Source organism: Apodemus sylvaticus, chromosome 8 (genome assembly GCF_947179515.1).
Source record: "Apodemus sylvaticus chromosome 8, mApoSyl1.1, whole genome shotgun sequence".
In the NCBI taxonomy this organism is placed as follows: domain Eukaryota; kingdom Metazoa; phylum Chordata; class Mammalia; order Rodentia; family Muridae; genus Apodemus; species Apodemus sylvaticus.
The window spans coordinates 72,706,987-72,828,574 of NC_067479.1; the positions used below are offsets into that span (position 1 = coordinate 72,706,987).

At 50.8% G+C, this 121,588-nt stretch overlaps 6 protein-coding genes across 10 annotated transcripts; 3 read left to right on the top strand and 3 right to left on the bottom strand.

The window, feature by feature from the left end:
* Positions 1-13,457: 13,457 nt before the first annotated feature.
* Positions 13,458-20,417, bottom strand: Ngdn (neuroguidin). Of its 4 annotated transcripts, none has more exons than XM_052191461.1 (11): positions 20,317-20,417; positions 19,660-19,719; positions 18,788-18,859; positions 16,333-16,470; positions 16,078-16,162; positions 15,941-15,993; positions 15,467-15,590; positions 15,207-15,375; positions 14,298-14,454; positions 14,106-14,163; positions 13,458-13,607 (listed from the first exon to the last, which is right to left on the bottom strand). In XM_052191461.1, the coding sequence occupies exons 1-11, from the start codon at positions 20,326-20,328 to the stop codon at positions 13,588-13,590; spliced, it is 948 nt and encodes a 315-aa protein (XP_052047421.1). In that variant the 5' UTR covers positions 20,329-20,417; the 3' UTR covers positions 13,458-13,587. The 4 variants fall into 4 exon arrangements, with proteins under 4 accessions (XP_052047421.1, XP_052047423.1, XP_052047422.1 ...); XM_052191463.1 differs by lacking the exon at positions 20,317-20,417 and adding an exon at positions 20,037-20,302 and having other exon boundaries at positions 18,788-18,897; XM_052191462.1 differs by lacking the exon at positions 20,317-20,417 and adding an exon at positions 20,037-20,301.
* A 7,691-nt stretch (positions 20,418-28,108) lies between these two features.
* Positions 28,109-63,881, top strand: LOC127691541 (myosin-7). The gene is made up of 40 exons (XM_052191464.1): positions 28,109-28,229; positions 42,423-42,479; positions 42,872-43,080; positions 43,363-43,506; positions 43,752-43,908; positions 44,006-44,033; positions 44,539-44,647; positions 44,730-44,822; positions 44,930-44,993; positions 45,317-45,415; positions 45,637-45,740; positions 46,344-46,482; positions 46,575-46,693; positions 46,813-46,962; positions 47,253-47,423; positions 48,175-48,484; positions 48,749-48,816; positions 49,140-49,227; positions 49,648-49,765; positions 49,903-50,026; positions 50,290-50,426; positions 50,688-50,943; positions 51,484-51,726; positions 51,837-52,013; positions 52,993-53,138; positions 54,639-54,729; positions 55,470-55,859; positions 56,042-56,168; positions 56,321-56,439; positions 58,526-58,722; positions 59,187-59,370; positions 59,531-59,696; positions 59,782-59,906; positions 60,479-60,787; positions 61,028-61,231; positions 61,337-61,462; positions 61,572-61,847; positions 62,868-62,963; positions 63,075-63,209; positions 63,769-63,881. The coding sequence occupies exons 3-40, from the start codon at positions 42,880-42,882 to the stop codon at positions 63,784-63,786; spliced, it is 5,808 nt and encodes a 1,935-aa protein (XP_052047424.1). The 5' UTR covers positions 28,109-28,229; positions 42,423-42,479; positions 42,872-42,879; the 3' UTR covers positions 63,787-63,881.
* A 5,101-nt stretch (positions 63,882-68,982) lies between these two features.
* Positions 68,983-93,498, top strand: LOC127691542 (myosin-6). Of its 2 annotated transcripts, none has more exons than XM_052191465.1 (37): positions 68,983-69,183; positions 70,420-70,563; positions 70,788-70,944; positions 71,053-71,080; positions 71,333-71,444; positions 71,669-71,761; positions 72,509-72,572; positions 72,792-72,890; positions 73,345-73,448; positions 73,532-73,670; positions 74,099-74,367; positions 74,658-74,828; positions 76,020-76,329; positions 76,950-77,020; positions 77,282-77,369; positions 77,456-77,573; positions 77,712-77,835; positions 78,057-78,193; positions 80,924-81,179; positions 81,353-81,595; positions 81,757-81,933; positions 82,172-82,317; positions 82,550-82,640; positions 84,056-84,445; positions 84,769-84,895; positions 84,982-85,100; positions 85,383-85,579; positions 86,103-86,286; positions 86,447-86,612; positions 86,699-86,823; positions 87,663-87,971; positions 88,372-88,575; positions 90,350-90,475; positions 90,585-90,860; positions 92,011-92,106; positions 92,787-92,921; positions 93,475-93,498. In XM_052191465.1, the coding sequence occupies exons 1-37, from the start codon at positions 68,983-68,985 to the stop codon at positions 93,496-93,498; spliced, it is 5,820 nt and encodes a 1,939-aa protein (XP_052047425.1). The 2 variants fall into 2 exon arrangements, with proteins under 2 accessions (XP_052047425.1, XP_052047426.1); XM_052191466.1 differs by having other exon boundaries at positions 93,478-93,498.
* Positions 93,499-96,034: 2,536 nt separating this feature from the next.
* Positions 96,035-98,265, bottom strand: Cmtm5 (CKLF like MARVEL transmembrane domain containing 5). Its single transcript, XM_052190738.1, has 5 exons — positions 98,081-98,265; positions 97,044-97,196; positions 96,537-96,629; positions 96,282-96,366; positions 96,035-96,167 (listed from the first exon to the last, which is right to left on the bottom strand). The coding sequence occupies exons 1-5, from the start codon at positions 98,204-98,206 to the stop codon at positions 96,154-96,156; spliced, it is 471 nt and encodes a 156-aa protein (XP_052046698.1). The 5' UTR covers positions 98,207-98,265; the 3' UTR covers positions 96,035-96,153.
* Positions 98,266-99,511: 1,246 nt separating this feature from the next.
* On the bottom strand, positions 99,512-102,496 carry Il25 (interleukin 25). Its single transcript, XM_052191631.1, has 3 exons — positions 102,488-102,496; positions 102,053-102,306; positions 99,512-99,767 (listed from the first exon to the last, which is right to left on the bottom strand). The coding sequence occupies exons 1-3, from the start codon at positions 102,494-102,496 to the stop codon at positions 99,512-99,514; spliced, it is 519 nt and encodes a 172-aa protein (XP_052047591.1).
* Positions 102,497-108,709: 6,213 nt separating this feature from the next.
* Positions 108,710-119,427, top strand: Efs (embryonal Fyn-associated substrate). Its single transcript, XM_052191468.1, has 6 exons — positions 108,710-110,015; positions 114,863-115,141; positions 115,394-115,531; positions 115,621-116,340; positions 116,617-116,706; positions 118,523-119,427. Exons 1-6 carry the CDS (start codon positions 109,998-110,000, stop codon positions 118,955-118,957), a joined length of 1,680 nt encoding a protein of 559 aa, XP_052047428.1. The 5' UTR covers positions 108,710-109,997; the 3' UTR covers positions 118,958-119,427.
* Positions 119,428-121,588: the final 2,161 nt, after the last annotated feature.

Here is a 121,588-nt window from a genome sequence, read left to right on the forward strand (position 1 = left end):
GGCAACTGGACTAAAGATTACAAAAAAGAAACCATACCCCCCTCCCCGACTGCTACTTGTATCGCAGGCTCTGTGGCCTCAGGCTTGGCCGCTTTACTTTCTGCTCACGAAAACGAGGCTTCTTGCTGTGGTAACTGTACACACTGTATTCGACACTCTATGCTCACTCTGAGGGACACTCTGCACACGTTTCTGTTGGTTTTTTTTTTTTTTTTTTTGGATTTTTTTTTCTTTTCTTTTCTTTTTTTTTTTTTTTGAGACAGGGTTTCTCTGTGTAGCCCTGGCTGTCCTGGAACTCACTCTGTAGACCAGGCTGGCCTCGAACTCAGAAATCCACCTGCCTCTGCCTCCCAGAGTGCTGGGATTACAGGCGTGCGCCACCACCGCCCGGCTCTGCACACGTTTCTATTCCTCATTAACATCCTAGGATGTAGTCGCCATCTTTGGCTGCAAGGAAAAGACTTAAGTTCTTTTAAGGACAGCCTGCCGCTTGCCCGGTGTGGCTAACTATGTAGACACACATGGGGTTGAGTTTCCAGGTTACTCTCTCAGCTCTGCCGACCTGATGCCTGCACCTGTGTAAATGCCCACCACACTCCCTTTCCGCTCCACTCTTCTGGGTTTCTTTTCTTTTAAATTTCTAAGACAAGGCCTCCCATATAGCACAGTATAGACAGGATTCCCATGCCACATAAACTGGCCTCAGATTCACAGCAGTCTTCTTCTGCCTCCTGGCGCTGGTATTATAAATTTGAGCACACATTGGTACATACACACACACACACACACACACACACACACAGTTCCAAGAACACAAATCTTCAAGGCTATGTTATAATATTTGATGGTAATTTAATCTCAGTCTTCTTACTCATTCTATTTTGTTCATTTTTGCTTTTGTTTTTGTTTTTGAAGATAGGATTTCTCTGTGTAGCCCTGGCTGTCCTAGAACTTGCTCTGTAGACCAGACTGGTCTCAAACTCAGAAATCCACCTGCCTCTGCCTCCCAAGTGCTGTGCACCACTCTGCCTGGCTAGTTATTCTTTCTTATATTACCAATTCCTTAAGTTTTAGTCATTAAATGCTAGATCTGGAAAGGATCCTAAGAGCCCATCTAACCAAATGTTTCTCAAATCTGGGGAAAGATATCATGACAGATGCCCAGACCTTAGTGCAACTGACGCCATGTTATAGGCACTTAGGCACCGTTCTGACCCAAGAGACCATCATGTAGACCTTAAGTCCTGCCAGATAAGAACAAAGACTAATCCATCAAGGTCCACAGTTCTTGGAAAGTCTCTAAGTAATAGCCTTGCTTTTTGGCTTTGTAGTTCTGCTTCTGGCTAACTGTTCTTGTTAACTAAGGTGTGTCAAGCCAGGATGTGGTTTTGTACTTAAAAGCTCACCCTGAGAAAGGCTCAGGACTGCACTGGATCCTGAACACCCAGGGTAGTTGCGGGCTAGCCATTAAAGACTTTCTGATGGCTCGAGCCGATGTCTGAGTGATGATCTGGTTGGTCCCTCATAATGAACAGTATTTCCCTCGCTCTTAGATTAGATTACATTCTAATTTTAGGGACATGTGATCGACCCCTCTTTTTGTATAAAAACACATATGCATACACATGTATGGAAATTTATACAGAGAACAGTGAGGGGCAAACATGGGAAAAGTTTTCAGTGTGCTCCCTTTGTAGTGTCCCAGACTTTCACGCCGCAGGCCAGTGTACTGTGGTCAATCCACACGTCAGAAACTCCATTTTAGGAAACTGCAAACATTTATACATAAAGATGTACACGTTTATCACAGAAGAAAAAGAAATCCTAACAAAACTAGAAATAAGCCAGACACGGACTATAACCTAGCAGACTAAGACAGGATTCCGAGTTCAAGTCTGGCCTAGCCTATACAGTAAGACTCTATTTCAAACCAACCAACCAACAACAAAAATCAAACCCGAAGTCTAATAAATAAATGGCTTTTATAAACCATCGTTTATCCCTGATAAAGTATTTCATGTTCATTCAAAATAGTTTATTTTTGTTTTGTTTTGTTTTGTTTTGAGACAGGGCCTCACATTGAGACCCCAGCTGGTCTCAAACTTCTGACAGTCTTTTTATCTCAGTCTATGAACTATGTCTTTTTGTTGTTGTTTTGTTTTGCTTTGTTGAGACAGGGTTTCTCTGTGTAACAGCCCTGTCTGTCCTGGAACTCACTCTGTAGACCAGGCTGGCCTCAAACTCACAGAGATCTGACTACTTCTGCCTCCGGAGTGCTAAGACTAAAAGCACGCGCCACTGTGCACAGCTTATGACATATGTTTTTATTCTCACTATTTTTTAATAGCATGGGAAAGTGCAACATGCTGAATGAGCAAAAGGCCCATCTGTATCCATGTCCTAATTATACATCCAGAATGGAAGATGGCAGGAAGAGAAAAGGAAAGTAGGGTGTGCTACACACTCTGGGAGACTGAAAGCAGAGCAGCCTGGACCAGAAATAAATCAAAGAAGCCCAGACCCAGGGACAGTGCTTTTTTCTCCACGGTCTCCAGTCCCCTCAGGCTGTGCCTCTTTAGGAGTCTTTTCCTACTTAGATGCCTAATCTACTCTACACATAATTACACCTTCTGAGTCATCATACTTTTCTGTATTTTATTTTATTTTATTTTATTTCATGTATGTGAGTACACTGTTGCTGTCTTCAGACACACCAGAAGAAGGCATCAGATTCCATTATAGATGGTTGTGAGCCACCATGTGGTTGCTGGGAATTGAACTCAGAACCTCTGGAAGAAAAGTTAGTGCTCTTAACCACTGGGCCATCTCTCCAGTCCCCCTTTTCTGTAATTTTGAGAGAGAGAGAGAGAGAGAGAGAGAGAGAGAGAGAGAGAGAGAGAGAGAGAGAGAGAGAGAGAGAGGAGAGCACTGGGTAGATGGGCACCATTCCTTTAGACCTAGCACTTGGGAGGCAGAGGCATTCAGATCTCTTGTGAGTTTGAGGCTAGACTTGTCTACAGAGCTAGTTTCAGGACAGCCAAGGCTCCACAGAAAAACCTTGTCTTGAAAAATGAAGAGGGAGGGCTTCAGCTCAGGGTTTTGAAGGTCTCACTGTATAACTGTGGCTGGCTTGGAACCCTCTTTGTAGACCAAACTGGCCTTGAACTTACAGAGATCCAGTGGAAACGAAAGGCAATGCCCCACCACACCTAGCCAATTTGTATCTTCCTAAGGAAGATGTAGAAAGAATAAAAAGGAATAGATCCCTGATTGTCGAAGTAAGTGATCCCTTTGTCTCTAGGGGGCCAGTGGCTGTGTTTCCCATCTTGCTCTCATTGGCCCTCGGGAGCCAGGGCTCCTGCTTTTGAGAGGAATAGGCCTGGCTCTAGATTACTTCCCGTGTAGAGTATCCCACTGCCTTACAAAGAGGAGTGACACCTTTATTTCCCGCCTAAAGCAGTCTTCTGAAAACGAAACTCACTTCTTTAGAAGATAGTCAAAGCAGCAAGCTAACATCCTCAGCATCGCGGGCCCCAGGCTGTGAGTTAGTGCTCAGTCTCAGCTCTACGCCAGACCCTTGGGAGGCTCCAGAGACTCTCACTTCTCCGGTGTTAACAATGCTTATTATTTCCCTTCCTAACTCGGCCCATGAACTCTCCTGTCATTTCATACATCCCAGGTTCCATTCCAGTCTTAAATTGGTTTCCTGGTCTGCCCTTTATCCCCCCATCGCAGTCTTCTCCTCCTTGAATCGCTTTGCCTGACTGGACAGGAAGTCTTGCTTTAGTAGTCCCATTGTATTCTTTCCCGTAGGAATGTTAATCAGCACACGGGATTTAATTAATTCAGCAGCTAATTAAAAATGGGAGAGGAAGAGTGGAAGAGGTAGAGAGAGACGTTCCTACTTCACTACGGAGCAGAGGCACTGCACATGGCTTTCTCTGGGTTGGCTGGCACCGTGGTGGCTGTCACCTTCTTTCACCACCCCCACCTACTATACAGCCAGCAGGGAGGGGCAAAAGAGGAGGGCGTGGCTGGCAGGGTCTCCTTGACTCAGTCAGTCCTGCTGCTTTGGGCTGGAAGAGACCGACAGAAGGAGAAAGCCAGAGAACGGGAGGGGTGCAGGCAGCCCCACATGGCAGGAAGAACTAAATCAAGCAGGTCTCGCTTCTTCAGCACCGGAAGTGGTCAACAGCAAGGCCTATTCGTCCCAAAAGATGAACAGCATTTTGGGGGTCACTAGGTCCCAAGGATCAATGTAAACAAGATGGGAAACATGGCCCCGGGAATCCATGGAGAAGAAGGGGTCACTCACCTTGGCAATGAGGGAGCTAGTCCACTGTTCTCTTTCTACCATACTGTTTTCCCAGCATGCTCAGGGAATGCAGAGGGCAACTGCGGAAAGATGGGTGGGAGTGAAAGGGAGTGGGCATTATGGCTAGAGATACATAAACGGAAAAGAAAGAGACTTGAAAGAAGAATGAAGGATATAGGGAAGGTGTTGGGGTTTTGTCTAAGCTCCACCCCACACCTACCTGGCAATAGCCAGGTATGCCCCGCCCCAGAGATCTGGCCCACTATAAGAGGGGCTACTTGCCCCTCCTCTCTCTCTTTGCTCACCGCTCTCCCACATACTCTCACCTCTCTGCCCCTGGGGCTCTTCCCCCCCACTCCACATGGTCATGGCCGGCCTCCTTTCTCTCTCTCTCTCTCTCTCTCTCTCTCTCTCTCTCTCTCTCTCTCTCTCTCTCTCTCTCTTTCTCTACCACTAACTCCCATCCCCTATTCTGAATAAACTCTATTCTATACCATGTCTGTGTGTGTGTGGTCCCTCGGGGGCAGAGGTGCCCAGGCAAGGGCCCGCCTGGACACCTTCCCCCACGCCGCCTAGCCACACTCACCTAACCCTCTATACTCCCCCCTTTAAGCCCCTTCCTCATCCTGCTGCCGAAAGTCCTCCAATGGTGCCCAAAATCCTTCAGAAGGCAAAGAAAAAATAACGGAAAAGGAAGAGGTGGCTGGGGCATGCTTTCCTTGTCAAGGTGAAGAACGGAATAGGATATCTGTGGTCCGCGCGGAGGACTTAAATCTGGTCCTCCCCGGCTTAAGCCAGGCAGAGAGAAAAACGCTGCAGGGACAGGGCGGAGGCAGAGCCTATAGACAGCCAATCAAGCCTCGGAAGACTGGGCACTCGGCTCACAGGATCTTACTAGGTACTGGACATTTCTACCAAACCAGGAATTTATCAAAACGCAATAGAGGACCGCTTCTAAGCGACAAGGCTGAAGCGACTGCAGAATCTGTTTCCAGGAGCTGCAATCTGATTCCCGGAGATAGGGAGAGGAATGAGTCTCTCAGCAGCAGCCACAGCCACAGCTAGGGGTGTCAGGTGACCCTCCGAAGGGAAATACATCCTTTAGGGAATTGATTTGAAAGTTTGATGGATAAGAAAGGGAAAGTGTGCCGGGCGGTAGTGGCACATGCCTGTAATCCCAGCACTCTGGGAGGCAGAGGCAGGCGGATTTCTGAGTTTGAGGCCAGCCTGGTCTACAGAGTGATTTCCAGGACATCCAGGGCTACACAGAGAAACCCTGTCTCGAAAAAAAAACCAAATCCAAAAAAAAAAAAAAAAGAAAAAAGAAAGAAAGAAAAGAAAAGAAAAGAAAAGAAAAGAAAAGGGAAAGTGTTGCCTGAGATCTAGGAAATGGACCTTAAAACCTTGGGAGGAGCTAGGGAGAAGACCTACCTACCATCTGTGACAGATTACCCTTAAGGCTCAACTGAAGGAGACCAAGAAGGCTTTTCTCTTGTTAACTGTCACACAGCTAAAGGCAGCAGCAGAGGAAGGTCTAAGCGACAGGGTCGTCCTAGAAGGAATTCTGATTTGATCTCTTTACCACCTAGGGCTTCCTATGAGAGGCAGCAACGAGTGAATCAAAATTGGAAGCAAGTGAGGAAGGACCGCAGAGGCACTTTCTGTTCTCCGGAGCCCACCCGTAGGGCTAACCTGAGGCTGCCGGCTTAGACAAAGCAGTCCCCAGCAAGCCGCCACAGGCTCAGTCAAAGTAGAAACACAGAATGTTTTCTAAGCCTATATTCTATGCTAGATTTTAGCTAGTAATAAAAAGCTTAAGAGTGTTTACTAACATGGCCACAGTGGTGCTTTCTATAAAAGTTAGGTTAGCGCGCGCATACACACACACACACACACACACACCCTGACCATGCTTCTAGCTTCGAGGCTTTCAGTGACCCAGGGATGAAATGGCTGTATTTGTTTTTAAGGAGTCAAGGGAAATGCAGATGTCAGAGGACTAGGTCCAAATGCCAGCTCAGTTGTATAGCCTATGTATGAATGGAGGAAAACAAATTTCACTCAGTTTTAGCTACCATACCTAAAGCATCTAGAGAAGTAGTTGAAACTGAAATGACTATTCCAGAATGTTCTAAAGTTGCAAAGTCTCTATCATTCACTGCAACAAAAACCATTCTCGATCCCTGCTTTAAGAGAAAGCCCCTTACCTAGTGTGGTGGCACACGCCTTCAATTCCAGCACTCAGGAGGCAGAAGCAGGCAGATCTTTGTGACTTTAGGGCCAACTTGGTCTACTTAGCAAGGAAAGCCTGCAAGGGTGACAAAGTGAAGCCTGTCTCAAAGAAACAGAGAAGACAGATCTGACAAGGGATCTCTGTAACCTGAGACCACGATGCTAACTAGTACCAAGTAGAATAGAACTACAGGCAGCTGAGGGCGGCGTCTACCAGTACACTCCAGGAAGGCAGGCTTGGCAGGAAGGAAGAAGGGCCCAGAACCTCCAAGGTTCAAATAAGAAGGCGAAGCACACAGCGGTCCAGCCCCTCCGTTCCCGACGAAGGCTTCTCCTGCTTCTCCCTCCAGGGCTTTGGCTTACAGTCTTTCTTAGTTTGGCCGTTAGCTTTGGCTACCGCATCTGAGAATGAAAGCCAGTCACTACCACCCAACTAAGAAAGGTCTCCTGTCACCACCACACAAAAAGGAAGGCCACATGGTCCATCTGTATTGTAGACAATCCCTAGGGCTTACCCGAAGACAGTGCTGTCCAGGGAGTGTGCGGGATGCTAGTGATTCCCAGGATGATCTGAGAAGAAAGTCAGCCATCTTGGAAACTGGAGAGCTTTATAATCAACACTAGCTCTGCATGAGCTGAGGGATCTAGGGTACCAGCCACACAAAGAGGGTTCTCCAGAGAAGAAGACAAGGTAGAGCTGAATGAATGGTCTGCTGAGTTTAGGGTGTACCCTGGAAAGGCAGAACAAAGGAGAGGCATGGACACGAGGGGGAGGCACAGAAATTCTGCTGAGACAAAGCAGAGACAAGGGATAGAAAACAGCGTGCAGGACTGGGCCAAGGTCTTCAGCCAGAACTGCACTGGGCAGAGGACAAACAGCCGGGTGTCCATCACCCCGCTTGTCACAGCTTCCCAGCTAGCACAAGCCTTCTGAGGACTCCAAAGCTCAGTAACAGGGTGTCCTGAGGCCACGGGGGCTTTAGAGCCTAGTATTTCTCTGGTCTTACAGAATGGGTAACAAAAAATAAAAGCACACCCATCCTGAAGAATCCAAACTCGAACTTTCTGAATGAATGGGGGCCTTGATATCTGAATTCCATCATTTATTATTTGTCGGTCTATCTATCGGTTTTTCGAGACAGGGTTTCTCTGTGTAGCCTTGGCTGTCCTAGAACTCACTCTGTAGACCAGGCTAGCCTTGAACTCAGAGATACACCTGCCTCTGCCTCTCAAGTGCTGGGACTAAAGGCGTGCGCCACCACTGCCAGGCATTATTTATTATTAATATGTGTATGATGTGTATGATGTGTGTGGGGAGATGTGCACATGCCCCAGCACACATGTGAATGTCAGAGGGAAACTCTGTGTAGTCAAGCCTGTCCTACCTGAAAGCAGGCTCTAGGGACCAACCTCGGGCCCTCAAGGTTGCATGGCCAGAGCGCTCACTGGCCTGTGTCTGAATTCTCCCCATTTCCAGCATTTGGAACCCAATTCTGTATACTTAGGACTTTTGGCAGCTGAACTTTTATTACCCAGATCCAGGAACTGAGTATCGGTCTGGTCTGAGTACTGGAAGTGCACTGGTCTTCCTCATCTCCGTCTATTTCGTCTATTTCTCATGCAGAGTAATGATTTTCCTAACCCAGTCTTCAATGCTGACCCCTTAGCTTCGCTCACCCTGTTCGCTTTTAAACCACTCTCATCTACAGCCCCCTCACAATAGGAGAGCCATCTGTAGGATGCCATGGGTAGAGGAGATAAGGAAGAGAAGAGGGGTGAGGTGGAGTGTAGATTGTAGATTAGGCCAGTGAGACGGGATGCCGCAGTCCAAAGGAAAGAGAGGCCAGAGCGTTGGAGTGGGGGGAGGGGAGGAAGATGACACTGCAGGGGGGCCACAAAATTAATTTAAGGAAGAGAACAGTAAAGGAGACGTTGGTAGAATAACAATCAGGCAGTAGGGGGCTGGGAGGGGGCGGCTGGTGGAGGGGCGGCTGCTGGGGAGGGCCTCGCCTGCGGAGCAACAGCAGCGCCACCTATAGGTATGGTGAAGGGTTACAGTTAGCAACAAAGGGGCCCCTTACCTGGACATAGGCGTCTGGGTGCCGGTAGGGAGAGGAGCTATGGCCTTTGCCCTCCAAACCTTTGCACAACCCGCAGGCCAGAGCAAATTGTGTATGCCTCTTCTGGGAAGACAGAGGCTTAGTGAGGCAACCGAGGGAGAGGGGAGAACGGATCCCCCCCCCCCCACACACACACACACAAACACATTCTGAGATTCCCTTCTCAGAATCTAAGAAGTAGAAAAGAAAAAGGTCTAAAGGATGTCAGGTATGAAGAAAAGGTATCTGACTCTCCTTTTAATGGCTGGCCAAAGTATTTTATATGTACTTTCAAGTAATTTCCTTTCCTCACTGGACAGTGAAGAACACGGCTCCCTCCCTGGGGCAATGGAGGCCCCTCACTCAGCTGCCCCCCTCCCTTACAGCATTTCCTTGAAACTCAACCACCATTAGAAAGCCCCAGGGAGCCACCAAGCTGAGAAGAGGGAAGGACGAGTTCCCCCCACCCACTACCCCCAGTCAGAAAGACCAAGGTGGAGGACTGGGAGGAAGGGGGGGTGTAAACGCTTGGCGGAGGGAGGGGGAGGAGAACGGATCAGCAGTATTTGTTGTGCTTCTAGCGAGGAAGGATCCGTCACATTTTTAATAATAATAAATACATGAAGACAGATTTGCCAGCACTGCTCGGGCTCCTTGGGAAGGGTGGGGGAGGGGAGCCAATGCAGCTGCAGCGGAGACCAATATCTTCCCCTCCCCTCCCCCATTAGACAGATTCCATACTGCAGCAGCCTCCCCCTCCCCCTCCAACTGCAGTCCTCCACAGCCCACCCTTCCCACCGTCCCTCCATAGCTCTCCCCCTCGCCCTCCTCTCTCTCTCTCTCTCTCTCCTCTCTCTCTCTCTCTCTCTCTCCTCTCTCTCTCTCTCTCCCTCCCTCTCATTCCCTATACTGCTCTATTCTTTCTACTCTGGCCTTCATGTAACACAGCCTTATCCCAGCAGGAAGAAACCCAAATACCCACATCTTAAATCTCCTATCCCCAAGCCCAGGCCTTTCCTCCCAGTGCCCTTCACAGGCCGAGCTCAATCTGTCCGCATACAATACCCCACAGAAGTCATCTAGCACATTTCAGCATTTCCTGGATCCCACAGAAAGGGACCGATTTCCTCTCCATTTTTATTTTAATGTGACTTCCTTTATCACATCCTTAAATATAATGGCTATCAAATTTGCTTGTGTTTAGGGGGTGTCGGGGCCTCAGGACTCAGCGACTACTGCCACCTATTGACCCAAATTTGTTCAAGATGGACCTTTAATACACTTCTTACAGGGCATCAATAGCTTAAACATGCAAAGGCATGGCTCTTGGGGCTTCTCTAAGGCCCTCTGAACAATGAGATCAAAGAAACACAAAAGCAAGACTGGGCAGAGAGCCAGCGCGACGCCTTTCTGCGTGCACAGGCGATTAAGATGGGCAAGGAACGAAACAACTTAAGTCTCCTCAAGGACCTGTGAGAAAAGCAAGAGACAGAATTCTTCCCAGGCGGTGGTAAAGATCTTGTTGTGCGTGACAGTACAAGTGAGGTTAGCACTGGGCAAAGGGTTGTTAGTACCTCACCTCAGTGGCCACATCCCTGGTATGAATCTGGCATTTACGGAGCAAACAGACCCCGGGGACATTCCAGGCGGTGTCATCTCTCGCTCAGTCAGTACCAGTCCGAAGTGGAGATGACAGACGAACTGCATGCTAAAGGAGGACGTGTCTACCCAGCACGGTTCTAAGGGTTCGGGTTGTGTCTTTCATGCCCCGAGGCGGTGCAATCCCGGAGTGTGAGCTCTCCACGGTGCTGAAACCCGGTCAGCTGCAACCGGGTCACCGCTCTTCCGCTCCCCCAAACCTTCACCAAACCCCACCAACACAAAGACTTGGAGGCAGGGGGTAGGGGGGAACAAAACAAAACAGGATTTTGTCGAAGTCTCTTCCCGACTTCCTAAAATGAAACAAATTGAGCCTGAAGAGAAACGCAGAACAAAAGTAAACAAGAGAGCAGGCCTAAACCTTGCAGTCCTGGTCTTCAGTTCTGTTGCTCTGCTATGTTACCGTGGCTCTCAAACCGTTTTATGGAGGTCTAAAGGTTCCTGGGGCTCCTCAAAGAATTAGGGAAAAGAGTTTAACAGTAAGGGACTCTAAGGTACCTCACCCCTACCTCAATAAAAGCAAACCCACTTCAGCAACCTCCTTAAATTCTGTCAAACAGTATCATCTATTAATGATGCTGATATGAATATCCTCAGAAAATGCTAATAGCTGTTGGAAGTCTTTTTCTAGTAGTGCCAAAAGGCCAGAAAAAAAACCCCACATCCTGGAACTTTAGACTCATATTAATTATAAGGCCCACAAAGACAGAGTTTGCTGTACTGATATATCAAGACCCAGAGGATGGATTGTACTCTTGAAGGCGAGGCTCTAGCAAAGGTAAGTAACCTGACATCTTAATAAATTAGGAACAGCAGCCAAGAATGTATTATTTGCTTGTAATCCGGGCATTTAGGAGGTGGAGGCAGTATCAAGAGGTCAAGGTCGGCCGGTGGTGGTGGTGGTGGTGGTGGTGGTGGCGGCGGCTGGTGGTGGCACACGCCTGTAATTCCAGCACTCAGGGAGGCAGAGGCAGGCAGATTTCTGAGTTCGAGGCCAGCCTGGTCTACAGAGTGAGTTCCAGGACAGCCAGGGCTATACAGAGAAACCCTGTCTCGAAACAAACCAAATCCAAAAAACAAAACAAAAACGAGTTCAAGGTCATTCTCAATACCTAACATTCAAAACCCACCTAGATCATCTTGAGATCCTGTTTCAAAGGAGCAGAACCAGAAACAAATGCAATAATCTGAACTGTAACATGAGTGTGATGGTTCTAACCAAGACATTTTTATCTATCCTCCCACTCAATGGCACTAGAGATTACACCAGGACTGTGTGTGTGGTGTGCATGTGTGGTGTGTGTGGTGTGCGTATGCTAAGCAAGTGGTATACTGCAGAGCCTCATCCCCAGCACTGAGATGAGGCCAGGCTCTAGCTGTTTCCAGGGCTGGCTTTGAACTCACTATGTAGTGCACACAGGCTTCACGCTTGCATTTTCCCTGCCTCAGCCTCCTTCCCGAGAGGCTAGGCTCAGACATGCGCTACCTCGCCTAGCTCTCAAAGCACACCTTGGCTAACTTGTCTAGGTTGTTCAGCTGAAAAGGCACATGCTCTAAATCCTAAGAGTTCTTTGCTTAGACTCACTTGAGTAAATATTAGTATGAGGTCTTGGGGCACACAGGATCCCTCAGATTTACTGGGAACTAAGATGTCCCAGAAGCAAGCACACCCTGGGGTAATCCACAAAAACCGAAGACTCCTTGATACCGAAGTAACCTTAAGAGATTCAGAGATATAGGTATCTTTTGTGTTTGTGTTTGCATAGGGTGATGTACACACGTGCAGGTGTGCATGCCAGAGGCCACACAATATGGCTGTTCTACTCCACTGTGCTCGCTCTGCACCTGGAACTGCTGGCAGCCACGAGCCTCACCGTCCTGTCTGTCGGCCCCAGCACTGGGAGGTCATAGGTCATAGCCTAACTTATTTTTATTACTCTTTTCAAATTGTGTTGGGAAGGGACACAGGCATGTGACATGCAAAGGACATTTTCAGGAGTCAGTCCCTCCTGGGTCCCAGGGATGAAACTCAGGTTGTCAAGCACCTTTACCTACTAAGCCTTCTTGCAGACCCGACTCCCTGACTGTTCTCGTGTTGGGGACCAGAACTCAAGTTCATGCTCACACACAAGCACTCTCACCAGTGAGCCATCTCTCCAGTTCCCCCTCATACTGGGGGCTGAAGCTACGAGCCCTTCAGCTAAGCTCTAACGTGAGATGTAGGCCCTGGATTCACAAGCACACTTGTGTTTCTAGCTGAGGAAGATTAAAGGAGAAAGATATTAAATGATTTTACCATGATCAGAGTTAGTAGAGCAACCATAAATCTAGTGTTTCAACTTCTACCAGGTTGTAGTTGACTGATTCTGGCACCAATCAGAATGAGCAGCAGAACTCTGAATTCAGTCTGCAGGCGAGTCACGGAGGCTCTCACCAGCAGAGGTTACTCTCCACACAGAGACGGAGGCTCTCACCAGCAGAGGTTACTCTCCACACAGAGGGCTCAGGTGTGGACCCCAGCTGGGCTTTGGCTCCAGTTCCTATACGGTGCCCACTCCCCTAGCCTCACACGAGGGATTCTGTGTCCTTCTTGCTGACATTTTAAAACAGCTTTTAAAAGGGCTGGATTCACCGACCCAGGTAAACTGAGGTCTCATGGAAGGCATGGCAGAGAAGTCACACCCTATGCCTACACCTACTCTCTGCTTGTCACGTCAGCTGCTGTTCACAAATTTTTCCCAGGACTGATCACAGATCAGCTCTTAAGAGCAGGACATTAGAAGAGATGAATCCAGAAAACTGGGATGGAACCAACCTTCCTGGCTTTTATGAAGCGACCACAGGTTTCCTGAGGCACTAACGCCACCTGGTGGCCAAGCTGGACAGATGAACAAAAGCTAAAACCACGGTGAGTTTAGAATTCTAAACTCTCTCGGGGAGGTGGGCCAGGGCCAGGGAGGCTGATTACTCCATCCCGCCTCTATTTTTGTAAAATAATCAATTCCCAATTTCTAGGAAAAATATATTACCAAACAAAACAACAAACCGAACTTCTCCCACATCTCCCAGAACGTTGCCTCCCCTTTGCACTGCCCTTTCAGTGAGCACAGCCCACGTGCCCAGCAATCCACTCAGACAATGTATAGCAAAAATCTCTTTCATTCATAAACAATTCATAATCAATTTTATTTAGTAGAGCTCTTTCCACATTTCCAAGGCAAACGCCTACACAGTGAAGATAGAAGCATCCCCAGGATGACCAAAAGTGCATGTGTAAGCATGTCACCAGCGCCTCCGAAAACCTGCAACGGAAGGAAGCCAAGAGTGAGACAAAGAAGGGCTGGAAAAGCGGAAGGTCACAGAGAAGAGCTTGAGGAGGTGTGCTCTGAGGCCAGGGCGTGCTCAGAGGCAGGGGGCGAGCTCTGAGGCCAGGGCATGCTCTGAGGCCGGGGGCGTGCTCTGAGGCAGTACTCTTATCCTTCTAGAACTCACAGGAGCACGAACAGTTAGAGAGCCGTCTCCTCAGGTGGTGTTTTTATAGTTCTAGTTACAGACACTTGAAACATTAGTTGTGAGGCCACAGAGGCAGAACGCAGAGACTCCCTTGCCACAGACACTGATTTCAAGCTTGGGAAAGAAAAAAAAAGAAAAAAAGAAAAAAAGAAAAAAAGAAAAAAGCCAACCTAAAGAGATTTGTGACTATCATGGAAGAGACAGACAAGACCCAAGACAGAAGCTCCTGAGAGCTGGCATGCCAATGCAGACTTTCCATGGCACCTAACGCCTCCTGAGCCACTGACCTTTCTTCTTCCGACCTTTCTTGGGCATCTTCTTCCGCTTTTTAATAGGATTCTGGTCCTGCAGACAAACAGGAGTGAATAGCACTGCGTTCTAAGCACCAACACCGTGTAGTGAGCCTGAGCTCACTACACGGAAGCCCACGTGTGGCTAACAGCATGGCAGCTCCTGCTCCCACTGCACCCCACACCTACCTCATCGACGTGGGCGGTACCCCCGGTCAGGGCACTGATGTCGCTGAAGTGTGTGAGGGAATGGAGCTGGGAGTTCATGGTGCTCGCCCGCCTTCGCCGCCCTTTCTCTCGCTTGCTCACACTCAGGCGCACCATCATGCTCTCTTCATAGTTGATCCTGCCGGAAGTTTGCAGGAGGTTCAGACAAGGATCGGACACAACAGCCAGAACCTGGGCCCAGTACTTCCTTGTTCTCATCCAGAGTCCTCAGGACACACCTAATACCGTTTCTAGCTAAGGGGATGTTTGTGGATACTCGACCCCCAACTTCCCACTAACGTGCTCTCTGCCGGATCCTCCCCCACTGCTAGGGATTAATCTACAGTCCAAACACACAGCGACAGCATTCATAGGAGAGAATGCTAACGTTCTGGCTCTGTGGAACAGGACCCCCTGATGGGCTCTTCTGTACAACCGTCAGTACAGGCTGCACCTAGCAACGCTGACCAGTTCATTCAGGCTAGGTGTTTGTCTCCTGCTCTACCACATGCGCAAAGACTGCAGCACCGTACAGAACCTGTACAGGAAGACCTGTGACAGTGATGACGAAAGGCAGCCTATTAAAGTCCCACCATGAAGAACTGAACGTATTTTTCTTTACGTTTAGAAAATGTAACATGTTTAACTGAGCCCAAGTAGGCAGAAGAAAATAAAAACAAATGAACAAAATAATTAAACAAACCACAATGAAAAAGCCGCTTTCCTCTAGTTCTTATTTGTACTCAACCTCACCAGCGTTAAACTGCCCACCCAAGCCTTTCACGCCATTTCTGTATTGTGCTGGCCTTCCTGTGCCAGACTTTACGGTGTTCATACAAAGCACGAGGATAGCGCTCTATAGATTTGAGAGAATTTCTAAAGAACTCAGACCTATGCTGATCTTCCTGACTCTGGCGAGTGGCATGAGGGTGTCTCGCGTCACGGATTTCCTCTGGGGCATCTGAGTACTGCTCCTTCAGCTCCCGGATGACAGAGCTGCTCAGTGCCCGTCTCTTGGCTTTTTCCAGGCGCTTTTGTTCCCGCTCAGCTTCTGTCTCATCTGGGTGATAAAATCCACATGGGTTATTCTGGAACAGGTCAAAGAAAACAGAAACAAAACCCCACCAAGGAGGGACCGCCACAGCTCCTACCATAATGTACTGGAACCAAGCGTGGTGGGACGTATTTCTTAGAAGAGCCTTTTACAGACTTCTTCCCTGAGGCCTCAGACTGGTCCTCCTCTGTTTCATCTTCCTCCTCATCCTCAGAGCCCAACTACAAAAGAAAACAATTCTTGCAAGCTCAGTTGACAGCTGAGACACCCTGAGAAGATGGAACCTCGCAGTGAAGCATCTCCAGCCACAGGCTGAGGGGGCTGCAGGTCAGGTCAGCACAGGGCAACCCTCCAGCCACAGGCTGAGGGGGCTGCAGGTCAGGTCAGCACAGGGCGACCCTCCAGCCACAGGCTGAGGGGGCTGCAGGTCAGGTCAGCACAGGGCGACCCTCCAGCCACAGGCTGAGGGGGCTGCAGGTCAGGTCAGCACAGGGCGACCCTCCAGCCACAGGCTGAGGGGGCTGCAGATCAGGTCAGCACAGGGCGACCCTCCAGCGGATACAGGTCTTACCTTGCTCATCATATTGCTGGGGTGAGGCTTAAAACGGAGTGGGTCATTCTCACCTAAAGCAGGAAATCCAAGTTTACAAGATGTGACTCTCTATACAAGTTGGGACCCCACTACTTCAGGACAACTCCCCCACTTACTGAGGCTGCCCGTCACTGCAGTCTTGACCAGTTTGTCAATTTGATACTTCAGTTTTTGGTCCAGTGGACGAAGTTTTTCTAAAACCTACAATGTGATCATTTAAAAGGATTACATTTTCTTTCCTAACTCAGGCATACACCAGCATCCATGTATTGTTCACAGAGTAGAGCAAATGTGGATGAAAACACCTCCTTACTTAAAAAAGGAGACCCTTCGCTCCCTGAAGCGCAAGCCTTAGACACTAAGCCTCGTACCGTGCGGATCTCCACCAGCCTCAGCACTGCAGGGTGTCCCCGCAGCGAGCCTCCAGAGGCCTTGTCCAGGATGAGGTTGCTCAGATCCATGAGGTACATGAGCAGCAGCTGGTCTTTCACTTCCAAGAAGCTCAGACCCTGAGGTAAACAGTAAGAGATAGTCTTTGTTTTAGCCACAGAATCAGAAGTAGCAGCCCAGGCACATCTTTGCCAACTCGTCCATGTTCCATGGCTCTTCCCTTTGCCTAGTGTGTCTACGATGCAAATGTTGTCAGTCACCTAGCAGCCACCCCAGGTCAACTGTCACAGTTAACCAGGAAAGCCCTATTTTCCATCCCCAACATATATGTGACAGTAGTGACAAGGGACGAGGGCATATGTGGACAGGCAGATAAACCCTGAGCTGTGTAAAGACTGCAGACCACAGAGAAAAACAACAAAAGCCACACACAAACAAAATAATAACAAATAATAAAAAACTGAAGAGGTGGAGGCAGGAGGATCACCACAAGTTCAAGGCCAGCCAGGGTTACATAGAGACTTTGCAAAGGCCCAGATAAAAACAGAAGAGCAGAGCCTGCCTGTCCGAGCGGGTCAGGCAGTCGAGGGTTGTCCTCCACTCACGCAAGGAATCCCCAAGATGTTCTATAAAAGTTTGATCTTTTTCTTTAAATTTTAATTTGAAAGCTATTTCACTGTAGAGAGCCTTATTGAGGTACCATGCTGCCTGGCAAGAACTTGACATTGACCAAGGACAGGGACAAGGGTTTCAAGCAAGAATCTGCATTAGAGCGTAAATGGGAAGTAGGTTATGGCAGGAATTTTAATTTTGTGTGGAAGAGCTCCTTGAATTTTATGAGAGAAGCAGGCTTCAGACAACATTTTGGGCTCGGACAAGGAAGTGGGCTCAGGTATTTTGGTCATTCTGACAAGCCCTCGGAAACAACTGTCGCAGGACTTTGCTTACGGCCTTGACAATGTTGTGTTTACAGTCTTGCTTGTTCCCCATTGTACTACTATTGATCTTAATGGCTGCATGTAATTAAACTGGTATGAAACTGCATTGGAAATTATTAAACCCGCCCTTCAGCCTCAGAATTGACTGGGGTCACGCTGCAGTTTTGTCTAATTGTCTCTTTCTTTTCAGTCCTCGCTCCTGCGCTGCAGAACCTGTTGACTGACTGAGCGGGTCTGGTCAGATTTCACTGCACATCAGAGAATCTAAAACCCTGCACTTGAAAGAGTAAGGTCGTAAGTTCAAGGCCAGCCCGTCTTTCATAGCATGCTCATGTCTAAACAAACAAACGGACCAGAATAAAAAGGGAAAAAAGGTTCAAGAGAGGAAGCTACTGCATCTCATTTTCAGATACATCATATTCACAGTTTAGCATCTCAAATTAGGATGTGTCTTTCAGTCAATGATTTTAGTCACAGATTTTTATCCACAAGTAATGCATTCTAAAAGTGCCAATGAATGTTTGTAATGGCAGAGAACTGAATCCTACGTACACTGCTCTTCCTAAGCATTTACACAAATGATAAACCTTAATTTACAACCCCAGTGTAAGGGGTTAATAACAAGCCGGGCGGTGATGGCGCACACCTTTAATTCCAGCACTTGGGAGGCAGAGGCAGGCAGATTTCTGAGTTCGAGGCCAGCCATACTGAATAAGTGAGTCATATGCTACATAAGTTATTTGAGGCTTAAGAGGTGTGATTGGAACTTTAAATGTAGTATTTTCACCTGCTGTCACTTCAGGTAACTGCAGTGACAGAAAACAAAGCTGGGGACGTCTGTATATAAAGCCACCATGGCTCACATTACCACCATCGGAGGTGATAGGAAACAAAAGAACAACTCCCCACACGGCTCCCCAGAGGGACCACTCCAGTCTTACCCACATCACACACACAAACAAAATGTATGTCCATCCAGAAAATCATCTACTCCCCCATAACATTCAATAGTGAGTATCTCTGGCTCATATTTATTCTCAAAGTCCCACTTCTTTCTCTGAGATCCCTTTTTTGACCCGCTGCTTGGAGGGCACATCAGTCCTCGTGACCTCTGTAAAATGACAGCCACTACTCACATCTAGGCTTCTGGTCTGCATTCTAGCCAGACTGCTGTACAGAACCCACACATCACTCCTTTCAGACGAAGCTCTAACTCCCAGGACATATATTACACAACAAACCTAGAGTAAAAGCCAACCCGAACCACCAAGCACATCATATGAACGAGGAGGTATTCCCTCTTCAAGTTACCCCCCCTTTAAGATTTACTTTTATTTATGTGTATGTGTACACACCACACATGTATGTGATCCTCTGGACCCAGAACTGTGAGTCAGGTAGACACCTGAGTGCAGGGAACCAAACTCAGGTTCCCTGGGAGGGTGGCAAGCGACCCTAACCACTGGGCCGGCTCTCCAGCCCGGTCAGGAACCCTCACCTTCTCTGTAGAGTACGTTCCAGCTCGAACTTTTGTTGTCAGTGCTTGGACTTGCGCGGTGACCGCCATCACCTGAAATTAGCCAAATTAAATCCGACCACAAGTAACGTCTGTGAACAGTGAAGGATAAATACCAGATAACGCCGCCTAGAAATGATGTGACATGCTGCCACTGACCACCACTGAACGGAGCGTTTCTAACGGTTCTCCAAGAGGCAGAGAAAACTGTCACACTGCTGTCTACAGCCGCCATTAAGAAACCAAGAGAAGGGGATGAGGAGCGGGGCAGTGGTGAGACTGTGGCTTTCTTTCTTTCTTTTTGGCAGAGGATTTCTCAGTGAAGCCCTGGTTGTTCTAGAACTCACTGTACAGACCAGGCTGACCTTGAACTCATGGAGATCCACCTGCCTCTGCCTCCCAAGTGCTGGGTTTAATAGATGTGGGTCATTACGAAGACAGGCTGAGGAGTGTAATTTTATCAGTACCACGAGAACTTACAAAACACCAAACTATCTAAATGCATGTTAAGTGGCACTTATAGTGATATGTCGCTATTGCCAACATCTGTTTTCTTAGCTATTTATTATTTAAACAAAAAAGTTTGGGTCTAACTTAAAGTTTTCTGAAGAGGGCGCTGCAATAGGGATGTAAAGTGGATAAATAAGTTAATGGGAAAAACAGCTTTCTGTATCTCTTTGGGTGCTGAAAGGAATTACTTTGAGCTTTCATAAAAAGTATGAAAGGTTCTTATTTTACACTTAAGGTATTTTTGTAGTATTCGGGTATCTGCTCCCCAATCATCAAAGTGCGTGGATGAGACTTATGAAGTTAAAGTTAACCCCTGAATAATTTATTCTAAAAGAAAGACATACCTGCTCCTGGAGGTTTTTCAAAAGTGTTATCGAACTTGACACGTCTGACTCCAGCACCTCCTGCAGATAGATAGGAGGGGACGGGTAAGGGTGATCAATGTCTTACTTTAGGCGATGAAGACGGCAGAACGTACTGCCAATCAAACTCCCCCTTTTCCTTCAAAACGGTGAGACTTTGGGTCGTTTTCCCCCGCACAGGGATGGGCAGCCTCGGCTCAAAGCCAGTCTCCTCCCTCCACACCCCGCAATGTACGGGCAAAGACCGGAGACTTCAGCGCCAAACCTCGCGGCTGCCTTTGCTTGCGCACCCCCCCCACACACACACACACATTGTACATTCCGCTAACTCTGCTCATGTTCTCGGAACATTCTCCCACCTTAAGGCCGGATCACGGCCCGCCATGGTCACGAGGCTCTCCCAACAAAGCTCATTCTGAAGAGTAATCTGGGGCTAGCCTCCTGTCTGGAACCAGCCAACGTGCAGCGTCTGACCCCCTCTCTCATCTGACATATGCTACTTCTGTGTCAGGGCGAGCGCATCCCTGAAACAACCACTACTCTTCCATGGTGCCAATGGTTTGCCTCGATCCATGGAGGCGAAAGGAAACGTCCACAGATTCCTTCCTTTCCGGGAAGAAGCAACGAGACAGAACTCACCGGAGCCGCCATCTTCGCAAAGCCCACCCTTTCCGGGCCCGAATTTCCTGTGAGCTAACGTGAGTTCATAGTTTTGATAGACAATCACAGTTTGCAAATTTCAGCCAATGGAAATAAGAGACCTTTCATTTCCGCTAATCAGAGAGGCGGAACCTCACTTAGCCAATGGAATAAAGAAACTTCCTAAATGTGTCAGACGCCAAGGCGTGCTTACGGCATAAAGATGGGCGGAGACAGAAGCAGGTGATTCGTGGTTTACAGAGAATGATTGGTGCTACTTCCAATAAACACTGCGTAAATGATTGATTGACAGCCCGAGCAACCAGTAGGAAAAAGAAATTAGTTATGCAGCCCTAGAGCTCATTGGTTCCCAGATGCCGCAGAGCCAGTCTCTCCACGGCGTTTTCCGTGTAGTACCAAAACAGACCGCTGGGTGGCGGCTTCCGGCCATTCTCCGATGCCGCAGGGTTGCTGGGCTGCCTTTGCCCCCTGGACTTCGGATTGCTCCTTTCTTGGTTCTGTGATCGTCCTTGTACGACAGTGGAGCCCTTTTCATCAGTGATTTGGATGGTTGGGATGGAGGAGCCGGAACCCACGGTTCAGAAGCCGTCGGCGGAATCACTGGCCCACCCTCCCCGTGTACACCCAGGACGCTGCGCAAAGGCCGCAGTGCGCCCAGCACTCCTCTGCAGGGAAAAATCAACCTGCGTGCCTTCCTCACTGCTCCATTTGTCCACCGCACCGCAGAACTTGCTTAAAACCCTGGCTGTGCATATTTCCTTTGTCCCCTTCATCTTTTCTCAGTATCTTCCAACACGCCCACTCCCTCGCCTCTCGCGGGCTGGAGGACTAGGTGGGAGTAACAACTCCCACCGTCCGTCTGCATTACACAATACAGCGCTAGAAAGGTGGTGCTGCCTTGGGGTTTCCTCACGCAACAGAAGAGCAGACCCGAGCTGGGAAATCTACAGTGTAGCTTTTGCCATTAATCCCAGATCTCTTTAGTCAACAGACAGGCAAATCTCCATGAGTTCGAAGCCAGTCTGGTCTACATTGTGAGATCCTATCTCAATAAACAAAATGAAAAGGGGGCTGTAGTGATGGCTCAGTGGTCAAGGACACATATACTTGCAGATGACAGGCCTTCCACTCCCAGCACCCAGATAAGGCAGCTCACAACTACCTTTAACTCCAGCCCCGAGGGGGATTTTAGTTCCTTCTGACTTTCTTATATACTGACATAGGCACACACAAAAGTGATTGTTCTTTTAAAGCAAAAAAAAAAAAAAAAAAAAAAAAAAAAAGAATAATCCTTTTTGTATCTTGAATTGAATTCTGGGTGGAACATTCTACTTTCTACATATCTGGGAACTACATAAAATGGGGCAGAGGATTTGCCTGTGATATTTATTTGCTGTTTAAGGTTCAGAGCACTGTAACCATCTACTTAGGCAAGAGTTTTGGTATTTTTTATTTTTATTTTATTATTATTAGTTTTTTGGAGTTTTTGGGTTTTGTTTTTTCAAGACAGGGTTTCTCTGTGTAGCCCTGGCTGTCCTGGAACTCACTCTGTAGACCAGGCTGGCCTCGAACTCAGAAATCCACCCGCCTCTGCCTCCTAAGTGCTGGGATTAAAGGTGTGTGCCACCACTGCTGCCCGGCTGTTTTGGTATTTTTCTGTCTTTTAAAAAAGATGATTATACGTGTGCAGCACATGTGTGGAGGTCAGGATAACAAATGGGCATTGGATCTCCTTCCACTATGTGAGTCCTGGAAATAGAATTAACTCAGCTGGTCAGGCTAGTGCGCAAGCGCCATCTTGTCAGCACTTTTTCTTTGTTAGGATTTGCTTGTGAAACTTCTGTTTTGACACTATTCTTCCCGATACAAATAAGATTTTGCTTTCTTTGGAACTTGAAGTTTGTCACGTGTTAGGGACAAATGATTACAATATCTGAGAAAGTAAATAAAACTTCCTTTTTAAAAAAGATTTATTTATGTATATGAGTACACTGTCACTGCCTTTGGACACACCAGAAGAGGGCATTGAGTCCCATTAAAGATGGTTGTGAGCTACCATGTGGTTGTTGGAACTGAACTCAGAACCTCTGAAAGAGCAGTCAGTGCTCTTAACTGCTGATACTGCCTTAATTTTTATCATTAAAATACCATTCACCTCGAGGTTGGAGAGATGGCTCAGTGGTTATGAGCACTGACTGCTCTTCCAGAGGTCCTGAGTTCAAATCCCAACACCTACATGGCAGTTTGCAACTGTCTGTAATTCTAGTTCCAGGAGATCTGACACCCTCACACCAATGCATATTAGATAACGTAAAAAAAGGGGGGGGGTGGAAAACATTTAAAAAAATACCAATCACTTCGTATGTTGCAAAAAATATTAGAGTAGCCGGGTGGTGGTGTACGCCTGTAATCCCAGCACTCTGGGAGGCAGAGGCAGGCAGATCTCTGAGTTCGAGGCCAGCCTGGTCTACAGCGTGAGTTCCAGGACAGCAAGGGCTACACAGAGAAACCCTGTCTTGAAAAAAACCAAATCAAAAAAAAAAAAAAAAAAAAAAAAAAAAAAGAAAGAAAAGAAAAGAAAAAAAAGAAAAAAAATAGAGTTAACAATGCAATAAATCTAAAGTTATTTGAGATTCAACCAGCAAGCAAGAACACAAGAGCATTAAATCTGTCTGGTTTGTCTTTGTTTTCAACAACTCCGTACACTGGTAAGTACTCAAAACATTTACAAGTATATACTGAGCAAAGAAAAAAAACTTTTTTAGGAATGCAAATTTAATTGTGATTTTAATTATTAACATTTACCATTTTTGAAAATTTCATGAGTGCATATTTACATAATTTCATCCCATGTTCTCCCTCCCCCACCTGCTCCGGTGTCTTCCTCTCCACCATTTCTTCTTCTTTTTTTTTTTTTTTTTAAAGATTTATTTATTTGTTATATGTAAGTACACTGTAGCTGTCTTCAGACACACCAGAGAGGGCGTCAGATTTCATTTTACAGATGGTTGTGAGCCACCATGTGGTTGCTGGGATTTGAACTCAGGACCTTAGGAAGAACAGTCAGTGTTCTTAACCGCTGAGCCATCTCACCAGCCCTCCACCATTTCTTCTTGTTTTATACACACACACACACACACACACACATGTAGGTAGATAAGATAGACATATATGTCTATACAAATGCAATGTGCTGAGTCTATTCAGTGTTGCTTATGTGTTTAGGGATATATGTTGTGCTGGTTAGTTTTTTTGTCAATGTGACACATAAGGTTATCTGGAAAGAGGGCACCTCAATTGAGAAAATGCCTTCCTAAGATCGGCCTATACTCAAGTCTGAATAACGGCAGATGTGGGAGGATAACAGGTGGTCCTGGCTTATATAAGAAAGCGAGAAGAACAAGCCATGGACCAAGCCAATCAGCATCATTCCTCCATATTTCCTCTTCTAGTTCCTGCTTGAGTTCCTGCCTAACTTCCCTCGGTGTACTGGCTGGTTTTGTGTGTCAACTCGACACAGGCTGGAGTTATCACAGAGAAGGGAGCTTCAGTTGGGGAAGTGCCTCCATGAGATCCAGCTGTGGGGCATTTTCTCAATTAGTGATCAAGTGGGGAGGGCCCCTTGTGGGTGGTACCACCTTTGGGCTGGTGCTCTTGGGTTCTAGAAGAAAGCAAGCTGAGCAAGCCAGGGAAGCAAGCCAGTAAGAAACATCCCTCCATGACCTCTGCATCAGCTCCTGCTTCCTGACCTGCTTGAGTTCCAGTCCTGACCTCCTTTAGTGATGAACTGCAACGTGGAAGTGTAAGCTCAATAAACCCTTTCCTCCCCACCTTGCTTCTTGGTCATGATGTTTGTGCAGGAATAGAAACCCTGACTAAGACAAATTGGTACCAGCGTAGTGGGGTATTCCTGTGACAACCTGACCATGTTTTGGGGAGGACTGTGGAAGGACTTTGGAACTTTGAGCTAAAAAAGCCATTAGAATATTAAGAGCTCGGTGGAAAGTTCTGTAGGAGTTTGGAAGACAATGTTAAGAACAGTGCAAAAGATGGAGGCCTGGCTTGTGACATTTCAGAGGGAAGATTAAAGACTCTTACAGTGGCCATGTTTTGATTGTGAAGATTCTGTGGTTTTGGTTAGCTGGGACTGAAGAATCAGCTGTGAGTAACAAGATACCAGAACCACTAAAGCAAACCTTTGTGTTACTGGGACTATTGATGCTGGTTAGCTGGAGCTAAGAAATTAGCAGTGATTAAGAAGAGACCAGCATCACTGAGGTGAAATCTTCTTGGAAGTGTTTTCTGAGAGCACAGAGAGGGTGTTCCAGAGATAGCCACAGTTGTATTTTGTGCTGTGGCTGGACTTGGTACTGTGTAAGAGTCACCCAGATGGTACTGGTTTTGAAGGCATGAAGGGGTCATGAAGAGCAGCTGAGGCTCTTGGCACAGTGAGAGGCCACGGAAGGCCATTGGTGAAGGTGCAGCCTCAATTGCAATTGATGGCCCAGGACTTGAAGGGGTCATACATAGGAGCAGAGGCTTGTCATCATGAAGAGAGCCTATGAGAGGCTATTGGTGAAGCCTAATTACAGTGGAAGGTAGCAGAGTTTTGGAGATGCCAGTACCACGCGAGGACCACCAAGAATAGTAGCAGCAGTGGAGTCCAGGCAGCTGGAGCCTAGAAGACAAGTTGTGTGCTACAAAGGGCAGAGCTGGAGAAGTGACCCAAACCCCTGAAGGAACCCGGAAGATCGTGAGTTGGATCCCAGACATTGAACCATTGGAGTTTGAGTTTTGCTTTTGGTTGTGACTGTGCCCTGATATGTTTCCCTCTTGAAGGAAGAAAGTATTTTAGTGGAGCCCACAGTTAGAGACTTTGAATTTTTAAAAGACTTTGAATTTTAAAGATATTGGACATTTTGAGGTGATTGAACTTTTAATGTGTAAAGACTATGGGACTTTTAAAGTAATTTAGATCTTGGGGATGAATAAGAAAGTAAGGGTTGAGGCTTAATAGTGATGTGTTTGTGTGTCAAGCTGACAAGGGGTCAATTGTACTGGCTGGTTTTGTGTGTCAACTTGACACAGGCTGGAGTTATCACAGAGAAGGAAGCTTCAGTTGGGGAAGTGCCTCCATGAGATCCAGCTGTGGATCATTTTCTCAATTAGTGATCAAGTGGGGAGGGCCCCTTGTGGGTGGTACCACCTTTGGGCTGGTGCTCTTGGGTTCTTCTATAAGAAAGCAAGCTGAGCAAGCCAGGAGAAGCAAGCCAGTAAGGAACATCCCTCCGTGGCCTCTGCATCAGCTCCTGCTTCCTGACCTGCTTGAGTTCTAGTCCTGATTTCCTTTAGTGATGAACTGCAACGTGGAAGTGTAAGCTCAATAAACCCTTTCCTCCCAACTTGCTTCTTGGTCATGATGTTTGTGCAGGAATAGAAACCCTGACTAAGACACTCAGTGATGCAGTGCGACCTTAGAGTCGTAAGATGAAATAAACCATTTCTTCCCCAGGCTGCAGTTGTTCATGGCGGACATCACAGCAACAGGAAGCAAGCCAGCACTTGTGTGTTTAGGGACGAGCCTTGGGTCCCTGGAAGAGACGGAGTCTCCCTTAGCAGCAAATGGCAATGGTGTTGTCATTGTGCTGGCCTCATTTAGACAATCACATTGTCAAGATTTCACGGGCACATGACCTGTCATGTAGAAGGCACTATCCTCTAGCAAATGTCCTGGTCCTATGACCCTTACGATTTTTCTACCCTGTGCGGGCTAGTATCATGTCAGCTTAACACAGGCCAGAGTCATCTGAAAGGAGGGGACTTCAGTTGAGAAAATGCCTCCGTAAGATCCAGCTGCAGGGCATTCTCTTAATTGGGGATTGATGTGGGAGGCCCCATCCATCGTGGGCGGGGCCATCCTTGGGCGGGTGGTCCTGGGTTCTGTGAAGCAGGTTGAGTGTGCTGTGAGGAGCAAGCCAGTAAGCATCCTCCTCCGTGGCCTCCGCATCAGCTCCAGCCTCCAGGTCCTGCCCTGACTTTCTTCACTGACGGACTGTGGGACTGTGATGCGGAAGTGTGAGCCAAAAAAAAAAAAAAAAAAAAGTTTCCTCCCAGACTTGCTTTTGGCTATGGTATTTCATCATAACAATAGTGATCTAAGACACACACCCTCTCCCCAGGGTTCCCTGAGCCTTGGGTGTAGGAGTTGCCTCAAGTTCCTGGGCTCTTGGTGGAGAAGTCTTAAATTAAAAGCATTTCCTTATGAATTTGTGAGAAGGACAAAGCCCAGAAGAGTATCAATTAGGTATTATCTTAAATCTGTAAAGCTAAAGAAAACTCCGTCCAAGTTTTGAAATTTTAAATCAGTTGAACTTTGACATTGTAAGAAATCGCGTGTGTGTGTGTGTGTGTGTGCGTGCATGCATGTGTGTGCACGTGCGTGTGAGTGTGCGTGTGTGCCTGTGTGTGCGTGCGTGTGTGTGTGTGTGTGTGTGTGTGTGTGTGTGTGTGTGTGTGTGTGTATGTTATGTGTATGGATGCATGTACCACATCTTTGCCCGCTCCCTGAGGTGGCCAGAAGAGGGCACCAGATCCGCTGGAACTGGCGTTATGAACACCTGGAGTTGTGAGCTGCCTTGTGGGTAAAGTCCGTAAAGCAAGCACTGCATGCTAACTGCTGAGCCAGCTCCTCGGCCCAGATTCTGCCCCTTTCATTCCTGTCCTCCTCCTCTTCTTTTTCTTTTTGAGATGGAATATCCCAGAGACCCACCTGCTTCTGCTTCCCAAATGCTGGGACTGAAGGTATGTGGCACCACACCTGGCTTCAGTTCTTTCAATTTTTTTTTAAATCTCTCTTTAGTCTTCTCACAATTTTCTGATAGAATTTTTGTAACTGAGTTTTCCTGTTTTTGTTTGTTTTTATTGTTTGAACCATGGTTACATCATAGCCTAGGCTAGCCTTGAGCTCTTGATTCTGTTGACTTAGTCTCCTGAGTATATAGGCATATAATCCCACAACAAGCCAGCTCAAAATACTTGTCTTGAGCCTTATTCTTTAGCCTATATATTATTTAGAAGCATTCTATTGGAATTTCACTGCTGTTGATTCCTGATTCAGACCTCTGTGCCTACAAAGAAGTTACCGACAATCCCTCTTCTCTTCAGCGGCCAGGTGCATTTACAGAATCTGGTTTGTTTTGGTTTGGTTTGGTTTGGTTTTTTGAGATAGGGTTTCTCTGTGTAGCCCTGGCAGTCCTGGAACTCGCTCTGTAGACCAGGCTGGCCTCGGACTCAGAAATCTGCCTGCCTCTGCTTCCCAAGTGCTGGGATTAGAGGCGTGTGCCACCACCACCCGGCTCATTTACAGCATCTTGAAGAATGTTCTTCATGAGTTTGAGTAAAGTGTGTATGTTGTCATCATTGGATAGAGAAATTTTTACATGTCAGTTAGGTCCAATCAATTGATCACTGTTTGGGTTCACTTATGCTCTTGATGACTCTCTGCCTCTGAGCCCTATCATTCAGCAGAAGTTGAAATCTTCAACTATGCTCCTTAGGTGTTGATACGAGGATAACAGCGATCACTTCGAAAGGAGTAAGAGATGGTTTATTCTGGAACCACTTAATGGTGGCTATGGCCTGGGCACACACGAGGATTCAGTTACCCCAGTACTGGTTTCTGCGTGGTAACAGTTTGAGGAAGTTGTTCCAGTAACAGAACAAAAGGGATTCATAAACCGGGGCACTCTTAAATACATTGCTGGCCGTCGGGGAGGCAGGGCCAGCAAAGAAACCTCCGCTTGAGCCACAGATGCCGTGGAATGTTCCTGCCTCTGGGCTGGTGGAAACCGTATATTCCGCAGGATGTCACCTGACAGCCATCAGGATGCCAGGTCAGACACAGAGTGGGCCATAAGTGGCTGTTAATAGGGCTAATGATAGCTAAGATAAGTGGGCTCTATATCTGTAATTCCAAATTCTCCCCAAACATGGAAATTCTAATTAGTTAATCAGCCTAATAGAGTCTTTAACACAGTGGAAGCTTTTTCCTGGGACTTCACTTGCCAACGGTAGAAACCGTTTTGTCTTCTGGGAGAATTAGCCTCCTATTTTAATGCCACAATTTACCCCTGATAATTTTCTTTTCTTTAAGGTCCTTGTAATCTAAAATCAGTATGTTTACTCCATCTCTCTTTTGATCAGTATTGATTGGTATGGTCTATTTTTCTTTATCTTCTTTTTTCCCCCTGGCTAATCTGATCTTGAATTTTGGAGCTTTTCCCGCCTCCTGATACCAGAATTATTATTATTATTATTATTATTATTATTATTATTATTATTATTATTGGTTTTTTGAGACAGGGTTTCTCTGTGTAGCCCTGGCTATCCTGGAGCTCACTCTGTAGACCAGGCTGGCCTTGAACTCAGAAATCCACCTGCTTCTGCCTCCTAAGTGCTGGGATTGAAGGTGTGCGCAGCCGCTGCCACCACCACCACCTGGCCAGAATTATTGGCATGTGCTATCACTCCTGTCTTTTATTTTGAATGTATTTGTGTCTTTACAGATAAGAAAATGTTCTTATTTGTTTTAAAGGCTTTATTTACATATTTATTTCTCACATGTAGGTATTTTGTCTGCATTTATGTTTGTGCACTATGAACAGTCATGTCTATGGAGGCCACCCAGATCACATAGTACAGCTGGGGTTTTTAATATCTGAAGCCTGTTCTCTTAGGCATTAAATCATTCTACCTCATTCTAGTAGAAAGTAGGGTCCCAGCTTCTGGGCTGAGGCTCAGAAAATTGTAACACTAGAGGAGTAGACAGGAGCCAGAAAAACTAGGCAAGAAAAGGTATAAGGTATCTGGCAAAGGGAACAGGATTAGGGCTTGGAAATTGGGTGTGATAGCCCTTGCCTTTAATCCAGCACTGGGGAGGCAGATGCAAAGGCAGGTGGAACCCTGAATTCAAGATTAGCCTGGTGTACAGAACAAGCTCCTGGACAGTTAGAGCTACCCAGAGATACCCTGTTTTGAAACTCCCCCTGGCCCCCCAAAAGACTAGAGTTCAGTTTCCAGATTGTGCCAAAAAGGGACCAGAGTCTTAGGAACAATAGAAGGCAGATTCCCAGGGCCCTGGGCTCAGTAGCAGCGTGATGCTGAGACTGAGGGTGGGTTCATCACCGCCTATCTTCTAGGCTCAGAAATGGGGCCAGCAACCAGGCTCAAACTGGCACTATGCTTGTGGTAATTAACACAGGGACTAGGAGTCAGGACACCTCATATTCTGCCTCTCGGGTTCATCCTCACTAGACAGGGTTCATCCTCACTAGACAGAGAAGCCAGGCCTGCCCGAAGCTAAGCAGGACCCTTTGGGCCCAGCAGCACACCCGCGCTGTCTTCTTTCCAGGTCTTCATTATCTGATTCCTTCCCACGCTGGGTCCTCACACACTCCTTGTTTGTAAGACAGGATTGTTATATGTCTTGGGGCCTTATTGTATTGACTGAACTCTGTCAGGCTCTGTAATAATTTCTCTATAGTGTTCTTTCATTTTCTGACTTGCCTTGGGTTCCTAAGAGGCCCCAGAAACAATGAGAGTCCTGAGTTAGTTCAGTGTGTGGTGGGTCATGGAAGAAGCCCAGAACTGGGGGCACAGGGGATGGGGGGCTTCTAATGCTTTTTGTTGGGCGGTTAGTCTAGGCTCCGCCCCACAGTCACCTGACAACAGCCAGGTGTTGATGGCTCACTGTAAAAGGGGCTGCTGACCCCCCTCTGGCTCTCCTGCTGTCCTCTTGCTTTTGCTCCCCTCCCCCATCTCTTTCCACATGCCAGCCTCTCCTCTCTCTCTCTCTCTCTCTCTCTCTCTCTCTCTCTCTCTCTCTCTCTGTCTCTCTTTCTTCCCCCCCCCCCAGTGTCCCTCCTCCCCTCCCCATGCCCTGGAGAAACTCTAGTCTATACTATACTGTCTGTGGCTGATGGTCCCTTAGGGAAGGGAAGCCTCAGCATGGGCCCGCAGAGGCACACCCCTCCCCCACACCTTGCTGCACCTCCACCAAACATAGCCCTGGCCACTCTTTTTATTTTTGTTTTTTTTTTGTTTTTGTTTTTTTTTTTTTTTGGATTTTGGTTTTTTCGAGACAGGGTTTCTCTGTGTATCCCTGGCTGTCCTGGAACTCACTCTGTAGACCAGGCTGGCCTCGAACTCAGAAATCCATCTGCCTCTGCCTCCCAGAGTGCTGGGATTACAGGCGTGCGCCACCACCGCCTGGCAGCCCTGGCCACTCTTATCTTTTAATAAAACACAATACTTTTGCTCAAGGAACACAGTTATCCAAAGTATACAGTGCCAGTCGTGGGCTCACAGGCTGCTCCTGCATCAGGATCGTAGAACTTTTGACTGACTGTGGGCTAAAGGCTGAGTTAGAACTTGCACAACAAAGAAGAGATGCAAGACAGGTCTTTGGTGTAAGCTAAGAGTTCAAAGAAGCCAGGCAGTGGTGGTGCACGCCTTTAATCCCAGCACTCTGGGAGGCAGAGGCAGGCGGATTTCTGAGTTCGAGGCCAGCCTGGTCTACAGAGTGTTTCAGGACAGTAAGGACCACAGAGAAACCCTGTCTGGAAAATAACAAAAACAAAAAAACAAAAGAAAAAAGAAGTGGGTGTTGCCAGCATCCTCTTATCCTTTTTGACCTGTATGATTCTCTTTTTAAAATGTATTTTGAGTCTTTATGGGGGGGGTTCTATTTTTGTTGTTTAGGTTTTTTTGTTGTTTTGTTTTTATTTTTGAGACAGGTCTTAGAATGCAGCCCAATTGTTTTCACTATACACACAGATTGTTTTATTCTTTTGTTTGTTTTAATAGCATAGGTTAACTTATTTGTGTGTGTTCAGGTATTTGTGTGGCAAGGGTGCCAGAGCGCATGTGTGAAGATGAGAGGGTGACCTGCACCTTCTCTCCTCCTCCCATGTGGGTCCCAGGAATCAAACCCATGCTTATCTGCAAGCGTCTCTACCTGATGAGCCATCTCACAGGCCCTTGTTGGCTTGGTTTTAAATAGGATTCCAATTTGATCAGGCTGGCCTTAAACTCACTATACAGCAGAGACTGTCTTTGAACTTCTGACCCTCTTGCGTCTACCTCCTCGGTACAGGTATCCCAGGTGTGTACCATGACATTTAGCTGGTTGATTCTCTTTTGAGAACTGATTGTCCTCGAGCCTTTGGATCTTTGACAACTGCTCATATGCAGGTGGCTTGAAGGGATCATTCTGGGATGGTTGTGACATGAGAAGCCGCTCCAAAAATTATAAACATCTTTTAGTTTTGTTTATTCTAGTTAAAAATCATCTCATGTCCCACACGGTGGCACATGCCTGTAGTGCCAGCTGCTTTGGGGGCTGATCCAGGACGATCTCATAAGCCAGGAATTCAAGACCAGCCTGGGTAATACAAGACCCCAGCTGGAAACAAGCCAATTACAATCAGGTTCAGATGGAGGCTTTGAACTGCTGACCACAGCCGCCTCTGCAACAAGGCAGCTCAGTGGAAGGACTTCCCCTCTTGTGCACTGTAGAAATCCATTCATCTTTTTTTGTTTGTTTGTTTATTTGGTTTTTTTGGATTTGGTTTCTTTGAGACAAGGTTTCTCTGTATAGCTCCTGGCTGTCCTGGAGCTCACTGTAGACCAGGCTGGCCTTGAACTCAGAAATCCCCCTGCCTCTGCCTCCCAGAGTGCTGGGATTACAGGCGTGCGCCACCACTGCCCGGCTCTTCATTTTTTTTTTTTTTAAGGTTTATTTAATGTATATGAGTACAATGTAGCTGTCTTCAGAAACACCAGAAGGGGGCATCTGATCCCATCACAGTTGTTTGTGAGCTACCGTGTGGTTGCTGGGAATTGAATTCAGGACCTCTGGAAGAGCAGTCGGTGCTCTAAACCACTGAGCCTGAAATCCATTCATCTTTAAAATGAGTGTTGCTTTTATGTTTTGAGAAAAAGGACCGAAGGGGTGAAGGAAGGAGGGAGGAAGAAAAAGAGGAGAAAGAAAGAGACTCGTCAAGGGGACCACACAGTGCTGTCCCCTCTGCGCCGTGCTCTCCCTGAGTAAGGTCCAGAGAATCCCATCTATGTCCCAGCGGCAGCACACGGCGTCACAGGACCGGCAGCTGCTCGCCGCCTTTGGAACCTTATTCATCATCCATTTATTTTCTTCATGTTTGCCAGAGGCAGACAAGCTCCAGATAAAAAACATGCAATCGCTTTTGTCTATTATAAAAACAAACAAAAACAAAAACAGAAAAACCAAACCCTGAACACAATGAGCAACACTTAGGGGCCGAAAGGCAAGAAGGGAGGCCACAGGGAAAACAAAACAGAAGGAGAAAGCAGGACAAAAGGACAAAGGTCGTTTCCAGTGAAACTCACTTGGCAAGTCCTGGCCCCCCCAGAAGACATGGAGTCTGGGGCTCCCTGTCTAGTCTCATGGGATCTAATCCACTAGAGCTTGGGCCACAAGACTTGACAGAAGCCACTGTCTTGAGTCTCTCTCACTGGCCAGCAGCTGAGGCTGTGTAACCTGGAAGATGCATCCTTTGAAGACCCCTCAGCAAGCTCCGGTGCCCCCCCTTCCTGCCCCACCCTCCAGGATGGCTGCTCCTGCCTTTCTGTTTTTTCTAGGCTTATGCTGCCACCACAATCGCTTACCATACTGAAGATATGTTTATTGATTTGAGAACTCAGTACAGGTTTCTTCTAACTTTGGCTTCTAACCCTCTTCATATCAGGGGGTGTTCCACAACCAAGGTGTGTGTGGGGGGGTGTTCAGTGACCTTCCAACCTCTTCCCACCATATTTCCACAGGCTTCTCTAGTGGCAACACCCAGAAGCCAGAACGACCTTGCTTAGCAGATGCTCATGCAGACATGATTGTCTAATTCTAGCCAAGGGCATGGGGAAAGGACAGAGCCCAGGGGCCTGTGGCCTCTCGGTTGAGAGGACTCGGGGCTAATAATAGGAGGGAAGATTAGGAAAGGATTTGAAGTGCATTGTTATCTCACAGGAATGGCCTTCGAGAGACTTTCCCAAGCTTTCCCAAGAGCTGTGTCACCCCCTGGGCCGTGTGGCTGAGGAGCCGTTGTCAGTTCACCTTATCTGCTCAACCCCTATGGCTTTCTCACCCCACCCCAAGTTTCCTGAGCCCACTTCTCTTCCTCGATACACGGCTTCCCACAAGTCTTTCCACGCCAGGCACCCTTGCTTCAGGCACCCTTGCTTCCCACGTATAGCCAGCCCTGGCTCCTCCGTTCCGCCTTCTCTCCTCCCTGGAACATCACTGTTTCCAGTTATGGCTGGAGAGATTGGTTTTCCAGGCTTGGGCCTTTGTCTCCCTCCCTAACACACGTGTGCAATCTTTATGCCCACGCTTCCTCTGCCCTCTGCCTTCTCTCACAGCAGAGCTGGGCAAACCCAGGTAACAGCGGAGGTGGGGCTACCGAGCTCCGGTTCTAGAACACCTCGGAGAACAGGACTGGGGATAGGCTATGGCGGAGCCTTCTGGAGCCCAGCCAGGGCTATTATTAGGAACTTAGCACCACAAAAGGGCCGTTGCTTTGTTTCCTTCCACCTCCACGGAGTTGCTCTTGGCAGCTAAGACTGTAATCTCAGAGACAAGGGGCCCAGCACGGGCCCTTGCACAAGCCTAAAGCTCTGCCCAGGGTTTCTCTCCACCAGGAGGCACTGCCCTTGGACAAGGTCACCTCCCCGTGACACACTGTAGCAACTGTCTGACATTCTTTTACAGTCTTGCCCGTTCAGATACTGTCTTAGATCTCAGTTGGGCCTACCTCTGACAGCCCCACCCTTGCAACTTTGCAGAAGGCCTCTCTGCTCCTCTCTCCCACTCTCCAAAAAAAGCCAAAAAGCAAAAATACCCACCACCACTCCCCAAAAACCAAACAACCACCGACCCCACTTTCCTCTCCACTCTCCCTGATCAGAACAGATCAGCTCCTCCTGCTTTGTTCGTTGCCAGCATCTCCTCAGACTTGGGGGTCTCTCAGTTTCTGTCCACAGACCCCAGAGGTAAGCTAACTCTCATGCTGCTAACCGCTCCTGAAAAGTATCCCATGAAGAAAGCAGCAGTCAGACCCTGAAATCCCTTCTTCCAAATGTGACTTGGGAGCTTCAGATCGGTGAGTGTGTGTGTGTGTGTGTGTGTGTGTGTGTGTGTGACTTATCAGTTTTTCCCACACTAGGAAAGTCTCCCCCCCTCCTGCTTTGTGTGTGTGTGTTGTAGCACTGGAATGTCAGAAAACATTGTACCAAGTTCTTAAAGAATAGCAAGGGCCCAGCCCAGAGATCAGAAAGTCATCTCAGGCCTGGGTTATAGGATGAACCTCTAGAGAAGTGCTTTCCAACCTGTGGAGCACGACTCCTCTGACAAACCTCTACGTCTAAAATATTTGTGTTACAATTCATAACGGTAGCAAAATTACAGTTAGGAAGTAGCAATGGAAAACATTTTATGGTTGGAGGTCATCACCAACAGGAGGACGTATATTAAAGGGGCACTTCTGGCTTCAAACATTGTTTTTCTAGGATAAATCACAGACCCTGATGTACAAGCAAAGGCTCCTCTAGGGACCTCCCACTTTACCTTGAGAGCAGAGACCTGTGAGGGCTGAGATACTCAGGCCAATCAGTGAGAGCCCAAGATGGAGGAGAGAGGAAGGGAGGGGAAGAGAGGGGAAGTAGGGAGGGGAGGGGAGGGGGAAGGGAGGGGAGAGGGGAGAGCAAGCTCTGCTCCAAGCTGCCTCGAGCATCTGAGAAGGTGAGGATGTGGCCAGTGAGTCCCGCACCTGCAAGCCCATCTCATAGTGTCTGAGTGTTTACACACCACCCTCCGAACGAAGTTCCAGAAAGAGAGCCGGAAATAGGAAAACAGTGCCAGAGAAGCCCAAAGGAAACAGAGCAAACCAAGGACAACCTTTATGGTCCCTGCTCCAGGGCTGGGGCTGCCTTATCTTAACAGAATAAACTGTAATGTCTGACCCACTCACTGCCTCATTCATTCCGATGCCAGATCACTCCATCAGAAGCTGTAACCCGCACTGTCCACACTTCCGGTCCCTTTCCTTTATTAACTCCCAGCCACTCTGCTTAAATCCTCCTCGTCCTTATTCTTAATTAAACCACAGCAGCCTGGCGCTGCCCTGTGACTCTCTGGAAGCTGCTTCCTGCAAGGCCACCCAAGTTCTCTTCTCCTGTCACTCTGCCTTTCTTTGGAATCTGACACTACCAGCCACCTGCTCCTCTTGAAAGACTTCTGTGATTTCTAGGAAACCAATCTTGCCTTATTCTCTTTGACTCCTATCTCTTTCTCTCTTCCTAAATGTTAGCGTGTGTGTGGTGGATGTGTGTATGCACGTGCATGACGTCTGTAGGCACCCTCGTGTCACAGTACACACATGGAGGTCAGGGCACGACCTGTAGGGACTGGTTCCCTCCTTCCACATAGGTTTGAGGCAAGGTTTCTCTTCTGCTCTGTCGTGTTTCCAGGACTGGCTGCCCATGAACTTTCTTGCTTCCTGAATGTTCTCCTGTCTTCGCCTCTCATTTTGCCATAGAAGTGCTGGGATTACAGATGCTTGCTGCCACATCACATCCAGCATTTTATTATTAAAAAATATATTTATCTTTATGCTAAGCGTGTGTGTGTGTGTGTGTGTGTGTGTGTGTGTGTGTGTGTGGTGTCTCACCTCACCATTCACTGACCGAACTTTGGGCCATGCTGATTTCCACTGCTGGGAACATGGCTTGGCACATAGTGCTTCTCAAAGCCTCCTCCACCTTTTAAGGTCCAGGTGTGTGTTCTCACCTTTAAGCACTTAATGGTGTCATCCCTGTAGACGAAGAGGTTCTTAGTTCTTGGCTTATTTTAGATCCAGGATCTCCATTTCAGACCCTTGTGAGCTGTCATGTGAATTCTGGGAATTGAACCTGGGTCCTCTGGAGGAGCCACCAGTGCTTCACATCTCTCTGCTCACTTTTTTTTTTTTTTTCTCTTGAGACAGGTCTCGCTATGTAGCCCAGACTATCTTAGAATTTACTGTACAGACCAGGGTGGCCTTGAACCACCAGAGATTTATCTGCCTTTGCCTCCTGAGCGCTGGAACTGACTTGTACCACCATGCCCAGCACGTTTCCTCTCTTTAAAGAAAGATACATTTGCTCTTGGTTTTGTGTTGGATGTTTTGCTTATTGTGTATTCTGTGTATTCCCGGTGGAGGCCAGAAGAGGGCATCGGGTCCCTCGGAACTGGAATTACATGAGGTTGTGCGCTGCCCTGTGGGTTGTGGGAATCAGATCTCCATTCCTCTGCAAGAACAGCAAGGACTCTCACCAGTGAGCCATCTCTCTAACCCTCTCCTTTGCTCCTTTCCAGACTGCCCACTTTTATGCATGCTGTCCTGGTCAGTTTTGTCGTTGCCCACTCAACAGTTAGGATCACATGAGGAGGAGGAACCTCAACTGAAAAAATGTCCCATCAGCTTGGCCTTTTAATTAATTATTGATACGGAGGGCAGAACCCATGGCGGGTGGTGCCACCCCTAAGCAGGAGCTCTTGGGTGTTACAAGAATCAGACTGAGCAAGCCACTGGGGAGCAAGCCAGTAAGCAGACTTAGTTCCTGCCTCCACGAGGCTCTTGCCTTGAGTTCTTGTCCTGACTTTTCTCAATGTCAGAGTATAACTTAAGAGTTGGGAGCTGAAGTAAACCTCCCAAGTTGCTTCTGATCATGGTGTTTTATCACAACAGTAGAAACCCTAAGACATATACTAAAGACTTTTTAAAGTCAGCTTGAAGATAATGACACCAGCAGAATCACACCCGAGAGCTGAGAATGCAGTAGCTACTCGATCCTCCAAGCTGGGGCCTTAACAGTCAGACCAGTCCCACAGTGATTGTCTCTCACTGGTAGAGTGTTACTGTGGCTGGCCTGAGATTCTCTGTGTAGTTCAGACTGGCCTCAAATGCAGAGATCTGCTTGTTTCTGTCTCCTGAGTGCTGGGATTAAAGACCGATACCACCACATCAAGCCAAGTTTGCCCAATTTTTTTTTCATATCAAAATACTCTAGCATTGTCCTTCAGAGGGTTCTAGACCCTCTGCACCCTTGGCTGACCCTAAGATCAGGAGTATCTGAAGGGTCCCTGGCTGGACCACCTCCTGAGGGCCTCAGTCTAACCCGCCTCCTCCTCCTCACAGCCTGGCTCCCCATCTCCAGCAGCCGCTTTCTGCATGGCCAACGAACACAAAAAGCATTTAGCTACTGCCTCCCCTCAGCTTCCATTTGTTTTCCTGACAATATTGCCATTTTGCTGGGCCAGCTTTGGATGGGCTTAGGCTACATCTTGGTCATGAGAAAAGTTTTACAGACAGCATCAGGGCAGTCTAAGACCACCTGAAGGTCTTGTCTTCAACCAATGAGACCTGGTGGGCTGAGGGAAATGCTAAGGGCCAAAAGGACTAGCCCTGCTGTCTGCAGTCTGGGTCCCTGATGTTGGTGTTCCTTGGGATAAAAACTTCCTGCTGTGAAGTCTGTTATGTGCTGATGTGTGCTAGGCCCATCACCTGTGAACAGTCTCCATAATCCTTGCCAAAAAATAAAAAAATAAAAACAAAAACAAAAAACCACCACCAACAACAATAAAAAACCACACACTGATGGTAAAACTGGCTCAGGGAGTAATGTGACTGAGCTAGACCATATGGCTAGAAAACGTAGAGATGGGTCTCAGGGGATCTCCGTGCTCCCAGATAGCCCCCTTCTAAGCTCCCTCAAGCTTCTAGACTGGCCCCTCCACACATCACCCCCTCCAAACACTCTTGAAGGAGAGATCTACCTGCCTAAAACACTCTAGTTGAAACTGGTTTGCCTCCCCAGCTGGCTCCCGTCTAGTCTATCGGAAAGCGAAGACTGGGGTGAAGAGAGTCTGGTGGATTGAGTGGGCAGGCGACTATGCAGAGTACAAAAACATTTTGGAACTAGCCTGAATACAAAAGAATGACAAGAAGGAGCAGCTGTTTGTAAAGAGAAACCTGAGAGTGACTAGCTCAACTCCCTAATCCTGGCCGGGGTGTGGAGCCAGAGATAGGTTCCCCAAGGTCAGGGACTCAGGCAGCTAGGAGCAAGCACTGGGTCCTCTCCTGGGTCCCCTCTCCTGTTCTCAACCAACTGAGGCTCCTTCCTCCACTTGGGCCAGAAGCTCTTTTGTCTCCTCCTGACCCCTCTCCCTTTGGGTTTTGAGATTCCTTTCAGATTTCTCTCTTTCCACGCACTACTCCCATCTAGTTTAAGCCCGAGTACCCCCACCTCCCCCTAATTCCCAGTAGTAATTTTAGCAAACTTTCCGCTGGTCTCCACTGGCATGTTCACAGCAAATGGCTCCTGTTTGGGCCTGACACTCGATCAGTGTGGTGACAGAGCCCAGACAAAGCAGGCCCCGTGCCTGGGGAGGGGAGGCTAGGGGAGGCGGCAGCTCACCTTCCGTCTGTCAGGCCTTATTTGGTCTACCTCAGCTTAGCTGCCTCCAGTCCAGTCGGCCCTCTTTATTTATAGCACTTGCTGTCCCTTTGTCTTGTCTCCTGTCACTCTGTGGTGTGCTCCACATCACCACCCACTCCTCACATGGGTTCGGGCCCCATTCTCTGCACTAGGAATGTCACGTCTGCAGCCCAGGCTGTGCTCTGAGGCCTGGGTCCTCTGCTGCCCCAGCAGGGCTCTTTGCTTTGGTTCTTTGTTACCTATCCCCATTGACTACAACAGCGCTAAGCTCACAGTCGGCCCTCAATGGATGCTCAGACAGGGAAGGACAGGATGGGAAGAGCCACCCAACCGCCAACAGCAGCAAGCAGAAGAGAGACCCGAACATCTGGGATAGGAGACAGAGAACTTAAAATTAGGAAAGTGGCTTTTATACTCTGCCTTGTGGCATCGAGAACAATACACTGAAGCATCTATAGAGCAAAGCCCTGCAAACCTGAAAGGAGCGGGGTGGGTGTGTGGTTAAGTTGTAGAGATGGCTACCGAATCCCACAGCCACTCAAAGAAAGACACTGGCTTTAAAATGGCTCACCCAGGTTTCAAGCCTTCTTTACCCATCTCATTGCATGCACCTGTGCCTGAGCCCTATCCTTGCGCATGACAGGAAGGGCACCTTCCTGTGTTGAGGAAAAAAAAAAAAAAAAGAGTCTGGAAGAGCTGTTCCCTTACTTCCGCCCTGCGGTGGAGGTTCCTCCTAGTGAGGCTGCTCAGACCTGGCAGGGTCTGGAAGAGGCCCGCAGAATTTGAGCATGTTAGCAGCAAGACCAGCTCTTCAGCAACTGCAACTGCATGCTGAGGACTGCAGAGCTGCAGCTGCAGTGGGACGCAGCCCCTACAGTCTGTGGTCTCCCCCCCAGCTCCCTCTTGCACAGTAGGCACAGTGCTCAGCATGCTCAGCATCCTCAGTCGCACTGTGCTGTGGTTACCAAGAAACCCCACAGAAGCCCTTCCTGGAATTTCCCTTCCCTGCTGTGCCCACCCCACCTTCAAAATGTACCTGCTTGGCTTGCACTCCATCCCCCAGGCCCGCCTCTCTCCTTCAAACTGACATCTAATCAACTGGATTAATCCGCATGCGCTCAGGGCTGTGTTTGAGACAAAAGGGGATTTCAAACTAAACCATGAATCTGTTGCCTAGACACCGAGCGGTGACGCTTCCATAGCCTATGCTGGAAGAACAAGAACACGGCTGGGTGCCAGCCTTGCTCCCAGGGACTGCAGGGAAAGGGAAGATCTTTCCTGCCCTGTCCCTCTCTCCACTTGTAAGAACAAAGATTGCATCCATGTCTAGACAGAGGCCAGGTGGGCCAGGGAACTGTAGCTGTATTACCTATAGCCCTGGGAGGCTCAGGCAGGCCAGCTAGGAGAACAGGAAAGGGCTCTAAAGTACAACTATTGGGCAACCGGTCCTCCTCTGCAAACAGCTTTGGCATTGCTTCCTTGGAACCCCTAGCCCTCCTCCCCTGACTGGGATCAACTTCCTCTCTGCTGAGGTCCCCACTTCGACTTCTGCTCCCCTGAAGCTGTGTAATCTTAGAGGAAGCTCTCCCGCCTGCAGAAAGCAAAGCACTTAAATGGATCACTAAAGATCTGCCTGGCTCTGAAGCCCAATGATCCCAGAGACACACTGCCTGCTGGCCCAAGGAGAGCAGCGCCCGAGCCAGAGCTCCTGTGTCTAAACTCTGCTCCTAACAGGAACCTACCTTCTATCTGCTCCAATCCTACCGCCATGCCAGGGCCATGCCCCCAACTCTGCCCTGCCCCTCTCTGCCGCTGTGACCCAACCCCTCCCCACCTCAGTCAGATGCAGGACTCAAGCCAGGAGAGTGGGGAGGATCCTAGACATAGGACCAGACTAGTACTGGGGGCAAGGCTTCTAAGGGGCAGCCATGCCAGGGGCAGCAGGGCCCTCCTGCAGGCCAGCCAGGGCCCTGCCTGCCTGAGGTCATGGTGGTCCTGGTCAGCTTACTCTCTAGTGAGCTGTGGAATGTAAGGGGATATTTTTGCTCCGCTTGGAGCCGCCCCACCCCCTGGAACTCAGACCCTGGAGCGCCATACCACAACAATGACGACCACTTCCAATTGTTTCCTAGCTGGGGGAGGAGGGGGGGTACTGTTTGGACAAGGGAAGGGGGGGAGAGTCGGGGGAAATGCTTTTAGTGACAACAGCCCTTTCTAAATCTGGCTAGGGACTGGGTGCAGGTGGGGGATGGGGCACCCTGCTGCCCCATATATACAGCCCCTGAGAGCAGGACTGGCTCTGAACATTCTCCTGCTGTTTCCTTCCTTGCTACCCTCAGGTAGGAATGGGAGCTGGAGGCCTCCCTCTGGCATAAGGGGCTCCAGGTTCAGGAAGTGATTCCTCTAGACCAGCAGGTTTCTGGCCTGTAGTACCTGGTTACTACTGAACCCTCCTGTGCAGAGCTAAATACGCATGCTTGTGCCATAGGAGTGTGGGAGCCCAAGTGTTCCAAGGGTGTGTGTGTGTGAATATCTATATGTATATATGGCCCAGAATGCAATAGCAGTGAGTGTGAGCGTGTACATGTGTGTGTATGTGAGTGCGTGTGTGCATGCAAGTACAAACACACGTCTTAAATGTAAGGATCAGTTGATATTTTATCACATAAGATGCATCATGCCTGGTTACAAGCATTTTGGGGGAAGAGGAATAGAATGGTGGAGAATAATTCTTAAGGAAGCCAGCTCCGTGACTACTAGAACCTGTCCATGCTTGTGGAAGTGTCTGATTGTATGCAAGGAAGAATTATTACTATGTATGACCCTGCATGTAATCTCTGAAGCAGCAGCCCACACACATGCAGGTGTGGGGGGCTCTGATCTTTGTACACTGAAGACTAGGCAGCCACGGGAGCCTGCCTATGCGCTGGGCTGCTGCACGTGAACACCGCAGGGAGCATGCATGCTGAGTGAGGCTGGACGGAAGCTGATGTTCAGGTCAAGTGTGTGCACAAGCAGAAGGCATGATGTTCCTCAGAGCATGTGCAGGGGACGCTGGGGTGTGCGAGGGTAGTCAGAGGGCTCTTGGAATCAGGAGACTCGAGTCTGAAGTCTGGACTCTGCTACTTGCCTTGTGCTCTGAGAAAAGCAAGGCCTTCAGCCTTGACGTCCTCACGTGTCCAAGGGGGCAGCTGCCAAGTAAAACAGTAAAAGTGCATTGTCTGAACAAATGTAACTGTTCTGGTTTTGTTGGTGGCTCAAAGAAAGGAAGCCTCACAGGCGGATACAGGTAAGGGTAGAGCAGCCCTAAGGGTGGAGGACTGAAAGACGCAAGTGTTGTTAGTCTTTGGGAGAAAGGAAACAAAGCTGGAAAAGGAAGGATGGTAGTGACCAGAAAGGGTGACCAGCGTTGCTAATGACGCTTCCATGTGCGGAAGAACAGAGCCAGAGAGGAGGGAGATGCCAGAAGCCAGGCTGGGCCACAGCCTGTCCTGACACAGTCTCTTCCCTTTCTCCAGCTCTCCTACAGGCCTGGGCCCTACCTCTCTATCACTAGACACGTTTGAGAATCCAAGGTAAGAAAGGTTGAAGTCCAAATGTTGGGAGATCTGGGAAACTGCACTCAGTAGCCCGAAGCCTGGAGAGCCCCTTTCTGTCTGCTTGGAGACAGTGACCTGGGTTTCAGAAGTACTCATGGCCAGTGACGGGCAGGGACTGTTGACAGGCAGAGACTGATGCAGAGTCCTGATCCTGCAAGAAGGTCAGGACACACCCAAAGAGTGCCCCCAAGTGAACAAAGCTGTCCCCTTTGCCTGGCACAGTTGCCAGGCTGCTCTCTGATTTAGGGGTAAGCTTGGAGAAGGGTAAGTTCCTGAGGGCTAGCATGGTGCCAGCTTTGGGAGCTGCCACTCAAGAGGAGAGCCCAGGATGGGGAAAGGCTGTGGGTAACAACTGCTCCTCACCCCAGGCTCAGCCATGGCGGACGCAGAGATGGCTGCATTTGGGGCCGCAGCCCCCTTCCTGCGAAAGTCTGAGAAGGAGAGGCTGGAGGCGCAGACCAGGCCCTTTGACCTCAAGAAAGATGTTTTTGTGCCTGATGACAAAGAAGAGTTTGTCAAGGCCAAGATCGTGTCTCGAGAAGGTGGCAAAGTCACCGCTGAGACAGAGAATGGCAAGGTAGGTGTCGGTACTGGTGTGGGGGCCACTCCAGAGAGCCCCACACTGGGGGTGCCCAGAGAGCGGCACATGCATGCACACCTGAGGACCCCCAAGCTCCTTGTCCTTTGGATAGGATGGGGATCCAAACTCTCCCAAAAGTCTCCTTACTCCCAACATCTAACTCCAATCTCTCCTCGGCGATATACCATCTCCCCCACTCCATACCTTGTCCTACTGCCCTCATGCTGACAAAACAGGGCAGACACAGGTTGACATGAGGGCCTGTGTGGGCTGTTACAGACGGTGACGGTGAAGGAGGACCAGGTGATGCAGCAGAACCCTCCCAAGTTCGACAAGATCGAGGACATGGCCATGCTGACCTTCCTGCATGAGCCGGCTGTGCTGTACAATCTCAAGGAGCGCTACGCTTCCTGGATGATCTACGTGAGTACTGCACCGGTCCATCCATCTCTGGGACCCTAGAGCTTCCTGGGCGAGAGCCGGCTCCTGAAGCCATGCCCCCTACTGACCTGCTCCGTGGTGGGAAGGAAGCGTGGCACTGCACGCCAGCCCCTGCCCCTTTGCTCAGTTATAACACCGGAATGATTCTGAGCTTTGCCTTTTGTTTCCATCGTCCCCTGGGGTCTTTCTCTAATTCTGACAACCACCCCTCACTTCCTTACCCCCAGACCTACTCAGGCCTCTTCTGCGTCACCGTCAACCCCTATAAGTGGCTGCCAGTGTACAATGCGGAAGTGGTGGCCGCCTACCGGGGCAAGAAGAGGAGTGAGGCCCCACCTCACATCTTCTCCATCTCTGACAACGCCTATCAGTACATGCTGACAGGTAAAGCCTGGTGCCCCGACCGACCTGGGTCCCCCCAACCTGAAATCTCACCCGGACTCTCATCCCTCACCCCACTGCCTCTCCTCCTCTCTTCCAGATCGGGAGAACCAGTCCATTCTCATCACGTGAGCATAGCTCCAGAATTCCTGATCCCAGAATCCACTAGGGCGTACCCAGACTCCTTTGCACGCCCCTATGGTCCTTTCTCTCCACCCACATGCCCATCTCTTTCTTCTCTGATCTTTGCTCCAACTCCTTTCTTTGTGCCTCTCTCCCTTTCTGCTTTTTTTTTTCTCCTCTCGTTTTCTCCCCCATTTCCTCTAACTCCTCATTCATGTATAAACTCATCTGGAAAGGCCCATGCAGCTCTCCTCTTCACTTTCCTTATCTTTCCCCTCAGAAACCTTTTCTCTCCTCCCCACCTATTCTCTCCATCCTCTCCTCTGATTGACACCTTGTTCTCTGTGGCATCATCTTCCTGCTGGCTAACCTGATCCTATGTCCCAGTCCCTAACAACTCCCTGATCAGAGCGCATCCTCTCCACTAGAAGAGGTGCTCCCCCTCACCTGAGGCTTGTCGGTCTTAACCAGTGGTTTTGCTGCCCATTAAGCCTTTGCTTGTCACAACAGCGGAGAATCCGGAGCTGGGAAGACTGTCAACACTAAGAGGGTCATCCAATATTTCGCTGTTATTGCTGCCATTGGGGACCGCAGCAAGAAGGACCAGACCCCGGGCAAGGTAGGCCTGCTGTCCCCTCAGGGCCTGCATTATGGAAAAAGAGTAGGCAGCCTTCACCTCTCATCCTTCTCGGCCTCTTCAGGGCACCCTGGAAGATCAAATCATCCAAGCCAACCCTGCTCTGGAGGCCTTCGGCAACGCCAAGACAGTTCGGAATGACAACTCCTCCCGATTTGTGAGTGATCCTCCACCTTGAACTCGGGACTTGTGCTGGCTGGAGGATGGGCTCCAATGGGAGCCTTTCCCAGGCTCAGTGCTACTCTCGTCCATCCATCTCTTCAGGGGAAATTCATCCGAATCCATTTTGGGGCAACAGGAAAGTTGGCATCTGCAGACATAGAGACCTGTAAGTTCCGCGAACTTGCGGGGACTTCTTTAGGCTGAGCCCATCCTGGTTTTACGGCTGATCTCAGCCTCTTCCCTCAGCATGCATTTCTTCTTTCTGCCTCTACATCTGCCTGAGGCTTTCTCTGCCTTCTGTCTGCCATCAGTGCATGTTTCTCTGGGGTTTCTCTTTAAGATGCTTTCTTTCCTTCTGGGTCCTTCACGTGTGACCTTTGTGGTCTCTCCCTCTGTCCTTTCTTGTCATGGTCCCCATCCCTTTCCCGTGACTTCCTTGTATCTGCATTCTAACCCCTCATTCCTCTCCTTCTATCTGCCTGTTCACAGACCTTCTGGAAAAATCCAGGGTTATTTTCCAGCTGAAAGCAGAAAGAGATTATCACATTTTCTACCAAATCCTGTCTAATAAAAAGCCTGAGCTTCTAGGTGAGTCAGACTGAGACCAGATATTTCCATGGCAACCTGGTCTTTTCTGCTTAAGGCTGGGTTCTGGCAGTATGCCTTGGGCCCTAGGATATTGTTAGATTCAATCTTGGGGGTCAAGTCGAGCCCTAGCTGAGCCTCTCCCTTGGCCTGTTTGCTATAGCCAGCAGCCCCGAGGATAGCCAGGGGTTGTGCACATCCAAACCACATCCCTTCCATCTTAGACATGCTGCTGATCACCAACAACCCCTACGATTATGCGTTCATCTCCCAAGGAGAGACGACTGTGGCCTCAATCGATGACTCTGAAGAGCTCATGGCCACCGATGTACGTATGTGGGCACTCAGCCGCGGGGCGGACACTCAGTGGTAGCACATGGTGCCAGCTTAGTAACAGAGCCAAGACACTGGCTATCTGATGTTTAAAGTGGTACAACCCTCCTGGAGAGCTACAATGCACCCTGTGAACAGGGTGTGCTAAGACACGTGCCATGAAGCAGGAGAGTAGCCAGTGTTTGGTGCTGTCAAATCACAGAGTGCTGAGAACCATGGACAGAGACAGGAAAGGTAGAAAACAAAATTACACTGCTCAGGAAACAGGAAGGAGAGCCCTACAGATCCTAGGGGCTGAAGTGAGCTGTTGGGTAGAGGAGAGAAACACACAGCTATGAAAACCTAGGCAGGGAAAGGTCTGGGAACATAGGTCGGTAGCCCTCAGCAGCTACAGAGAACAGCTATGACCACTGGCCGTGGACGGTGATAAGGCAGAGCTCTGATCTTATAATGTCTGTCTTTCGGAGTCCCTCTCTGCTTGTGGGAATCTCATACTTGACAGGGAGTAGGAAAACCAATTCAAGTTCTCTCTCCAGCGTATATGCGGGTCTCATTAACTTCCTTTTCTGGGATTCACTGATATGGGGGCTGCTTACAGAGTGCCTTTGATGTGCTGGGCTTCACTCCAGAAGAGAAGAACTCCATTTACAAGCTGACAGGCGCCATCATGCACTTTGGAAACATGAAGTTCAAACAGAAGCAGAGGGAGGAGCAGGCGGAGCCCGACGGCACTGAGGGTGAGAAGCAGGAGAGCGGAGGTGTCACTGAGGGCCCCGTCTGCAGACCGTGTATCCCTGCACTAACCTCACTGCCTGCCCTTTCCTTCCAGAGGCCGACAAATCTGCCTACCTCATGGGGCTGAACTCAGCCGACCTGCTCAAGGGGCTGTGCCACCCTAGAGTCAAAGTGGGCAACGAGTATGTCACCAAGGGGCAGAATGTCCAGCAGGTGGGTCATCCTCAGATGAAAAATGAAAGGCCAAGAGATCACAGCGTGGTGGAAGATGAGCTTTCAAATTCATCCTTCCCAAGAGTGCAACTCATCGGGATCTCTCCCCTACCCTGCAGGTGTCATACGCCATCGGGGCACTGGCCAAGTCAGTGTACGAGAAGATGTTCAACTGGATGGTGACACGCATCAACGCAACCCTGGAGACCAAGCAGCCACGCCAGTACTTCATAGGTGTCCTGGACATCGCTGGCTTTGAGATCTTCGACGTGAGTCTGGGAGCCCTGGCCTGGGACATCACTTGTTCCTCACCCGCCCACTCAGACCTTCAGTCATGTGTGGAGGGCCAGCCATGGGCCAGGCAAGGGGAGACTGGATAGAGTCAGTCACTGTTCCTGCCCTCAGGAGAAGCCCTCCCTTCCCTGCCATGTCCTGGGAGGGGACCAGCCATGCCCGTGCCAGGCTTGGGCAGGTGTGTGGCACAGTCCCAGGCTGACCCACCCTGCTGGCCACTCAGACCCTCAGTCGGCCTGCCTGACTGGCTGCCTCACCCCTGCAGTTCAACAGCTTTGAGCAGCTATGCATCAACTTCACCAATGAGAAGCTGCAACAGTTCTTCAACCACCACATGTTCGTGCTGGAGCAGGAGGAGTACAAGAAGGAAGGCATCGAGTGGACCTTCATCGACTTTGGGATGGACCTGCAGGCCTGCATTGACCTCATTGAGAAGGTGAGCCCTGTCTCCCCCACCTGAGCCTCCCCTCCTGTACCTTACATGAACCCTTCAGATTTCCAGATAAAGTGATGGCTCATCTCCCTCCTGAGGAGTTCAGTCTAAGTATCAGAATCAGGACTATTTTCCAGGGTTCTGGGTTGTTCAGAATATCTCTGACAGTGCTAATAGCTCTGTTCCCAGGGGCTTCGGACTGGGCACGGAAGGATGGGCATCTAGAAGCTGGGCTTCCCCACCGCTGGCTCTGGGTTGCACACATCCAAGGATCAGGAAATGGGACAGTGGTATGGGGGGTTAGAAGAGTGTTTTGGTTTTTGTTTTTTTAAAACCAAGTTTCTCTGTGTAATCCTGGCTTTCCTGGAACTCACTATCTAGTCCAGGCTGGCCTCAAACTCAGAGATCCACCTGCCTCTACCTCCTGAGTGCTGGGATTAAAGGTGTGTGCCATCACCACATGGCTAGTGTACCTATTTTTAAACTCAGCATCATAGGGATCTGGGTGGTGGAGTATGATAGAGACATCAGAAGCAGTCACAAACTCAGATTTGGGGAAAAAAAGTCTCTCTGACATGAACAAAAATCCCCACTTGTGGAAAGCTTGTCAGGTGTCACACAGTACATAGCTGCTATCCTTGGGCGGAGCCTGGTCTCATCATACCCTATGTGCATGTCTGAGTAAATACTGACACACAGAAGAATATCTCGACCGAGTGAAGCTTACTCAGCGATTCTCTCCCGACACCCTCAGCCCATGGGCATCATGTCCATCCTGGAGGAGGAGTGCATGTTCCCCAAGGCCACAGACATGACCTTCAAGGCCAAGCTGTATGACAACCACCTGGGCAAGTCCAACAACTTCCAGAAGCCTCGCAATGTCAAGGGGAAGCAGGAAGCTCACTTCTCCCTGATCCACTATGCGGGCACCGTGGACTACAACATCCTGGGCTGGTTACAGAAGAACAAGGACCCACTCAACGAGACGGTGGTGGGACTGTACCAAAAGTCCTCCCTCAAGCTGCTCAGCAATCTATTTGCCAACTATGCTGGAGCCGATGCACGTAAGTACCCGGGCATTAGCACGCTAAGGTTTACGCCATAGCTCTGAGGCACATCAGTTGCAAAATCACGGTACACCCCGAGATGTATGGAACAGACTCAGTGAGATATAGACCTGGTGGAGACACTGGAGCCGCCATATTGAAAAGCCTTGTCTGGTGGCCAGGAAAGAGGAAATGTGAGGAGGGGCTGTAGGTCTCCATCCCCTACTCCTTTCCTCTCTATGTGCCCACTAATTCCCCTTCCCTTGGCTTCCTTTCCCACAGCTGCAGACAAGGGCAAAGGCAAGGCAAAGAAAGGCTCATCCTTTCAGACCGTGTCTGCTCTGCACAGGGTGAGTGTGGGCCCAGCCCCTGTCTACCGTGGCTCCCCATTCATTCCAGCGCCGCAGCCCCAGCTCCTGTGTCCTAGCTCCCCAGCTCCTCCCAGCACCAGTTTTTCTGGGCTCAATCTTGGCCCTTTCCATGCTCCCGTCTTTCTTTATCTGCCGGCCATCCCACCTCCCTTCACTTCTTCATCCTCCTCCCCCTTCACCTGCGTCCTCTCCGGCATCCTTCCGTCTCCTCACTTCCCAGACTCTCTCCTTTCTTTCTTCTTCTTCGCCTCCTACTTCTTCTTCTTCCTTGCTCTTTATTTCCTCCTCTTTTTCTGCCACAGGAAAATCTGAACAAACTTATGACAAACTTGCGCTCCACGCATCCTCACTTTGTACGCTGCATCATCCCCAACGAGACAAAGTCTCCAGGTGAGCCCATGGGCTTGCGCTGTCCCACTCAGGACACGCACTGTCTCAGAGACTGGACCCTGAGTAATCTCCAAGTCATGGTGGTTTCCAAATCACATTCTTCTCCCAGGCTGCCCCTCCCAGCGTCCCCCTATGTTGGGAATGTACCTCAGAGTTATATGACAGGTACTTCTATGGATATCATCTCATGAGTGACATCTAAGGAGTGTCTATCTGTTTTTAAACATTGGAAACAAAATTATCAGGAGACCCAGGTTCAGAGACTGGCTCAGATTTCAGTTAGCTCAGTGGCCTGCACAGCATTCAATCTCTCAGACTGACTTACTGACGTAAGCCTTGCCAGGGCCTGGATGAGAACCCAGAGGATTGGTGTTAATCCAATGCTCTCCCCAATCATATCTGTCCTCCCCGCTGCCTCAGGGGTGATGGACAACCCCTTGGTCATGCACCAGCTGCGATGCAACGGCGTGTTGGAGGGGATCCGCATCTGCAGGAAGGGCTTCCCCAACCGCATTCTTTATGGGGACTTCCGGCAGAGGTAAGGGGTGCCCTGGGTCTCAGGGAGTCAGGGGTGGGCTGCCTTTGTGGGAGTAGGGGTCTATGGTGTCCCTGGAATTTTATAGGCAGAGCAGACCCATGCAGAATGCAAATGACTCTGAGAACTTCCCTCCCAAGGTATCGCATCCTGAACCCAGCGGCCATCCCTGAGGGGCAATTCATTGATAGCAGGAAGGGGGCTGAGAAGCTGCTGGGCTCCCTGGACATTGACCACAACCAGTACAAGTTTGGTCACACCAAGGTGAGGGAAAAAAGAGACAAATGAGCTAAAGCTGTCTCTTTTCCTTTGGTTCCTCTTCTTTCCCTCCCAGCCTCTTACCAATCATCTTAAAGGCTATCTCTGAACCACGAGGTAGCTCTCCACTCCCAGAACCACTTTCCCATCCCATCTCCAGCCGCCAACGGCATCCTCCCTCCAATTCTTCCCTCAGTTGTCCCCAAATGCCCACCACTTCCCCAGCACACCTCATCCTAGTCATGCCTGACACACAGTCTTCTCTGCAGGTGTTCTTCAAGGCGGGGCTGCTGGGGCTGCTGGAGGAGATGCGAGATGAGAGGCTGAGCCGCATCATCACCAGAATCCAGGCCCAGTCCCGAGGCGTGCTTTCCAGAATGGAGTTCAAGAAGCTGCTGGAACGCAGGTGAGAGAGAGTCTTTAAGGGACCCCAGCCCTCCTGAGGTTCCGGCTAATTCAGTGACTGTGGTGCCAAGAGAAAGACTTCAGTGAGCCCAGCAGGAAGAAATCATTAAGAGGGAATCTTATGAACACAAGCTGGTCCTTAGCTTCTGAGGCCCTCAGAGAGGGTGTGATAAATGAAGGAACAGTGGATTGATCTAGGAATAAGGGCCTCAAGTGGGAAGGGACGGGAAGCCCCACATCACTCTCCTCACTGTGCCCGCAGAGACTCCCTGCTGGTTATCCAGTGGAACATTCGCGCCTTCATGGGGGTCAAGAATTGGCCCTGGATGAAGCTCTACTTCAAGATCAAACCACTGCTAAAGAGCGCAGAGACGGAGAAGGAGATGGCCAACATGAAGGAGGAGTTTGGGCGAGTCAAAGATGCACTAGAGAAGTCTGAGGCTCGCCGCAAGGAGCTGGAGGAGAAGATGGTGTCGCTGCTGCAGGAGAAGAACGACCTGCAGCTCCAAGTGCAGGCGGTGAGCCGCGTGGCCATCGTTAGCCTTGGTCTGGCGGTGCTCCCCACAACCCCACACCTCTCTCTACCTAGGAGTGTACAATCTTGTCACTCACAGGCTGAGGATTCTGGTAGCGCGCTTTTGAAGACCTCCTCAGAAGAAGAAAAGATAAAAAAAGAATCCCCTTTTAAATACACGGCTTTAGACATATATGGTGGTACAGCCCGTTATCCCAGCACTTGGGAGGCGGAGGCAGGAGAATCGAGAGTTTAAGGTTAGCATCGGTTAGCAGTGAGTGTAAGGCCAGCCTGGGCTGTAAGAGATTCGGTCCCCAAAATATACATGTACACACACACACACACACAGAAAAAGAGAGATAGATCTTAGGGGAAACTATAAATCATCTTTGAGCTCAAATTTCTTCATTTTAGACAGGAGCCGCCTGCCTGTCTCATGGGTTAAGATTCACAGGGTGTAACATCAGCAGGTGCATTTCCTTAAATCGAGGAGACAACGGCCTGATCTCTCTGATCAGCTCCCCCGTCCGCTCCTCCCCCCCAGGAACAAGACAACTTGGCGGATGCAGAGGAGCGCTGTGACCAGCTGATCAAGAACAAGATCCAGCTGGAGGCCAAGGTGAAGGAGATGACCGAGAGGCTGGAGGACGAGGAGGAGATGAACGCCGAGCTCACGGCCAAGAAGCGCAAGCTGGAAGATGAGTGTTCGGAGCTCAAGAGGGATATTGATGACCTGGAGCTGACGCTGGCCAAGGTGGAGAAGGAAAAGCACGCGACAGAGAACAAGGTGAAGCCGGCTCCCTCGGGCTCCAAACCACGGCACAGAGGTTCCTCTGGGTGTGCCCAGCGCGGTGTCCTTTGACTTAAAGGGAATGATGTGGGATCTGTGTTTGGCAGGTGAAAAACCTGACAGAGGAGATGGCTGGTTTGGATGAGATCATTGTCAAACTGACAAAGGAGAAGAAAGCTCTGCAGGAGGCCCACCAGCAGGCCCTGGATGACCTTCAGGCTGAGGAAGACAAGGTCAATACTCTGACCAAGGCCAAGGTGAAGCTGGAACAGCAAGTGGATGATGTAAGTAAACTGGGCATAATGGGCTTAGACGTATCGTGCCCTTCTGTGTTGAGAGGTGTGTGCGAATGGCTGTGTTTGAGTGGGGGTGTTGGGGTACTGGAAAGTCTTTAGTCTATTGACATCTTCCCAGAATAAAACTGGGGACTAGAAAGCATGAGGGTTATCAACTCCAAAAAATGTATCTAATCTCACTGTTGTGATTGAGAACAGGGGTAGCTTTTTTGTTTTGTTTTGATTTTGTGCTTTCGAGAGAGAGAGTTTCGCTGTGTAGCCATGGAACTTATTCTGTAGATGATCCTGGCTTCAAACTCACAGAGATCCTCCTGCCTCTGCCTCCTAAGTGCTGGGAGCATTACAGCATGTGCCACAATGCGCGGCCTGGGCTGGCTTTTTGTTTAATTAAGCTTTAAAGTTAAAAATTTAAACCCATATAACTCTTGTCTTTGGCCACAGGGTTTAGAGGATTATCTCATAAGGATACTTACTGTATGTCTCTTTGGTAAATTGTTAGGCTCCCTGAGGAGGATCTTTGCAGAATGTGGTCCCAAATGACCATCATTCCCTCAAATGTGTATATGTCCACTGACTCCCTTACCATTGTGCCCTAATAACTCAGTATCTGTCTCAGTCACAGGACTAAGAGCTCCCCTCAGATGGGCGCTTGAGTTTACTCAGTTTTGTGTCTCCAGTCCCCTGCACAGAGCCTGGAACCCGTAGGTACTTACAGGGTGCTGAATGAATGATTATGGCTTTGGAATCTTATCCCACATTCATTCATTCATTCATTCATTCATTCACAAAATATCTATTGAGCAAACCCTTCAGTCTAGACATTCTCATGGTTCCCTGGAAACATTGGTCCTTCCTAGGGAAGTGTCCAAAGCCCTGGATTCTCTAAGGATTTCCAAAATATAGATGAACAAAGCTCAGGTCAGGATGTCCTACCTTGCGGTTCATAGCTGGCCCTTCTCTCTGCCAGCTGGAGGGATCCCTGGAGCAGGAGAAGAAGGTGCGCATGGACCTGGAGCGAGCCAAGCGGAAGCTGGAGGGTGACCTGAAGCTGACGCAGGAGAGCATCATGGACCTGGAGAACGACAAGCAGCAGCTGGATGAGCGACTCAAAAAGTACCGTGCTCCATACTGCCGGGGCCCTTCAGCCAGCCCAGCGCAGGTCACCACGGGTCAGACTGACCCGAGCAAGGGCCACCTAAACAGGCAATGGATGCCCAAACTGGGGCAAAGGCTCCCCAACCCACACATCCGGTCCCGTGGTCCTCCGTAGCAGGGAGTCTCGCTTGGCTCTCGCAAGCACCTTGTCCCCCGCTAGGCCCGTGGGAGAGGTGAAGATACAAGCTTGCTCCCTTTGTGAGCACCTGGTCAGATAGGGAGGAAGGCTGCTCATAATTTCAAAGAAATTGCTCTGCTGTTCAAAACACAGAGGGGTTGGGTCATTTCTTATTTTCTAGGTAGATTCTAGTTCCAGTCTTTATTGTAAGTCCTTCCCAAAGGTGCGCATGGCTCCCAAAGAGGCAACTGAGTCGCCTGAATAGAGAGCTGCAAAAGCGCATTTTGATATTTGAGGATCTTACAGTACTTCAGCTTGTGTTTGCATAGGAGTCTTCACACTTCCCTGAGCACAGAGTGTGCTGAATGAATGAGTGAATTACATACGGTCCTAATGGTTTTTCAACCTTCTTTTTTTTGATATATTTTATTTTTAATTGTGTGTGTGTGTGTGTGTGTACACGCACTGCTCACAGAAGTTGAAAGAGAGCACCAGACCCCCTGGAGCTGGCCTATGAGGCAGTTGTGAGCTGCATGGTGTGAGTTCTGAGAACTAATCTTGCTTCTTCTGGAAGAGCAGTCCTCTCAAGCTGCCCTCCTCAGAATCCTTACAAAGGTGGTGCCCATCATCCTACTTTACCAAAGAGACAGCCAAGGCTCAGAAAGACTAAGGAGTAGACAGGGAAGTGAGCATGATCACGGCACATGCTCTAGGGGGGAGAAACCATCTTTATGATCCTAGCACTATGTACAGTGAATACACACCAATTAAAAAAAAAAAAGAGGCAACTGAGTCGCCCAAGCTAACAGTGACAAGTTAAAGACCACCAGCACCAAAGAGGAAGAAATTAAAAAAAAAGGGGGGGGGGCTTTGCTATAGGCTCATTATTTCACAGAGGAGAAAACTTGGGATAAGAGGAGAAAGCTTGGGCTAGAAAAGATGGCTCAGTGGTTAGGAGCACTGACTGCTCTTCCAGAGGTCCTGAGTTCAATTCCCAGCAACCACATGGTGGCTCACAACCATCTGCAATAGGGATCTGATGCCTTTCTGGTGTGTCTGAAGACATCAACAGTATATGCTCATGCATTTAATTAATTAATTAATTAATTAATTAATTAAAAAGAAGGGAAAGCCCCACAGAGCCCCACCCTCCCCATCCACCCCACTACAGGGCTCTTCATTACATTCTTACTAGACTTGACCCCGACAGCAGGTGTTAGCCTAAATCACTCTTGAAAGTATTGTTTGCCTGCACTTTATTGATTATATAGCCTCCAATCTCTGGTGGATTCTCCAGGTGCCTACCTGGCCTGCTACCCCACCCCGTTTCTTCCCTACAGGAAGGACTTTGAGTTAAATGCGCTCAATGCCAGGATTGAGGATGAGCAGGCCCTGGGCAGCCAGCTGCAGAAGAAGCTCAAAGAGCTTCAGGTAGGGCCAGGGGCTCCAGCTGACTGTGGCGGCCCTGGCAGCTCCCGGCTGCCCTGGGTCCCACTCCAGGTCACCCTACTCCCGCATCACCAAACTGGGTGCCCGTGGAAGGAGATAATGAACAAGGCTTCCTGTGGGGAGCCCTCAGTTGGGGCTTATATGATCCAAGAAAGACCCTGGGAAGAGACAGACAGGAAGAGACCCTGGGAGAGGGGGGGAAAGGTCAAGATGGCAGAAGGCCTGGCTTTGTGTCTCAGACTGTCTAGTCGGGAGATCACAGAACTGCACTGCAGACCTCTGAGTCTCAATGCTCACCCCGTCAAAAGACCTGGTGACTTTTGAGGTCCCTTCAGCCTTTACAGTTCTTTCCTCTATAGCAGGCCTTGAATTAGGTTTTAAGCTGTTTTACCAAACAACTGTGGTTTTCTCAGTTACACTTTTGCTACTTTCCCCCACTAAACTGTGCGCAAAAGCCCATGAGACACAGATTTTTTTTTTGCCCTTCTCTAAGAGATCTGCTTCCTTCTAATAAAGACAATATGCAATGCTCACACCTAAATGAAAGCTGACTGTGCTGTGCAAGACACCTTCTCCTAAATCCTTCTCTGTCCACCTCCCCATTAACACATCAAACTTACTTGCTGTTCTCATAGGCCAGGGGTCTTAGAGCCCCAGGGGCAGGGCTTCAGTGGAGGGGTCCTGGAAGCCTCTGTGTCCTGAGCCTCTGTGTCCCCCGCTAGGCACGCATCGAGGAGCTGGAGGAGGAGCTGGAGGCCGAACGCACAGCACGCGCCAAGGTGGAGAAGCTGCGCTCTGACCTGTCCCGGGAGCTCGAGGAGATCAGCGAGAGGCTGGAGGAGGCCGGCGGGGCCACCTCCGTGCAGATCGAGATGAACAAGAAGCGCGAGGCCGAGTTCCAGAAGATGCGGCGGGACCTGGAGGAGGCCACGCTGCAGCACGAGGCCACGGCCGCGGCCCTGCGCAAGAAGCATGCCGACAGTGTGGCCGAGCTGGGCGAGCAGATAGACAACCTGCAGCGGGTGAAGCAGAAGCTGGAGAAAGAGAAGAGCGAGTTCAAGCTGGAGCTGGATGATGTCACCTCCAACATGGAGCAGATCATCAAGGCCAAGGTGGGCCCGCCCAGCAACTGCCCCTCTAATCCCCTCCATCTGCTTCCGGTATCCACCCTCTTTCTTCCTTGATGGCTCATCTGGTTGCCCCCCTACCTTCCATGGTGTTTTCTCGCTAATTGCAATCCTTACTCCATTTTAGTTCCTTCCCACACCTACTCTGTGACTTCTTCCTCTCTCAGGCTAACCTGGAGAAGATGTGCCGGACCTTGGAAGACCAGATGAATGAGCACCGGAGCAAGGCTGAGGAGACACAGCGTTCTGTCAATGACCTCACCAGCCAGCGGGCCAAGCTGCAGACAGAGAATGGTGAGCCCAGGGCTGGAGCTCCGTGAGCCCCAATCTCCTGAGCCATCCTGGCCCTGGGGGGGTGCATGCTCCTCTCCAGAGAAGGGAGCCTAAGGGTTAGAGGCAAGATTGAGGGTGGGGAGGGGCTAAAAGGTACCTTGGTGCCTCCCCAGGGGAGCTGTCCCGGCAGCTGGACGAGAAGGAAGCTCTGATCTCTCAGCTGACGCGAGGCAAGCTCACATACACCCAGCAGCTGGAGGACCTTAAGAGGCAGTTGGAGGAGGAGGTCAAGGTAAGGCCTGACTCAGCGCCTGGCCCACACATAGAACGCACCAATGGGCCTAGACTCTGCATCTCTTTCTTCTCAAAGAGCGAGGCTTGTCTGTCCACAGTTCTCTACAAACTGTAAAAAAAAAAAAAAAAAAAAAAAAATAGCCCAGTCTTTTTTTTTTTTTTTTTTTTTTTTTTTTTTTTGATTTCGGTTTTTCGAGACAGGGTTTCTCTGTGTAGCCCTGGCTGTCCTGGAACTCACTCTGTAGACCAGGTTGGCCTCGAACTCAGAAATCTGCCTGCCTCTGCCTCCCAGAGTGCTGGGATTACAGGCGTGTGCCACCACCACCCGGCTACTAGCCCAGTCTTTACTAAGTATCTTTAAAAATCTGTTCCCCGGGCTGAGAAAAGCCCCTTTCCCTCCTACTGTTGTTCAGGGGTTGGGGTGGGAGGGAAATTAGGGAGGCAGCGAGGAAATTATCTAAGGTAGTGATTATTTTCAACCTCTAGGTTCCCACCCATTGTTATGCCACTATAGTTATGAAGTAGCAATGAAAATTATATGGTTGAGGGTCGCTACAATGTGAAGAACTGCATTAAAGGTCACAGCATTAGGAAGGTTGAGAGCCACTGGTCTGAGGAGTTGGGTTTTGACCTTCTTGGGTAACAAATATGGGGTGCAGGGACTGCACAGGGAGTCCTAGGATTATGAGAGCGACCTGAAGCGTGGAGAAGAAATCCAGAGCCTATTTCTAGCCCAGTACCGAGTTCATGGTAAAGAGAGAAGACCATGAGCTCTTAAACCTCACAGGGCTCTAGCCGGGGAGTTAGCTCGGTCAGTGAAGTGCTTGCTGCAGGAGCATGAAGGTTTTGGGCCTGAGCTCATTCCCCAGCACTTGGATGGCAGAGACGGGCATGTAGCGTGCCTCTACTACATTGTGGATTCTTTTTCGCCCTACCCTTCTCCACCCTTTTCTTCCACCCTTTCCACCCCCTAACACTAGATATGAGAGAAGACAGGATACAGGGGAAAGGAAAGAGATCCCTGGATAAAGTCAGAAGTTGGAAAGGGAATGATGTTATTGTCAGACTACTTCCTGCTGGTTAGGGCTGCTTGGGCTGAGTTGCTTGGCCAAGTTTGATCTTCACCATCAGGATATCTAATTTCTCCTCCTCCTACTCCTTCTTCTAATTCTTCTTCCTTTTCCTCTTCCTCTTCCTTCTCTCCTTCTTCCTCCTCCTCTCCTTCCTCCTCCCCCTCCCCTTCCTCCTCCTCTTCTACTCCCTCCTCCTCTTCTTCTGCTTCCACCTCCTCCTCTTCTTCTACTTTCTTCTTTGCACGCGACTACTTAACAAACCATGACCAACAGCGACCAACAGCCCCTAACATCCAGCCCTATCTCTCTGGCCCTAGCATTTACATCCCCTCTGAAAAGTCCCTAGAATTCTAAATGTCACACAATTGCAGAAGCTATCTGCAGCTGGCAAAATTACACTCCTGCTAGAGCACAGGGCAAATCACAATCAGCTGCTTTGGACAATCTGAAGCAGCCCCACATCCCCAAACCTGGGAGTAAAACAAACACACATTCTTATAGTAGTTCTGTTTCTTTTTTAAAATAAACCAAAATTCTAAAATCATCACTACACAGGAAGATCTCTGGGACTGACTGGCAGCCAGCCCCGACAAGTTTGTGATCTTGAGGTCTCTGACAGACTTGGTCTCAAAGAAATATGGTAGACAGTGTCTGTGAAATGATACCCATGGTTGACTTCAGGCTCCCCTAAACATGTACAAACACCCCAACTCCAAAGCTTAGTCCTACTTCTTGCAGTATGGCAATCTAAGGTAAACTTCCTGATGTCTCTGCACCTATAAGTGCACTGTGTGATCGGAGCTGCTGCAAGGAGCATCGGGTGGTGGGGCACGGAACTTTGTAAACAGTGCAGCACTGCTTTGCTATTTAGGGTCATTCTTGCTCAGCAAACCACACCAGGTTCACTGGAGAGCTGGAGGTAGATGTGGCCTTGAGACATCTTGAGAGTGGGGTTAAGGGATAGCAGAGGAAAAAGCTGACCCACTTCCTTGATACCCACCTCTTTCCCAGGCCAAGAACGCCCTGGCCCATGCACTGCAGTCAGCCCGGCATGATTGTGACCTGCTGAGGGAACAGTATGAGGAGGAGACAGAGGCCAAGGCCGAGCTCCAACGTGTCCTGTCCAAGGCCAACTCAGAGGTGGCCCAGTGGAGGACCAAGTATGAGACAGACGCCATCCAGAGGACGGAGGAGCTGGAGGAGGCCAAGTGAGTCCTGGGTAGCCAGCCCTGGCTAAGGCTCCTTTGCAGCCCGGTCTGATGCTCCTGTAGCCCACACATAGAGGACGCTTAGGCACCCCCACCTCCTGCTCCTCTCAGGGAAGCTTTTTGCTCGCGTTATGTTTCTCATCCGAATATAAGACGAACAAAAGGTTTGTCTGAGGGCTGAGTGCTCCCACCTGGGGTCCGGTGCTGTAGGGAATGGGGCTGATGTGGCCAAGAAGGGTCAGGCTCATGGTCCTCACAGATGCTATATGTCTTCATGGTCGGCTACTAAGATTCGCCTGCCAAGCGCCTAGCCTCTGAAGCCTGACCTCAGGCTTTTCTGAATGCTTCTAGGTAGTCAAGGATAGTCTTTTGAAAGTCACGTGTTTGCCTCTTGTCCAAACCTACCTCCTCCATTCTCCCCATCCTTCTCTCCCCGGCCACCATCCCTGCTTCCCCTGCTGCAGGAAGAAGCTGGCTCAGAGGCTTCAGGATGCAGAGGAGGCAGTGGAGGCCGTCAACGCCAAGTGCTCCTCACTGGAGAAGACCAAGCACAGGCTGCAGAACGAGATCGAGGACCTGATGGTGGACGTGGAGCGCTCCAACGCCGCCGCCGCAGCCCTGGACAAGAAGCAGAGGAACTTTGACAAGGTAGGCTCATGGTGAGGCTGCGGACACCCACCGTGCATGCTGGTGGGACGGGCTCAGTGCCAGCTCAAGGCCAGAGAGTGCTCCTTGGAGGCAGGGGAGGAGGGCTGAGTCAGGAGAGGGCCTGGGGCAGCTCTGGACACAGCGTGCTCCTTCCCTGCAGATCCTGGCCGAGTGGAAGCAGAAGTATGAAGAGTCACAGTCAGAGCTGGAGTCTTCCCAGAAGGAGGCGCGCTCCCTGAGCACAGAGCTCTTCAAGCTCAAGAATGCCTATGAGGAGTCTCTGGAGCACCTGGAGACCTTCAAGCGGGAGAACAAGAACCTCCAGGGTGGGCGAGCTGGGGGCAGGGAAGGGCCGCTGGGAGAGGGTAGCAGGGCGAGGTGTATTGATCTTTCTGGTCCTCTGATCCTCAGAGGAGATCTCGGACCTGACTGAGCAGCTGGGCTCCACTGGGAAGAGCATCCACGAACTGGAGAAGATCCGTAAGCAGCTGGAGGCAGAGAAGCTGGAGCTGCAGTCTGCCCTGGAGGAAGCTGAGGTGGGCAGCAGGAGAGAGCAGGCCTCGGTGGGAACTGGAATCTAGGCTTTGGCCCCTGTTCCCATCTTCCCTTTGCCCGAATTCCACCTCAGTGGTCCATTGCCAGGGTCCAGGATGGTGCTGGACACAGCAGGCACCCAGCAAACATTTGTTAATGTCAGATGACATCAAGGTCCCTCAAGGTCCTTCATGCAAACATTTTATTTACTGTACTTTAAAGAGGCTCCTATCTCAGCTCGGTCCCTTTTCCACCTCTGCCTGCCTGTAGTTTTTTTTTTTTTTTTCACTCTGTGCTTCGTTGCCTCTGTTTCCTTGGCAACACTTTTCACTTTCCTCTTTGTCTTCAAAGCTGCCTCACTCCGCCCCCCTGGGAGTCTGCATCCCCCTTCTCATTAGCTTGCTTTCATATCTCTTGTACACACCCTCTCTCGTTTCCTTCCTCTGAATCTCTTAACTGAGTTGTGTATACCATTCCAGAATGCTCTCTGTACCACGGTTTATAGCCAGACCCTGGCTTCCGCCATGGTGTCTGACTATATGCCTGCAAAACCTCTTCCCCACACCCTGTCCAGGCCTCCCTGGAGCATGAGGAGGGCAAGATCCTCCGTGCCCAGCTGGAGTTCAACCAGATCAAGGCAGAGATCGAAAGGAAGCTGGCAGAGAAGGATGAGGAGATGGAGCAGGCCAAGCGCAACCACCTGCGGGTGGTGGACTCCCTGCAGACCTCCCTGGATGCGGAGACGCGCAGCCGCAATGAGGCCCTGCGGGTGAAGAAGAAGATGGAGGGCGACCTCAATGAGATGGAGATCCAGCTCAGTCATGCCAACCGCATGGCTGCTGAGGCCCAGAAACAAGTGAAGAGCCTCCAGAGTTTGCTGAAGGTACTCGGAGACTTCTGGAAACAGGGGGTCACCTCAGCTAGGGAAGGGCTGGCTCCTATAAATGCTAGTTAGAGGGTAGGAACACCAGCTTTCTCTTGTCACGCCATCATTATAAAGATAGCTGACAGGCCAACCCTGAGCAACCACAATGGTTTTCCACCCACATCCAGTCCTGTGTGACAGTGTCATGAGGGCACCACAGCCGGCTGTCTAGCTTACACTCATTTTTCTGATCCTTAGGACACTCAAATCCAGCTGGATGACGCCGTCCGTGCCAATGACGACCTGAAGGAGAACATCGCCATCGTGGAGCGGCGCAACAACCTGCTGCAGGCGGAGCTGGAGGAGCTGCGGGCTGTGGTGGAGCAGACAGAACGGTCTCGCAAGCTGGCGGAGCAGGAGCTGATTGAGACCAGCGAGCGGGTGCAGCTGCTGCACTCGCAGGTGAGGGGGTACCCTGTACAATCCTGACCTCCGCAGATGATAGACAGGGGGAGGAGCCCCTCAGAGATGCCCAGTGTCTTTCCTGCTCTGCCACTCTCTTCCCAGAACACCAGCCTCATCAACCAGAAGAAGAAGATGGAGGCAGACCTTTCCCAGCTCCAGACAGAGGTGGAGGAGGCGGTGCAGGAGTGTAGGAACGCGGAGGAGAAGGCCAAGAAGGCCATCACAGATGTGAGTCCCCTCCCTGCCTACCCACTCCAGACCAGCATCTCCCTAGCCTGGGCAGCGAGCCCACGAGGACCTGAGCAGCAGAGCCCACGCCCTCCCCTCCCGCGCACAGGCCGCCATGATGGCTGAGGAGCTGAAGAAGGAGCAGGACACCAGCGCCCACCTGGAGCGCATGAAGAAGAACATGGAGCAGACCATCAAGGACCTGCAGCACCGGCTGGACGAGGCCGAGCAGATCGCCCTCAAGGGCGGCAAGAAGCAGCTGCAGAAGCTGGAGGCCCGGGTCCGGGAGCTGGAGAATGAGCTGGAGGCCGAGCAGAAGCGCAATGCAGAGTCAGTGAAGGGCATGAGGAAGAGCGAGCGGCGCATCAAGGAGCTCACCTACCAGGTCGGCCAGGGCAGGGCAGGGTGGGGCAGGGCGGAGCGGGGCGGGGCAGGGCTGCCTTCACAGCCTTACACAATGGCCTTGAGCCACTGGAGAAGCAACCAAGGGGAAAAGAGAAGGGCTGCTACCTTCCCCTAGCCAGAGTTGGCACGCAGCCCCTGGGTGTCCTTCCACTCTGCTCACCCATGGACTCTTGTCCCCTGGCCCCGTGGGACCACACTTGAGCTTCATGGCCTTAGTGTGCCACCCTGACATGTGTCCTCTCAGCCCAGCCACCAGGGATATGCTATAGACAGCACGGCTTCAAGCAGCAATACTCTTCTCCAGCAGAAAATTGATAGCCAGGCCTGCTACCAAAGACACCAAAGCCATTCAAATAAGTCTCAAAACATTTCAGGTGCCCAGGGCAGCATAAACCCTTCTTTCCGCAGTGCTCCAATTGCGTTTGTTTGTCTTTCTGTCTAGCATGCTACGCCCTCTAAGCACACTTTGTCCTTAGCCTAGATCAGGTTCGTGTCAGCCCACTGCAGCCCAGGAAATTCCATCATGCTTACAACCCAGAGTCACTCCCAGTGCATGCTGGGCCCAGAGCCAGTGGCTTTATGCTCCGTGGTGTTCCAGGGCCTTCAGGGTCCAGCTCCCTAGGACAGCGTGCTGCATAAGCCACCACACTTTCGGCCATCACATCATCTTACTGGGTTCTCTCTTTATAGAGTTATTTAATAAAATAGTCACATTCCAAGTGAGCTTAGTGGTTCATACCTGTGATCCCAATACTCAGGAAACTGAGGCAGGAGGATCGTGTGTTTGAGACTAGCCTTGGCTGCAGAAAGAGTCCATGCCTCAGAAAAAGATGCTCCTTGAGTAAGAAATTATAAGCAAATTCAAATATTCTGTGAAGGCCAGAGAGCAAGCGTTGGCTCAGAATGTAGCGTTTGGGAGGAAGAAGACAAGAGAAGCCAGGGTGGGGCGCTGCCCCCCAGGTCTGTGCACTCTCACCCCTTGCTCTCCTCTGACCTCCAGACAGAGGAAGACAGGAAGAACCTACTGAGGCTGCAGGACCTGGTGGACAAGCTGCAGCTGAAGGTGAAGGCCTACAAGCGCCAGGCGGAGGAGGCGGTGAGTGACCCTGCTGGGGTTGAAGCCAGGAGGAGGGACCCAGGATGCTGGTCCCCCCCAGACCGGAAGGCTAAGAGACCCTTCTTACCCATCCCCTTTATCCGCTCACAGGAGGAGCAGGCCAACACCAACCTGTCCAAGTTCCGCAAGGTACAGCACGAGCTGGATGAGGCAGAGGAGAGGGCGGACATCGCCGAGTCCCAGGTCAACAAGCTGCGGGCCAAGAGCCGTGACATCGGTGCCAAGGTGGGCTCCTCCCCTGGACCTTGCTTGTCACCTCCCACAGCAGGCGCAACTCCTCTGCCCCCTCAGACAGTGTTGTTTCATTTGGTACCCAGCTGAACCACAAAGCCCCAAAGGCTAAGGTGATTGAGTTCCCAGTGACATCTAAGGTTTTCTGTGACCTCATTTGCAGTGATTCGGCAAACCCCAAGTCAAGAGGAGTCAGAAACCCTATACAGCCCCAATTTATACACACCCATTAGATCCAGTTCCCCTGGCTACCGTGTCTATTTCCCACCTCATGCTGGCTCCTGTGCTAATTCAAACATGTAAAGAATATCCCAAGGACTACACTGATCTCAGAGGCAGCTTCCCTCCAGCCTACTCAAGAGCCCTTGTCTCCAGAAGTTTCTCCTTCCACACTGACCCCTGGAAACATATCCTTGCCTGCAGAGGGGATCCCGCAAGGTCACACAGGGTCTCCACCTACCTGGCGTCCCAGTCTCAACTTCAGTTTCCATACGTTGTCCCCACAATGCTGGCCTCCCCAGAGCTAATTTGGACTTTGTTTTTATTTCAAAAGGGTCTGAATGAGGAGTAGATCTTGTGCTACCCAACTCTAAGGGTGCCTGTGAAGCCCTCCGACCTGGAGTCTTCCCCTTCGGCGGAAGCAGAATAAAGCAATTTTCCTTAAAATCCTGCCTCTGGTCTCTTCTTCTCTGACCTCTGTCCCTGGGCTCTAGGGTGGGGAGGTGGGGCTTGGAAGAAGGAGGGGAAGCGGCAAAGGCCGCTCCCCAGGACCCTGTGAAGTTCGGAGCCTTCTCAGCACAGCACTGCCTCATAGATCCTCCTCCAGCCGAACATAGCGAGAAGTGATACCTCCTTTGTGACTTCCCCAGGCCCAGTGCCTGCCAGGTTGAAACAGGATTTAAAGAAGCCTCCAAACTCACCTGGAGCTCCGAGCTCACCTACCACACACCTGCGAGCAGGTGCTAATCAGTATCCCACAGTGGTAATACGCAGAGCTGGGTCCCAGGAGAAAGCCCGCAGTGTAGGAACTGACCAGTGACTTTTCAGTCTGCAGAGGTATGAGCCCCTCGGCAGATGTGATAATGTCCCCTTAGACCCCATCCCACGCAGGTCTCTGAGAGGACACAGGATGAGAGAGATGTGGTCATGTGGCATTCAGAACACAGCTGTCCATGTGGCCCTGGCGCCTCCCACTTAGCCAGCAACCTTCACGTACCTTTCTTTCTTCCTCCCCATCCTCCCAGCACCCAACCCATGCTATTCATTTCTTCTCCCTCATTTCCCCTCCGTGACTTCCATTTGCAAGGCTTTTTACCTCTGCATCAGCTGGAAGATAGAGTTTGTCCCTGTGTATGGCAAGTCCTCTTAAGACAAAGCAGACAACATAGGGACCAGATTTTGGAAGAAGGGGGAACTGAATCACTGGAGGGCCTAGGGGTAGGGTCTGCTCCAGCTAAGCAAAGCTAGTTCCGCAGATATTCTATCACAGCTGAGCTGCTGAGGGTAGGTTTAGGAATGTGAGTCTGAAAGACGGTGGGATTTGAAGACATCTCTTTGAACCCGGCCCATCTCTGCGCTGAATCTCTCCTCAACCCCACCCATAGACACACTTGTGCAAGGCCAGACTCCTGTTCCACAGCTCTCTCTGTGTTCTGATCAGAGTTAGGCAACCAGAGCATGGGCCCTGTGCTGAGGATGAGGGGTTGGTTACCAATAGCAACAGCAGCAGGTGAGGGAGGACAGAGAACAAAATAAAGAAGGAGAAGGAACAGGCCCAATCAGATGCAGTCAGAAGAGATGGGAAACCAGCACATGGCTTGAGCAGAGGAAACAGAAAAGGAAGAGATTCTGGGCATAAGGAGGCCACAGGAAGAGCCCAGGTCCCCCAAGTCTCCTCTTTATACCCTCATCTGGGTTCCCGACCAAACCTGCTCTTCTTCCTAGAACAGCAGTGGAGAGATCCCTAGAGTCTAAAGAGATCACACTGGATGAAGGAGATGTGTGGAGAAGTCCGGGGAAGCTAAGGGCCAGAGCCTAAAAGAGCAAGAGATAAAAGTGCTGCAAAGGCGGCCAGGCTGTGCACACACAGAGGGTCAAGGACTGGTGGGAGAGCCTCAAGAGAAGGATGATACTCAGATGGGTGAGGAGAGGGGATGAGAAGGAGCCTGGAACTGAGAATCCAAAAGCGCCGGAAGCAATCCTATAAAGGGAAGCACCCGGGCTGCCTTTAGATGTAAATCATGAAAGTTGGGGAGAAGGGAAGATGGAGAGAGCAGAGGAAGAACCTGGGGCAAGACATGGAAGCAGGAACGAGCCAGGGTGAGTGATCTCAGATCAGCCTGCCAAAGGCAGAGCCCCGGTATGCACGCCGGAACAGCAGAGGCTAGGGCTGATGTCGTGACAGGGAACAAAAGGGTAGACACAGGAACTGACAGAGACACAGGGAACAAAAGGGTAGACACAGGAACTGACAGAGACGGGGGAGCCAGGTAACAAAGGGATGGTCTGTCTCACCTGTGACCAGAGCGTCCATCTGTGTCCACATACTCTAGAATGTTCATCAGACTGCAGGGCTGACTTGGGAGGCAGCTGAAAAGAGTGTGTGAGAGCCAGGGGATACAAGGGGGCCTAGGAAAGGAAGAAGAGGGCAAGCCAGGCCACACAAGAGGGCAGAACCCAGAACTGAGTTAACGCCTTCCTCATAGCATCTTCCATAGGAGGCAATGGGAACTCCATGCCCACCATCCCCCACGAGCTCCCACTACCTATACCAAGTTTGGCCTGAGCGGCCTACTAGGTTCCCTGAGGACAGAGCCTGGCCTTTGTCACTTGGACCTGACCCAGGCTGACCCAATGTTCTCAGTGCCTTATCATGTCCTCAAGAGCTTGAGAACCCAGGCAGTGACATATTAGGCCATGGGCTAACCCTGGAGCCTGCACACAGGAGCCTCAAGTGACCTCCCGGGACACAGCTGCAGACAGGTGGCCTTTATCCTCTGAGAACAACCATTTTGGCATAGGTGCCTGCAAATGGGAATGCAAGATTGAATTGGGTCCCTTCAAGAACACTGCATACAAGATCTAAGGCCCCCGGAGAGAAGTGTATGCTCCTATGCCCACCCACCACAAAGGAAGTGAAGTACCCTAGGGGGCTGGCGACCCTGGGAAGACACCACATCACTGAGAGTGCTGTACCCAGAAAAACTGACCGCTGTGTGTCCTGCCCACCTCCACACTCTAGAGCTATATTGAGAAGTGACATTAGATAGGGTGGGAGCTGGGAGCAGGGAGGGTGTTCCTGGGTGTGAGGGTGTAGGGGAAAGCCAGGGCAGGGGAGTCTGGCTTTGTCTCCTGAACACAGTGTCTACTTAGTTATAACAGGCATAACCTGCTAAAGACCCAACCAACACCTACAACCTCTGAAAAACCTGCAGCCCCGGAGGACAGGGCTTGCCTCTGGGCCTTGGGTGCTTGATGGTGCCAGAGAAGAGGGCATACATGTAAGTATAAGGCCCCAGGAGTGTTAAAGAAGGGCGCTTGGGAAGGGGTCAGTGTGCAGAGCCCCTACCCACGGAATCCGGAGCCTGGGGCCAACTGGTGTAAATCTCTGCGCCTGCCAGGCATCCGAAGCAGCACCTGCATCCTCTGGCTGCCTGGAGAGGCGGAAGGGAGCACCCCCCCCACACACACACTGACACCCGTTCTCCCTCAGCCCCAGGATTAACACCTCTGGCCTTCCCCCCCCTTCCCACCTCCCATCAGGAGCGGAAGGCTGCAGAGGGAGGGGTCAAAACCTACATGCCCAAACATCGCTGTGCATGATATGTGCATAAGCAAAAAAGAAAAGCTACAGGCTTAGCTGGGTTAATGTGTAAAGTCTGTGTGCATGTGTGTGTCTGACTGAAAATGGGCATGGATGTGCAGCTGTTCAGTTCTGTAAGTGAGGTTACCAGACTGCAGGTTTGTGTGTAAATTGCCCAAGGCAGAGAGTGGGCAAGTCTCTCCCATGGTTTAAAGAGACTGGATGTGATAGTCTGCATCTCAGGGACCATCGAAAATAGAATGGAGACTCTATACGTGTCCCTACACCAAGGTAGCAAGGTCTTTGGAGGACACCTGTCTCGAGATGTGAGCAGCAGAGACCATAGATGGTATCTGTACAGAGTAAGGAGAGAGAGGAGGGGAGGTGTAGAATTCTCTTACTATCAAAGGGAAACTGAGTCATGCACCTGCAAAATGGATGCCCTCCCTGGACACCATGACTTTGTCCTTGGGGACTCCAGGTCTGAGAGAGCAGGAGGCACCCCTCAGCCTGAAGCTGTGCAGATCGCCAGGGTGGAAAGGGGGGAGGGAGAGCCTGGGATAGGAGCTTGTGTGTGGGAGGCAGGGGACAAATATTAGCCCTGTAAGAGAAGGTGACCCTTACCCAGTTGTTCAACTCACCCTTCAGATTAAAAATAACTGGGGTAAGGGCCATGGGTGGGGGGTGTGAGACGGTCCTGTCTCTCCTCTATCTGCCCATCGGCCCTTTGGGGAGGAGGAATGTGCCCAAGGACTAAAAAAAGGCCACGGAGCCAGAGGGGTGAGGGCAACAGACCTTTCATGGGCAAACCTCGGGGCCCTGCTGTCCTCCTGTCACCTCCAGAGCCAAGAGATCAAAGGAGGAGGAGCCAGGACAGGAGGGAAGTGGGAGGGAGGGTCCCAGCAGATGACTCCAAATTTAGGCAGCAGGCACGTGGCATGGGATATAAAGGGGCTGTAGCACTGGGAGCTGTCAGACAGATTTCTCCAACCCAGGTAAGAGGGAGTTCAGGGTGGGGGCTCTCCACCCACGCCAGACCTGTTCCCACCGAGAAGGAAACTGTCTTCCCTGGGAGTGGGGTTCAGGCCAGTCAAAGATCTGCGAGGATGGCCTTCCACCAGCCTGGCAAGTTCTCAGTGGCAGGATGTTTCTACAGAAACACTGGATGCCCCTTCCCTTACACCGTCTCCTCCACCCTCCTCCTGGGGATGCCCCTCCCTGGTCTTGCTTTATCTTGTCTCTTAGTCTTCAGCAAGATTTGGCCTGTGCTGTCTGTCTCTCTACTGTCTCCATGCCCTGCCTTCTTGTATGTTCTTCCTTTACCACCCATTTCTCACTTCACCCTTTCTCCCCTTCTCAGTTTTATCCTTCCTTTCCTTCTGTGTCAGAGTGCTGGGAACCACACCCAGGGTTTCCTTCACATTACATAAACAATCTGCCAGTGCGCCCCAGCTTCAGCCCTGCTGGGCACATTCTTAGCTGCCTCACTCCCTGTCTTGTCCTGCTCCCTCCTGGTCAGGATCTCTGGATTGGTCTCTCGGCCTCTGCTACTCCTCTTCCTGCCTGTTCTCTCCGCCCAGCTGCACCTCTGTGGTGCTTCATTCCAGCTGTGGTCCAGATTCTTCAGGATTCTCTGTGAAAAGTTAACCAGGTGGGAATGCCCCAGTTTCCTGCCTGCGTAGACAGCAGATCACTATTCTTCTGGAAGCCAGACTTCCAGCACTCCCTTTCTCTGCCCAGCAGCCCAGCACACTTAGCAGACCTCAGTCACCCTTACCCCACGCAGACCTCTTGCAGAGAAGCAGACACTTTACATGGAGTCCTGGCGGGAGGGCCATAGGATATGGTATAGAAGAGGCGGGGAAGTGATGGTGTAGGAAAGACAGGACTTCACATAGAAGCCTGACTCACACCAGGAATGACAGATCCCTCCTCTCTCCCCCATAAGAGTTTAAGAGTGACAGAATGACGGACGCCCAGATGGCTGACTTCGGGGCAGCGGCCCAGTACCTCCGCAAGTCAGAGAAGGAGCGCCTAGAGGCCCAGACCCGGCCCTTTGACATCCGCACAGAGTGCTTTGTGCCTGATGACAAGGAAGAGTATGTCAAGGCCAAGATTGTGTCCCGGGAAGGGGGCAAGGTCACTGCCGAAACTGAGAACGGCAAGGTACGAGCAATGGTGGCAAGACATGGCTGTGTGTGTGTGTGTGTGTGTGTGTGTGTGTGGCGGGGGCGGGGCACAGTTGGGGAAAGGGGTCGGGACAGATCCTCCTATAGTGTACTGGGAGCTGAGGAACCTGAGAAGAGGTAGGGATGCCAATATATGCTCTCGCTTGAGAACCCCAGGATCAGAACTTTCTCAGAGGACCTAAGCAGATGCACCAGGGTGTCACCCAAGGGATGCTCTCCTACCAGAAAGACACTGTCTTCCTCTTTGGGGAGGACTTTATACAAAGGCAGCAGCACAGCATTAAAGGCAGCTCCCCTTCCTAGCACTTGCATCCCTTCTGTCTGTGCCTCAGTTTCTCCCAAGAGCTCACTTTCTCAAATTCCCTTCTCTTAAACCAAGAGCAAATTCAGACCCAGATGAACAAAAAAGCTGAAACTTTTGAGCTGAGAGTTGATTCCTGAGGCCAGTGATATATATATATACCCAGGAGCCTCTGCTCCCTGGATGCTCCGTCTAGCCATGAGACTTTCTCCCTGCTCACCAGGAGCACTCAGGGCCATGTCCTGCACAGGTTTGCTGCCTGGATGTTGCGTCCTCAGGGTGTGTGGACTGATAGTCACCACCCACAAAGGCTTGCCATTTATCCCTGTTCAGTGAGCTCTGGTCACTATGAAGGAACAGCGTTTAAAACTGGTTAGAGCCACCACTTCTTCCACTGCAAAAAAAAAACCACTTGAGTCCCTGTTGGCAGAAGCTATTGACATCAAGACATAGCAAATGGATGCCAATCGACCCCCAATTTTGACGGATATGGAGTACAGGGTTGGGGTATGCTGCTTGTCCTGTAGGAGAAAAGGCTTCCCTGGAGCCACAGTCATCATGAGAACTATGTTCAGGAGACAGGCCCAGAGGCGCGGCACAGTGTACATGGACTTTAGAGCTGCTAGTCTCCCACCTTGCCTTTGTGTGTTTAACACATGGGGGCAGAGAAGAGATGATGCCTGGACAGGGTCAGGAGCTGTCAGGAGAAAGGAACCCTAGAGCATCTCTAGACCTTGGGCAGGAAAATAACCTGGGAACTGAGTCCTAGGGGACTTCGGGGCAGGAAGCTGAAACCTTTGTCAGCTAAGGACTAGGGGAGTGACTAGGTAAGAGCACAAGGCTGGGGAACGAGATCTGACCAGAGCCCATGGGAAGGGCGCTGCCGTCCTATCGCCCACTCTGCTTCTCCAGACGGTGACCATTAAAGAGGACCAGGTGATGCAGCAGAACCCTCCCAAGTTCGACAAGATCGAGGACATGGCCATGCTGACCTTCCTGCACGAGCCGGCTGTGCTGTACAATCTCAAGGAGCGCTACGCGGCCTGGATGATCTACGTGAGTGGCTGCTACACGCTGCTGGGACTCGGTAGAGGCCTACACAGGCCAGGGGACTTGAAAAGCAGTGGTTAAAAAAAAAAAGCTCCCCAAAGTCCCAGTGTCCTCTCACCCTGCCCGCCTGGTTCATCCTAGTAGAATGAAGGGAGCCAGCTCAAGTGGCCACCACCGTCTGTTGTAGTCTCCCCTTACCAACCTCATGCTGGCCCTGTCTTCCACCCCAGACCTACTCAGGCCTCTTCTGTGTCACCGTCAACCCCTATAAGTGGCTGCCAGTGTACAATGCGGAAGTGGTGGCCGCCTACCGGGGCAAGAAGAGGAGCGAGGCCCCACCTCACATCTTCTCCATCTCTGACAACGCCTATCAGTACATGCTGACAGGTAAGCCTGGTGCCCCGACCTGGGTCCCCCCCAACCTGGGTCTCCCCAACCTGAAATCTCACCCGGACTCTCATCCCTCACCCCACTGCCTCTCCTCCTCTCTTCCAGATCGGGAGAACCAGTCCATCCTCATCACGTGAGCATAGCATTAACCCTCCACAGGGGTTTCGGGAGGGGATGGCCAGGCTGACCCCTGGTACAGTTGGGAAGGAGAGTCTTCAGGCTATAATTGCAACGGTATTGGAGGAGGGAACTAAGCTCTTTTTTGAAGGCAAATCTCATACTGTGCTGAGCTCTGATAGCCTAGGCTAGGAAAGGACAGGTGTGGAGCACTTCCTATGAACAATGGTGGAATTCCTGGGCTCTGATTGTCCCTTGTTGCCTCAAGCGGAGAATCCGGAGCGGGGAAGACTGTGAACACGAAGCGTGTCATCCAGTACTTCGCCAGCATTGCAGCCATAGGGGACCGTAGCAAGAAGGAGAATCCTAATGCAAACAAGGTGAGATGGGTCACAGGCTCAGCTCAGGAGATGCAGGAGAAGAGCAGGGCTTGGGAGGCTCCGTGCAGATCTTCCTGGTAGGACACACGCGCTCTGAGACCTGAGGACTCATCGGCTGCGCACCCAGCCTCACCCTACCCTGAGGATCAGCTTAGGCTCCCGCTAACCAAAACTGTCTAGAGGTGAATGGAAGATAAACCCCCAAATTTCTGCTCCTTTCACAGGGCACCCTGGAAGACCAGATTATCCAGGCTAACCCTGCTCTGGAGGCCTTTGGCAACGCCAAGACTGTCCGGAATGACAATTCCTCCCGATTTGTGAGTGACTCTGGGCTACTCACAAATATGATATGAACAGATACAATAAATGACCTCAAACATGTCAAGAAAATGGGAGTTCTATTTTGCCAAGAGTTGATATATTTTGCTGATTATATTGCACGTGGAATTTGAGTATCATTTTATCTATCTATCTATCTATCTATCTATCTATCTATCTATCTATATATATATATATATATATATACATACATACATACATACATACATACATACATACATACATACATGCAGGCATACACAGACAGACAGGCAGGCAGGCAGAGACTCAGGAGACTCAGTCTGGTTCCTTGAGTTCTGGGAACCCTGGAAAGCGATCAAACTGTCCACAGATATGAACAGAGCTGATTTGGGTCATATTTGAGATCTCTTACCAACATTTCCATATGTTCTGGGGCCAAAGGCCTGAATTTCTACATACTGAGCAAGTCAGCATCCTCCCAAGTCCTTCGCTTATGACATCTACCTCACAGAACACCGAGGGGATGAAGGGGGTGTGGTGAGCCTCAAACCCGAAGCCTCTGACACAGAGTAAGCCTGGCCACTGTTCTCTCCTCAGCTTCTGGCTGGCATCTGGGTGTGAGCAGCCTTTTCTTATCCTAAACTGTGACACCAAATAGGCCTTTTACATTCTAGAACCACCAGGACACTCTGGGTTGGGCTAAAGTCTACGATTTGATTCCATACTTCTGGCGAATGCCTTCACTCTGTTTGGTCTCCCCACAGGGGAAATTCATCAGGATCCACTTTGGAGCCACTGGAAAGCTGGCTTCCGCAGACATAGAGACCTGTGAGTGCCGCCATGCTTGCTCCCCTGGGGCAGCCCCATCCCCTCACTCTGACTTCCGCCTGGATCTCTGCCTACCTCATGGCTTTAATATTCTTCACTGAAACTAGCCTCTTCCTGGGTTTCATGACCATCATGGAGGGGGAGCTCTTTCTCTGATCTGTTCTTCTGCTAACTCACCTCTCTTCTCTCACCTGCTCTCCTCCGCTCTCTGTTCCTCAGACCTTCTGGAGAAGTCCCGGGTGATCTTCCAGCTAAAGGCTGAGAGGAACTACCACATCTTCTACCAGATCCTGTCCAACAAGAAGCCGGAGCTGCTGGGTAACCTGACCCGACCACTGCCCTTGCTGTTCCCAGAACCCACCCGTGGGGCTCCTCCCCTGGCTCTGTCCAACCTCCTTCCTCCCTCTTCCCTCTGATCCGCTCTTCCTCCTCCCTCCCCCTAGCTGCTCTGCACCTCTCTTGATCCCCTGTGAAGTACCTTGCTCCTCACTTTGTGTCTTCCCTCCCTTCTCTGCCATGTTTTCTCTCCTTCCCCTTCACTTATTCCCTTCAATGCTTTTCCTTTTCCCACACGCGTGCTCCTTCTTCTTCGCCGGGGCCTGGGGCTTCTTCCCTGTATCGCCTGTGCCTTCTCTGCTGCGGCCTTCACTGACTGTCCTCTTCTCTATCTCCTCCCTGACCTATCTCCCTCCACTCTTTCTCCATTCTCCCCTCCTTCCCTTCCTCTACCTTCTTCCCCCGATCCCTGCCCTGCCCTCTCTGCTTGGCACAGACATGCTGCTGGTTACCAACAACCCGTACGACTACGCCTTCGTCTCTCAGGGAGAGGTGTCTGTCGCCTCCATCGATGACTCCGAAGAGCTTTTGGCCACTGATGTAAGTGAGCAGCCTGGAGATGCCCTTGGGGGTTCTGGAGAGCTTCTGGATCACCCTCCACCCATCCTCTCCCTCTGTTCCAGAGTGCCTTTGATGTGCTGAGCTTCACCGCAGAGGAGAAGGCTGGCGTCTACAAGCTGACAGGCGCCATCATGCACTATGGGAACATGAAGTTCAAACAGAAGCAGCGGGAGGAGCAGGCGGAGCCCGACGGCACCGAAGGTATGAGGGAAGTGCTGTCACTGTTGAGGAAACCCTAGGTGTTGCACGGCTCAAGAGGCACGTTGACCCCAAGCATTGAAGACAGTCACTGGGGACTGAGTGCTGTGCCCAATGGTTCTTCCAGCAAGTCTTATGGAATTAGCTTGGCAGCAAAGTCGTCTGGACTATAATTCAGAAAGAGGGGGAAACTAGGAAATACGAGATGCAATGGTCAGTGCCTTCACCCAGAGACCGGCCCCGCTCCCAGGCCTCCACTTCAGCTAGAGCCCAGCCAAGCCCTTGTGTGACTGGAGGAACCGAGGCTTGTGGGATAGAGAGACCGGGTGGGGGATGGGGTGACTGGGTGGACCCACAGCCACGCTAATCAGAAGTTAGCTGGGACAAGGAATGGAGGTGCTGAAAGGGCTTCCGCTCTCCTTGTCAATCAGATGCCGACAAATCTGCCTACCTCATGGGGCTGAACTCAGCCGACCTGCTCAAGGGCCTGTGTCACCCTCGGGTGAAGGTGGGTAACGAGTATGTCACCAAGGGGCAGAGTGTCCAGCAGGTGTACTATTCCATCGGAGCACTGGCCAAGTCAGTGTACGAGAAGATGTTCAACTGGATGGTGACGCGCATCAACGCAACCCTGGAGACCAAGCAGCCACGCCAGTACTTCATAGGTGTCCTGGACATCGCTGGCTTTGAGATCTTCGACGTGAGTCTGGGAGCCCTGGCCTGGGACATCACTTGTTCCTCACCCGCCCACTCAGACCTTCAGTCATGTGTGGAGGGCCAGCCATGGGCCAGGCAAGGGGGGACTGGATAGAGTCAGTCACTGTCCCTGCCCTCAGGAGAAGCCCTCCCTTCCCTGCCATGTCCTGGGAGGGGACCAGCCATGCCCGTGCCAGGCTTGGGCAGGTGCGTGGCACAGTCCCAGGCTGACCCACCCTGCTGGCCACTCAGACCCTTGGTCGGCCTGCCTGACTGGCTGCCTCACCCCTGCAGTTCAACAGCTTTGAGCAGCTGTGCATCAACTTCACCAATGAGAAGCTGCAGCAGTTCTTCAACCACCACATGTTCGTGCTGGAGCAGGAGGAGTACAAGAAGGAAGGCATCGAGTGGGAGTTCATCGACTTTGGGATGGACCTGCAGGCCTGCATCGACCTCATCGAGAAGGTGAGCTCTGTCTCCCACACCTGAGCTCCCTTCTCTGCCAGCTCACAATAGTCATCCCATCCCTTCTACCCTCAGGAAACCAGAATCCCCAGAATCCCAAGCTGCTCCCCAGACCCAGCTTCACGCACTGTGAGGTCACAAGCACCCACAACCTGCTCTCTTCTCTCAAACCTGAATCTTGTTCCACTCTATGATGGTCACCTCTCAGTGACTCCTGGCCCTTCTCCATCGCATAAGAAACATCAATCACGGAAAGGCCGTAGACTGAAACTGGGAATGTTTGCTTTATACCCTTCCTGCTTGTTGAGAAATAACCAATTCTCAGCCCATCTCCTCAGGAGAGGAGTGCTGTCCCTGTGGCCTAATGGTTGACTGCAGTGTGCCTTGACTTTTACTATAGACCAGAGCGCAGGTGTCTGACCTGCATGCATCAGTCGCTGTTCACTGAAAAGGGACCTTCCCGCGAGCTGAGTCATTCATTACTTGAATTCTAGACCCAAGGTTCTCATCCCACTAAAGTATAGGGAAGGCATATATGCATCTTCATAGGGGAAAAATGGTGTCCATCCATTCTTTACCCAATTCTCAAAAGAATTCTAGTCCCAGGTGGGTGGTGGTAGTGCACACCTGTAATCCCAGCACTCTGGGAGGCAGAGGTAGGCAGAATTCTGAGTTCAAGGCCAGCCTGGTCTACAGAGTGAGTTCCAGGACAGCCAGGACTATACAGAGAAACCCTGTCTCAGAAAAAAAAAAAAGAATTCTGGCCCCAAGAAAAACTAATAATTCTATACTCTGAAGGCAAACGTGTTTTTCAGAACTAGGATCTACCCAGCCTACCCTTAAATGGCTGCCGACAGGGGTCTGGCTGCCCCTGTAGCCATGTTCTGTGGACACACATCTGTCCCTAGCCTGAAAAAGAAGAATGTTTCTGTTTGCAGGCTTTAAGGGGATTGATTAGGAACACAAAACTATTTTGCTACTGGGCAAAAGAAAAAAATATGTGGGGTAGATCCAGATGTAACTAGACTTAAATTAGGAGTATTGTCTTCCTATCTTGGGTCAAGAGGTTCTGCCCAGGCACCCTTTAACCCTTCAGCAATGCAGGTCTGTAGAGCCTTCTGGTCAGAGTGTGGGGTCCCAGGAGTTGGGAGTGTAACTACTCATCTTTCCCTCCTTGCTCTATGCTCTCAGCCCATGGGCATCATGTCCATCCTGGAGGAGGAGTGCATGTTCCCCAAGGCCTCAGACATGACCTTCAAGGCCAAGCTGTATGACAACCACCTGGGCAAGTCCAACAACTTCCAGAAGCCTCGCAATGTCAAGGGGAAGCAGGAAGCCCACTTCTCCCTGGTCCACTACGCGGGCACCGTGGACTACAACATTATGGGCTGGCTGGAAAAGAACAAGGACCCACTCAACGAGACGGTGGTGGGACTGTACCAAAAGTCCTCCCTCAAGCTCATGGCTACACTCTTCTCCACCTATGCGTCTGCTGACACTGGTAAGGGGGCAGCCCCTACCGTGGGCTAGGCGATTTCCACAGGTGCGGGCTCCAGAGCACAGCACAGTCCATCTGTACTCCCTGTACATTTCCCTACCTTGTGTCATGGGTATGGGCACACATCCCTGGCTCCTGAAGTCTGAGAACAACTGGAGGCCAGGACACATGGCACACACATTGCTGTCAGATACCCAGCACAGAAAAATGCATAAAGAGTTTTTAATGTGTGTTGGGAAGATTGCTGAATGAATGAAGGGTAGGGCAACTGGGCCTCCAGTTCAGAGAAGGGAGAAAATGGGCGTGGTTGGAAATGATGAGAGTGAAGTATAAAAAGAGTAGATAACAGGAGGAGTATGGCGTGGTGGCATCAGGAGGTGGAAGGGCCGGGCACTCACTGGGAATGTTTTCACACCTGCAGGTAAGCTATCTTTGAGGCTGCGTCTTAGCCAGCACCTGTCCCAGCTTTTACTGGATGTAACTGGGTAGTTACTTCCACCCTCATGGAAATAGACTTGGAAAATTGTTTGCCCAAAGTCACACAGTCCCAGAAGACCAGAGCCCTGGCCCTGCCTGGGAGTGCCTGTGTTTTTAGAGTCGTGTTCTTTGGTCCTTGTTATTAGGTGACAGTGGAAAAGGCAAAGGAGGCAAGAAGAAAGGCTCGTCCTTCCAGACAGTGTCTGCTCTCCACAGGGTAAGAAGGCTCCCGAGATTCCAGAACACTGTAGTGGGTAAGGCCAGAGCCTCCGGGCTGCACAGTCTACCCCGACACTCTGTGTATGGGACAGAGAGAAGCTACAGTTACACGATCATTTTGGGGGGTATTTAACACTGTGAGACTGAACTCACCCGCTTCCTTTTGATGGTTCTGGGGATGGAGTATCTGGAACCCCCAACTCAGAGCCCCAAGGGAAGGTTCATGTGGCCCCTGACTCTCCACTCTACTCATATCCAGGAAAACCTGAACAAGCTGATGACGAACCTGAAGACCACCCACCCTCACTTTGTGCGCTGCATCATCCCCAATGAGCGGAAAGCTCCAGGTGGGCCATAGGGAAGGCTTTAGTTAGGGGTGCTGCCTGGCACCTGCTTACCCAGACGCTGACCTCCATCTCCCCCGCTGCCTCAGGGGTGATGGACAACCCCCTGGTCATGCACCAGCTGCGATGCAACGGCGTGCTGGAGGGGATCCGCATCTGCAGGAAGGGCTTCCCTAACCGCATTCTTTATGGGGACTTCCGGCAGAGGTAAGGGGGTGCCTCAGGGCTCAGGGAGCCAGGGGTGGGCTGCCTTTGTGGGAGTAGGGGTCTATGGTGTCCCTGAAATTTTATAGGCAGAGCAGACCCACGCAGAATGCAAATGACTCTGAGAACTTCCCTCCCAAGGTATCGCATCCTGAACCCAGCGGCCATCCCTGAGGGGCAATTCATTGATAGCAGGAAGGGGGCTGAGAAGCTGCTGGGCTCCCTGGACATTGACCACAACCAGTACAAGTTTGGTCACACCAAGGTGAGTCTGGAGCTCTACACGATGGCTGTAGAGCAGGCAGCCATGCTGAGTGATACAGCTGAGATGGGAGACCGACGCACACAGGCTCCACCCCCTCCTCCCCCACTCCCACAGTCAGACCTAGGTGACAGGACCCTGGGAGCTTCCTGAACGTTCTTCCACCCTCCTCTACCTTGGTCACCCTCCGCTGATGCTGTGCCCTGCGCTGGTTCTGCCCTCAGGTGTTCTTCAAGGCGGGGCTGCTGGGGCTGCTGGAGGAGATGCGGGATGAGAGGCTGAGCCGCATCATCACCAGAATCCAGGCTCAGGCCCGAGGCCAGCTCATGCGCATTGAGTTCAAGAAGATAGTGGAACGCAGGTGAGGCAGGCGTGGAGCAAGTGTCCAATGAGAGGAGGGCGTGGAATAGTTACAGGATCTGCGTTCAGATCCTGACCCCACTGCTTGCTGGGATGTGACAAGTGAGTCTGCTGCAGTGGATTTCATTTTCAACTATCCTTTTAAAATATTTATTTTATGTATATGAGTACACTGTAGCTATCTTAAGACACACCAGAAGAGGGCATGGATACTACTACAGATGGTTGTGAGCCACCATGTGGTTGCTGGGAATTGAACTCAGGACCTCAGGAAGAGCAGTCAGTGCTCTTAACTGCTGAGCCATCTCTCCAGGCCTTGAACTATTTTTTAAAGACTCCATGACACTTTAAAACACCAGATGAATTAAGAAGGCTGTCCTGTTGTTTACAGATGTGTAAATTAGTATACGATTTTGAAAAGCATTTTATTCTGTTTTTTAATGTGCTTAGTTTTTTTAATTAGATTCATTTATGTATTGGGGTAATGACATGTCACATATATGAAGGTCAGAGGACAATCGCAGAGTTGGTTCTCTTTTTATTTATGGAGACAGGGTTTTTGAGTGTGTGTGTGTGTGTGTGTGTGCTCTGTAGACCAGCCACAGAGGACTTTTGTTGTTGTTTATTGTTGTCCTTCTATGTGGGCCCAAGGGATAAACTGAGGCCATCAGACAGCTTCTACCCGCTGAGCCACCTCAAAGGCTCTTATTCTCTCTCTCTTTAGAGATAGCTCACATGCCTGTGTTTCTTTTGGGTGCTCATGCATACGAGGCATGTGTGCACGTGTGTCCATGCATGAGGCATGGTGCGTGTGAAGGCATGCAGGATCAGATCTCTGCTTTTACCGTGTTCAGTCGCAGGGACAGACTCCGTCTGTGGTGTTTGACAGTGAATGCCTTTGCCAGATGAGCCATCTCGCCAGCCTCTTCTTGATCTTAAAGTTGGACTATCACATACTTTTAATTGTACAATTTAATACAATACTCAGTGATCATATAGAGCACACTGCCCGCCCCTCCTGCGGGCCACGCCTTATTCCTAACTGATCCCCTCTGTTTCTGTGTCTTTAATTTTATTATTGCATACTTCCCATTCCATTCCTGAACACAGTCTCACAAAGAAACCCTTCACAGGTACATCAGGAGACAAAAGAAGAGGAAAAAAATCCATCTTCATGGCAGTCTTAATCTTAAGACAGAGACCTAGAAACACCACAATTTCCATCTAAAAGAGAGGAGTTAAATAGTATTATAGCCATTTGGTGAAATACTATGTAACGGTGAAAATGGCTAAGCTACAGTTACGTGGTATAATGATACACTTGAGCTTTAAAAGCCTGCATCACTAAGGGAATGAAAGCAGTTCATACAAGCAGACACAGTATTTATCTACAAAGCTCAGAAAGCATGAAAACAGAAGTGTACATTGTACACTTGTTTAAAACAAGTACATTGTTTAAAACACTTTATTTTTTTTTGAAGAAGTAAGAAAGTGAGGAACTGAGGAAATGGCTCAGATAATTAAAAGCTGTGCAAGCTCGAGCTCTTATGCTCCCTCTTCTGCAGTCGCATGAAAAGCCGGGTGTGGCTGCCTAGCCCATAACCCAGCGCCGCGGGGCAGAGAGACAGCGGGGGGGGGGGGGGGGGGGGTGTCAGGGGAGCAAGCCCCAGGTTCAGTGCCTAAAGGCAGAGAACGACAGAGGAAGATTCCTAATGTCCTCCTCAGGTCTCTAGGCACACGTGGGCATGTACACTCACATGCATGTAACTATATACAACACACGCACAATCACAAATTTAAAAAAGAAGAAGAAAAACTGAGATGGGAGTCTCACTACATATCCAGGCAGGGCTGGCTCGGAGCTTACTATGTGGACCAGGCTGGCCTCGAACCACAGCAATCCACCTGCTTTTGCCTCCTGAGTGCTGGGATAAAAAAATGTACACTACCACACCCGGCCAAAAAAAAAAAAATCATTTTTTAAAGTAAGAAAGTGAAAACCAAGTTCAATAGCAGTGGCTGCGTCTAGCAGAGGCCCAGGGAAGGTGGAGAGGAGCCACTGCCAGCTCAGGGGTTGAATGCTCCGTCTCCTGCCCTGCAGCTGGGCTCCCAAAAGGTTATTTTGTTTTTTAAATTTCATGGTAAATTTATCACAGGCATTCTGAGATGTAAAATGCTACATAGTTTGTATTTGAAAGTATCCTGAAAATGAACACTGAACGGCAGGCCTCTCAGTGGCTTCTGTTACTATTACTGCCCCAGTAGGGGAATGCATAAGGAGCTTTTGTTGAAATCACAGGGACTGAGGCTACAATGCCTGTTGTCTTTTTTTTATATTTTTTCTTTCTTTCTTTCTTTCTTTCTTTCTTTCTTTCTTTCTTTCTTTCTTTCTTTCTTTCTTTCTTTCTTTCTTTCTTTCTTTCTTTTTCCCCTGTTTTTAGACTTATTTATTTAATGTATGTGAGAACACTGTAGCTGTCTTTAGACAGACCAGAAGAGGGCGTCAGATCCCATTATAGATGGTTGTAAGCCACCATGTCGTTGCTGGGAATTGAACTCAGGTCCTCTGGAAGAGCAGTCAGTGCTCTTAACCGCTGAGCCATTTCTCCAGTCCCACCCGTTGTCTTTTGTGCCTACAAACTTGCTTAGATGGAGGAGGCCGGGGCAACCAGTTCCATGACTCGGGAGACATCTTTCTAGCGTTCTTCCTGATTCCACTCTTTCTTCTCAGGGACGCCCTGCTGGTTATCCAGTGGAACATTCGTGCCTTCATGGGGGTCAAGAATTGGCCCTGGATGAAGCTCTACTTCAAGATCAAACCACTGCTGAAGAGCGCAGAGACGGAGAAGGAGATGGCCAACATGAAGGAGGAGTTTGGGCGAGTCAAAGAAACACTAGAGAAGTCTGAGGCTCGCCGCAAGGAGCTGGAGGAGAAGATGGTGTCGCTGCTGCAGGAGAAGAACGACCTGCAGCTCCAAGTGCAGGCGGTGAGGAGCCAGCCGCGTGGCTTTCTCTTCTCCCTCCCTTTCTGTCTCCTGGATTATTGCCCATCTCGTCTCCCGAGTCCGGGAATCCAGAAGCTTCAGCCGTTTACAAGACCCTGCGTCTTTCCTCTCCTTAATCTCTTCCGTCCATGACTTCTTCCGCTCCTCCCCCCCAGGAACAAGACAACCTCAATGACGCAGAGGAGCGCTGTGACCAGCTGATCAAGAACAAGATCCAGCTGGAGGCCAAGGTGAAGGAGATGACCGAGAGGCTGGAGGACGAGGAGGAGATGAACGCCGAGCTCACGGCCAAGAAGCGCAAGCTGGAAGATGAGTGCTCGGAGCTCAAGAAGGATATTGATGACCTGGAGCTGACGCTGGCCAAAGTGGAGAAGGAAAAGCACGCGACAGAGAACAAGGTGAAGCCGGCTCCCTTGGGCGCAGCCCAGGTCTCCAGGAGATTTCCAGACCAGAGTGTGGGCCTAGTTGGTAGCACCTTTATAGGTGTCTCCACAGTGACATCCTTTGATCCTAAAGGCAATGTGGATTGATTGATTGATTGATTGATTGATTTTGGCAGGTTAAAAACCTAACAGAGGAGATGGCTGGACTGGATGAGATCATTGCCAAGCTGACCAAAGAGAAGAAAGCTCTGCAAGAGGCCCACCAGCAGGCCCTGGATGACCTGCAAGCTGAGGAAGACAAGGTCAACACCCTGACTAAGTCTAAAGTCAAGCTGGAGCAGCAGGTGGATGACGTAAGTGATAAGAGCCAGGCTCCACCTCTCTCAGATCAAGATGTTGTAGCCAGAGCCCATAGGTGAGGAATTTCCCCCTCTACATCTGACTCCTGTGACCCCCCCAGGAGCGTCTCTGTTCTCTGTGATTCCTCATCAGGCAAATCTCTGAGCACCGACCCCAATGGGCTTCAAGTATAAGGCACGCCCCGTGACTTCCAGCCTTTCCGGCATTTCTTCATTCCCTTCTCTCTGCCAGCTGGAGGGATCCCTGGAGCAGGAGAAGAAGGTACGCATGGACCTGGAGCGAGCCAAGCGGAAGCTGGAGGGTGACCTGAAGCTGACGCAGGAGAGCATCATGGACCTGGAGAACGACAAGCTTCAGCTGGAAGAAAAGCTCAAGAAGTATGGCCCGTGGTGGGCAGGTGGGGCTGACGAGGGATAGGTCTCTGGCCTGGTAACCATGGCGCGGAGGGCTGTATTTCTACTGGCTTGGCTTCCCTGGGCACACGGAAAGTGAGGGCAGTCAAGGCCCTTTGCTGTCTGGGCCAGGGTTTGGGAGGCTGCTTCTGGCACAGAGCAATAAGACAGGCCCAGAGAAAGGACGACCGTCAGTTACACATCTCTTCTACTCCAGGAAAGAGTTCGACATCAGTCAGCAGAACAGTAAAATTGAGGATGAGCAGGCCCTGGCTCTTCAGCTGCAGAAGAAACTGAAGGAAAACCAGGTGACCGACTGCCCATGGTGACTGAAGGGAACTCAGAGCCTGGGGACTATGGGGGGTGCTTAAGATTCTAGACTATGTCTGGAACTCCAGGCAGCCCAGGACCCAAGCACTCCTAAATACAGGAACACTAGCTTTCCTGTTATTGAGCAAGAATAAGCCATCTACTTAGCAAAGCTGTTTTGGGGAGAATCATACCTACTAACAGGGCGTCTTTTCCCAAGATGCTCTCTGCCTGCTGGACGTTCTGCTCTGGAACAACTGAGAGGGCTCAGTTCTGCAATCCTCTCTATTCTCTCTCTGCACAGGGATGAGGCAAACCCTCACAGATCCCCTTCCCAGGGGCTGCCCTGTCTACAGCCCTTGGGTACTGACCCCAGGCTATATCACAGGCTGAGAACCGCAGGCATTCCTGGACACAGGCAACTCCTCCTTCCCGGAGGGAGTCACCTGGCTTCCTTGGCACTCACTAGTCTCACCTGCCGATGGCAGTAGGTGGCAGTAAGGCTGTAAACCGAGGCTTACCTGCACTCACACGTGGTTTGGTTTCCCATCCTCTTGGGTACATCTTCCCTATTTTACCCAGAATACTGAACCATCCCCCGGGGTCTTCTGCCACATGTCTGGGCAAGTTCTTTGGCCTCTAGGAGATAATAACGTTACTCTCACCAGATCTTGGCACTAGGCTATAGCACCTCCCTCTTCTTGTCTGTGCTTCAAGTCCTACCTTCCCCGCCTTGAGAGTAGAGGTGTAGGCCCCCTCTCTCCTACCCCAGGATCTACTTTGTAGTTCATTAAAGTTTCCCATTGCACCAAAAAATAGAATCACACAAATCTTCTCTGTAGAGGCAAAAGACCAGCTCCAGATTCAGTCAGGACCAAGGCTAAGGCCACAACAATGAGGCAGGGGTGTGAAGAAGAGGGCATCTCGTTGGTTGATCCGTGGCTTGGCTTGGAGAGGAGCAATCAAGCTACAGTCTAGGCCTGATCATAACTAAGGAATCCGTGAAGTGTGGGGAATATGGTTGGCTAGACCTTGTGGTTAGCTCAGATAATTACAGGAGTATTTAACTGTTCTTGAGGCAGCTTGCTACAAATGTTAGTTTAAAAAAAAATGAGTGCTTATTTCCTTACCTCATAGTGAGTGGATCAGAGTCAGGTCAAACTGTGGGCTCTTTGAGGCTCACAATCTCAGGAGATCTCAGAATCCCACTCCAAACACAGATCCTCAACACTTAGGCTGCAGATGCTCAAGCCAAATCTCAGATGCTTCAGGGAAATCCTGCATACCCCTTGCTTCTACCTACAGCCTCTATGGCATCCTCCACACAATTTCAGCGCTCCCTTTAGAGCCCTGAAGCAGGGGCCTCAATGGAGAGGTCCGGGAAGCAGGTCTGAGCCTCTGTGTCCCCTGCTAGGCACGCATCGAGGAGCTGGAGGAGGAGCTGGAGGCCGAACGCACAGCACGCGCCAAGGTGGAGAAGCTGCGCTCTGACCTGTCCCGGGAGCTCGAGGAGATCAGCGAGAGGCTGGAGGAGGCCGGCGGGGCCACCTCCGTGCAGATCGAGATGAACAAGAAGCGCGAGGCCGAGTTCCAGAAGATGCGGCGGGACCTGGAGGAGGCCACGCTGCAGCACGAGGCCACGGCCGCGGCCCTGCGCAAGAAGCATGCCGACAGTGTGGCCGAGCTGGGTGAGCAGATAGACAACCTGCAGCGGGTGAAGCAGAAGCTGGAGAAAGAGAAGAGCGAGTTCAAGCTGGAGCTGGATGATGTCACCTCCAACATGGAGCAGATCATCAAGGCCAAGGTGGGCCCGCCCAGCAGCTGCCCCTCCCCCCGCGCAGCTGTGTCGTCTCTTGCCATTCTCATCTCCTTTAGTGTCCTTTGGCCTTCACCTCCAGTCTACCCCACCTCTCTGTAGCCTTCACCCACATTTATCTACTAATCTTTCCTTAATGCATTTCCTTCTTCAGACTGAGTCCCTTCTATGTCACCCTCCTGCCTCTCCTCTGAGCTCTCCCCATCCTCGCCCTCCTTTCCTTCTTCTGGTCTTGGTCCACACAACCCCTGCTCCCTGCCAGTCCAGGCCCTTCCCACATTCACCTTCCATCTGCTCGTTGACACCTGAAGGCAAACCTGGAGAAAGTGTCCCGGACACTGGAGGACCAGGCCAATGAATACCGCGTGAAGCTGGAAGAAGCCCAGCGCTCCCTCAATGACTTCACCACGCAGCGCGCCAAGCTGCAGACGGAGAACGGTGGGTGCCCCAACCATCCCCTAGCCTGCCCCTGGTAGCTTCCATTTCCTGCTTCCATGACCGAGAACCCTTCATTCCACCTCCAGGGGAGTTGGCTAGGCAACTGGAAGAGAAGGAGGCATTGATCTCTCAGCTGACCCGAGGCAAGCTCTCCTACACCCAGCAGATGGAGGACCTCAAGAGGCAGCTGGAGGAGGAGGGCAAGGTGAGGCCCGGACAATGGCAGTGGGACAGGCTCGGTGGCATCCTTGGACACACTGATGCCAGAGATAACCTGTTAACCTACTAAACGGTCCTCCTGGTCATTTAATGACTCCTTATTTGTAAGGAAGAGAGGTGGGTAAATGGAAATCACCCAAAGGTATTGAGAATCCACCTCACATGGGTGAGTCTGGGTCTTGACTAAAGGCTTCAGGATGTAGGATAAGAATCTAGAGGCTGGAGGGCTGGGTTTGCTCCAATCTCATCGATGCCCTCCTCTTCCCAGGCCAAGAACGCCCTGGCCCACGCACTGCAGTCAGCCCGGCATGATTGTGACCTGCTGCGGGAACAGTATGAAGAAGAAATGGAGGCCAAGGCCGAGCTCCAGCGTGTCCTGTCCAAGGCCAACTCAGAGGTGGCCCAGTGGAGGACCAAGTATGAGACGGATGCCATCCAGAGGACGGAGGAGCTGGAGGAGGCCAAGTGAGTCTGCTGTGACTGCCCCTGGATTTGCAGAGCATCTGCCATGGAGACAGTCAGGGTAGATGCAGGGAAGAACTTTTTAGTGGGAGAACAGAGGATGGGGAGACCTGGAGAGCCATGCAGGTATTTGAGAGAAAGCCCGAGTCCTGCAACCTGTTACGCCTGGCTGGCCCCTGCTTACTTCCTTTGACGGGTGAGCTTTTGGCCCGGGTTATACCTGACACTCACGTATAAGACGAGCAAAAAGCTTATTGGTCAGAGGAGCGATCATCACTCAGCCTGGGCATGGAGGGGAAGGGGAGGGTTGCAGCACACAGATGTGCTGTATGTATGGGGGAGTCTGAGCAGCCTGTGGTGGAAGACTGTTCTAGGTCCCAGTCGCCCTCACCTCCTCTAGCCTGGGGTTCTAACATTGTGGGGAACTGTGGGAGAAGCTGGGTCTTTCTCATCAACATTAGGAAGGAGGGGGTCATCTCACAGCCTTGTGGCTCCAAGTACAGTCACATACATCCCCCTGCTGCAGGAAGAAGCTGGCTCAAAGGCTTCAGGATGCAGAGGAGGCAGTGGAGGCCGTCAACGCCAAGTGCTCCTCACTGGAGAAGACCAAGCACAGGCTACAGAACGAGATCGAGGACCTGATGGTGGACGTGGAACGCTCCAACGCCGCCGCCGCAGCCCTGGACAAGAAGCAGAGGAACTTTGACAAGGTAGGCTCATGGTGAGGCTGCGGACACCCACCATCCATGCTGGTGGGGCGGGCTCAGTGCCAGCTCAAGGCCAGAGAGTGCTCCTTGGAGGCAGGGGAGGAGGGCTGAGTCAGGAGAGGGCCTGGGGCAGCTCTGGACACAGTGTGCTCCTTCCCTGCAGATCCTGGCCGAGTGGAAGCAGAAGTATGAAGAGTCACAGTCAGAGCTGGAGTCTTCCCAGAAGGAGGCGCGCTCCCTGAGCACAGAGCTCTTCAAGCTCAAGAATGCCTATGAGGAGTCTCTGGAGCACCTGGAGACCTTCAAGCGGGAGAACAAGAACCTCCAGGGTGGGCGAGCTGGGGGGCAGGGAAGGGCCGCTGGGAGAGGGTAGCGGGGCAAGGTGTATTGATCTCTCTGGTCCTCTGATCCTCAGAGGAGATCTCAGACCTGACTGAGCAGCTGGGAGAAGGGGGGAAAAATGTGCACGAGCTAGAAAAAATCCGCAAACAGCTGGAGGTGGAAAAGCTGGAACTGCAGTCGGCCCTGGAGGAGGCTGAGGTGAGGGCCTAACTGTCTCTGTCCTCTCCAGTCTGTCCTACCGTATCCCACCTCACAGAAGTCACCATGACACCAAAACTCAAATCTAGTGGCTCCCATCCTCTGTAGAAGATCACACATCCAGGAACCATGACTGCCTCCAAAGCTTTACATTAGACAATGCCACAGCCTGGTTTTTAGGACAGCAGGCTTGCTTCCCGGTTAGAATTAGGCTATCCTAACAGCAGTCAAACCATTGGGTCGGAGCACAGGCTCCAGGGCCAAATGACCTGGGTTTGAACCCTGGCTTGAGACCTTTCGTGTGCCTTGCTATCTTCATCTGTAAGGGAAATTAATGTATAAGCCTCATAAGATTGTGTGTATGACTATTATGAAGATTAAGATTATTATGAGATCACAGTTAAGCAAGTTAAGTAAGTATTAGCCGTGGCTGCTGCACATTTCTAAGAACCCGGGGCTATAGACACTTCAAATTTTTCTGTGATTTTTTTGGGGGGTTGAGGGTGGGTCAGGAACTCCTGCTATGTTAGTCCCAAAGGCCTGATGACTGAGAAGTCCTAATTCAGGCTGTAGAGATGGTTCAGCCATTAAATGCTAGCCTCACAACCAAAAAGATAAGAGAAATCAGAATCCTCTCCTTTACCGAGGAAGTTCCAGGAGTCAGGAGGCCCTGGAGTTTCAGCACTTCCTCTCCCACAGCAGTCTGGGTGTAGGACCTATCACCACAGCTCCTTCCTAGGCCACAGTCCTGGTTAAAGTCTGTCATCCCCTCATTCCCCACACCCAACTCAACTAATTCAGCCTCGATTACCCACCTCCGACTCCTCTCCCCTGTCCAGGCCTCCCTGGAGCACGAGGAGGGCAAGATCCTCCGTGCCCAGCTGGAGTTCAACCAGATCAAGGCAGAGATCGAAAGGAAGCTGGCAGAGAAGGACGAGGAGATGGAGCAGGCCAAGCGCAACCACCTGCGGGTGGTGGACTCCCTGCAGACCTCCCTGGATGCGGAGACGCGCAGCCGCAATGAGGCCCTGCGGGTGAAGAAGAAGATGGAGGGCGACCTCAATGAGATGGAGATCCAGCTCAGCCAGGCCAACAGAATAGCCTCAGAGGCCCAGAAGCACCTGAAGAATGCCCAAGCCCACTTGAAGGTAACAGGAGCCAGGCCTCTAGAAGGTGGTGAGTCGGAATATGTATAGTGCCCAGAAAGATGATAAAGGCCTTCAGTCACACCACTCTGAATATACCTAATCTTGTCTGATCTTGGAAGCTAAGAGGGCTGGGCCTGGTTAATGCTTAAATAGAAGAGAGTAACAGATAATGAACTAATGGGCTAACATAAATATTAGAAAGTGGGAACTGCCTACCTCCTGAGTTTGTAGGTGTGAGGAACAGTCAAGCCTTGGGACCAGAGAGTAGAGAATGACACAGGTGTTTATCTTCTTGAGGACAAGAGGCCATTGGATGGGATCCGGTCGGGTGTGCCAGACCCAAAATGGGAGGTCTGTTGGCATAAGGTCTAGGCCCTTTACCATCACATTTTCCCCAAAGGACACGCAACTCCAGCTGGATGACGCCGTCCATGCCAATGATGACCTGAAGGAGAACATCGCCATCGTGGAGCGGCGCAACACCCTGCTGCAGGCGGAGCTGGAGGAGCTGCGGGCTGTGGTGGAGCAGACAGAGCGGTCTCGCAAGCTGGCGGAGCAGGAGCTGATTGAGACCAGCGAGCGGGTGCAGCTGCTGCACTCACAGGTGACAGAGTTAGGGACTCTGTGCAGAAACCCACTGAGAGTCAGAGCCCGGGATAATTTTAGAGCAAGTCAAGCAGCTTTGTACAGCATCTCACATCTTGGGTCAGCTCGCATCTGTTAGTAGCAGCTGGGAGAACCATTGTCTTGAGCAAGAGGAACAGAGAGTAGAAGCTAAGTATGTCACGGCTGAATGGCCTTTGAGTCACAAATCTGGGAACCACAGACTGCATTTTGTCATCTGATACCCTGATCTACAAGACAACCTCTGACTTGATTTGTAAAGATAGGAGCTTGAGATTTAAAGATGCATAATCAGGGCTGGAGAGATGGCTCAGTGGTTAAGGCTGGTTATTGTTCCTTCGAGGGACTCCAAAAATTTGGTACCCAGCACCCAAGTCAGTGTAGCTCACAATCTTCTACAACTTCAGTTCCAGAAGATCTGAGGCTTGTGGCCTCTGTGAGCACCTGCACTCACATGTACATAATCAGTCACACACTCATGCACATGTACACACATACATGCACACACATACACACACACATATACATACACACTTACACACATATGCACATAGACACTCATATACACATACACATGTAAACACACACATATATACATATATGCACATGCACACACATACGCAGAGAGAGAGAGAGAGAGAGAGAGAGAGGGAGAGAGATTTTGAAGAAGCACAACTACATCTTCTTGCCAGGCAAACAGTGGGGAGGACACTGCCTTCCATACTCCCATTGAATCCAGTTCTACTCCAGATGAGTTTTTGTGCCAAACTATTGCAGTTCCTTGTGTGGTTTTGGTCCATAATTTAGCATATGTGTAAATGACACCATCCAGTGACTGTGCCTTCTACTTTAGTCAAGGACACTTTAACTATAATCAGGTCATTATTATTCTAGTCTAGTTATTCTTTGAAATCTTCCCATATTCCTTGGAATACTGCCCTGTTCCTATATGCAAATATATTACTAAGCACTCAAGGGTAAAACTGCAGACCTCGAGCTGTTTGGGGTCTGGCTCCAGGGCTGAGTAACTTTCTGGACTATATTCACTCTCGTAAGGAAAGGGAAAGTGAGGAATATTCTGGAAGCCAGGCTTGTTTAATTTTTGTATTGGTGTTGTTTGTACATGTTCATGTGTGTGCTCATGGGTGCACAGTACATGTGCAGATGTATGTGTACACATGAGGAGATCTGAGGTTGATGCTGGGCATCTTCCTCTGTCAGTCTCCATCTTATTTTTTGAGGGAAAATGTCTCACAGAATGTGGCTGGGTGGGGCCAGGCGGTGGTGGCACACACCTTTAATCCCAGCACTTGGGAAGCAGAGGCAGGCGATTTCTGAGGATTTCTGAGTTCGAGGCCAGCCTGGTCTACAGAGTGAGTTCCAGGACAGCCAGGGCTACACAGAGAAACCCTGTCTTGAAAAAAACAAAAAACAAACAAAAAAAATGTGGCTGGGTGGGCTGGCCAGTGAGCTTCAGAGTTCCATCTGGGTCTCACCTCTGGGCACTGGGGTGCCCAGTCATGGGCACCACGATATCAGCTTTCTCGTGGCTTCTAGGGATCTGAACTCAGACCCTCATGCTTGAGTGGCAGGTGATTTTCTGCCTGAGCCATCTCCCCAGCCTTAGGCAGCTTTTCCTCCTCCTCTTCCTCCTCCTTCTTTTTAAATGACCACTTCTAATTTTCTCTGAACAAAAATATGGAACTAAGCAATAAAGTGTGCATTTGTTTTTTTTTTTTTCTACTCATATCTAGAACACCAGCCTCATCAACCAGAAGAAGAAGATGGAGGGAGACCTGACCCAGCTCCAGACAGAGGTGGAGGAGGCGGTGCAGGAGTGTAGGAACGCGGAGGAGAAGGCCAAGAAGGCCATCACAGATGTGAGTCCCCTCCCCGCCTACCCACTCCAGACCAGCATCTCCCTAGCCTGGGCAGCGAGCCCACGAGGACCTGAGCAGCAGAGCCCACGCCCTCCCCTCCCGCGCACAGGCCGCCATGATGGCTGAGGAGCTGAAGAAGGAGCAGGACACCAGCGCCCACCTGGAGCGCATGAAGAAGAACATGGAGCAGACCATCAAGGACCTGCAGCACCGGCTGGACGAGGCCGAGCAGATCGCCCTCAAGGGGGGCAAGAAGCAGCTGCAGAAGCTGGAGGCCCGGGTCCGGGAGCTGGAGAATGAGCTGGAGGCCGAGCAGAAGCGCAATGCAGAGTCAGTGAAGGGCATGAGGAAGAGCGAGCGGCGCATCAAGGAGCTCACCTACCAGGTCGGCCAGGGCAGGGCAGGGCGGGGCAGGGCGGGGCGGGGCAGGGCAGGACGGAGCAATGGCTTTACAAGCGCACCCGTGGGCTCAGACGGGGCTCTGCTGTGCTGTGCCACCGCTCACTAATGCCAGGCGCCACTCCATACCGGCACCTTTCGATGCCAGCTGCAGTTTCACTGACAGGACACCTAGGCCTTGGGTCACCATCTCAGAGTGTCCGGGGATGCCATCTACATAGCTGAGACTGGCACTGGCCTACTATGTTCAATGTCTGGGAGGAGAAGCCTGAGAGGGGTGAATTGGTCCACTTGAGAAGGGGATACAAGAGGCCTAGGGCAGAGAGTGCCGACCTATTGCGGACAAAGGGGCAATGACATTTCAGAACATGACACAGAGACAGGAATGACCAAGGGGCATTGGAGCCACACTCCCTGCTGCCCAAATTCTGACTCAGGAGAACGTGCCTGAATAGTTGGCTATGTTAGAATAATCTAGATGGCGCCAGCTTTCTTTACTATCCCTCTTCTGGTCACTTTCACCCACTGGCCGAAAGTGCCCATGTTACTACAAGGGAACTCTATTCACCAGAGAGACCCTGTGTCTCCATATGACCACAGAAAGAGGGTCTGGGAGTTGGGGGGGAGTTTGAAGAAATGGCTCAGGGATTCAAAGAACTCACTGCTCTTCCAGAAAACCCGGGTTCAATTCCCAGCACCCACATGACAGCTCACAACTGTCTGCAATTCCAAGGTCAGACACCCTCACACAGACATACATGCAGGCAAAACCCCAATCCAAAAATAAATAAATAAATAAATAAATAAATAAATAAATAAATAAATAAATAAATAAATATAAATAAATAAATCAAAGTTCCCAGTGGCTCTGGGAACCTCCTCTCACTTCTACCACCAGGACACTCATTAATTTGTGGGTCCCTGACTGAAAAATCCCTTTGGCCTACAAAGAGAAACAGCAACCCATTGACCTGAGGCACCAGAGGGAGAGGCAGCTGAGGCCTGAGGAGAGGGAAGAATAAGGGAGGAGGGACTGATGACCACAGTTGCTCCTCTCCACAAAACCGGCTTCTCCCTCCCTCCCTCCCTCCCTCCCTCCCTCCCTCCCTCCCTCCCTCCCTCCCGCCCACCTCCAGACAGAGGAAGACAAGAAGAACTTGATGCGGCTGCAGGACCTGGTGGACAAGCTTCAGCTGAAGGTGAAGGCCTACAAGCGCCAGGCGGAGGAGGCGGTGAGTTCAGAGTTGTCTCTCTATCTCTTATCCACACACCCACTAGTGAGAGCCAGTGAGCATCTGCCAGTGAGCATTGGCCACAGAGGGGCCGAGACAAGGGTCCGTCTGCTCTAACCGTGCTCAAACGTCTGTTCTGTGTGTATGATCAGAACTGTATTAGCACCCTAAGTTCCAAAGCTCAGGGTTGTGTGCCCTGCATCTGCCCACTAGTTGCTTATGGCCCACTCACCATAAGACCAAGGGAGAGCGTGGAGATGCAGGACAGCAAAGGGCCGAGAGTTGGAGCCCTGCCCAGACGGGAGCCTGACTGAACGCAGGGTAAAAGGGAAGACACTTGGGTGGACAGAAGCATGTGGTGTGATGAGGATGAACACAGATGTGCAGAACCCCCCCCCCCAAGATGGCAGGCATCTGTGTGAAGCACAACTGGAATAGATGCAGTGAATCTGGATTCTCCCTGAGCACGCCAGGCAGCCCAGGTTCATTCCAGGCAGTGGGTGGAGATGAAGGATCTTAAACCCTGAACACGTCTGAGGAGGGTGCCTAGCGGGACATCCTGGATGGGCTGTTGTGTGAACTGAGTGGGGAGTGGCTCAGGGACATGGACCGTGAGAACCTGAGAGCCCATCCCAGAGTTCCTCTCACCCCAATCTCCCATCCCCTTTATCCACTCACAGGAGGAGCAGGCCAACACCAACCTGTCCAAGTTCCGCAAGGTGCAGCACGAGCTGGATGAGGCAGAGGAGAGGGCGGACATCGCCGAGTCCCAGGTCAACAAGCTGCGGGCCAAGAGCCGTGACATCGGTGCCAAGGTGGGCTCCTCCCCTGGGACCGCTAGCCCCCATGCTCCCACCAGGATGCTGCGGCATGCATGATGCTCTGAGCAGCTCCATGTGTGTCCCATGCACATTTAGACATAGAATAGGCAATACATACAACCAGAGGGTCCCACAGACACCTATAACCTGAGAATTCACTCTCCCACTCAAAGCAGCCCCAGGTCTGTGTTCTAAACTACAAGCCCAGCCATTATGAGACTTCAAGAGTCTTGAGCTTTAATCCTTCCCTTTCCTTTCCTTTTAAAAGATTTATTTATTATTATATCTAAGTACACTGTAGCTGTCTTCAGACACACCAGAAGAGGGCATTGGATCTCATTACAGGTGGTTGTAAGCCACCATGTGGTTGCTGGGATTTGAACTCAGGACCTCTGGAAGAACAGTCAGTGCTCTTAATCTCTAAGCCATCTCACCAGCCCCAACCCCTCCCTTTCCAAGGGTATCTTCCTAGAGCCACTGAAATCCCTGGAGATTCCTCCCCAGGCCATCTTGCCCTTGGGCCTCACATCTCTTATTCCTTTCTCAGCAGAAAATGCACGACGAGGAATAACCTTTGCAGCAGAACCTCGCGGTGGCTAATCCACAATAAACATGAACGTTCAACTCCGCCTGTGCCCTCTGTTCTTCCTACCGATTGTCTATCTGGGATGGGAATTTTGGTGGCCTGGGAGGAGGGTGGCCACAGCAGAGACTGTCGGAGCTGTAGGATGTGAAGCACCCCGTGTCTGTGGAGACCAAGAGAGAAGTGAGGCGTCCTGCCTCAGGCACACAGCTACAGCCCCAGCTCCATTTGATCATTGTGCAAAGTAAAGAAAGGGAAATGTTCCAAAGTGGAGGAATCAAATCCTGGTATGATGGATGGATGGCCAAACCTCACGTGGGAGGTGGAGGCAAGAGGCAGGCTCAGCTAGAAAGCAAGTTCAAAGCCAGCCTGGGTAACGTGAGACCCCACCTCAAAGACAAGAAAACAACAACCCTCAAAGGATACAAAGAACAGAGGCCCTGAAAGCAAGCCCAGTGGACCTGGGGGCAGGGGGAAGCCACCCTTCCTCAGTTCGTCCTCTTAACTGGCAGAAATTAAAGTTGCTCCAGGCCATGGGTTCTCTCTAAGATGATCTTCCCACTGATACCCAAAGAGTCCCTGCACTGCTGGGGATGGATGCACAGGAAACTGCTGTGGGACACTCAGGAAACAGCTGAGACCCCCCTAGACTCAGATCCTCAGGTGGAGCCCACAGGATACATCTTCCCACCCCAACATCTGCCCTAGAACTGTGATTCAGGCCTCACATGAGGACGGTCCAGGACTCAGGGACCAGATGATGCTGAGTCCAAATCATTATGGGGTATGGACGAAACAGGGACAGTCCTTGCTTTGTATCTCTTCACGTGGGCATACATAGGTACAGACCCACAGTTGGGCACAAGTCTGACTCTCTCTGTGTGTCTCTGTCTCTCTCTGTTTCTCTCTGTGTCTCTCTGTCTCCCTGTCTGTCTTTTTCCCCCGTCTCTCTCTCTGTGTGTCTCTCTGTGTCTCTCTGTATCTCTGTATCTGTGTCTCTGTCTTTCTCTCTCTCTGTGTCTCTCTCTCCTTCTCAGAGGACTAGACACACAGCTGCTCAGGGCTGGAGCTGAGATCTCCTGCTGGAAAGCAAACCTTGCCGTCCTCTGGGCATTTGGCCAGGGTTCTCCAGATCCTTGTTTACCCTTTCAAACCTACGGTCTTGTCTTCTCCCCACTCCCCCAGCCCAGCCTTTCCCATCTCTGCTCTGAGACTATGCCCATCCTACCTCTATTCTCCTGACCAAGGGCCATCATCTAGACTCAAGCACACACGGTGCAGAAAGCCCAAGACCCATGAACAGAGTCCAGGGAAACCCGAAGTCTAGTAGGCTCCTTCCTGGAATGACTGCCCAGCCTGACGAGGTAACAGAGCACAAAGATAGGAAGACAGGAAACAGGAGGCAGGAAAAATCTACTAAGACAGAAAAGCATGGCACGTCCCCAAGTTCAAGATCCAGGGAACAGTCAGAGCTCGAGGCCAGAGCCTGATCTGAAAGGCCCATAGGAAGGAGGGAAGGCATTTCAGAAGAGTCAAGCAATAAAGAGAGGGGGCAAGAAGTCTGCTGGAATGGAGCCACATATATGAACCGTGGTGGGTTCCTCCAGCCAGGTGGGGAGGTGCCGTCTAGACAATCACGGACCAGGCAGCTCCTGTCTCAAACACCTTTCCAGTTGGTTTGCCCTTTCAGGCCCAGCTGTTACCTCTAAATCTCTGGTGTTGAGCCTAGGCTCTGCAGACAGGAAACACTCAACAAATGTGTTCTGAGACCGTGGCCAGCTGGGGGTGGGGGGGGGTGGGGGGGTTGTCCACTGGCAAAGGGATGGGCCCTTGTTTTCAGGGCTTCAAAAGGACTCAAAAAGGATCAAGACAGTACTATTTCAAGGTCAAGATGTTCTAGAGCCAGCTTTGCCACAAGGAGGCCACCTCCCTGTAATGAAGCCCCAGGTTTCTTTCACACAGATTGAGAGCACGTGACCAGCTCACACCTAAGGACTTTTCTCTCAGTGCTGGTATTTAAGGAATTTCTCCTAAGACCTCTGGCTGTCCTCTCCACTCTGGTCTGCCGCCCTCCCAGCCCTCCCCATACCACAAGGGGGAGCTCTACACAAACCCCAGAAAAAGACCGTCACCCAAGCCTACAGGTGTGCTAGGCGGGTGCTTTGGTCAGGTAGGCCCGGACCTCTCACCCTAAGCAGCCTAGCACATAGCATTTGGTAATCTCACATTCCTCTGATGTGTCGGCTGAGGTGCAAATGGTTTTCCCTTTCAGTTTCCTCCATCTAAGCCGCGTTCCCTCATCCCTCAGGGATCTTGACTCTCTGGAGCACGTTTCCACAAATAACTCTTTGGCTTCCTAGTCTGTACAAGTTCTAAGGAAGAAGAAGACCCATCACTAGGATTTTAGTTGGTTTTTTTGTTTTGGTTTGTTTTGGTTTGTTTTTTTTTTTTCCTTTTTTTAATTTGGGAGAGACTTGGAGGCGTAACAACCTGCCCCACCCCCAGAACTTCACTACTTCCCACAGACACATCTCTGAAGACTTGGAGTAGATGGTGGGCACTTGGGGCTCAGTGAATTCAAAGATGATAATTATGGCTCCACGGTTCCTTGTGTCTGGTCGTGGGAGTCAGGTAACCCTGGAATCACTGCTGGTCCCCTGTGGAGAGACAGCCAGGCAGGGAAACCGTGTATGTCCGCAGTATCTGTGACATACATCTGAGAGTATCTGAGAGGTAGGGGCATCTCCTCTCTCAGGGCACAGACAACTCACCCTCTGTGGTCCTGGGCATCAACTCAGTTTGGTAGACCTTGAATGCATCATAGGCAAAGACGGAGACCAGGATGATGCCAAACACCTGTGGAAAGGGATAAGGGTGGGGCAGCAGAGGCATCAGACTAGGGGAATGGGGCCCAGAAGTGAGGGAATGATGTATGAGCGGGCACAGGCTTTGTTTTGGGCACAGGAAGTGTGCCAATATCAGCCCCAAGTCCTGGGTGCTGGGAAGCACTGTAGGAATGAACTCACAAAAGCAGCAATGGCAGCTCCCTCCTTCGAGGTCACAGCAGCAAAGGAGACCACCAGGAAGATGATAATGGCACTGAGACACCGGAGGAAGTCCTGGGGAGCCAGAGGCAGGGGGAGGCCAGTTTGGAGGATGCTAGAAGGGATCATTACCCGGAAATCTCCCAAACTAATCAGTTTTCCCTGTCTGGTCCTCAGAGATGGAATTCCTGCCCAGGGATGCGCCCGGACCCATGTCAAATACTTACAAGGGAGTGAGCTCAGTACCCTCCCCAGAGGATGGAAGTGGATAAATCTAGATCAGCCAGGAAGCAGAGGGGAGACCAGTGAACACACCACATGGAGCGGGACTGAGCTAGGGCTTTCATTTGTGGGAGAACAGGCCTAGGGTCTGTACAGTCTCCTTGACAAGGGCGCTCTCATGGACCAAAGTCCCATTTGAGCACAGGACACGGCACGAGTCAGAGAAGGAAGACACCGGGATGGGGTGGGAGAGGCAGTGTTCCTCACCAGACAAGGCCAGTTAAGCCTATCGAAGCGCTGGTAGTACTGCGTGGCGTAGAGGAAGAGGAAGGCCAGTGTGATGAAGAACTCTAGCAACGCTGCGGCCATGTAGGCGGAGATGGAGGCCGTGAAGCAAATGAAGATGACGAGGGTCAGGGCCTGCAGGACCAAGTACGGGGAGCTTTCTGAGGAGACACATGCATAGGCCAGGCCATGGTTTGGCTGTGGTTGGGAGTCCCTCTTCTCAGCTGGTACTTTTACCCAGCCTCGGTGAGAAGGAAGAGTTCTCAATGAAGACAAAGAAGTGACTCATCCCTAGTGTCAGGGCCCATCGAGGCCATCTCCATCCTCCCACTGCTAACCCAGGAATCCCAGCAACTCTATCAGTTTGGCAAATCTGCACAGCCCCAGGGGAGTCCCCAGAGGCACATAACACAAGGTACACACCAGTCCACATCACCTCTGCCCCACAAAACTTTCCCTACTCCTGATGGCTAAAAGTCAGATAATAAGAGCAGATTCCATGCCGAGAGAGACTTAGAAGGCAGGAGCTTGCTGCACAGAGAATGGCAGATAAGAAAGACTGCCCTCCGTGTTAGCACTGTGATCTTGCTCAGTACCCAGGGCAAGCCTGAGACTAGATGGTAATGGGCCGCAACTGATGAAGTGTCGCTGCCGGAGATCTACCCTCTTGGATACTTAGACACGTCAAGAAGTAGCCTTCCCAGAAGTTGGAGGGAGACAGACTGCCTGCTTCCTGTCCATCCTCTTCCCACCCCCACCCATGGCTCATTCCCTCAGTATCCTAGAAAGCTATCTTTCCATCTAACTTCCGTCTTGCGGTGAGGGATGCTTTCTAGAACTGCCTCCGGAGAGGGAAGCGGCCAGAAAGCTGGGGGTCACAGAAGATAAGCGTGGGAGTGGGAAGACAGGAAACCTGGGGAGGGGGCTGGGAAATGGTAAGCACGGGTGGCCAGCCAGAGCCGTGCCAGGGGGCTGGGATGGGAGTGATGGGGGCACGAGGTTGGGGAGGCAGCTGTTACCAGCTCAGTTTCCAGCAGGATGCCTTTGAGGGAAGACAGGAAGGTCTTGTCCACTCCGAAGCCCTGGAGCCCTGCAGCTGCTCCTTCCTCTGGGGGCCGTTCCCGGCGATCCCAAGCACTGAACATCTCTGTGAGGCTCACGGGACACAGACTCTCCCTCACCAGAATCCCAGCAGCCCTGGAAGGGACACAGAAGAGGTCTGCTTAGAGAAGCAGACAGGAGCCTGAAGGTGAAGCTGAGGCCTGCTGCAGGACTCTGGGGGAAAGGTGGTGCCCAGGGAAGGCTTGCCCAGATGGGCTTCACCCAGCTGCCCAGAGTGCCTCTGCTCTGGCCTGCAGGGCCACTGGGAGGCATGGGGAGGGGTGAGAGAGACGTGGTTAACCCTCCTCTTCCTCCAGCCTAACCACCCTGAAGAAGGAAAGAAGGAACAAGGAGAGGAAGAGAAGATGGGAAAGAAACCAGAGGAGTTGGGGGGTGGGGGGCTAGGAGAGAGACAGGCAGGGCAAGGAGTCCCCAGCAACCAAAGCGGGAAGATGCCCGTGCCCCTCCCATAACCTTAGCCCTCTTATTTGGCTGGGCCTTTCTCTCTTTTCCTTTAAGGGAGGTGGAACTGGAGCCCAGCCCAGGCAGTCCCCTGCTGGACCAAGCTGCAACCGCCAGAACCAGAGGACAAAGGAGGATTGTTGGGGAGACAAGGGGGCGCTGTGTGTCTACTGCAGTGCCTCAATGGCCTTCTGTCTCTCCTCCATGTTGAGCTGTCTGACCCCCACCCTTGTGTTCAGGGATGGACCAGGGGAGGGGAAGGGTGGATGGAGTGGACACCCAAGGAAAGTAAGGAGAGTTGTGGCGTGGAGAAGGACCCGGAGAGGAGAAAGGGCCCAGCTGGGGATACAGGATGCTCAAGCACCACAGATGCCAAAGACAAATAAGACCATTTTAAAATACAGATATTTATTTGGATAAATCTCTTCATGTTTGATAACAGCTTTCTCCTTAGAACCATCCGCTTCAGAGCGATTACACCTGGCTGCACGCGGAGTTGGCATTCACAAACAAAGGCAACGAAAGGCAAAAGGGGAAAGCTGGAGAACGTGCCAGTGCAGGACTGGGGGGATTCAGAGGAAAGGAAGGGCCGGGAGTATGGCTTCCAGGGTCAGCAGGCCTTTGGAGTTCATTCCTGAGAGGAAATGCCACAACAGCATCTTCCAGCAGCACAAGCTGAACCTGTTCCTTCCCAAAAAGTGCTTTCAAAAAGTGCAAAAGTCAGAGTTTCTTCCCAAGTCCTCCATCTTGTCCCGGAAACCTGTTGCTTCAGGTAGGGCTTTGGAGGGCTTGAACATTCAGGTCCCCTGGCCCACTTTGGCAAGGTGAATGTACTCCTCGCCCACTCTCCCAACCAGGGATCAGCCTCGGGCAGGTGGCGAGCATGACTAAGCCATTACACGGGGCCGCACACACACACAAGCCAAGGAGACTCTGTAGAGCCTCTGCTCCAAGCAGTAGCGGTGATGGGAACCTTCCTCGCCATGGCATGGCCGCCGGTAGAAGACTGTCTGGTTGTGGTAAACTGGTACTGAGTTGCCCATTAGGTCCTCATGGGAGCCTGTCTGTAGGCTGACGCAGTGTGGGCACAGGCATCGAGCGTGGTAGAGATCCTGGGGGACCCGATTCAAGTCCCTGTCTAACCTGTGGAAACAGAGCTGGTCAGTCCTGGAAGGACAGGCCAGAAGCAAGGGGCAGGGAGGGTGGAGAGGCCCGAGGGAAGAGATAGTGTGGCTGGGGAACCCAGCTTCTTAAACCTTCATGGCACCCAATGCTGTGTAACTTTGAGTGTCACCCCTTCCTCTCTGAGATTTATTTCCTCCCACTATTAATAGAGGTAGGAGACAAAAAAAAAAAAAAAAAAAAAAAAAAAAAAAAAAAAAAGTGGCTTTCCTAGTGGCCCTCAATGCTAGGCCATAACTGAGACAGCTCCTTACAGCACAGAGGACGGTGAGGAAGACTGGCTTGCCAGCCTCCACCAGACCAGCGCGGTGCCTGTCCGATCCGCAGAAGGCATCTTAGTAAGGTATTATGTTTTATGGTGTTTATCTAAATGGCAGCTATTACAAAACTGAAAACTGCCGTGGGGCAGGTAAGGCAGCACAGGAGAGGCTGAGGCAAAGACGGCCATGAGTTTGAGGCTAACCTGTGCCACACAGTCGACAGGCACATATAAAAGAATGTGTAACGGACACCAAGTGTTTCCCTTTGCTCCCTCTGCTTACTTCCCAGGGAGAACTGCCTCACGCCCACCCTCCAGCCACCGTCCGTCCAGGCATGGATCACAAGCACATTTAGGTCATGGGAAAGACCTTTTTTTTTCTTACTGATTCAGAAAAGATTTATGGCAACAACAACAACAACAACAAAAACAAAAAAAACAAAAAAACGAAAAAACAGACCAAGCCGGGCGGTTGTGGCGCACGCCTATAAATCCCAGCACTCTGGGAGGCAGAGGCAGGTGAATTTCTGAGTTCGAGGCCGGCCTGGTCTATATAGAGTGAGTTCCAGGACAGCCAGGGCTACACAGAGAAACCCTGTCTCGAAAAAATCAAGTCCAAAAAAAGAAAAAACAAAAACAAAACAAACAGATCAAAACAAAGACTGGAAAAAAGATACTAAAAATGTATTGTATCCAGTAGCGTGGCAGGAAGCCCCAGTGTGGCAGAAGCATTTCCCATACAAACCCTAGGAAACTGGGGTCCAACTGCTGCAAACATTTCCCAAAGTAGATTCCATAATAAATACCTTGGGATTTTGTTGTTGTCTGTCTGTCTGTCTGTCTGTCTGTCTGTCTGTCTGAAAAAACAAAAGCTTCTGCAATTCAATAAATTTGGGGAAACTAATGGTTACTTTTTGTAAACCTCTTGCCAACTGTAATGTATGGAGAGCATTGAATAATCAAAGGATGAAGCTCTGTAACCTTTCACAAACTTAACTTGACACCACTACTTTTTTTCTGAGAAATAGCTTGTGGGACCAGTGTTGTATAGAGTATATATTGTAGAATGTCTCCTAAGTGGTTATCAAGGGTTATCACTGCCTTTTCAAGAAGAGGACAGGTGTAGCTGAGACCCCCCACACCCCTAAGCAGATCTTCTGAGTAGCCCCTGAGACTACTCCAAAGCATTGTGAACTGGTGTCTTAGCCACAACATCAGATAAAGCTGACCAGCTCCCTATACCAGGAATATCTCCATTACCCATCAAAGGTAAGGCTAAGCAAGATATACGGTGGGGAGGGCAGGAGGTGCATATAACCATTCAAAGATACAGGAATGAAAACATGTACTTGGAATACCTAAGACCCTAACTTGTGAATTGTTTCTCTGTCCCAATTTCATATCATGGCATAAATAGAGTTACAATAGGTATGCAACAAACTGTGTAAAAGACAAAGAGAACCATGGTTTTGATTAAAGATAGCAAGCCTCGGGATCTGGTCTCCCACCTGCCCCACAAGGGTTGGGTGACAGCATTTGTGCCTGTGTCACGTACTACTACTTAATACTTTAGGGAAATACGAGTTATGGTCAAGACCAAACAAGAAACAGAATCAATGTAAATACAGACTTTACATACATTGCTGCGTTTGACCTATACATTAGCCTCTAGATTATATTCTACAGGAAAGAAGGAAGGAAGGAAGGAACTTTGAAGGAAGGAAGAAAAGAAAGAAGGAAGGAACTTTGAAAGAAGGAAGACAGGAATGAATGAATGAAGGAAGGAAGGAAGGAAGGAATGAATGGATTTTGGAAACATCACCCAAGATAATGAGGGCAGAGCTGAGAGTCAAATTCAGGCCTGTGTAGCTCCCAATGCTATCTGGTCTGTTTAGTTAATTAAGAGACTGGTAGGTCAAATTGGGTAGAACTCCCCGGGACCCTCATCCATCATGAATACATTCAGGAGAGGACTCAGTAGACTCACTCATAGCTCCACGGAGAGATGGCCCTGCTGTTGAGGGGGCCATCCTTGCTGGCTCTGCAGGATTCTGGGTGGTGGGTGTGGCGAGTATGGCTCAGAGGCTCTGGGGGAGGCACAGATGCAGAGCCCCACCTCAGCCACTGTTCTGGGGGTTCTTGATCTTTGCTGGGGCAGCAGCTGGGCAGGTGGCTGCAGTCCTCCTGGGTCCGCAGACTGACGGTGTGGGTTCCCACGATCATTGCCAAGAATGCAACAGCCTATGAACAAAAGCCAAGGAGAAAGCTACTCCCAGATCCCCATCCTATACGAGCTCCGCCCTCCACCCCCTGCAGCTCCCTGAGGCCAGAAGCCTGGAAGCCTAGCCTTCCAAAACACTCAATACCATCTCTACTCCTCAGTCTCTCAGCCAGTCCCCTGCCAGACATCAGGACCACTCACCTGGTACATGCCGGACACTGCTCACCAGCCGCAGGTACTGCCCTGCCTGACAGGCCTTCTGGAAGCAGGCTGACTGGAGCGGCTGAGGTGTCCTGGTTTTATTTTCAGCAAACCTGTTTTGTTTATTCAAATTTATTTCCACTATCTTTTTAGAGGGAGTGACTTGAGATTAAAAAAAAAGAAGAAGAAGAAAAACAAAAGAAAAAACCCAACAACAACAAAAAAAGCCCAACCCTGAAAGTGTTCCCAAAAGCTTTTTAAATGCTACCCTCATGGAAGTTGTAATGGCCATCATTATCAGCCTAGCAGCTGATTGGGTAAACTGTTCCTTGCACTTTCCGGGCGGGGGTCGTAGTAATAGCATTCTGCAATTCTGTCTCTGTGGACTGGCATGATGGGAATTTCCCTGATGTGTACTACCTCAAATTAAAGACTGTCCTGTGGTTTCCTTTCCAGGGGCGCCATTTCCAAACCTAGGCTACTCCTGCCTAGGCTCTGGCCTGCAGCTGCCCCTCTTCTTATTAGCTGTCTCCGACCACCGGTCTGAACAAACACTTCACCTCCTCTTCAGCTTCTTTGGCCACCATCCCCTTTGTTCTGAGCATGGCTTCTCCTCACTGTCCCTTACTGCCCCGATTTCCCTTTGCCTTCTCACTCTGGCACCCTGTCCCTCCCTGTCCAACCTGACGGGATGAGGATGCAGCCCTTGTCCTACAATGCTACCGGGATATGCTGGAAGGAGTTTTCTGGTTGGGTGGGCGAGAGAGAGGGTAGAACGTGGAGAAGAGGACACTGTGGTACCTAAGACCCAGCAGGAGGTCTCCCCTTCCCCCCCCCCCCCCCCCCCGTTCACAGGGCCCCAGGGACAAGGTTCACAACAAGGATGGCTGCTACTCTCCAGCCCTAGAGTGCCCACTCAGCCTCTACACTCTCGTGGGGCCCTATTGGTCAGGCAGGTGTGTGTATACTCCAGAAAGACAGATTCCAAAGACACAGGCCAATCAAGGTCCAGCCTGCTGGGGAGGACTGTGCAGAGACCAGCCAGTACGCTTCCTCCAGGCCTTTCTCTGTTCAAGGACCTTCAGCCCCACCCCAACACACTCATACACACTGTCTCTAGAATAATGTGTGCTGATTTGCATGTGCTTTCCCTCAGAAAATACTCCTGAAGTAACCAAGGGATCAGAAAGTAAACAAAGGGAGCCAGAGGTAATGCACACCATAGAGGACCGCTCTTTCAGATGCTGTGGGACAAAATAGTCTGGAGGCAGCGCTGTCATGACAACAGAGGGCATTCTCAAGAGTTGGAAGAAATTGCTTCCGGTGAATCTTAGGGTCCTGGAACAGTGGGAGGCATTGAGGAGAAGCCATTGGTGGCCAGGTTAAGATACTTGGGAAGAATAAGGCCAGAAGTGTCTTCAGCCAGTGCCATACCCACCCTTGTCCCTGTGTTCCCACCCTCGACCCAGAGCTCTCACCCTCGTCCTGATGCTCCCATCCTTGCCCCAGTGATCCTACCCTTACCCCAGTGCTCCCATTCTTGCCCCAGTGTTCCCACCCTTACCTCAGTGCTCCCACCCTCTCCCCAGTGCTCCCATCCTCACCTCAGTGCTCCCACCCTCATCTCAGTGCTCCCACCCTCATCTCAGTGCTCCCACCCTCTCCCCAGTGCTCCCATCCTCATCTCAGTGCTCCCATCCTCATCTCAATGCTCCCATCCTCATCTCAGTGCTCCCACCCTCATCCCAGTGCTCCCACCCATACCTCGGTGCTCCCACCCTTGTCCCAGTGCTCCCGCCCTTACCTCGATGCTCCCACCCTCGCCCCAGTGCTCCCACCCTTGTCTCAGGGCTCCTACCCTTGCCCCAATGCTCTGGATACCATCTCCATTTATGCACTGCTGGTCTTGCTCCTGTGCATTCGAGTGTGCCAGACTTGGTGCTGAGCCCTAGACACATCCTCTTATTATTCCAACAATAAAACCATAACACAAAAACTAAAATTCTCATGTTGAAGATGAGGAAAGCGAGACCCAACAGAAATTAATCATCTACTCGAGGTTACGCAGTTAGAAAGAATCTGAGCTGGCTTTTCATTCCAGCCCTCAGTAACTCCAAACCTAAGCTCCTAGCATGAGCCAGTTCTCAGGTGGCTGTGGATGGAAGGGGAGACCCCAGAGGAAATGTGTCCCTGTTCCCCAGGACCTGCGCTGGATGTGTTCATTTGCACCTGCCAGAGACCACATGGCATTCCCGTCCCCTTTGGCATCCAGCCGCACTGGCTGGGAGCCATTGCTCCAGCTTCCTGTTCTCCAGCCCTTTGGGTGGCACATGGCCTCAGGTGGCTTGTGGTGTTCCTTAGCAACCCCAAGCCCAGAGTAGGGTCCTTTAGCTGGCAGTGCTGTTTCAGGGAGAAGGCTTCCTACAGGTCTTCCCCAGCACAACCCTAGGAAGCAGACCTTGGACAGTGCAGAATTGGTAATCTTAGACACAGAAAATGATCCCAGCTTCTTGTCTCAACTGTTGACTCTGCCTGGAACTGGGCTGGGTGATGGGGACATTGTTCTTCCTATGAGGCGTTTGGGATTTCTCTCTCTGCCTCTGTACCTGAGGCCAGAGGAAGCCTCTGGAAAGAAGATGGAATATCCCTTCAATTACAGTCTTCCCCAGGGTTGACTTCCCCCACACCACGATGACCAGGCTGACCCATGAACCTGTTCACTGAGCCACAGGCCCCCACCCCACCCTGCTTGCTCAGCCGCTGTCCTTATCTCGGTAGAAGCTTTGTGGGACACTTTAGGGTGACTCCCTGCCATGAGAAACATTTTCCAGAGGGTTTCCTCCTGGGGTGACTACTTTTGGAATCCCTGAGTCATTTCAGCTTCCAGGGAATCCTTGAGGGGTGTGGGGGTGGCGATGGGGAGAATGCTGGAGGCGGGAGCAAAGAAAGGTTGGCCCAACATCTGACATTACAAGTACCCCTCCCAACATGTCTCTACTTGCCTGGCAGCCAAACTAGGAATTCCTTCCCCGTGCCTCTGGGGAAAGAGGTCAGCACCTGCCCAGAAAGGGCAGGAGAAATATGATGATGAACTACGTCTTGTAGGTTATGCTCAGAAAAGCTCTTGGGGCTTGCAGGGAGTTCAAATACAAGCGTCCGTCAAAGGGTGCTCAGGCCCATGCCTGCCGCCTCGAGATTCTAGTCTGTTCATGGCCTTGGATGTTCCTTGTTGGTAGGAATGTATGTGGTAGTGTGTGTCCCTGGAGTGAGTGATCATAGAGGAACCCAAAAGATCAGCTGCCCTGGACCTAAGGTCCTGAAATGGAACAGCGTCCACGGGATTGAGTTCATGTCTATTCACCTTATAAGAAGCCAGGACTCAGGTCATTAGAATAGTGAAATCCCCATGTGCCTGCTGGTAAGCCGGAGCTGCCCTTGGCAATGGGGTATCCCCAACACGCTTTTCTGAGAGACACAGCAATGGCAAAGATGGAGACCTCTAGAACAGTATTCCCACATTCTGATTTGTAAGTGATAACGACCCTGGACACAAATTATTTTTTAAATATTTATTTTAATTATGTTTATTGGGGGATGTTGTATACAAGAATTCAAGTGCCCAAGAGAGACCCACCTGGAGCTGGGGTTACAGGTAAGTCACCCGATGTGGGTGCGGGGACTGAACTCAGGTCCTCAAGAAGAGCAGCATGTTCTCTTAACCACTGAGCCATCTCTCAGGTCTGATGATTTTTGATGCGATTGTTAAGTAACGAACGATCAAGCTCAGGAGACTGCTTTCCAGGAGAACCCAGTTTGATCTGGAAATACATCGAGTGATCAGATGAGGACTCACGGGCCCAGGGATGGTATCTTTCCAAGGCTAACCCAATGTTGCCCTATATTCACAGCTCCTGTGTTCACTCATCCACTCACCAAACACTGCACACCAGACTGACATTCTAAGTGCTAGGAATGAAGAGGACAAGAGAGACCCGGCCTCTTCCTCCCGAGGCTTACAGTTTAGGAGACAGACGATAAACAATGAGAACAATGCCTTCCGATTATGACAGAAAGCACAGTGAAGAAAATGAGACAGTGCTCTGGAAGGAAGAGCGCAGAGGTGCTGTGGGGTGAGAGACTGGGGAGCGTGGGGAGGCAGCGCTAACAGGAAAGGCCTTTTTGGCATGGCACTGGCAAGGGTCTGGAGGCTCTGAGACGTTTCAGAAGTAAATAGGACAACATGAATGGAAAACTAGGGGTGAGGAGGAGACTGGGGTGCGAGGAGGAGGGGCATGTGGGTGGGACAAGGAAGAGAGAGGATAGACAGACGGACCCTGCTGGGAAGACTTCCTTCTTTGCTACTCTTTGTAGACAAACCTTGGTGCAAGACCACACGAGGCTGCTCTCTACACAAGTCACCCCTATCCAGCCTGAGTTTTCTCCAACAGCTCCCTGGGGCTAGAACCCTTCCTGCAACTTTTTTTTTTTTTTTTTTTTTTTTTTTTTTGAAACAGGGTTTTTCTGTGTAGCCCTGGCTGTCCTGGAACTCACTCTGTAGACCAGGCTGGCCTTGAACTCAGAAATCCACCTGCCTCTGCCTTCCAAGTGCTGGGATTACAGGTGTGCACCACCTCGGCCCGGCTTCCTGCAACTTTAAAGGAGAGGGCAGAAGTAGGGGTAGAAGGATGCAGGGACGGTTCCCTCAGCTAAGAACATCCAGTTGTTACACGGGAGGAATTAAAACTGTAAGATGGCCTATGACTGGACCACAATAACAGAGCTAATAGCCAGGATTCACTCCCAGGACAGAAGCTGCCCCCCCTAAAGTCATTCCTCAGGCTCTGAGATCCCCACCCACCTCTCAAACTGCAACCCTGCCTGGACCTTTCTCATCCTTCTGATTCGCTTCCTCTGGCCTGCATCTATTTCTCCGTGTCTGTCAGAGTGTTTATGTCTGGGACCAAGGTGTCCTGCTTGCCTTTGTTTTATGCTGGTGACACAGGGTAGGGGGTCATACTCAGTCCCTAGCAGTGCCAAGGTGGCCAGATCCTCTCGCCCCCGGGACTGTAGGGAGGATAGAAAGGCTTCCCTATCGACCACCTCCAGCCAAACTGAAACTGGGACAGCAGAACTCTCACTCCAGATGGATCTAGAAGCTCTAAAACCCCTTTTTTGTTCTAATGGAGTTTGAGTCTGTTGAAGGTTTCCAGACAGGGCATGAGGTCTGCTCTCCAGCATTACTGCCCAGAGCCAGCACCATTCATCCTGTGTCCATCCAGAAACTTTCACTGAGTCACCCCTTAGGGGCCAACTCTCGCTAGGCAGAGCGTTCTAGGTAAGCAATTAATAAACACCATCCCCACAGGTGGTTCTGGAAAATGCGGTGATTAAGACTGTGGAACACTGCGATGTGGTGGAGGAACAGTGGTCTCAAAGCCTCCAGTTCACAGAGGTCCTTAAGTAAGACTTCACCTGTTTCCTGCTAAAGAGGTTAGGACTAAGCTCGCTGTCTATTTTGTGCTTTAAGTGTTCATTCGTTAAACGTAAACACTGAGGAAACATTACAGCTTTCCACCTCTATTTAACAACTTGCTTTCCAAACACCAGAACACACACGCCCAAAAAAAATTTTTTGAAGAGGAAGACAGATCTCTCCCAACCCTCTGAGAAGCTCTGATGTATATCTCCTCGATGACCCGAGAAGAGGGTGACTGGAGGGAGGCCGCAGGAAGGGTATAGAAGACAAGGAGCTCCGGTTCGGCTGAAACTCCCGATTCCAGCCCCTCTGAAAGAGTTCTGCCCTCTTCTGCCCACGGTCTCTAGTCCAACTGCTCCAGTAGCAGCGAGGGCCAAGCTGAAGAACAGGCCCGGACTGGCAAAGGAGGCTAAAAGGCGGCGCGACCGGCCAGCCTAGGATCTGGAGCCAGAGAGAGGCTTCTCGCTCGCTCTCTCTCCCAAGGGCCAGAATCTTTGTTCAACACCAGACTCCAAGCCAGTGGCCCTCTGGACCTGCCCGGCTCACTACTCCCCGCCGCCGCCCCCTGTAAAGTCAGCGTGCAGAAAACCGCCTGGACCCAGGCGCGGCGGAAGCAGCACGTCCCCTCCCTCGGGAAAGACAGATGTGGGGCTAATGAAAGGGAGGCAGGGAGAGGCGTGGGGCTGGCGGGGGAGAGCGGGGGCGTGGCGGGCAGAGCCGAGCTCCCCGGAGCGCGCGGACCAGACCACCCCGCGGTCTGCTGCGCGGTCCCGAGGAGGAAGGTGCGGGGGAGAGGGACCGGGCTGGGGCGTGCAGTTTGGCCCGAGGGTCGGGAGCTGAAACTCAACACCGCCTGGGAAAGGATCGTCCCCCTTCTCCGCAGCTTCCCCTTCCCCCTTCCTCCCCCTTCTCTTAATCCCCTGGCCCGAGCCCCTCGCGAGAGGAGTGGGCCCGAGGGGAGGGGAGCTTGCAGAGGGGGAGCCGGAGCCCGGGCAGGGGAGGGAAGGGGCGCGGAGTGCAAGGCGCGAGCGGGGGCCCACGCGCGACCCCGGACCTTTTCTAACCCTCAGTGTCCCCCCATCTCGACCCTAGGCGATCCTACAGGACTGCTCCTCCCCCTTCTCTGTTCCCTTTGCTCTGTGGCTTTTTTCTTCGTTCCCCAAGTCCCTTGGAGCTTCCCTAAGCGTTGGGACGCGCCGAGGGCCCTGTCCAGGGTGTGTGAGCGGGGGACTGAGGCCCGTGGGGTGCTCGGGGCAAAGGGAGGTGCGAGCCCTTGAGCGCTGAGACCGAGAGGTGCCTGGCGGCCACCTCCAAGACCCCGCTGTGTTGAGTGTGGCCGGGAGAGCTCGCCCCGGCGCGGGCCTGGGCAGACGGCCCAGCCCCACCGCCACGCGCTCTTAGGCCTTTGGCGCCGGCCTTTGCGCTGACTTGAGCGAATTTGGCGACACGCAGCTCAGTTGTCGCTCCTCCTCCTTCCCTGCGGGTCCCGCCGCAGTGCCCCGGCTGCCACGACCACAACCCTGGGAGCACCGCTCTGCGCCGCTGGGGGAGGGTTGGCCCCTAGAGTCGCTCGTCCAGCCCAACCACTCAGGCGGCTTCTCCCAGCCCTCGGGGCTAGCCTGAGCTGCCTGGAGAGGCGTCGAAAGCAGCCACAGCTCCTGTCTCTTAGCCTGGGAAGTGAGCTTTGGACCCATGTGTGTCCAGGAGACCTCTACGACAGGACGCGGCAGCTGTGGGGGCCTGGAGCCCCGAGAGACCCTGGGGACAGTTTAGAGCGCGCCCCTTGGATGAGGTCCCGCAGCGACGCCCAGGCCCGCCTTACTCCTCCTCCTGCTTGGCCAAGCTGCCTCCTATTTGGAAAGTTTTGTGGGTTTTCTTTCTCTTCCTCCAACTTTGGGGGAGGCATCTCCTCAAGCGCTACAGCTTGGGGTGTCCTTCTGGCTTGGAGGCCGGGAACCATGGTGTGGGGCAGCCACCGCTAAAGTCAGCGAAACAGAGCCTAGCGTGAAGCAGGCGACGCTGGAGGGCAGAGCCATGGCCATTGCCACGTCGGTGAGTTCCACCAGGGAAAGGCGGTTTGCCAGGCAGAGGCCGCCAACCTGCTCTACGGCACTCACTGCCGCGTTTATTTCTATCCACTCTGTGATCTCCTCTCCCAGAAGCTGTGTCCTCTCTCTTTTGTTCCTTCCTCCCTCTCAGTCCTCACCCCCTGAGCCTTCTGGTTCTGGGTTGGCCCCTCCTCCTCTCTCCCTATTCTCTTTCTTTATAGTGGCTGTGGATAGATGGGGGGTGGGGGGAGGGCGGAGTGTAACCCCATCCTATCTGCTCTTTCTGGGTGGGAACAGATGCCTACTGGGGGTTGGCAGGGGCTTGTAATTGGGAGGTAAGTCAAAGGAGTTTTCTGACAAAGACCAGGAAGCCCAAGGAAAATGGAAGGCCAAGGAAGCCCAACACTAAAGGATTGGGGCAAATGGAGAAACAGGCACGTGAACAGGCAGGGGGAAATAATATAGAGGGAGATGATGTCAGCCCGCCTCGGGCCACTTTCTGGTGACTGGGGACAAAAGACAGGGACAGTTGGCGTGTTGGACTTGTAGGAGGAGGCCTACCAGAAAGTGCAGTGGCACACTGCCACCTCCAGTAAGTCAGCCATTGCCTCACAAGTCAGCTGGGCCCCTAGGAGGCGACAGAGCAAGAGCGATCACACCCATAATCCATCATCCTATCAGCAGCTCTGGCCTGGGTTTAGGACAACTGCAAAGCATGGCCCCATTGGATAAAATTCAAACCTAATACAGGGAGGAGCCATACAGCCGCACCTCTACTTTATGTCTCGGAGTCTGTGGAAGAAATCCACTCCTTCTCCGTGTCTCCAGCCCTTGCTGGGGATTCCCAGGGGAAGCCCTGCTGCCACCTGCCTTCCCGGACTCTGGTTATGGGGAGAAAAATTACGCAAGTGAAAGAAAAGCCTGAAGCCACAGAACACCTTGAGGATGGATCCAGTTTTCATTCCTTAGGCAAAACCTTTCAGTCCTCGGGTGGCAGGGTGCCCTCGGGAGTGTCAGAGCTGCTGCCAGGATGGTGGAGTTACTGTCACTTTTGAAGTCCAGAGGTATTTGGGTGAGGAGTATTTATGCTAATGAAACTCTCGACAGTCGTAACAATAGTAACATTTATAGTTTATACACCTGCCCTCCCCCACCGCATCCCACTAAACTTTGTCAGGATCTTTTGATGCATTGCCCCATGCAGCTTTCAACCTTACAAGGACTCAATAATAGGTATTTGGCTATAGATAAGAACATTCTACAATGGAGGACACTACAGTACTGGGATGTTTAACATCCCTTTAAAGGCATCCAAGCAAGAAAGGGACTCCACCCCACGCCCACCTGCACGTACAACATTGTCTTTAGTCACTGACTAGATCTAAAATACCAATTCCTAGTTTTCAATTAGAAGGAAAGATACAGGGGCTGGGAATGTGGCCCCTTTGGTAATGTGCTTGCTGAATAAATGAAGGATCTGAGTTTGACCCCCCAGAACCCCATAAAGAGCCGTGTGCAGGGCACTCACCTGTAACCCCAGCACTGGGGAGGCAGAAACAAGAGGCCTCCAGAGGCTTGTTGTCAATAAGCCTAAGGCTCAGACTCTCTCAAGGGAAAAAAACGGAGCATGTTTAAGGGAGACAGCCACCAACGACCACTGGCCCCACACGCCAGCCATCTGTGCTGTCTGTTTAGCATGCTTTCTTTGTAGACATGCTTCTTTTAGAAGTCACAGTATAGTCAGAAATAGTGTGATGAGGGCCAGGCATGCAGCTCAATGGCTGACATTTGCCTGGTATGCAAAGGGACCCGAGTTTGACCCCCCACCCCAGTACATTGAAGAAGGGAGGAAGGGTGGGTGGGTGCTTGGGAGCAGAAGAAAGGAGTGAAGGGCTGCACAACTCGCTTCCTGGCACAAAACAGTCCCAGAGGAATAGCATGTCTGGTGAGCTGAGCACCCTTCTCCCCTACAGTTCAGCAGCATCCTGCTACAGCTGGCTGTTTAGTTGTTTATTTGAGGATGAGGATGATGATAATGATGATGATTTTTTATAGTACTAGAAGTTGAACCCAATGCGTCAAAGCATCCTAGGCAAGTGTTCTATCACCGAGCTACATACTCAGACACCCAGCCCCCTGCCTTGTACTTTAAAGCAAAGTTCTGTGTAGCCAAGCCCTGATCCTTCTGCCTCCACTTCAGAAGTGCAGCGATAACAGGCATGTACCCCCACAACCCCAGTGGCTAAAGATAGACTCTTTTGTATGCTAAGATAAACCACTCCACGAACTGAGTTACGTCCCCAGTTCCCCAGCCTTTTTCATATTGAGATAGGATCTAATAAGTTGCCCAGGCTGGCCACAAACTTTCAATCCTCCTGCTTCAGCTTCTCAAGCAGTTGAGATTATAGGCCTCTACCACTAGACTCAGGTTAACTAAATACTTTGTATCTGTTTTAATTGTGTGTATGTATATATCTGTGGGGGTCTGTACATAAGAGTGCAGATGCTTGCAGAACCTAGAGGTGTTGGACCCCTGGGAACTAGATACAGGCAGTTGCTGCTGAGAATCAAATTTGGGTCCTCTGGAAGAATAGCATCTACTTTTACCCACTGAGGCCCGGACTGGAGACTTAATTAGTCCACATGGCTACCTGGCCAGCAGTGTCTAACTGGCTGTTCTCCGATGTTTCTGGGTATGCCACATGGCCTGGGATCCCACTGGCAGGCAGTCATTTAGCAATCACAGCTGAAGCTGAGTACACTCTGAGTAGAGTAAACTTAATTCTCTCAAAGGACGTGACGGAACAGGAGCACAGAGAGGAGTGGGAACCGAGGGAGCTTGAATATCGGAACCCATATAAACACCTTCTGCACCCCGGAATCACTGTCCTGCTCCAATAAAATGAGATTTTAAACTAAAAGAAAAAGGACAGGCTACAGGGGTGGCTTAGTAGGTAAAAGGGCTTGTTGCCAAGTCTAAAGACCCAAGCGTAGTTCCTAAAACTCACGTGTTAGGAGAGAACAGATTCCTGCAAGTTAGCCTCTGGCCTCTACCTGCGCACTGCGGCACACATACACACAGACAAAATGATGTAAAAGAAAATCGCAGTGGTTGCAGAAGGGCGGTGGGGAGCACCCTTGAAAGAGTACAAGCTCTGACATCAAACCATGCTCTTCATATGCCGCTGGACCAAGCCTAACTTTGGAGATTTGAGAATGAGATTTGGTGGGGCTGGAGAGATGGCTCAGCGGTTAAGGGTACTGTCTGTTCTTCCAGAGGTCCTGAGTTCAATTCTCAGCAACCACATGGGGGCTCACAACCATCCATAATGGGATCTGATGCCCTCTTCCGGTGAAGACAGCTACAGTGTACTCATATACATAAGAGAAGACTTAAGAGTCTCTGTCTGTGACTCGGCACCTAAGCTCAGGCCCTCAGAGGGGAAAGCTTAGGTTCCTGTCTAGACAGGCTGGCTTTGAACCTTCAAAGCAGTGCTCCTGCCCAACTGCTGGGATTCCAGCCCTGCTCTGGACACATACTATAGTATATATACATTTCTCTTCTCTGTGCCTATGCAGCCTCTTCTGGCAGTACTGTATTTGTTCAGGCTAGGAACAAAGCAATGGCTTCTATTTATTTTCTTTCTCTGCTAACTCTTTTTTTGCTTAAAGAGTTATTTATTATCATATGTAAGTACACTGTAGCTGTCTTCAGACACTCCAGAAGAGGGTGTCAGATCTCATTACGGATGGTTGTGAGCCGCCATGGGGTTGCTGGGATTTAAACTCAGGACCTTCAGAAGAGCAGTCAGTGCTCTTAACTGTTGAGCCATCTCTCCAGCCCCTATTTTCTTTCTCAAGTGTGCCTTAACACTTGGTCTAGATGTCTTCCAGGCTCCCTCAGAAAGACAGGTCTCTATAGCTGCTTAACCTAACCTTTTACTTGGGAAGTAATCACTGGAGGTCAGAAGGGACGTGGAAGAGAGTCTGTGGGAGAGGCTAGCCAGACCTCTTCATGTACCTTAAAGAAATTCTTTAGCATATGTGTATTGAGGACCAGTTCTGAGTGGGACACTATTGGGGGGGTCATGGAATATAGCTGCCCTTGTTCCTACAGGGCTTACAGTGTGATATCAGAACTCAGTAACAAAACCTAAGGGATAGGAAGTGTTTTGAAGGAAACACTGGGTGGATCCAGGCACAGAATGTGATGGAGAAAGAGCAAAGAGAAGCCTTTTCCTTGGAAGAGAGATTTTCTCAGAACTGAAGTATGTAAATGGATGGAGTCAGGAAAGAGTACTTGGAGAAGAGGAAATATAAGTGCAAAGGCACTAAGATGGAAGAGACAGGGTAAGAAAAGAGAAGGAGGCAGGGCAGTGGTGGTACACACCTTTAAAGTCAGCACTTGGGAGACAGAGGCAGGCTGATTTCTGAGTTCGAGGCCAGCCTGGTCTACAGAGTGAGTTCCAGGACAGCCAGGACTGCACAGAGAAACCCTGTCTCAAAAAACCAAAAAAAAAGAAAAAGAAAGAAGAAAGAAAGAAAGGAAGGAAGGAAGGAAGGAAGGAAGGAAGGAAGGAAGGAAGGAAGGAAGGAAGGAAGGAAGAAAGAAAGAAAGGAAGAAAGAAAGAAAGAAAGAAAGAAAGAAAGAAAGAAAGAAAGAAAGAAAGAAAGAAAGAAAGAAAGAAAGAGAAAAGAGGAGGAGGAGTGTGCCTTCCATGACTCTGGCAATGCAGAACCTAATGAGGAGCAGCCGCGTCAGGAGTGAGACTTTTCAGCTTGACTGGAAGGGGAGGCTGTCTAGTTTCCACATGACTTGATCCGCATGTGAGTACTGTTCTCTCCCACCAGGCCCAGCTTGCCCGGGCACTGTACGACAACACTGCTGAGTCCCCCCAGGAGCTGTCCTTCCGCCGAGGGGATGTTCTACGGGTACTGCAGAGGGAGGGTGCTGGTGGACTTGATGGTTGGTGCCTTTGCTCCCTGCATGGCCAGCAGGGTATTGTCCCTGCTAACAGAGTGAAGCTCCTTCCTGCTGGCCCAGCACCCAAGCCTAGCCTCTGCCCAGCACCCCCCACCCAACCTGGCTCATCATGTCTGACCCCAGAGCGTGGCTGTGAGGAGCAAGAGGTAAGAAGTCCAGTCTCTCATCCCAGGCCTGGCAATCTTTGCTCTCTCCAGGGCTTGGGGACAGACAGCAGGGAGATCCTGACTGAGACCTTGACCCTTGACCTTTCACTGGCCGACGTCTTTCTGCCACCTGCTTCTAAGCTCCACACAGGAAGTATGGAGGGAGGAGAAGAGAAAGTCTACAAGCTCCTGAAACAGTGTATCTGTTTCAATGACTTCCTCTCCTAACACACCCACCTCTTGCTCCCCTAGGTGTATGTGATCCCACCACCAGCTCGGCCCTGCTCTGCCTCAGGACTTCCTAGACCCTGCTCGCCCTCTTCTGACTCCATCTACAAGGTCCCCAGAGTCAATGGGACACAGTCAACTGCCTCCAGAGATGTGGGAGAGGTTAGAGCTTTGTGTATGTTGGGTGAGGGCCAGAGTTCTCGGGGGTCGCCTACCGCTGAGCTGAAGGCTAATGCCCATCCCTCCCCCAGGTCTACGATGTGCCTCCCAGCCTCCTCCGTGCTCCCTCCAACTGTCCCTATGACTCCCCAGCCTCCTTTTCCTGTCCTGTGGCCCCAGTTGTACCACAGCCCCCTGGAGAGGGTGAAGCTCCCTACGATGTGCCTCTGGCCTTGAAGCTACCCGCAGAACTGGAGCCAGATCTGGAGTGGGAAGGGGGCCGGGAACCAGGGCCTCCCCTTTACGCTGCCCCTTCCAACCTGAAACGGGCCTCAGCTCTGCTCAACCTGTATGAAGCACCTGAGGAACTGCTGGCAAATGGAGAAAGCAGGGATGCAGAGGAAGGCATCTATGATGTGCCTCTGCTGGGGCCAGAACCACCGTCTCCAGAGCCCCCGCCAGCTCCTTCCTCCACCGACCTGGACACTGCGGCCCAGCTTCTGACCAGAAGCTCTCCACCCCAGCACAGGCCCAGGCTACCGTCCACTGAGAGCCTGTCCCGCCGCCCTCTGCCTGCCCTTCCTGTCACTGAGGCCCCTGCTCCTTCTCCAGCTCCTTCTCCTGCCCCAGGCCGAAAGGGCAGTATCCAGGACAGGCCTCTACCCCCTCCCCCACCATGCCTGCCTGGTTATGGGGGCCTCAAACCTGAGGGAGAGGCAGAGTGCAGGGAGGTAGACAATGATTCAGCAGGCCCTCACAATGAATATGAAGGCATCCCGATGGCTGAGGAGTATGACTACGTGCATCTGAAGGTGAGATCCTGGGCAACCCCACCAGAAGGGACTCCATATCTATTTCCCTTTCTCCTGGCCTCCTGTCCAGTAGCTTGGGACTCCAGCACCAGCCCATACCACTGGAGAGAATGCCACATGCCCTAATCCCAGCATGGAGGTGAACAGCTGTCCCCTGCAGGGCAAGGACTGCAAGCTCTGATATTAGGAATACTTTGCTGAAGGACCCCGAGCCAGAGGCAACAGGGGGCCTGATTCAGCTCCCTTTCCCAACACTAACAAGTGATCCCTCTGCAGGGTGTGGATAAAGCTCAGGGTTCTAGACCCCTGGATAAAGCTTTCCCAGCGGATCCTGAATTGCTGGAGCGGGGACTGACGGAACAGAAGGTAAACCTGGAGGGTGTGCAAGAGAAGATGGGCTGGAACTTAGGGGAATGGGTATTAGCCACGCCATCAGTGAGACAGGGCAGGCAGCCTAAATATATTGGAAGCAAGGACAGAGCAGAGGAGCTGGGAGTCAACAGAAGGTGCTGGAACATACAAGAATCTATTGGGAATTCAGGAAGAGAGGAAAGACTGTGCTGTAAAGAAGTCGGGTAGCCAGGAGAGTTGAAAGAATTTCTGGGCAATGGATCAAGGCTGGCCAGGTGACTTTTTTCCAGCAGTGAATTCCTGGGTTCCTAAGAGACTGGCTCCTAAGCTGGTCTCCACCAGTGATTAACCTGGGGTGCTGTAGCAAATGCTTTATCTTTCTGGATCTCCAAAGTGAGGCAGTTTCCACTATACTAGATCTTAGCCAAAGGCCAGAAGGACATAATATAGTATCCCCCATTCCTTAGGTGTTTCCCAAGTTGCCCCCCATTCATCAGGTATTTCCTGAGTGCTGGACCTTGTGCTAGAAAGGCTGCCTGTGCTGTCAGTCACAGGTAATGTTCACATGGTGCTTACACAGAATGCAGTATGCTGTGCTAAGCCAATTCGACATGTTTTCTCAATCAGCATTTACAGTAGCTTTCTGAAATACAGGCTAGACCTGCACTGTCTAATACAGTTAGTTACCTCATGTGGCTTTGGGGCACCTGGGATGTGGCTGATGTGAATTAAAATGAGATATATATCAAGAGTCTGGAGAGATGGTTCGGTGGACAGAGGCGTTTGCTGGCAGGCTGAGTGAGATGGATCTAGCTGAGCACTCACATGGTGGAAGGGGAACAGACCTCCACATACATGCTATGGCATGTTTGCACCACAGGCACACATGGTCTCTCACACTCCTCATACTAAATGTCTGAAAATCAAAATACATATCAGGGTTCTTTTTATTGGTATTTTCAGGCAGAATCTCACTATGTAGCATTGGCTGACTTTGAACTCAAAGCAAGTCTCCTGTCTCACACTTACTCTCCAGTGCTGGAGTTACAGGTGTGAGCAACTGACTATGCCCAGCTCAGATTTGATTTTGTAGAGTTGGTATGAACATAACTAAATTGATTACATGTTGATGCTCTGAGTTTTCAAGCATTTGGATGTAGATAACATGTTTAGGGTTTTGTTTTGTTTTTGCATTTTTTTGGTTTTCATTTTTTGAGACAGGGTTTCTCTGTGTAACCCTGGCTGTCCTGGAACTCACTCTGTAAACCAGGTTGTCCTCAATTCAAGAGATCCTCCTGCCTCTGCCTCCCAAGTACTGAGATTAAAGGTGTGCATAACCACTGTCTGGTTACATTTTTTTACTTTATTATGTGGCTATTTAAAACCATGTAAAACGTGGCTCGCATTGTGCTCCTGTTGGGCAGTATAGAACCATGCTCCCTGGTTTGCTTTGCTCACTGAAGTTTGTTCTCATGGTGCTGGGAAGCAAGTCCAGGCCTTACACACACTAGGCAAGTCTAAAATGAAAAGCCCCGCCCCTAGCACTAGGCTACTCTGAGATAAGGGAGATAAGGTACCTAGAAAGTTCACAGACTTCTCTGAAGTTACCTGGGATTATTTGAATGCAGATCTTGCTGGAATCAGCTCTGGGCACTTCTGTCTCTTTGAGTCTTCTTTCTTTGATGCTGAGAAAAGATACAGGGATTGCATTCAATAGAGGAAAACAGGGAGGGAGGGAGGGAGGGAAGGAGAGAGGGATGGAAGGAGGAGCAGCAAGAGTGGAAGTGACATTGATCACATTGTCCTCAGTGACTCTCCTCTCCATTCACAGGAAGCCCTGTCCCCAGAGGAGCCGCTGGTCCTGTCCCCTGGAGACTTACAGCTTCTGCACTTCTATGCAGGACAATGCCAGAGCCACTACTCAGCTCTGCAGGCTGCTGTGGCAGCTCTCATGTCCAGTACCCAAGCCAACCAGCCGCCATGTCTCTTTGTGCCCCATGGCAAACGAGTGGTGGTGGCTGCTCACCGCCTGGTGTTTGTTGGGGACACCCTAGGCCGACTGGCAGCCTCCGCACCTCTCCGAGCACAGGTGGGGGCTGCAGGCACAAGACTGGCCCAAACTCTGCGGGCCGCTGTGCTTGCTGTCAAGGGGGCTGCCTTAGGTTACCCATCTGACACTGCGGTCCAAGAGATGTCACGATGTGTGGCAGAGCTTGCAGGGCAGGCCCTTCGCTTTACCACCCTACTTGCTGGCCTGCTCCCCTGAGGGCCTGCTGGTCTAGCCTTACCCTCCGCTGCCTGCCAGAGCCCTGTGCTCCATGTTGAGGGCGGCTAGAGGTTCATCTCTTTCGGTCATTTTGGCCCCTCCCTGAGGCATCTCTTCCCCCATACCTACTGCTTTTTTTTTTTGTATGAGCCATTTTGTATAAATTATTTATATTTAATATTTCTCGCTTTGTCCAAGCAGGCATCAGGCCATCTGGGGTAGGGAGGGACTCTGACTGGGTCCTCATCATCCTGGGTGGAGGTTGCAGTACTGCCGTCTGCCTTGGGAGTTTGGAACACAGAGAATCAGGTGGCTAACACTTGGTGCCATGCAGAGCCTCTCTCCTGTTTCCTGGCTGAAAGTGCTGATGTAATAGTGTGGGAAACACTGGAGAGCTTCTCCCCCACAGGTCAGGAGAGCTGGCCACAGGCATGGCGTGCCTCTCAATAAACCCTGCCCTTGCCCTACGGTTCCTGACTCTGCTTCTTGAGAGCTTGAGGGGGAAGGCCCGGCACCCTTCCCCATGCCTGTGAGACACATACTATGAGGAGTAATTTTGCTCCTTAAGGACCTATTGGATAGTCTTGTCTTCAGTTCCTGCAACGGGCCAAAGTGAGTAAGTATACTCTTCCAGCAAAACTGGGATAGGCAGCAAGTCAATTACTGTGAGTGCATCTTTAATAGAAGCTAGCCAGGTGTCACGGTGCATACCTTAAATTCTAGCACTTGGGAGGCAGAGGCAGGTGGATCTGGATCTGTGAGTTAGAGGCTAACCTGGGCCACACTGTGAGACCCTGTCTCTGGTGATGGAAATCAGTGGGTGATATGAAAAGATTAGGAGAAGGGAGCAACTGGAGAAGGAGTCTTGGTCAGGAATGCCGGGAGGGGATGCCCAAGCTGACAGAACAAAGGAACCAAGAAGGGGCTGTGGCTAGTGTTTGCAGACTTCGTGGTCACATAGTGTCATTAAATAGGTGTAGACATGGAGGATTTGACCACGACAGCCTCAAAAGGCACCTCAACTAGAAAGCTAGCCTTGCTGCTGCCCACCTCCGCCCCCACCGCCACCCCCACCCCACCCCACCCCCACTCTGTAGCCAACCAGAAGGCCGCTGCTGGCTGATCAGGCTTCTTTAGGTACACTTTCCCCAGGCTTCTGTCATTTTAGAAGCTGAGACTACAGATGAATGCAACAGGTTAGAAGTCCCTGAAACACTGATGAGATGACAGCCATGGCTTAAATGATGTTCAGTCTAGCCATTTACTGCATGAAGGTAACCATCAGTCTAGCCGTTAACCACAAGAAGGTAACCATCAGTCTAGCCATTTACTGCATGAAGGTAACCATCAGTCTAGCCATTTACTGCATGAAGGTAACCATCAGTCTAGCCGTTAACCACAAGAAGGTAACCATCAGTCTAGCTGTTAACCACAAGAAGGTAACCATTTGTCTAGCTGTTAATCACAAGAAGCTAGCCATTAACTGCAAGAAGGTAACCACCACTTTGGTTTTGTTTCCCCAAGACCCAGGCTTAGTAGCACCAGGGCATGTCAAGTTTCTATTGTAATCAGTGGATCTTGGTAACCCTATGCTTTTTGCCTCTTCAAGTTTGAACACCTTTCTTACCCTACTTGAGGGAAAAATTTTCAGATTTGGGGGCCAACAAATTCACCCCTATACATTGAAGGCCATTCCTATCTTCCAGATAAGCTTTCCAGAATGAACCGTTAACTTGGAGTCTTCAGATATTAGATGTGTCGTGCCCTCTGTGTGTGAGTCAGTCACTCCAGCCCCTCCTGTCTTTAGCTTTAGTATGAGAGGGATCAAAATTGTCTTACAGGGCTTTTGAAAACAAGAAAATGCTTAAATTAAAGAAATATTAAGCTGGGCTACCACATATCTTCAGTCCTCCCTGCCCCCCAGTACATGGGAAGCAGAGACAGGTGGGTTTCTGTGCCTGGTCAGCATAGTGAGACCATATCTCAAAAAACAAAAAAGTTAAGGAACTATTCCAAGGTAAAGAGAAGGATGAAGACCAACTAGACTCAGGGAATTCAGGCTATAAGAGACAGTAATTCTGAAAGAGACATGGGGGTGGGGTGGAGGTTCTGAGGGCACTTGCATTAGAGAAGAATTCCTATATTTGGAATTTTTTTTGAACAGAGGAAGTAATGAAGTAGTGAATCTGTGTTTTGGACTTCCATTGCGTTCATAGGAGAAATGAGAGGATACTGAGACTTGATACTCCATCCTGGATTTACCTGGGGTTGAGGGTGAAATACCTACTAAGTATTACATTTCTAAGAGGAATACCCATGAAAATACCCAATTTTAATACCCACATATGTCTGGGTATCTAGTAGAAAATTATGGTTCAAGGGTCTGGATGATGCCAGGGTTTGTGCGTTTTTAGCAATCTCTCAAGTGATGTGGACGCTGTGTCCATCAGCCACACTTTGGACGTGGCTCAGAAGAGGGTTCTCTGAGGCAAAGATGCCTGAACTGACAGCCAGAGGATGAGGGAACCTTAAAGGAGAAGGCTTTGGGCCTAGGGACCAGCTTGTGCAGAGGCCCTCGGACGCTGGAAAGATAGGGCTAGCCAGGTGGTGGGAGGGAAGAGTGGGGGCGAT

Coding starts and splice junctions, on each gene's coding strand:
- Ngdn (XM_052191460.1), bottom strand. Junction 14,455..15,206: donor AGTCAGGAAGATCAGCATAG/GTCTGAGTTCTT, acceptor AACTTCCGGCAG/GATCAACTATGAAGAGAGCA. Junction 14,164..14,297: donor GTACCGCCCACGTCGATGAG/GTAGGTGTGGGG, acceptor GTTTGTCTGCAG/GACCAGAATCCTATTAAAAA.
- LOC127691541 (XM_052191464.1), top strand. CDS start 42,880: ATGGCGGACGCAGAGATGGCTGCATTTGGGGCCGCAGCCCCCTTCCTG. Junction 48,817..49,139: donor CCGTGTCTGCTCTGCACAGG/GTGAGTGTGGGC, acceptor TTTCTGCCACAG/GAAAATCTGAACAAACTTAT. Junction 58,723..59,186: donor GAGGAGCTGGAGGAGGCCAA/GTGAGTCCTGGG, acceptor CCCCTGCTGCAG/GAAGAAGCTGGCTCAGAGGC.
- LOC127691542 (XM_052191465.1), top strand. CDS start 68,983: ATGACGGACGCCCAGATGGCTGACTTCGGGGCAGCGGCCCAGTACCTC. Junction 81,934..82,171: donor TGGAGCAGCAGGTGGATGAC/GTAAGTGATAAG, acceptor TCTCTCTGCCAG/CTGGAGGGATCCCTGGAGCA. Junction 86,613..86,698: donor GGAGAACAAGAACCTCCAGG/GTGGGCGAGCTG, acceptor TCTGATCCTCAG/AGGAGATCTCAGACCTGACT.
- Cmtm5 (XM_052190738.1), bottom strand. CDS start 98,206: ATGTTCAGTGCTTGGGATCGCCGGGAACGGCCCCCAGAGGAAGGAGCA. Junction 97,197..98,080: donor TCCTGCTGGAAACTGAGCTG/GTAACAGCTGCC, acceptor TTGGTCCTGCAG/GCCCTGACCCTCGTCATCTT. Junction 96,630..97,043: donor GGCTTAACTGGCCTTGTCTG/GTGAGGAACACT, acceptor CTGGCTCCCCAG/GACTTCCTCCGGTGTCTCAG.
- Il25 (XM_052191631.1), bottom strand. Junction 99,768..102,052: donor ATCTCTCCGTGGAGCTATGA/GTGAGTCTACTG, acceptor CTGTTTCCACAG/GTTAGACAGGGACTTGAATC.
- Efs (XM_052191468.1), top strand. Junction 115,142..115,393: donor GTGGCTGTGAGGAGCAAGAG/GTAAGAAGTCCA, acceptor TTGCTCCCCTAG/GTGTATGTGATCCCACCACC. Junction 116,341..116,616: donor ATGACTACGTGCATCTGAAG/GTGAGATCCTGG, acceptor ATCCCTCTGCAG/GGTGTGGATAAAGCTCAGGG.